General features: G+C 42.9%; 1 protein-coding gene across 2 annotated transcripts; it reads left to right on the top strand.

Annotated features, from left to right (window-relative positions):
- Nucleotides 1-76,964: 76,964 nt before the first annotated feature.
- On the top strand, nucleotides 76,965-135,988 carry TAFAZZIN (tafazzin, phospholipid-lysophospholipid transacylase). Of its 2 annotated transcripts, none has more exons than XM_063433184.1 (10): nucleotides 76,965-77,109; nucleotides 80,802-80,930; nucleotides 97,605-97,650; nucleotides 97,749-97,834; nucleotides 98,038-98,118; nucleotides 127,884-127,925; nucleotides 128,010-128,072; nucleotides 132,941-132,993; nucleotides 133,630-133,707; nucleotides 134,771-135,988. In XM_063433184.1, the coding sequence occupies exons 1-10, from the start codon at nucleotides 77,001-77,003 to the stop codon at nucleotides 134,864-134,866; spliced, it is 783 nt and encodes a 260-aa protein (XP_063289254.1). In that variant the 5' UTR covers nucleotides 76,965-77,000; the 3' UTR covers nucleotides 134,867-135,988. The 2 variants fall into 2 exon arrangements, with proteins under 2 accessions (XP_063289254.1, XP_063289253.1); XM_063433183.1 differs by having other exon boundaries at nucleotides 76,965-77,124.
- The last annotated feature ends 8,191 nt before the right edge of the window (nucleotides 135,989-144,179 follow it).

Genomic DNA, 144,179 nt, shown 5'->3' with positions numbered 1-144,179 from the left:
CAGCAGTAACACTCCCAGTAATTTGTCTGAGTGTATAACAGAGCCCCACAGTAATAATACTCCCAGTAATATGTCTGAGTGTATAACAGAGCTCCACAGTAATAACACTCCCAGGTAATGTGTCTGAGTGTATCACAGAGCTCCACAGCAATAATACTCCCAGTAATGTGCCTGAGTGTATAACAGAGCTCCACAGCAATAATACTCCCAGTAATGTATCTGAGTGTATAACAGAGCCCCACAGTAATAATACTCCCAGTAATGTGTCTGAGTGTATAACAGAGCTCCACAGTAATAACACTCCCAGATAATGTGTCTGAGTGTATCATAGAGCTCCACGGCAATAATACTCCCAGTAATGTGTCTGAGTGTATCACAGAGCTCCACAGCAATAATACTCCCAGTAATGTGTCTGAGTGTATAACAGAGCTCCACAGCAATAATACTCCCAGTAATGTGTCTGAGTGTATCACAGAGCTCCACAGCAATAATACTCCCAGTAATGTGTCTGAGTGTATAACAGAGCTCCACAGCAGTAACACTCCCAGTAATGTGTCTGAGTGTATAACAGAGCTCCACAGCAATAATACTCCCAGTAATGTGTCTGAGGGTATCACAGAGCTCCACAGCAATAATACTCCCAGTAATGTGTCTGAGTGTATAACAGAGCTCCACAACAATAATACTCCCAGTAATGTGTCTGAGTGTATAACAGAGCTCCACAGCAATAATACTCCCAGTAATGTGTCAGAGTGTATGACAGAGCTCCACAGCAATAATACTCCCAGTAATGTGTCTGAGCGTATAACAGAGCTCCACATCAATAATACTCCCAGTAATGTGTCTGAGTGTATAACAGAGCTCCACAGCAATAATACTCCCAGTAATGTATCTGAGTGTATAACAGAGCTCCACAGCAATAATACTCCCAGTAATGTGTCTGAGTGTATAACAGAGCTCCACAGCAATAATACTCCCAGTAATGTGTCTGAGTGTATAAAAGAGCCCCACAGCAATAATACTCCCAGTAATGTGTCTGAGTGTATAACAGAGCTCCACAGCTATAATACTCCCAGTAATGTGTCTGTGTGTATAACAGAGCTCCACAGCTATAATACTACCAGTAATGTGTATGAGTGTATAACAGAGCTCCACAGCAATAATACTCCCAGTAATTTGTCTGAGTGTATCACAGAGCTCCAAAGCAATAATACTCCCAGTAATGTGTCTGAGTGTATAACAGAGCTCCACAGCTATAATACTCCCAGTAATGTGTCTGTGTGTATAACAGAGCTCCACAGCAATAATACTCCCAGTAATGTGTCTGAGTGTATAACGGAGCTCCACAGCAATAATACTCCCAGTAATGTGTCTGAGTGTATAACGGAGCACCACAGCAATAATACTCCCAGTAATGTATCTGAGTGTATAACAGAGCTCCGCAGCGATAATACTACAGTAATGTGTTTGAGTGTATAACAGAGCTCCGCAGCAATAATACTCCCAGTAATGTGTCTGAGTGTATAACAGAGCTCCACAGCAATAATACTCCCAGTAATGTGTCTGAGTGTATAACAGAGCTCCGCAGCGATAATACTCCAGTAATGTGTCTGAGTGTATCACAGAGCTCCACAGCAATAATACTCTCAGTAATGTGCCTGAGTGTATAACAGAGCTCCACAGCAATAATACTCCCAGTTATGTGTCTGAGTGTATAACAGAGCCCCACAGTAATAATACTCCCAGTAATGTGTCTGAGTGTATAACAGAGCTCCACAGTAATAACACTCCCAGGTAATGTGTCTGAGTGTATCACAGAGCTCCACAGCAATAATACTCCCAGTAATGTGTCTGAGTGTATCACAGAGCTCCACAGCAATAATACTCCCAGTAATGTGTCTGAGTGTATAACAGAGCTCCACAGCAATAATACTCCCAGTAATGTGTCTGAGTGTATCACAGAGCTCCACAGCAATAATACTCCCAGTAATGTGTCTGAGTGTATAACAGAGCTCCACAGCAGTAACACTCCCAGTAATGTGTCTGAGTGTATAACAGAGCCCCACAGTAATAATACTCCCAGTAATGTGTCTGAGTGTATAACAGAGCTCCACAGCAATAATACTCCCAGTAATGTGTCTGTGTGTATAACTGAGCTCCACAGCAATAATACTCCCAGTAATGTGTCTGAGTGTATAACAGAGCTCCACAGCTATAATACTCCCAGGTAATGTGTCTGAGTGTATCACAGAGCTCCACGGCAATAATACTCCCAGGTAATGTGTCTGAGTGTATCACAGAGCTCCACAGCAATAATACTCCCACTAATGTGTCTGAGTGTATCACAGAGCTCCACAGCTATAATACTCCCAGTAATGTGTCCGAGTGTATAACAGAGCTCCACAGTAATAACACTCCCAGTAATGTGTCTGAGTGTATAACAGAGCTCCACAGTAATAACCCTCCCAGTAATGTGTCTGAGTGTATCACAGAGCTCCACAGCAATAATACTCCCAGTAATGTGTCTGAGTGTATAACAGAGCCCCTCAGCAATAATACTCCCAGTAATGTGTCTGAGTGTATAACGGAGCTCCACAGCAATAATACTCCCAGTAATGTGTCTGAGTGTATAACAGAGCTCCACAGCAATAATACTCCCAGTAATGTGTCTGAGTGTATAACAGAGCCCCACAGCAATAATACTCCCAGTAATGTGTCTGAGTGTATCACAGAGCTGCACAGCTATAATACTCCCAGTAATGTGTCTGAGTGTATAACAGAGCTCCACAGCAATAATACTCCCAATAATGTGTCTGAGTGTATCACAGAGCTCCACAGCAATAATACTCTCAGTAATGTGTCTGAGTGTATAACAGAGCCCCACAGCAATAATACTCCCAGTAATGTGTCTGAGTGTATAACGGAGCTCCACAGCAATAATACTCCGAGTAATGTGTCTGAGTGTATAACAGAGCTCCACAGCAATAATACTCCCAGTAATGTGTCTGAGTGTATAACAGAGCTCCACAGCAATAATACTCCCAGTAATGTGTCTGAGTGTATAACAGAGCCCACAGCAATACTACTCCCAGTAATGTGTCTGAGTGTATAACAGAGCCCACAGCAATAATACTCCCAGTAATGTGTCTGAGTGTCTAACAGAGCTCCACGGCAATAATAATCCCAGTAATGTGTCTGAGTGTATAACAGAGCTCCACAGTAATAATACTCCCAGTAGTGTGTCTGAGTGTATAACAGAGCTCCACAGCAATAATACTCCCAGTAATGTGTCTGAGTGTATAACAGAGCTCCACAGTAATAATACTCCCAGTAATGTGTCTGAGCGTATAACAGAGCCCCACAGTAATAATACTCCCATTAATGTGTCTGAGTGTATAACAGAGCCCCACAGTAATAATACTCCCAGTAATGTGTCTGAGTGTATAACAGAATTCTACAGTAATAATACTCTCAGTAATGTGTCTGAGCGTATGCCTTTCTATAAACAACCCCTAAAAGCCAACTGTATATGCTTTTTCAATTTACTATTCACCTTATCATACACTGGAATACGAGTTACCCACTGCTGGGTGTCATTAAGATGGACCACCTCCTATGACAATATTCCTAATTTTTCTATTTTTTCTATTTTTATTTTGCACTTTTATATTTATTTTTATTTTTATTCTTATTCTTATTCTTATTTTATTTTTATTTTTATTTTTATTTTATTTTTATTTATTTTTTTGTATTTTAATTTTATTTTTATTTTTATTTTTACTTTTATTTTTATTTTTATTTATTTTTAATTATTATTATTTTTTATGTGTATTTTGAAAATTATTTTATTTTATTTTATTTTTAAATTCTTCAATCTATTTTTAAATCCTTCAATTTATGTTTATTTATATCTTTATTTTTATGTATCTCTACTAAAATGCATTCCAACGTGACTCTATACCTATAAATTTATTACATTCCCCCTTTCTGATGTCTGTCCCCATAATGGTTTATCTACCATAAGTGTTTATCTGCCATCTACTGTCATGTCTTACCACTATAATTTCGGTATGATAATATGTTGGGATAAATTCTGAGTGTTTCTAGTCTATACTAAAGTATGAGAAACCGAAAGTCATAGATATTTCTCTCTAGACTAAGATTTTCCTTACTCTCTAGATTAAGATTCGTTTTATCTAGATTGCAAGTTAACAGCAATTCAGTATCCTGTTATTGCCTTGACACAATTTGCAATCTTACTGAAAAACCTCTCCCCATAATGTTCTGTATCTCTATACCATTTGGAGGAAGTTCACTTTACTATCGAGTTCTATTGTCTTTGTATTGATCTATTCATGTATATATGTAGACTCAATGCTTGAAAATACATGTGTTTTATCCAGGTTCACCCTGATTTTAAACAATGTTGTGTTGTACTATAAACTGCCCCCCAGTTGTACATTTACGTATGGATTGATATTCTGCACTATAGGTGTGTATCTTTTATGGGCATTATTATTTTTATATTTTTTTATGTGCATTGTTATGTATGATATTACTCTTTTTGCTCCTTTTTCATTCATGCATTAATTTGATATAAATGTCTAGATCCAGGAACTGGACATGGTCATGAGACTGATTGAAGGTAAATTTGAGATGGTATGGATTGTGGTTCAGATATTCCTTGAATAAATTCAATGAGGCTGAATCCCCCTTCCATATAAAGATGACGTCATCTATGTACCTTTGCCAGAGGACCAGACTTGCGCCAAACTGGGATGGGGACCAGATGAATTCGTCCTCCCATTTTCCCATAAATAGATTCGCATAGCTGGGCGCAAATCTGGTCCCCATAGCTGTACCTTCGATTTGTAGGTAGAATTTATCGTTTGCCCAGAAGAAGTTGTGGCTAAGAATGAACCCCACACATCTAACCAAGAAGTCGATCTGATCGTTTTGTAATTCAGTGTAGGTTGCCAGGGAATATTGGATGGCCTCGCAGCCTTGTAGATGCTCGATCACAGTGTATAGTGATGTCACATCGTCTGTGACGAGGGTATATCCATCCTGCCATGTAGTCTGCGACAAAATGTTGATAATTTGTGTGGTGTCTCTTAGATATGACTTTAACATGGTTACTGGCTTGTGAAGGAATTGATCGACATACTCGGAAAGGTTAGATGTCAAAGATCCTATGCCCGAAATTATGGGTCTTCCTGGAGGGTTGTCTAGCCTTTTATGGATTTTGGGGAGGTGGTAATACACAGCCAACCTTGGATGTTCACATTTGACATATTCAAATTCTTTTTTGTCTAGGATCCCCCTAGATCTGCTGTCTTCTAACAGGATAAATAATTCTTTCTTATAGTCCTCACAGGGATCCTCTGGTAAAATTGCATAGGTGGTAGAATCACTCAGTAGTCTTTCACTCTCAGTTTTATAGTCACATAAATTCATGACTACTAGGCCCCCGCCTTTGTCTGCTGGTCTAATTATTATTAAATCATCCTCCATAAGAGTCTTCAAAGCTTTTCTCTCCTTTTTTGTCAAATTGTCTCTAATGCTCGGTTTCTCTTTTAGAGCTCTCAGATCTTTAACCATCTGTTTTTCAAACACCTTTATATGATCATTCTTGACTTGTTGGGGATAAAAGGTTGATCTCGGATGTAATTCAGTATGTGAATAAGATGAGTGATGTTCTATAGTTTCAAAGGTACACTCGTTGAAAATTTTTTTGATAGTTAACTTCCTCACAAATTTGTGCAAATCTATAAACATATTGAATTTTGAATTGTTGGAGTTCGGAGCAAATTTGAGTCCTTTTTGTAGTAGTTGTAGTTCTTCTTTGGTTAGTGCTCTGTCTGATAAGTTGAAAACTCCTATAGGTTCCGTCTGTCCGGACTCTGGAGTTTTCCTACGTGTTCTCTTCTTATTCTTTTTCTTAGAATCGGAGAGTGATTCGGGTCTCTTTCTTGCCAGGCTCGTTTGGGGGAGAACAGTCTCTCCCTCCGCTGGCCTAAAAAATCAGTCAGAATGGGGTGATTGAAGGCATGTGGATTGAGAGAGGAGTTGGCTGCTGTGATATCGGATTTGTGGGTCTTTGGTTTGGGATCAAACTTCTTTTCAGCTCTCCTAGGGGATGGCGGCCTTCTAATAGGTGAGTTATCCTGATTTCTCGATACATTTCTCGAATGTTGCACATGGTCCCCATACTCTTTCCTTCGATGGTTCTCTACTTTTCTCTGTGGTGTGCGGTTGTTATAGTACCTCCCCTGTTGGAAATTCGTATGTGGCCTATAGGGTTGGTACCTTTGTTGCGGTTTAGGTGGAGCTCTTGAGGACCCATGCTGTGGTGCAAAAGAGGAGCGTCTATGACGATAATGAATGTCCCTATGTTGGTCGTAGTTTCTGTCCCTGGATTTGTTCCAATTTCTTTGCCTCCCCTTCTCATAATCTTCTTTGTCTCTCAACAGTTTCTTTTTCTTAATTTCTCTGATCTTTACTTCTAAGTCTTTGACTTTTCTTTCAACTGAATCCAGGATTTCAGCAAAGGAACCGTCCTCTACTAGTGGGATAAGAATATCTCTTAGCTGTTTGATCTCTTTTTCTAATTGTTCTAGATCTTTCTTTTTTTCGTTGATCAGAAAAATCATTAGCAGTAGGGAGCCCTTATCCAAAAGTTGATTTGACATTTTGTATGGGTATTAGGGTCATCCTTTTTATAGTTCAATGGTTTTTGTAGTCTAAGTCCCCTTGGAACCAGATTATTTGACACATAGAATTCAAAACTTGCAATATCCCACCAGACATGGACCTCTTTTTCCATTAGTTTTCCTAGTTGGTATATCTTTGATCTAGTGTCTGTAGCTTTTGGTAGTTCATTACTAGAATTACCTTTGATTTTTTCTGGCAGAGCGTATAACAGAGCCCCACAGTAATAATACTCCCATTAATGTGTCTGAGTGTATAACAGAGCCCCACAGCAATAATACTCCCAGTAATGTGTCTGAGTGTATAACAGAGCTCCCCGGCTATAATACTCCCAGTAATGTGGCTGAGTGTATAACAGAGCTCCACAGTAATAATACTCCCAGTAATGTGGCTGAGTGTACAACAGAGCTCAACGAGAATAATACTCCCAGTAATGTGTCTGAGTGTATAACAGAGCTCCACAGCAATAATACTCCCAGTAATGTGTCTGAGTGTATAACAGAGCTCCACAGTAATAATACTCCCAGTAATGTGTCTGAGCGTATAACAGAGCCCCACAGTAATAATACTCCCATTAATGTGTCTGAGTGTATAACAGAGCCCCACAGCAATAATACTCCCAGTAATGTATAAAACCATAAATAGCACGACCTAAAAATACAAAGGGAGACCAATAGTGCAGACAAAAAAGCGCTAAAAAACATAAAAAAGAAGAACTATAAAACACTCACAAACATAGAAGTTTAAAAGGCAGGGTATACTCAGTCTTCTTCAAGTGCTTCTTTTCTTCTTGTGTATGAAGATAGGTACTTAAAACAAAGCACAGAAAAAGAACATAGTGTGTAACTGTATAATTTTCCAAGTATTGCTTTATTGTGTACACTTACAAAATCAAGAAGTTAAAAAGGCCCATCAATATATACATCCACTGTCAGCTACCAGGTACAGATGAAACCGCCAGGATTAAAAGACAAAATTGGATGAAAAAAGGGTCCACAGTAAAATAATTAAAAAGTGAAATAAAGCTTGCCACCCTACGCGTTTCGTCTAAAAGACTTCGTCAGGGGCTTGTGGCAACAATACACAGTATACAAATACATACATTTAAATACCCTGCCAAACAAATTCTAAACCAATCAAAAAAATATCAAACCAATCAAAAAAGCAAAGCTTCCAAGTAAGTCCACCTGAAAGTAATTTCATCCATCCGTGTTTCTTCCTCTTTCTTCATTTTTCGCGCTTCTTGAAAGCGCTTGCGTCCCAAGCCTCACTCTCCATGTTTCCGGAATCAGTCGCCGGTTCAGTTCCGGACACTTGCGTTTCGTCACTTCCGGGCGACACCGCCATGGGTACCAAGTTCGCGCCGAGTTATGCCAATATTTTTTTGGATTTTTGGGAAAACAACTTTATATGGAAGAACAACCCCTTCGGCGCGAACTTGGTACTCTGGAGGAGATATATAGACGATGTTCTTTTCATCTGGAACGGTTCAGAAAGTAATTTAAAAGATTTTATCGATTATATTAATTGTAATCAACTCTTTTTAATTTTTTCTCCGACTTTTAGCTATGATGAAATTAATTTTTTAGATCTTACGATTTTTATTGAAGATGCTAAAATTAAGACTAAAACTTTTTTTAAGCCCACTGATGCTAATAGTTATATTAATACGGAAAGCAACCATCACCCTAATTGGCTTCGTGGGGTTCCACGAAGTCAATTTACAAGGATTAGGCGGAATTGTACAGATGAGGGAGTTTTTCTGAATCAGGCCTCTTTTTTAAAAAATAAATTTATACAAAAGGGATATACAAATAACTTTATTAACAAGGTGATAACGCATTCTTTTAATAAAGATAGAGGGGATTTATTACTTAATAAAGATAGGAGGGTGTCACTGGTTAGAAATAAATTTGCCTTTTCTTTTAATACCCAATATAATGTTCATGCTAAACAAATTAAAAAAATATTAAATAAACACTGGCCTTTATTATTAGAAGATGATTTTTTAAAAACAGAACTTCCACCGGTTCCACAAATTATTTTTAAAAAAGGGAGGAGTTTTAAAAACACATTGGCACCTAGTACTTTTAGGAACAAAGATAAGCAAGGAGATGAAATACGTGGAGGTTTCTACACATGTGGTACTTGTAAGAGTTGTCATTTTAAGAATAGTAAAAGCTATTATTTTAGTAGTTCAAGAACAAAGAAAAAATTTAAAATCAGGCAACATATCACTTGTAATTCCACACATGTGGTATACCTTCTGACATGTGGGTGTGGAACCCAATATGTCGGACGGACCATTAGGCCAGTGAAAAGAAGATTTCTAGAACATTGTAACAATATTAAGAATAAGTTATTAACCCATTCAGTACCGGTTCACTGTACCAGGTGTCCAAATTTTAATTCCGGTGCTTTTACATGTATTGGGATAGAAAAGGTGTGTCTGGATGAGAGGGGTGGAGATCTAGTATTAAAATTAAGACAGAGAGAAGGATATTGGATCCACACCCTAAGAACAATGCAACCTGATGGTATGAACGTAGATTTCGATATGGCATGTTTTCTGTGATTGTTTATTTAAATTTTAGCATGAGGGCTTTAATGGTATCCTTTTGAAGAATTTTAGATTTTTATGTTTATTTTTATTCATATTTATTTTTATTTTTATTTTATTTTATTTTTTAGATATTACTTCTTTATTTTTTTATTTTTTATTTTATTATTTTATTATCTATTTTTCATATACATTGTTATTTTTAATGACATTTATTTAGTATTTTTCATTTTCATTTTTACATCTGATGTGCTTTTATAAGTTTTTTATCAACTAACTAAATACATGTTTGTTTGTCCGGATGGGAGTGCCTGTGCATCCCAGTCTAGGATTCCTATTGATTTTTTCCGTTCGGAATGGAACGCATGTGCGTTCCAAGGAGAGTAGCTGCCCCTTCCGGATCAAGTGGAACGCATATGCGTTCCACATACAAGACTTATGATAACTTCCGGTGTCGCCCGGAAGTGACGAAACGCAAGTGTCCGGAACTGAACCGGCGACTGATTCCGGAAACATGGAGAGTGAGGCTTGGGACGCAAGCGCTTTCAAGAAGCGCGAAAAATGAAGAAAGAGGAAGAAACACGGATGGATGAAATTACTTTCAGGTGGACTTACTTGGAAGCTTTGCTTTTTTGATTGGTTTGATATTTTTTTGATTGGTTTAGAATTTGTTTGGCAGGGTATTTAAATGTATGTATTTGTATACTGTGTATTGTTGCCACAAGCCCCTGACGAAGTCTTTTAGACGAAACGCGTAGGGTGGCAAGCTTTATTTCACTTTTTAATTATTTTACTGTGGACCCTTTTTTCATCCAATTTTGTCTTTTAATCCTGGCGGTTTCATCTGTACCTGGTAGCTGACAGTGGATGTATATATTGATGGGCCTTTTTAACTTCTTGATTTTGTAAGTGTACACAATAAAGCAATACTTGGAAAATTATACAGTTACACACTATGTTCTTTTTCTGTGCTTTGTTTTAAGTACCTATCTTCATACACAAGAAGAAAAGAAGCACTTGAAGAAGACTGAGTATACCCTGCCTTTTAAACTTCTATGTTTGTGAGTGTTTTATAGTTCTTCTTTTTTATGTTTTTTAGCGCTTTTTTGTCTGCACTATTGGTCTCCCTTTGTATTTTTAGGTCGTGCTATTTATGGTTTTATGTATAAGATATTGAAGACGTTGAGGAGTCTTCGCACTTCCTATTTCTGGGTATTTATATAAATTTTATATTTTACCTTAGTAATAGCCACAGAGGGTTTTTTTTTGATTTTGCATTTGAGAGTGCAAATCATTTTTTTCTGCTTGTATACTCCCAGTAATGTGTCTGAGTGTATAACAGAGCTCCACGGCAATAATACTCCCAGTAATGTGTATGAGTGTATAACAGAGCTCCCCGGCTATAATACTCCCAGTAATGTGGCTGAGTGAATAACAGAGCTCCCCGGCTATAATACTCCCAGTAATGTGGCTGAGTGTATAACAGAGCTCCACAGTAATAATACTCCCAGTAATGTGGCTGAGTGTACAACAGAGCTCAACGAGAATAATACTCCCAGTAATGTGTCTGAGTGTATAACTCAGCTCCTCCTATAGTTAACTCTACCCACATATACTCTTTACCCAATCAGCTGAACAAAGCCTAACTTCCCTTACCTGTTAGACCACATGGCTCACCCAGAACAATGGAGGAGGGGAAGTGTTTTCAGTTTCTGCATTCCTGCACTTGCTCAGTACACTGTTGATTGTATCTTAGCTACGTGTAACTGACTAACTGATACACCAACATTTACACATATGCCACGTGGAAATCTCGGCCTACTAAATTTAATTTCTACCGAGCTTCCACCACATTCCCCCCAGCTAGATCAATAAACAAGTTCTTAGCATTATGGGGGATCTTATTCTCTACACTCATCTCCTCGTAGAAGGAATGAAAGACCTGATGAGTCTGGGTTGCTACAGTATCGGTCTCTATTCATATAAATAATATTGTCCCAGGATCCAAACCTGTTCCATATATCTAGAACCCAAATAAGTTCCCAAACCTATCTATGAATCGTTCTGGGTCATTGATAAGTATATGGACTGGGTTACACTCCCTAGACTTACAATATGGCTTGGTAGGCAACTTAGTGACGATCATATCCTTATCTACTGTCTGTCCCCAGGTTGCCCACCCTACACAGGACCAATACGGACAATAATTATATCTTTATTTGGGCACTTTGGATCCATATATTTGTACTTACTACTGGGGCAAATATATTTATCATTAGACCCATACGTTCTTTCCCATTTAAGATCACCACATACATTCCACGGTTTCCTACCACCTGATATCGCCTTACATGCATCAAATAGCAGAACACCTGAAGAATGTACGGTTTCTAGTATGGTCTTATTTATTAGGGTCCCCTGTGAGTATCCATTCCGAATAGTCAACCAAATTGTACGGGGTTGATACTCTGGACTAAAACACCTAGGTTCTCCTGCACTTAGATGGCATACACTATGATCTATACTCAAGTATCTACACTTAGATACATGTCCTTTACACTCATATTGTGAATGCCAAATAAGGGTCTGGGAAATTTGATTGCCTGTTTTCGTTGTCTTAATGCAAACCTCACAGCCTGGTGTGTCGGTACCTCTACCTTCCTGAATAATTAAAAAAACACAAATATACACATTATCAAACACATCACTCCTGACATCTTTGTCCTGACTCTTCGGCCGTGCGATGGCACCTCAGCTTCCAGGATGTGAGGGCTGCAGGGAATGGAGTCCTTCCTGATCCTCACTTTTCTTCACAGAGGTTTTTCCTCTGGCTTAACGTTGGTAGGTGGTCAGGCTTTATTGTGGCCGTCAAAACACCTACTTGTAGATCTTTGTTGATGTTCCCTTTTAACAATATTCTCTTCGCAAAAAACACTTTTAATCCAACTGGGTCACACGCTTCAACCGGATCTTGCAAGCATTCTCTGGATCTATGGTAGCTTGTCAGGAATCTGCCGCTGGTTTTTACCCTAGAGTGATGAATCCACTGAGTCACTTCTACAACCTTTACAACTGTTGGGGTAGATAAAAGAACAACATAGGGACCTCTCCACTTGGAACCTAATGGAACAGTGTTCAATTCTTTTATCCACACTTGATCCCCTGGATGGTAAGAATGAACAGGTGGATAAATATTCACAGGTAATCTATCTTGTACCCATTTCTGTACCTCCTCCATAGTTTTACCCAGCTCTACAACCTGCTGCCGGGTAATTCCTTCTCCCAACTGACTCAAATCCCCCCTTAAGTTACCAAGTATGGAAGGTAGATGCCCATACATAATTTTTCAGCAGTACCCCAGAAACAAAAGAAAGCATCTTTGAGGTCTAGGAAGGTATAGCAGGTTGCCCCACCTGGTATTAAAGCAAGCAGATTATAGGGGATGGGTACCACTGGGTGTATATTGACTACTGCATTATTAACTGCTTTTAGATCTTGTACAGGATGATACTCATCTGATCCCGGCTTCTGAACAGGTAATAATGGAGTGTTCCAAGGGGAGGTACAGAATTTTAGGATGTCATACTTTACACACTTATCCACATAGGTTTGTATATTTTTATTAGCCCTCTATAATATATGGTACTAACTAAGGCTAACAGGATACACTCCAAGCTTTAATTCAATGTGTATTGGTGGAATATTGCGAGCAAGTCCTGGAGGATTATTCTCTGTCCATATTCTTGAAATGTCTTGAAATGTCTTAGGGTCTGTATTGGTTATTATAGAGTAGAAGTGCCATTCTTCTTCCCTTTGCACCGATACTGATATTATGCCTGGTGATCTATTAAACTTCAGAGACGTTGATCTGTTGGGTTTAAAAGTTATCTGGGCTTGAAGCTTTGATAATAGATCTCGTCCTAGAAGCTGAACTGGACACTCCAGCATATATAGGAACTGGTGCTTAACAAAATGGCCTCCTAGAATACAAGTATGACTCCTGATAATTGGTCTAGCAGCGCTTTTCCCAGTAGCTCCTATCATAGTTATAGTCTTCCTGAAGGAGGAGCAACTAGGTTAGTTACCACAGAGTACTCAGCACCAGTGTCAATCATGAAAGAGCTCCTCTTTCCCTCTATTGATACATTGACCATAGGCTGCACTCGGCTAAAGGGGGATGGAGCCCAGTCGGTATCAATAGTCTTCCATGACAGTGTCAGCCAGACCGACAAAATCTCTATCTTCTCTATCCCTTAATCTCTGGGTAGGGGAATAGTATCTACTTCCCTGAACACCTCCTCTGTTACTACTGTCATTCCCTCCAAGACTTTCTCTATAGCCACCTCTGTAACCATCTCGTAACCTTCTCTCTTGTCTTATCTATAACTTGCTTTATATTCCCTCTGTGGGCAGTCACTTTTCCAATATCCTTCCTCTCTACAATACGCACAGTGATTCCTACTTCCTCCCTTACTCAGCCTATTCTCAACTCCTCTATTCACCTCCCTTCCCTGTCTCTCTACACTTATGATAGCTACAGATAGCATATCTGCCTTCATCCTCATTTTACGTTCTTCCTCCTCCTTTGTTTCAATCTCCCTGTTCATATACACCTGACTTGCAATTTCCATTAACTGTGATATGGACATTCTTACAAATCCCTTTAACTTTAGCAATTTTCTTTTGATATCACCTTGAGTCTGGCTGACAAATGCTGAGTTGTCCATTCGAGAGTTCTCAGGGGCCTCTGGATTAAAAGGAGTATATAATCTATATGACTCCAGCAATCTCTCATAGAAAGCACTAGGTGACTCGTCGGCTTTCGTAAAGGAATTATGGGTCTTCCAATTAAACAGATCAGTCATGGTGAAAGGGACATAAACAAATACAGGGTCTGCCAACTGTAATTGACCATTAATATCAATGTGTGGGGGACCAGGGGTAAGCTGCAGTGGCATTTGTAAATGTCAAAGTTGGAGGGCACCAGTCATTTGTCAGGTTAGGGTGGGACTTAGATAGGGTTGTTTAGTCATAGGTTCCGGTCAGGGAGTGGTGAGGTAGGTGGAAATGGATAAATTAATTTTACTGGTCAGTAACTCGGTTAACAAAATGTTTCGGACAGGGCTAAGAGGAGCCTGACCAGTAACCAAAAATGGTAAAAGTGTATTCCAGCATCCTATACCATTGACCATTTCATCCAGTTGTATTTCAAAACTAATTTACTGTTACTAAAGGCACACAAGGCTCAGTAATTATAGTGTTATGTCAGTGGTTATGGTGTTTTCAGTGGTTATGGTATTGTCAGTGGTTATGGTGTTTTCAGTGGACTCAGTTACTGTTATTAAGAATTCTCCTCACAATTTTGACTGCTAATAATAAAACTGAACAATAATTAAAAAACACTAAAATACCCTTCCACCAAAAAGGGCCTCAGGGTACAAAGAACCAGTTGGGGGGGGGGGGGTAGGTAGACATACAGGTGGACATACCAGCTGCACCAGTTCTTGCTAAAGAATTTAGTTGAGGGATGGTCAGATGGGTCAGATTCCATTGGGGATGGACAAACCAGTTTTGGTAACCATCTAGTAACACAAACTGTTTTAAACAGTCAAAATATGGAAACTGGTCATAGAATTCAAACATAATAGATACAGCCACATGTACACGCTGCACTAGATTTAAATCAAGACAGATTACCACAGAGGCCATTCTCTACTACATAAGGTAGCCAATTTAACCCCAAAATCACACACATTATTTCCCTTTTTAAAGTTATTTAGCATACATTCTAAGGGATCAACAATCTTTGAATTCCGGCGCATCCATACTTAGCAACGGAGCGTCTAATTCAAAGAAACACAACAAACACACCTCCAACAGTCACACTCGTTTCCTTGGCAACAGCACCATGTGGCACAGTTACTAGGTCAAACTCATACAACAAAACATACAGGGAATTCCCGTACACACACACAGCTGTTACACCAGTCACTAAATAACTAATACTGTGCCCTTTGGCGAAACTATACAGTCACCGACGCTATAATTCCCTATATCTGAATTACCCGTCTATAACACACCCAGTAACATCGTCTTTACAAACAGTAGTTATAGTACGGTTAGCATTGGTTAGAGTACAATTTAAAGTCACAGTTCAATTAGTAGTGGTTATGGTGTTAAACATACAACATAGACAACAGTTATTAGTAGTTATTTACAATATCAGTAGTTATTATACATGGTTATGGTACCGTGCGCTATAATACAGTTACACACTATTCACACTCTCGCTAGACGGCAGAGCTCACGCTATCTGACAAGATATACACTCTACTACAACAATCTTTAACACATTTACAATTCCCAACTAATCTATTGGCCAGTACCTTGATGGACTACCTAAAACTATTTACATCCGTTTTGGTTAGCCACACTGCCCAAGCACCACATATAGCGAACTAGAGGGCGGAATTTACAACAGAACCCTCTTAGTCTATATACTCTATAAAAAATCTAGTGGGTTCCAAATTTACACGCCTTCCCACTTAGCCAAGATAGGTTGAGATCTAGCGGACCGAATTTACACAGACGCCGCTTAGTCTCCCGGTCCCTCCGACCTATCGAACGAAATATACACCCTAGAACGCTAGTCTAGACAAGACACCGGTGTCCGGCTTGGGCTATTTACACAGAACCCAGCCTGACTCCAAACCAAAATTAAACGGGCTGACTACAGGGCGTTTAATTACGAGCGGTGCGCCTTCGCTCCTTCCCTCTACTGAGGGGGCAGATTCCATACACAGATAACCCCTTATGGGCCTACCGCACAATCGGTATCCAATACCCCTAGTGGGTCCACCGTCTAAAACAGTAGTCGTCTTACCTCCTCGTTCCTGAACCTGGGTTCACACTCATCGACGGGGGCACCCCAGCACTTACTACATAGAGGCAGGGCCGGCGCTACCATAAGGTGGCACAAGCGGCCTCCTTAGGGCGCATGGACCCGAAGGGCGCAAAAATGTACGAGTGACCGGCGGGGGCACGGAGAACTCCGCTCCCGCCAATTTCTGCAGCAATCTGCCCAGGAAACGTGCAGCCACTGAGGAAAGGGGGCGGAACAACGAGGAGCGACCGCGGCGAATATCTTCCTAAGCTACAGGCTGCTGGGATATGTGACATCATATCCCGGCGGCCAACTGCTGTGGAGAGAGGAGGGAAGCTACAACAGTGCAGCGGGGCCTATAAGCAACTATAAGAAACAGTTAGTGTGTGTGTGTGTAAGAGTTAGTGTGTGTGTTAGAGCCAGTGTGTGTATATTAGAGCCAGTGTGTGCATGTAAGAGTTAGTGTGTGTGTCTGTGTGTATAAGAGTTAGTATGTGTCTGGGTGTGTAAGAGTTAGTGTGTGTCTGTGTGTGTAAGAGTTAGTGTGTGTGTCTATAAGCTGTGTGTGTGTGTGAGAGACCGTGTGTTACAGCCAGTGAGTGTGTATTAGCAGTGTGTGTAAGAGACTGTTTGTGTGTGTCTGTTAGAGCCAGTGAGTGTGTATACGCAGTGTGTGTGTGTGTGTGTGTAAGCAGTATGTGTGTAATGGTCAGTGTGTGTGTGTGTGTGTGTGTGTGTCTGTTAGAGCCAGTGAGTGTGTATAAGCAGTGCAAGTGTGTATGAGACTGTGTGTGTGTATACGCAGTGTGTGTGTGTGTGTAATGGTCAGTGTGTGTGTGTGTGTGTCTGTTAGAGCCAGTGAGTGTGTATAAGCAGTGCAAGTGTGTAAGAGACTGTGTGTGTGTGTGTGTATAAGCAGTGTGTGTGTGTGTGTGTGTGTGTGTGTGTGTGTGTGTAAGCAGTATGTGTGTAACAGTAAGTGTGTGTATGTGTATGTGTATAAACGAGTGAGTGTGTGATGCAAGGGGGTTACGAAAAGTGGGAAGAAGACACAAAACATATAAAAAAGAATGCCAGACAGGGAATACAATATACAAAAAGGGAAAACAAGAGAAAAAGGTAGTAAAATGCACAAAAGGGGCAAAAAAATGGGTAAGAAGGGCAAAAGTGGGAATATTAGACAGACAGGTGAAGATAAATTTTGGGGGCAGCAAAATGTGTCTTCGCCTGTGTAGACAGAAGTCCTTGCACCGGCCCTGCGTAGAGGCCGATGATCTCCTGGACAACAGACCAGTGGCGCCGAGACGAAAGGAGGTCCATGCAGAAGTTCAGGGGTGCAGCCGTAGGGAGCGTGGGCAAAGATAAACCATCTCACGCCTCTGCTTCTTAGCCACCGTTAACGATGAGCTTCCCGGCCAATTGCACCAAATGATACCGGAGAAACTGACGGGAGCCAAGCACAGAGAAGTGGACACAGGTTTCTTCAGGAAGGAAGAGATTCTTTATTCGATTCACCGACCGGGGCTCAGAGGGACTAATGTCACCAAAATACAACAAGATCTGAGCCCAAAACTGACTGTGTAAATGCATGATATAGACATATAGCTCATCCTATAGTTAACTGTACCCACATATACTCTTTACCCAATCAGCTGAACAAAGCCTAACTTCCCTTACCTGTTAGACCACATGGCTCACCCAGAACAATGGAGGAGGGGAAGTGTTTTCAGTTTCTGCATTCCTGCACTTGCTCAGTACACTGTTGATTGTATCTTAGCTACGTGTAACTGTTGTAGAATTATTAACCCCTTATAACTTATATCCATTATTAGGCCCCTTATAAACTATATAATCCTTACTGGGCCCCTTTTAATACTATATTCTCATATTCAGCTCTCATGCCTCGTAGTTTAAACTTTACAAGATTCCTTTGTTCGTAGAAACAGCATGTCAGCAGAAAATGCTAGAATCGTCTGATTCAAAGAACACACTGTAGCAGATAGTATTGATAGAGTGTATAATTGCCAAAGAGGCCTTGAGAATACTGAGGATACTAACCTTGAAAGACTAAAGGTACCAGCTACTCTTTATGGATAGCTGCCAAAATGCCCCCTCCCATCGAGAGAACTCCTCGTGCTAGCAAGATGGCGCTGAAATCTGGAGGAGAACTTTATGACGTCAGTTATGATGTAAGACGTAACACCCAACAGGGAGGGCATTTAACTAACCACTTCTTCTCTTAGCCAATTGACAATGTTTCCTCACTTTTTATCTTGATTTTACAATGATGTAATTCTACCTTTAAAAAGGACTTGCAAGCCTGCTTTGTTCAGATGCTAATAAATTTCCTGAAGTTCTTTCATTTAACCTGAACCTTGTGTCAGTGTGAATTTACTTCTGCGTATACGCAATTTAAACATCTCTAATTTGGACAGGAACAGATAGTCATTCAAACTTCTTTGTTTGCTTAAAAGATTCCCTTATCAGCTGGCGTCCAACTGTGCGGCCTGGGTTATGCCCTGCTAGAGCAGCCGTCCGAGAAAGACGTGGAGCGGATGAATCCTGGGGGACGGAAGGAGATTGATCACCTCTGATTACACGGTTGAGTCTGCAGCACCCCGGTATGTTCCAGCCCCTGGGATTGAACTGCCCCAGTCTGTGATCGGCTCCCTAGAGGTCATCAAAGTCAGGTAATATCTTGCCCAGAGACCCCACACCTTACTTGTTGATATTTACTTTTACCTGCACATACTGACTATCTGTTACCTGGGAGTGCTCTTACTGATTTGTCCTTATTTTTAGTGCCCGGGTAGGTTTATTTGTTTATTTGCCTGTTTACCCCTTTTAGGTACCACGTGGCTGTGGTAGTAAGGAAAAAGGGGGGTGGATCTGTGGAAGTTTTCCTGGGGATCTTCTGTTTGCCTGTTTACTCCTTTTAGGAACCACGTGGCTGTGGTTGTAAGGAAAAAGGGGGGGGGAACCTGTGGAGGGGTGTAGACTCACTGCCTCCTGGGGGTTTCCCATAAGTGTCACTTTGACTGCTAGCCTCATTGGACATCACTTTACTCTGCTTGTTGTGTGCAGAGAGGTGGAACACTGCAGCCTCGAGCGCTGACGCTGAGTGTTCCAGTTTAACTTTTGTGGCAGGTGGATTCAGGCTGGTATTGCTGTCTCCATTACCACGTGGTAGTGATACTTGCGGGAGGGTCTGCAGGTGTACTACGGGATTGAGGAAAGGGATTTTTGTTAACCCTGTTTGAACTGTTGAACTTATTTGAACTGTGATGCATGCACTGTATTTTACTTGAAATGTCTTAAATTGTCTGTCACACAGATTCCTGTGTTTACTTTTATCTTACTCTCTGTACTATTTACACTTTCCCCTCCTGTCTCTCTCTCTCTGTCTCTCTCTATATCTGGGATGCCTCATATAGAGGATCTGGGACAGAAATTAGGAAAGCCCAGTAAGGGGTGGCTTGCGTGTGATTTGGTAGAGGATAGAGAAGGGGAAGAGATGGTTAAGAAGGTTGATAAGATTGCTAAAGTGTGTGGAATTGCTGTACCTTCATGTGGTAGATTACAGCCAGAGAGCTGGCGCAGACTACTGACAGAGAAGAGTAGCAAGAGTTATTCAGCAGGAAGGTTGGGTTGAGGAAGAGATTGATTTTTGTGTCTCTTTGCTTGCAATAATTGTAACGTAACTGTCCTTCCAGCGCTGACATGGTTAAAAAACTTCATGCTGGCTCTCTCCTCTCCTCCTCCCTCCTTGCCTTCTGTGAGACGCGAGAGGGGGAGAGGGAGGGGTGACATTCCTGGTTTTTCAGTTCTGCGTTCAGTAAAATTATTCAGAAACTAATGATAAGACTTAGCAATGGATTTTTTGCTAGAAAATATTCTAATAGTGTATTTTGTTATTTTAATAGAAGTACCATTTATATGACGCCAACAGATTCCGTAGCGCTTTATATATATATATTTTGTGTTTTGTGATTGAAGTTGATAGGATTGTGGGGGAGACTAGCTCACAAGAATACATTCCACCTTTCTGAGGCTGTATTTCCTTTCGCGGTGCAAAGTATTTTCTCCAAGACTGGTGTATAAGATAGGGAGTCGGGGATGTAGCTCAGTGTTGATTACGAAGGTTAGGAAAGTGAATCTGATGCAGGAATAGAGAATTATTTGGACGAGTTAAAAATGTAAAGGCAAGTGTGATTTGTTGCAATACTATGCAATGTGGATAGAGGGAATATGCAAAGTTGTTAAGTTAGATTGTGAAGAGGAAAAGTGATTAATGGCTGTAGGTAAATTGTTTGAATTCCGTGAATCTATTTTTTCATCAAGCTATCTTAAAGTACATGTTTCTAGAGAGTCTGTCCATAGTTTAGTATTTCATTTTGCCGGACAGAATGTTGCTTCTCTGATTTTAAAGTTGAAACACCCTAAAAGAAAGTACGTCAGCCTAGCACAAAAGGAGGTTGGCACAGCCAGTCCCGTGACCTCCACCTAATTACCATAATCTACAGTCACGTACGCTCCCAAACTGACGTCACTTCTGCCCTATTCATCCATCTCCCCTGTGCCTCCCGTAGTCACGCAGCCAGCCCCTTTTACACCTGCCCACACTATGCCCACATCCAACATGGCCGCCATTTCCTCACTGAACCCAAACCAGTAAGCTTACAGATTTAGCAGCAGGCCTTAACGACATTATTCAGGAGAAAGGTGGAACTGTAGAAAGATTTCATGCTAGACTTTTTCAAGTGTTCACTGACCTAGGGTTTGAGCTCAGTAATAAAATACACGCTCAGATGCTTTCCGGTGCCTTTGTCCAAGGCATCAAGGACTCTATACATAAGGGTATTATTGCTGCCCGCCCAGAGTATAGAGTGGTTCCCCTTGATAAGCTGCTCCTAGTTGCCAGAGGCTTAGAAGCCGCACAGGTTCCAAGGAGACCCCATCCCACTCCCCTTATGGTTTCACGTCCACCCATCCCCAAAGGTACTAAGCCTGCAGATGGGATCTGCTTCAACTGTGGAGAAAAAGGACATTTTAGGAGTGACTGTCCTGCACCCCTTAAGCCCCAAAGATCAAACAGGCCTAAATCTGTCATAAAGGCCCCAGCACCTCCTTCACCTGATTCAGCCCAGGAAGACTAGGATATTGGCAAGCCTGTATCATTAACCCCTGTTATGGCAGTATCTGCAGGGGAACAAGGGGGGCCATTAGCCACTGTTACTTTACCCATTGAAGGCCACCCCACCACATTCCTTGCTGATACAGGTGCAGCCCGAAGTGTTCTGCGAGAACAAGACCTGCCTGATTCTTCCTTTTTGTCCAATATTGATGTCTCCTGTGTGGGCGTGGATGGTCTTCCAAGACAAAGCCCATTAACTACTCCTTTGCGGGTTGGCAGCTGCCCTAGTCTGCTTGCCCGGTTTGTGGTGTCATCCACATGTCCCATTAACCTGTTAGGTGCTGATGTACTTTCCCCGCCTACAGGCGTCAATCACTTTCACACCTGATGGCCAAGTGGAATTATCTTCAGCCCTCTCTGATTCAGATACCTCAGCCTTGTGTTTCTTACCTCTGATGCTTCACCTAGAGACACCACAGGGTTATGCAGAAGGCATGAGAGAAAATTTCCCTGCATCTCTAATGAACACTGTCCCTAAGACTTTGTGGTCCTCAGGCCCAGAAGACATAGGCCATCTGAAGGTCCCACCAGTAATGGTCAAACTTATCCCAGGGGCAAAGCTACCAAGAAAGTCTCAATACCCATTGAAACCTGCCCAAGCAAGTCCAAGCACTGCTGGAGAAAGGGGCTCTTGTTAAATGTGAATCTCCATGTAATACTCCTTTATTTCCTGTGAAAAAGAAGACACCCAAGGGTGAACCAGAGAAATACCGAATGGTCCAGGACCTCAGAGCAGTAAATGAGGCAACAGTCCTGGACACCCCAATTGTGCCAAATCCGCACACACTCCTCTCTGGCGTTCCACCTTCTGCCAAATACTTCACAGTGATTGACCTAGCCAATGCATTCTTCAGTGTTCCGCTGGAACAAAGCTGTCAATACCTGTTTGCCTTCACACATGAAAAACAGCAGTATACATGGACTGTTATGCCCCAAGGGGCACAGAATTCCCCAAGCCAGTTTGCAAAAGCAATGAGTATCATCCTTGACCCCTGGCAGTCTGACCATCCAGAGGTTGTCCTACTCCAATATGTAGCTGACTTGCTCCTTTGTGGAGATGATGTTCCCACAATAGAAAAATGCTCTCTGGATCTCCTCTGTTATCTTGCAGATCAAGGATGCAAGGCGTCTCTCATCAAACTTCAATTCTGCCAGCCTACTGTGATCTTCCTAGGCCACTGCCTGTCACATGGCACCAGACACCTCACACGTGACCGTGTCAGGGCAGTGTTGGCCATTCCACCTCCAAAGAGCACAAAATCCCTACATGCTTTTCTAGGCCTCATCTCATACTGCAGAGCCTGGATCCCTGAGGCCTCTCTGCTCATGCAACCCTTGTATGACGCTCTCAAATCAGATCCCTTCTGCCTGTCACCAGAGGCACTTGACAACTTCTACACTCTTCAGCGAGCAATTGCCTCTGCCCCTGCTCTTGGCCTACCAAATTATGACAAGCCTTTCAAATTGTTTGTGTCTGAAAGACAAGGCTACAGGCGTCCTCACTCAACCACATGGTCCTGGCGGACGTCAGAGGCCTATTGGGTTCTTCTCCTGTCAACTGGATATCGTAGCCAGAGGCACCCCTTCCTGCCTTCGTGCTGTCTTCGCAGCTCAAGAACTTATTGACTGTACTGGGGACCTAGTTCTTGGTCACCCTCTTACTGTTTTGGCACCTCATGACATTTCTGCGATAATCAACCAAGTCCAAATCAAACATGTCACAGCTGCCAGACACCTTTGACTCCAGTGTCGTCTTCTACTGCCTGACAACGTCACCCTCCAAAGATGCCAGGTTTTAAACCCGTCCACTCTTCTGCCACTCCCTGAGGGGGGTACCTATTATGGATTCATCATGGATGAAGGATATATCCTACTCCTTACACACACCCTGGCGAAACTGCTACCCAACTTGCCTCCCTGTGACGGGCCTGAATATGCTTTTTGCACCATGTGGTACAAGCCAACCATCAACCCTGAACCTCGCTATGAGGATGAACTTTTCCAGTTGGTTGAGATAACACTCACCTTACAGGACTTCTACTATGATACTGAAGGTAACAGCATGGCTTTAGTCCAACTGCCACATGAACTTGAACATCTGTACCATCATTGGGACACAGCCATTCCACATGTCCCTGTAACCAAGTCAAAGACTAAGTCATGGGGTGATCTTGGGCCCATGGCAAAATTATGGGCCACCATGAATGATTCACAACTTCAAGAAATAGGCGTTGCCAAGTATCCATCAACTGAACGTGAACATATAAGAGCATGGCCACGTTACTTTCTGGAAGAAGAATTTGAAGACCTGGTCATACAGCATGACTATGACCCAGAAACCCCCCATGACTGCTTTGAACAGATGAAAGTGGAAACCACACATCTACCAACTGTGCATGAGGATCCACTAACAGACCCTGACATCACCCTGTTTGTGGACGGCTCCAGATATGCTGATGAAGAAGGAAAATATCATACAGGATATGCCGTCACCACAACAGATGAAATTATTGAATCATCATCACTACCATCAACAAAGTCTGCACAAGAAGCTGAATTACAAGCTCTAACTTCAGCATGCAAAATTTCAGAAGGAAAGCGCGCCAATATCTATACAGACTCAAGATATGCACTGGGCGTGGCTCATGACTTCGGAGTGATTTGGAAAACAAGAGGATTTCTTACTACTGCCGGTACACCAGTCAAGCACAGTTTTGCGATCAAGGAGCTGATGGATGCCCTCCTACTTCCAGAAGAAGTGGCTGTTTTGAAGATAAAAGCACATGGGAAGTTGGACTCAGATGAAGCAAAGGGCAACCATCTAGCTGATCAAGCTGCAAAGCAAGCTGCAAGAGGACCACAGGAAGTGGAAAGAAGAGTGTCCGGAAATGAAGAAATTCCAAGAAAAGAAGAAATTCCAAGAAAAGAAGAAACTCCAAGAAAAGAAGAAATTCCAAGAAAAGAAGAAATTCCAAGAAAAGAAGAAACTCCAATATTCACTCTGCAAACCCTTCCAACCGACCTAAAGATCTTACGAGAACAACAGGCTGCAGTAGCCCCTGAGGAACTACAGAAATGGAAGAAGAAAGGAGCAGTCCTAATAGATGGAGTATATTACAACAACCTCAGATTCTGTCTCCCTAAGAGTTTGTACCCAGCAGTTGTTCAATGGGCACATGGCCCTGCACACTTATCAAAAGATCTGATGAATGCTCTTGTACAAAAGTACTACGAAGCTCCTGGAATTACCACGCTAACCAATAACTACTGTAAAGCTTGTGTCATCTGTGCCAAATGTAATCCTGGGAAAACAGCTAAAGTCCCCTCGAAGCACCTGGCTAAGCCCATGTATCCATTCCAAAGAATCCAGATAGATCATATCCAGATGCCAAAGAGCAGCAATTACGAATATGCACTAGTGATAGTGGACATGTTCTCAGGCTGGCCAGAAGCCTACCCAGTGATTAACATTACCGCCAAAACAACAGCACGACGTCTACTTACAGAAATTGTGTGTAGATTCGGATTGCCAGAAGTCATTGAAAGTGACCAAGGTCCGGCCTTCACAGCATCAGTTACCAAAGAAATTTGGACTGCTCTAGGAGTAACTTTTGCTTTTCACACCCCTTACCACCCACAGAGTAGTGGTAAGGTGGAGCGTATGAATGGTACCTTGAAAACTAGAATGCTAAAAATGTCACAAGAGACAAAAATGCCCTGGCCAGAAAGCTTGTCAATAGCCCTGTTCAGTGTCAGACATACACCCAGGGGAAAGCCCTCATTGTCCCCGTATGAGATTCTATTTGGTACTGCACCCAGGCTAGGTTGCTATTTTCCCCAACAACTACAGCTTCAGACTGATGTTTTGGTAGATTATGTGACTGAACTTGCAGGTGCCTTAAACAAAATCCATGCCCACGTTTTCTCTTCAATTCCAGATCCTGATTCTGACACAGGCAACCACAGTCTGCTACCCGGTGATTGGGTCCTAGTCAAGAAATTTGTGCGAAAACACACTCTGGAACCAAGATTTGAGGGACCATTCCAAGTTCTCCTGATCACCGCTACCTCTGTCAAGCTGGCTGGTAGGCCACATTGGATTCACGCCTCTCACTGCAAAAAGACACCTGCTCCAGAAGAAGCTGATTCCGCACAACCATGTACTTCTGGTACCTAATCCCCTTGATTGGCCTTCTTAAAGCCCAGCAGGTGGCCATAACTAAAGATGCTAGTGGGTACACCTTCTGGTATAATTCATCATGTACCCGTGTGGCCACCTTTACCTTTGATTACTGTGATATTGTAGATTGCCCATTCCCTAAATCACAGATTCAAGCCATTTATAAAGACATACCGCAAGCAAAAGACCCCTACATTTGTGTAGTTGATAACCAATGGGGGCATAATTGTGATCATTGGGGGGCGGCGGGATGGAATACCGGGCCTGCCTGGGGTTACAAACCAAAAAGTGCTTTATCAAAAGTAGATGATCATGGTAGATCCCTCCTCCAAAGAATGACTTTAAGAAAGCCTGGAGGAAGTACACCTATGAAATTAGTATTAAATATTGAACATCCTGGCCCAGAGGATGCTGGCCAATATGTAATGGGAATGTACTGGAGAAGGGGTTCCTACAATAAACTAGGACATTTCTACCTCAATGATATGTGTCACTCTCCAGAGTGGCAAGGGGCTGTACATATGGTCCCAAATCCGCTGAAACCACACATCCAGTCTGTTACGGACCGTTTCAGCATAAAAGGGGAAAAATCCGTTTAGGCGATAATCCCCTTTTCCCAAAAAGGCACAGCTACTGTAAAAGCACCAAAACTCACGAACTGGATATAGGTGAATAAGGTAGCACTCCAGCTGGAACCTCACAAATAGCTGCTAGCAGATGAATAGGAAAAGCAGACATCAGCTTACACTCCTTAGCAATCAATCTCCAACAGCATACAGTGAATCCCTCCAAGAACGAGACAAGGCTCCGTGTTGAGGGTCAAGCAGTGGTCTGAGGTGCTGGGGCACCCAGCCTGGTTTTTATTACATGAGTACACATACAGGCCACACCCAGGGGTGTATCCTGGTTTTGTGCTGCCCTAGGCAGGACAAAACTCAGGCGCCCCCCTCACTCCCACCCCCCCCCCCCCGCCACCCCCACCCAACCCTTCCCCCGCCTTCTAAATACACACACACTGACAGATACGCATCCATTAGCTAACTGTTAGCTAATGGATGCGTATCTGTCAGTGTGTGTGTGTGAGTGTATGAGTGTGTCTGTGTGTGAGTGTGTCTGTTAGTGAGTGTGAGTGTGTCTGTTAGTGAGTGTGTGTCTGTTAGTGTGTGTATGTCAGTGTGTGTGAGTGTCTGTTAGTGAGTGTGTGAGTGTGTCTGTTAGCTGCTAACAGACACACTCACACACTCACTAACAGACACACTCACACACACTGACATACACACACTAACAGACACACACAGTCAGACACACACACACTCTAACAGACACACTCTCACACACACACACACTCTAACAGACAAACAGACACACTCACACTCACTAACAGACACACACTAACAGACACACTCACACACACTAACAGACACACTCACACACACTAACAGACACACACAGTCAGACACACTCACACACACTCTCACACTCACTAACAGACACACTAACAGACACACTCACACACACTAACAGACACACTCACACACACTAACAGACACACACAGTCAGACACACTCACACACACACACACACACTAACAGACACACTCACTAACAGACACACACTAACAGACACACTCACTCACATTAACTCATTTTTTTTTATTTACCCCCCCAGCCTCCTTACCTTTGGGAATGCTGGGGGGGTTCTCCCTCTCCCTGGGGTCTAGTGGGGCTGCCGGTCGGGCTGCTGGGCTGGTTGCTGGGCGGGCGGGCGGCTGGCGAGGGAGCACTTCCTCTGAGCTGTCTGCTCAGCTCCCTCGCGCGCCGCAGAGTGAGGCTGGGAGGCGGAGCCGGAATATGACGTCATATTCCGGCTCCCAGCCTCACTCTGCGGCGCGCGAGGGAGCTGAGCAGACAGCTCAGAGGAAGTGCTCCCTCGCCAGCCGCCCGCCCAGCAGCCCAGGATGTCTGTTAGCCGCAAGGCTAACAAGGCATTTGCCCTGGGCGTTTGGGGGCGGCTTTTTTTGCCGCCCCCTGTAAAATGCCGCCCAAGGCAAATGCCTTGTTTGCCTCGCGGCAAATACGCCCCTGGCCACACCCAGGGGGAGGCATAAAATAACCAATGACATAGATGTTACATCCCACACATCCCCTCCCCTTAGTGTGACACATAATCCCATTATGCATACAGTTCAAAATATACTTTTACACAACTTTCATAACTTTAAAACCATACATCACATTCACATACAAATACATATCCTCAATCAATCCATTCAGGGGAACAACATATTAAAAAATGGCATGAATCAGACCAGGGGTTCAAAAGTTAGTAAAAGTATCTTTTATTCCCCGTGGCTCAAACAGTAAAAGTAAAACATCCCCACAATGCATCATGGCTTCCTCCCTTCTGCTCTGGAGATAATTGGAGAAGGAATCTAATTATCCAGGACTAGAGGCAGACTCCATTAACCACATGGTTGCAAAACAACATAAAACTCTTTAAAATACATAAAGTCACATTTTATACATTAAACACAGACATTTAACATATCCCCAGATAGCTCAGGTCTGCGTGCACATTATTAGGTGAATGGCACGCAGACCACACAAATACAGTTTAATTGCCATGGAGCCAAAGTCTTTCCCATAGTCTTTCATTATATGAATAGGCTCGACGGCATAGCTATCTGGAGGTATCACTGCTCACACAGGGCAAGCACCGAATGGCCCCACTGTATTTAAAGGGCCAGAATGAGTGACATGCACTCTGTTAGGGCCGAATACTGTTTGTAAAGGGCCCAATTTCCCAGGGCCATAGTCCAAAGGCAGCAGGCAGGCAACCAGGCTCCTCCAATACAATGTGGCGAGATTGGTATCGTCACATCTCTCCCCCTTTCCAAAAAGACTAACAGGGTACCTGACCTCCTGCCGGTCGGTGCCCTTGTTAGTCCAGCAACCCACCCACAAAGCAAAAAAAACAGTACAGCCCACCCACAATAAATAGTTACTACACCTGGGTAGAGGAGAAGTCTGTCCATGTCCAGGTGCCTCACCACGGCTGTGTAGGGGACTGGTAGGCTGCCTTGGTGGGTTGCTGAGTGGGCAGAGACCAGCGGTACTCTGTCCTGGTGCCAGCACTACCACCGGAGTAGTCTGGTTGGAGCCTGGTTGCTGGAGACGGACTGTCTCCCCCTTAGTTGCATAGCTCTGCTGCTGAGGGGGGAGACCGGTTGTCTCCCACTTGGATACACAGCTCTGTCGTGGGGGGGTAGGACCGACCATGCCTACCCCCTGTGTGGTAAGTGCAGAGACCACGGTCCCATCTGCACTGGTGCGGGGTTTACAGTCTCCCCCTGGTACATTAAGCTGCCGCTGGGGAGAGGGGGTAACAAGCTCCTCTCCCGATAGAACACTCTACCCATTAATGATCCGCCGCTGGGGAGAGGTGGTAACAAGCTCGTCTCCCATACATATTTCTAGTCTTTGCGGAGGGAGACCGACTGTCTCTCCTCCCAATACAGAGTCCTGCCGCTGCTCTCCTCTCCCTGCACTTTACACTGCCGCTGGGGAATGGAGACTGGCAATAATACTCCCAGTAATGTGTCTGAGTGTATAACAGAGCTCCACAGCAATAATACTCCCAGTAATGTGTCTGAGTGTATAACAGAGCTCCACAGCAATAACACTCCCAGTAATGTGTCTGGGTGTATAACAGAGCCCCACAGCAATAATACTCCCAGTAATGTGTCTGAGTGTATAACAGAGCTCCACAGCAATAATACTCCCAGTAATGTGTCTGAGTGTATAACAGAGCCCCACAGTAATAATACTCCCAGTAATATGTCTGTGTGTATAATAGAGCTCCACAGCAATAATACTCCTAGTAATGTGTCTGAGTGTATAACAGAGCCCCACAGTAATAATACTCCCAGTAATGTGTCTGAGTGTATAACAGAGCTCCACAGTAATAATACTCCCAGTAATGTGTCTGAGTGTATAACAGAGCTCCACAGCAATAATACTCCCAGTAATGTGTCTGAGTGTATAACAGAGCCCCACAGTAATAATACTCCCAGTAATATGTCTGTGTGTATAACAGAGCTCCACAGCAATAATACTCCTAGTAATGTGTCTGAGTGTATAACAGAGCCCCACAGTAATAATACTCCCAGTAATGTGTCTGAGTGTATAACAGAGCCCCACAGTAATAATACTCCCAGTAATGTGTCTGTGTGTATAACAGAGCTCCACAGCAATAATGCTCCCAGTAATGTGTCTGAGTGTATAACAGAGCCCCACAGCAATAATTCTCCCAGTAATGTGTCTGTGTGTATAACAGAGCTCCACAGCAATAATACTCCTAGTAATGTGTCTGGGTGTATAACAGAGCTCCACAGCAATAATACTCCCAGTAATGTGTCTGAGTGTATAACAGAGCTCCACAGCAATAATACTCCCAGTAATGTGTCTGAGTGTATAACAGAGCCCCACAGCAATAATACTCCCAGTAATGTGTCTGAGTGTATAACAGAGCCCCACAGCAATAATACTCCCAGTAATGTGTCTGTGTGTATAACAGAGCTCCACAGCAATAATACTCCCAGTAATGTGTCTGGGTGTATAGCAGAGCTCCACAGTAATAATACTCCCAGTTATGTGTCAGTGTATAACAGTGCTCCACAGTAATAATACTCCCAGTAATGTGTCTTTGAACTACAATAAATATGTTTAGAAATCAGTCTGTGTAAATAAGATACATTGTTCTTCAAAAGATTTTACTATTTACATGACGTAAAGTCATGATTTTATTAATGACACAGAGGCGAGTATTATGCTATCTCTTTCTTAATTTATTCCCCAGCAGCAAAGAGAAAAAATAACTTGAAAGAGAAAATATGAATAATGTAACAGATATAACCAACTCTGCCTAGTAACAGGGAAGCCAATCAATTTATAGGAACAGTCAATAAAATGCCTTGATGTAGCCTCCAACTTCCTCTTCTTTGCCTTCAGAACCGAAGACCAAATAACCGGAAACTATCCACATCAGGGAAAACTGTTGTCAACCACGGAAAACACAGCATCAGAACGAAATCAGGCTGTGGGAACAGAAAAACAAATGGTAAAATCCAAACTCTGGATCTATATGCAATTCCTTCAGAATATCTTGTCATTTGTAAGTGTGAACAAAAACACCAAGATCCACATATACCTACAGATATACAGTTGCAAGAAAAAGTATGTGAACCCTTTGGAATGATATGGATTTGTGCACAAATTGGTCATAAAATGTGCTCTGATCATCTAAGTCACAACAATAGACAATCACAGTCTGCTTAAACTAATAACACACAAAGAATGAAATGTTGCCATGTTTTTATTGAACACACCACACATTCACAGTGCAGGTGGAAAAAGTATGTGAACCCTTGGATTTAATAACTGGTTGAACCTCCTTTGGCAGCAATAACTTCAACCAAACGTTTCCTGTAGTTGCAGATCAGACGTGCACAACGGTCAGGAGTAATTCTTGACCATTCCTCTTTACAGAACTGTTTCAGTTCAGCAATATTCTTGGGCTGTCTGGTGTGAATCGCTTTCTTGAGGTCATGCCACAACATCTCAATCGGGTTGAGGTCAGGACTCTGACTGGGCCACTTCAGAAGGCGTATTTTCTTCTGTTTAAGCCATTCTGTTGTTGATTTACTTCTATGCTTTGGGTCATTGTCCTGTTGCAACACCCATCTTCTGTTGAGCTTCAGCTGCTAGACAGATGGCCTTAAGTTATCCTGCAAAATGTCTTGATAAACTTGGGAATTCATTTTTCCTTCGATGATAGCAATCCGTCCAGGCCCTGACGCAGCAAAGCAGCCCCAAACCACGATGCCCCCACCACCATACTTCAGAGTTGGGATGAGGTTTTGATGTTGGTGTGCTGTGCCTCTTTTTCGCCACACATAGTGTTGTGTGTTTCTTCCAAACAACTCAACTTTGGTTTCATCTGTCCACAGAATATTTTGCCAGTACTGCTGTGGAACATCAAGGTGCTCTTGTGCAAACTGTAAACGTGCAGCAATGTTTTGTTTAGACAGCAGTGGCTTCCTCTGTGGTATCCTCCCATGAAATCCATTCTTGTTTAGTGTTTTACGTATTGTAGATTCGCTAACAGGGATGTTAGCATTTGCCAGTGACTTTTGTAAGTCTTTAGCTGACACTCTGTGCTCTTGCAGTCATCTTTACAGGACGGCCACTCATAGGGAGAGTAGCAGCAGTGCTGAACTTTCTCCATTTGTAGACAATTTGTTTTACCGTGGACTGATGAACAGCAAGGCTTTTGGAGATACTTTTATAACCCTTTCCAGCTTAATGCAAGTCAACAATTCTTAATCGTAGGTCTTCTGAGAGCTCTTTTGTGCGAGGCATCATTCACATCAGGCAATGCTTCTTGTGAAAAGCAAACCCAGAACTGGTGTGTGTTTTTTATAGGGCAGGGCAGCTGTAACCAACATCTCCAATCTCATCTCATTGATTGGACTCCAGTTGGCTGACATCTCACTCCAATTAGCTCTTGGAGATGTCAGTAGTCCAGGGGTTTACATACTTTTTCCACCTGCACTGTGAATGTTCACATGGTGTGTTCAATAAAAACATGGCAACATTTCATTCTTTGTGTGTTATTATTTTAAGCAGACTGTGATTGTCTATTGTTGTGACTTAGATGATGATCAGATCACATTTTATGACCAATTTGTGCAGAAATCCATATCATTCCAAAGGGTTCACATACTTTTTCTTGCAACTGTATGAAACAGCATGATATCCCAACATAATAAATTCAATCAAAGGTCACTTACCATGTGGTGGGAGGCGCTCCTACCCGATCCAGTCGGTAAAAACTCGAAACCCACCGGATGGGCGGGCGGGAATAATATTCGCCTCTGTGTCATTAATAAAATCATGACTTTACGTCATGTAAATAGTAAAATCTTGGAATTTTATTAATGACACGGAGGCTCCTATTATGCTATTTCAAAGCTGAGCCATAAGAGAAGAAACATGGTCAATCGGGCGGAAATAAAAATCACAGAAGGTTGATTCGTGTCACCAATCCGCCACCTTCAAAATATCGTCCAAGCGACATCCAATCCTAGATGCTTTGGACGCCATGGCCCCCCTAAAAAGTAAAAAAACAGAGTATTTCATTCAGAGAGGCAGCAACTGGATCCAACGACCTTCCCACGCACCAGCCAGCCCACATGCGCCATGCGGAAATGTAGGCGGTTCTAGCACCAAGTGCCCAGGCAATGTCCAAGAGTCGTGCAGTTTCTTGCAGAACTGACCAGGGATTCCTGAAATCAACCAATCCATGAGTTGGAGTAGGCCCTGGTCCACCAAGTTGTGAGAGTTCCCATCCAGATCTAGAAGTATGTCCGGTCTCACTGCAATTAGACGTGGAAAATCCAATGTCATCTCCAGAAGCCGAGGGAACCAAGGTGGAACCACTGCCACCAGCGCACAGTTCTGCCCGCACAGGTACGACAACATCCGAGAAATCAGGTTGAATGGTGGAAATGTATAGTGACGAGCAGGCGTCCACTTCTGGAGGAAGGCATCCACCGCCAGAGCCAATGGGTCCAGTCTCTAAACTGTAGTATCTTCTTGTATATAGTTGTTTGTGGTCGTGAGGGTTAAGGGGATCCTTCACATAAGTGTCGAGCATTTTTCACCTCATTGTTTAAGTGTGTACACTTTGGTATATTTGAAGTATCAGGGCAGTTGGGAATTCAGTCTGTACGCGAACAGGTCCAGGTAAAATGGACCCCGTAACTGATGCAACAATTGGAAGGTCGACTGGAGCAGACACCAGTCCCCCGGATCCTTCAAGTAACAGGAATTCCAATCTGCCCATTTGTTGTCCAATCCTGGGATGTGTTTGGCTGTCACCAACACCTCGTTGCGGAGGCAAAACTGCCAAAAGTCCTTTGGCAGGTTCGCCAGTTGTTTCGATTTCTAGCCACCCAGAAGATTTATGTACCGGACCGTGGACACATTGTCCATGCGGAGCAGTATGCAACAATTTCTAAAGTTCGGAGACAAACTGCGAATGGCGAAGGATCCCGCCAGTAATCCAAGGCAGTTGATGTGAAGCCCGGATTCGTCCCTGGACCATCTGCCACCCATGGAGACATTTCCACAACGAGCCCCCCAACCATGTAAGCTGGCATCCGATTCGATCACTATATCCGGAGCGGTGCCGAATATCGCCCGATCGTTCCACGCTTCCATGTGGTCCAGCCACCATACCAATTCCTCCAGTGATTCTCTGTCTAGGCTCAGTTCACTTTCGTAAGAATGGCCCAACCGGAGATGAGACGCTTTCAGTCGTTGCAACGCCCGGTAATGTAGGGGTCCTGGATATATCGCCTGGATCGATGAAGCCAGCAGACCAATTGTGAAGGAATTCCCAGCACCATTCGGTTATTTCAACTCCCTACTATCTACTTCCCTGTTATTTCGTTTAACTTTTTCGTCCGTTCAGTAAATCATTTGTTTTACCGAATGGAGACCACCCTGAGAACTAATTAGAACGTGGAACACTGTGTAGGAATACGAAAACCACAGACTAATTGAATGCTCCTAGGTGGCCGACATTTCGTGCATACGAACACACGTGGTGAGAACAATGGACGGCGGCCATCTTGTCTCCAGAACGCGGCCATCGGGACTTGGTCGTCGAGTGCCTGGAACTGTTTTGGGCTTGGCACACGCACGAACCTTCAACATGGAAGTCCCCTACGTCCTATTTCCCAGTACGGTAGACAAACGGCGTTCGGGAGTTTGAAACAGAAAAACAACAGAAGTATTCTACACGCTTTATTTCCTCTATTGCGGTTTTTGTATGAATCCACGCGAACGGCTCTTGCTACAAATTCTCTTGGATTTTTGTGGGGTTTTTTATGTATTTTTAGGGTATTTCAGAAAAATTAGAAAATATTAACTTTTTTCTGGCCAGCAGATAATTGAGTTTAGTATGTGTCAGGGTACCTGAGGTCTCTACCTCTCTCGGAGGCCAATTTAAGGAAGTTGTGGGACCAGACTCGACAAATTCTTCTGCACAATTCTATGCTGGTGAAAAAACACGCTGACAAACGTAGAAGGGCAGCACCGGTGTTTGTTCCAGGCGATAGAGTATGGTTAAGTACTAGAAACATTCGGTTAAAAGTGCCTTCCATGAAGTTCGCTTCTCGGTATATTGGACCTTACAGGGTGTTGGCTCAAATTAACCCAGTTGCGTATCGTCTAGCTTTGCCTACTACCTTACGCATTCCTAACTCGTTCCATGTTTCGTTGCTGAAACCACTAGTTTGTAACAGATTCTCCTCCACGATCGCCCCTCCTCGCTCTGTTCAGGTGGAGGGTCAGGAGGAGTATGAGGTCAATTCCATCGTCGATTCTCGAATCTCCCGGGGGAGAGTACAATATCTGGTCGATTGGAAAGGATATGGTCCTGAGGAGAGAAGTTGGGTACCTCAGGAGGATGTTCATGCTCCCCGTCTCCGCAGGGCATTTCACTCTCGCTTCCCTTCTCGTCCTGGTTCCTTCCGCCCGGTGGGCGTATCTGAGAGGGGGGGTACTGTCAGGGTACCTGAGGTCTCTACCTCCGAGAGAGGTAGAGACTTAGTCGTTCATCCATCCGGACGGCTTGATTTCCCTCTTTCTCGCGGTCCATCCGGTCATGCAAAGCCGGCCGCGAGGGAGTGACTCCCTTTTATAGCATGACGTCCGGAAGTCGACGTCAGGACGTCAACCCGGAACGACCTGTCACTCAATTGGTTCAGGACCAATCAGGACTCGTCGGAGGTGTGTCTACTTATCTGAACAGGGCATTTAACAGTGCTTCTTTCATTAGCTCATTGCCCTGTCGTGGTTCTAGCTTGTTCTAGTCACTCAGTGCTCGTGTTTTCTAGTTATCCCTTTTGGTTTTGACCCGGCTTGTTTGCTCTTCTCTGCTTATCTCTGTTACCCTTGATTCGGCTTGTCTATCGCTTACCTGTCTTCTGTTACCCTCGACCTCGGCTTGTCTTTGACCATTCTCTACTGTACTACTTACGTTAGTCCGGCCATTCTAAGGTCCGGTATACGTATCTGGCTACTGTTTGTACTCTGCGTGTTGGATCCCTGTCCCGATCCTGACAGTATGTTTCCAAAACTCAATTACTTCGCTGGCTCAGAGGAGGAGTTATGTGTTGTATAAATTGAATGCCCTTGCTTGCCATTAAACCAGTCTTGTTCCAACATTAAGCTTTGGCTCATGTGTGGATTATTATGCAACACCAGCGATATTGTAACCTTGGGATTACTGGCGATATTATTTAATGGAATAAGGGAATGCTAGACGGTGATAGATACTTAGACCGTCACAACTGGTTGGCAGAGGCGGGATCATCCTCTTTTCCTGCACTAAGAATCCAAGGAAGGCACTGGTGTACAGTGAATGGAAGGCTGGTACACACAGCTTAAGCGCAGCATGTTAAAGGAACTATTGGGAGTTTGTGGAAGTATTGCCAGCAACAAAGGCAAGCGGGTCATAATCGCGAATTAATGAAGTGAGACCGAGAGAACTTGGCTGAGGCAACACTGGCCGTTTGGGAAAATGAAACAATGATCAACAAGGAGATCAGGGAACGACTGGCACTGTTTGGGCCAAACCCACCTCCCGAAATCATCATGCAGGTGATTACCAACGTAACGGAGAATGCAAACGCAAGGGAACAGCGAGAGCTACAACTAAAACTGTCTGAAAACCAGTGAACGGCAGTGATTTCACCGAACGGAGGTAACAGCACAGTTAAATCGCGGAAGATTCCCTTCAGCGCTTTTAAAAGTTTTAATGAGACTGAAAGTGAGATTGATGGCTATCTGGCAGATTTTGAGCGCCAGTGTGCCCTACACAAAGTGGCTGCAGACGAATGGGTCCCGATATTAGCAGGAAAGCTGCCGGGCAAAGCAGCCGATGCCTTCAGGGCTGTGCCAGATCAGGAGATCCACAGCTTTGAGCGAGTAAAAGAAGCGTTCCTAGCCTGGTACGCGTTAACCCCTGAAGCATACCGCAGAATATTCTGTGACTCTCGCAAAGTGGACAAGGATTCCCCTGCCGCTTACAGCTATCTGCTTCCAACTGGGAGGACGGCCTAGCAGTGTCCGTACAAGGTTATAGGGCAGATGTGCGATACCACCTACACTATAGCTAGCTGTGAGAATGAAGATGTGAGACGGACGTTTCACATCAATATGCTCGAAGCTTATAAGGAAAGGGCCGAAGAAGTGACGGCCACATGTGCCCCGGCAGGGGAGGACACAGAAGCCCTGCCCTTACCAGACCTGTTAGGGGGTGACAGGGAGACGAAGGACATAGAGTCGGTCCACCTGGGGGAACAGCTGGGACCCCACGAACGGGCTCAAGTCAACCTCCTGCTGGAAGCCAAACAAGCCACGTTTTCCCAGGAACCCGGGTATACCCAGTTAGCGATCCACAAGGTGGACACCCCAGGACAGGCTCCTTTGAGAAAGCCCCCGTACCACATTCCCGAAGCTATTAGGGACAGGATGCGGAAGGAAATAGAGGAGATGCTCCGCCTAGGAATGATAGAACACTCAGAGAGTCCTCTGGTGATAATGCCCGCCTGCTGCGGTGGAGTCTCGCCCTACAGCCTTACGACTTCACCATTCACTACTGTCCAGGCAAACAAAATTGGAATGCAGATGGACTGTCACGACAAACTGATTTGCTACCGGAGTAGCCACTGGAAGTCCCGCCAGCCCCTACTGAACCTGAAAAGGTCCAACCGTGTCTGCCGGAGCAGGGAGTAAAAGGGGGGCCATTGTGAAGGAATTCCCAGCACCATTCGGTTATTTCCACTCCCTGCTATCTACTTCCCTTGCTATTTTGTTTCACTTTTTCGTCCGTTCGGTAAATCATTTGTTTTACCGAACAGAGACCATCCTAAGAACTAATTAGAATGTGGAACACTGTGTAGCAATACGAAAACCGCAGACTAATTGAATGCTCCTAGGTGGCCGCCATTTCGTGCATACGAACGCACGTGGTGAGAACAATGGACGGCCGCCATCTTGTCTCCCGAATGCGGCCAGCGGGAGTTGGTCATCGAGTGCCTGGAACTGTTTTGGGCATAGCACTCACACGATCCCCGGTCTACATTGAAGTCCCCTATGTACTATTTCCCAGTACGGTAGACGAACGGCGTTCAGGAGTTTGAAACAGATGAACAACAGGAGCATTCGACACGAAACAGCTTTATTTCATCTATTGCGGTTTTCGTATAAGACCGGCTCTTGCTACAAATTCTCTGGAACTCTTTTTCGGATTCAACCTCGTGGCAGACCGGTCAACCTTCCACGCGAAAACCACCGAGTGGATTGGGCTGTATTTTTAATATGTTTCTCCCATCGAGTTCAGTTATCCAGGGATATGATTTTTGTGGGGGTTTTATGTATTTTGGGGATATTTCTGAAAAATTTGAAAATGTCAACTTTTTCTGGCCAGCAGATAATTGAGTTTAGTATGTTTCCAAAACTCAATTACCTCGCTGGCTCAGAGGAGGAGCTATGTGTTGTATAAATTGAATGCCCTTGCTTGCCAGTCTTGTTCCAGCATTAAGCTTTGGTGTGGATTATTATGCGACACCAGCGATATTGTAACTTTGGGATTACTGGCGATAATATTTCATGGAATAAGGGAATGCTGGACGGTGATAGCTACTTAGACCAATCACTCGCTCCAATTGACGGATGGAGAGGGAGGAGGCCCGAAGCGTACACTTTATTTCCGTCTTGATCGCCTTTAGCTTGGCTTCTAAAAGGAACAGAAATTAGGTGACTGAGTCAACTTCGAATCCCAGAAATTCGATCTTCTGCACAGGATCCACCATGGATTTCTCCCAATTTATTAAGTCTAGTAGGTGTACCGTCCAATCTAAATGGCGCAGAAGTTGATCGGGTGAAGAAGACATGATCAGGATGTCGTCCAGATATATTATCATTCGAACGCCTCGAGCCTTGAGAAATGCTACCACCGGCTTCATTACCTTTGTGAAGCACCAGGGTGCTGAACATAGTCCGAAGGGCAGACAGGTAAACCACCATCGACGTCCCCGCCACGTGAAGTGCAACAAGTCCCAATGTTCCTCCGCCATGTGTACGGTCAGATAGGCGTCCTCGAGGTCTAGTTTGACCATCCAATCTCCTGGACGGAGAAGGTCCCTGAGGCAATGAATATCCTCCATCTTTAAATGTTGATAACAGAGGGAGCCGTTGAGGTGTTTGAGGTTTATGACCAGGCGAACACCCCCTTCTTGGCCACGAGGAACAAATTGCTTAGGAAACCTGGAGTGTCGTACGGGATCTCCTGTATTGCCCGTTTGGAGATTAATTCGTCCTGGTCATCTGGTAGCATCAGTTCCTGAGGTATTCGAGTCTGTAAAGGGGGAGACAACAGGTTTAGATGAAAACCTCGGACTGTACTCAGTACCAAAGCATCTGTCGTAATTAGTGATGTCGCAAACATAACATTTTCGGTTTGCGAACGGCGAACGTGAACTTCCTCAAACGTTCGCGAACCGGCGAACCGGGCGAATCGCCATTGACTTCAATGGGCAGGCGAATTTTAAAACCCACAGGGACTCTTTCTGGCCACAATAGTGATGGAAAAGTTGTTTCAAGGGGACTAACACCTGGACTGTGGCATGCCGGAGGGGGATCCATGGCAAAACTCCCATGGAAAATTACACAGTTGATGCAGAGTCTGGTTTTAATCCATAAAGGGCATAAATCACCTAACATTCCTAAATCACAATGGATATGGATTGACACCTGACATATGACATATTGACACCTTGACATATGGATTGACACCTGTCCTCAGGGACCCTAATACACACTGACACAGAGCAGAATAGGGACTGTTCCCCCTACATAGGGTCACTTGGCAGATATAGATTGACACCTGTCCTCAGGGACCCTGATACTCACTGACACTGAGCAGAATAGGGACTGTTCCCCCTACATAGGGTCACTTGGCAGATATGGATTGACACCTGTCTTCAGGGACCCTGATACACACTGACACAGAGCAGAATAGGGACTGTTCCCCCTACATAGGGTCACTTGGCAGATATGGATTGACACCTGTCCTCAGAGACCCTGATACACACTGACACAGAGCAGAATAGGGACTGTTCCCCATTGCCAGATATGGATTGACACCTGTCCTCAGGGACCCTGATACACACACAGAGCAGAATAGGGACTGTTCCTCCTACATAGGGTCAACATTTTTAGCCCAAGGCAGCTCATCTCATCAAGCCTTTTTTAGTCGAATGTATCGCCCACTGTTAGTCCCTTCGGGATCCATCCTTCATTCATCTTAATAAAGGTGAGGTAATCTAGACTTTTTTGACCTAGGCGACCTCTCCTCTCAGTGACAATACCTCCTGCTGCACTGAAGGTCCTTTCTGACAGGACACTTGAAGCGACGCAGGCCAGAAGTTCTATCGCAAATTGGGATAGCTCAGGCCACAGGTCAAGCCTGCACATCCAGTAGTCAAGGGGTTCATCGCTCCTCAGAGTGTCGATATCTGCAGTTAAGGCGAGGTAGTCTGCTACCTGTCGGTCGAGTCGTTCTCTGAGGGTGGATCCCGAAGGGCTGTGGCGATGCGTAGGACTTAAAAAGCTCCGCATGTCCTCCATCAACAACACATCTTTAAAGCGTCCTGTCCTTGCCAGCGTGGTCGTGGGAGGAGGAGGATTACTTTCACCTCTTCCCCTGTTAGATTTATTTTGCAAATGCTGCATCCTTTCCGACTTGTTGTAATTTGGTAACATTTCAGCCACTTTCTGCTTATACCGGGGGTCTAGTAGCGTGGACACCCAGTACAGGTCATTCTCCTTCAGCCTTTTTATACGAGGGTCCCTCAACAGGCACGACAGCATGAAAGACCCCATTTGCACAAGGTTGGATGCCGAGCTACTCATTTCCCGTTCCTCCTCCTCAGTGATCTCAATGAAGGTATGTTCTTCCCCCCCCAGCCACGTACAACACCACGGGTACCAGATAGGTGACAACGAGCACCCTGGGATGCCTGTTGTGGTTGGTCTTCCTCCTCCTCCTCAAAGCCACATTCCTCCTCTGACTCCTCTTCCTCACAATACTCTTCCAGCGTTGCCGCAGGTCCAGCAAGTGATGCTGATAAGGCTGTTTCTGGTGGTGATGGTGACCACAACTCTTCCTCTTCCTCTTCACGCTCATCTACAGCCTGATCCAGCACTCTTCGCAGGGCATGCTCCAGGAAGAAAACAAATGGTATGATGTCGCTGATGGTGCCTTCGGTGCGACTGACTAGGTTTGTCACCTCCTCAAAAGGACGCATGAGCCTACAGGCCTACAGGCATTTTTTGCCATCCAGTAACGTGGCAAAAAAATTCCCAGCTCCCCAGAGGCTGTCCTAGCACCCCGGTCATACAAATATTCATTAACGGCTTTTTCTTGTTGGAGCAGGCGGTCGAACATTAGGAGTGTTGAATTCCAACGTGTCGGGCTGTCGCAAATCAAGCGCCTCACTGGCATGTTGTTTCGCCGCTGGATATCTGCAAAGGGTGCCATGGTCATGTAGGAACGCCTGAAATGGCCACACACCTTCCTGACCTGCTTCAGGACGTCCTGTAAGCCTGTGTACTTATGCACAAAGCGTTGTACGATCAGATTACACACATGTGCCATGCACGGCACATGTGTCAACTTGCCCAACTTCAATGCCGCCAACAAATTTGTTCCGTTGTCACAAACCACTTTGCCGATATCCAGTTGCTGCGGAGTCAGCCACTTTTCCACCTGTGCATTCAGGGTGGACAGGAGTGCTTGTCCGGTGTGACTCTCTGCTTTCAAGCAAGTCAAACCCAATACGGCGTAACACTGCCATATCCGGGATGTGGAATAGTACCTGGGGAGCTGGGGGGGTGCCGTTGATGTGGAGCAAGACACAGCAGCAGGAGAGGACTCAGCCGAGGAGGTTATGGAAGAGGATGGAGTAGGAGGAGTAGAGGAGGTGGCAGCAGGCCTGCCTGCAAGTCGTGGCGGTGTCACCAACTCCTCTGCAGAGCCACGCATTCCATGCTTGGCAGCCGTCAGCAGGTTTACCCAATGCGCAGTGTAGGTGATATACCTGCCCTGACCATGCTTTGCAGACCAGGTATCAGTGGTCAGATGGACCCTTGCCCCAACACTGTGTGCCAGACATGCCATTACTTCCTTTTGCACAATCGAGTACAGGTTGGGGATTGCCTTTTGTGCAAAGAAATTTCGTCCGGGTACCTTCCACTGCGGTATCCCAATAGCCACAATTTTTTTGAACAGACTCCACCAGCTTGTATGGTAGTTCAGACAAGCCAGCAGTCAGACGCTGGGCAAGGGGGTGACTTTCTGACATTGGCTTCTTACGCTCAAACATGTCCTTGACAGACACCTGACTGTGGGCAGATGAGGGGGAACTGCTCAAGGCGGGAGACGGAGTGGCGGATGGTTGAGAGGGGGCAAGGAGGACAGCAGTGGTTGACGTGGCTGAAGATGCTGGACCAGGATGACGATGGCGGCTTTGAGTTTGTGTGCTGCTTGTACTCATGTGTTGATCCCATAGGCGTTTGTGATGTGCGATCATGTGCCTACGCAAAGCAGTTGTACCTAGGTGGGTGTTGGACTTCCCACGACTTCACGATTTCAGTTTCTTTTGGCACAGGTTGCAAATGGCATCGCTGTTGTCAGAGGCAGACACACAAAAAAAATGCCACACTGCTGAGCTCTGCAATGACGGCATTCTGGTGGTGGACACAGCATGCGTTGATTGGCGTGCTGTCGGGCTGACCCCGGGTGCCGATGCATGCTGTCTGACTGTGCCACTAGCTCCTTGCGACAAACCCCCCCTGCTTCCAACTTGTCTCCTCCTCCTCCTCCTCCCCCCTGCTTCCAACTTGTCTCCTGTCTCCCCATCTGAACTTTCGCCCTGTTCTTCTTCTCGCCGAGAGGGCACCCACGTGACATCCATGGACGCATTGTCATCATCAACCGCTTCACTTGTATCTGACAACTCAGCAAAGGAAGCAGCAGCGGGTACAACATCATCATCATCACACCGTACGTCCATGTGTGTAATGCTGCCTGCCTGAGACATATCCCTGTTATCTACATCCTCTGGCAATAATGGTTGCGCATCACTCATTTCTTCAAACGGATGTGTAAATAACTCCTCTGACATACCAAGTGAAGCGGCTGTGGTGCTAGTGTTGGTGGTGGCGGCAGGCGGGTGAGTGGTATCTTGAGAGGTGCCCGAAGCTAAGCTGGAGGAGGATGGTGCGTCAAGGTTCTGAGTGGAAGCTGTAGAAGATTGGGTGTCCTGTGTTAGCCAGTCAACTATGTCCTCAGAACTTTTCAAGTTCAGGGTACGTGGCCTCTGAAAACTGGGCATTATTCTAGGGCAAAAGGGAATAACAGCACCACGACCACGATGGCCCCTGCGGGGTGGCCTGCCTCTGCCTGTCATTATTTTTTGGATTAGTGGTACTATGCGTGCAAGCTACTGTGAGACCAGATATGAGTGGCACTGTGCAGTGGCAGAGGTTGGTAGAGTACACGCTGTAGGCCTGACACACCCGCTTAAAGACAAGTAACTGCTATTCAATCTATAACAGTGAAAAAAGTTTTTTGTTTTTAAATGCACGCTATTGTGAAACCAGATATAAGTGGCAATGTGCACTGGCAGAGGTTGGCAGAGTACACGCTGTAGGCCTGACACACCCGCTTAAAGACAAGTAACTGCTATTCAATCTATAACAGTGAAAAAAGTTTTTTGTTTTCAAATGCACGCTATTGTGACACCAGATATAAGTGGCAATGTGCACTGGCAGAGGTTGGCAGAGTACACGCTGTAGGCCTGACACACCCGCTTGAAGACAACTAACTGCTATTCAATCTATAACAGTGAAAAAAGTTTTTTCTTTTTAAATGCACGCTATTGTGACACCAGATATGAGTGGCAATTTGCACTGGCAGAGGTTGGCAGAGTACACGCTGTTGGCCTGACACACCCGCTTGAAGACAAGTAACTGCTATTCAATCTATAACAGTGAAAAAAGTTTTTTGGTTTTAAATGCACGCTATTGTGACACCAGATATGAGTGGCAATGTGCACTAGCAGAGGTTGGCAGAGTACACGCTGTAGGCCTGACACACCCGCTTGAAGACAAGTAACTGCTATTCAATCTATAACAGTGAAAAAAGTTTTTTGGTTTTAAATGCACGCTATTGAGACACCAGATATGAGTGGCAATGTGCACTGGCAGAGGTTGGCAGAGTACACGCTGTTGGCCTGACACACAGACGCTTGCAGACAACTAACTGATATTCAATCTATAACAGTGAAAAAAGTTTTTTGTTTTTAAATGCACGCTATTGTGCCACCAGATATGAGTGGCACTGTGCACTGGCAGAGTACACGCTGTTGGCCTGACACACAGACGCTTGCAGACAACTAACTGCTATTCAATCTATAACAGTGAAAAAAGTTTTTTGTTTTTAAATGCATGCTATTGTGACACCAGATATGAGTGGTGGCACTGGGCAAGTGGGCACAGTATCCACTGTGAGCCTAACACACAGACGCTTGCAGACAACTAACTGCTATTCAATCTATTACAGTGAAAAAAAGTTTGTGGGTTTTTAAATGCATGCTATTGTGCCACCAAATATGAGTGGCACTGTGCACACTGGCAGAGTACACGCTGTTGGCCTGACACACAGACGCTTGCAGACAACTAACTGCTAATTAATCTATTACAGTGAAAACATTTTTTTGTTTTTAAATGCAAGCTATTGTGACACCAGATATGAGTGGTGGCACTGGGCAAGTGGGCACAGTATCCACTGTGAGCCTGACACACAGACGGTTGCAGACAACTAACTGCTATTCAATCTATAACAGTGAAAAAAGTTATTTGTTTTTAAATGCACGCTATTGTGACACCAGATATGAGTGGCAATTTGCACTGGCAGAGGTTGGCAGAGTACACGCTGTTGGCCTGACACACCCGCTTGAAGACAACTAACTGCTATTCAATCTATAACAGTGAAAAAAGTTTTTTGGTTTTAAATGCACGCTATTGTGACACCAGATATGAGTGGCAATTTGCACTGGCAGAGGTTGGCAGAGTACACGCTGTTGGCCTGACACACCCGCTTGAAGACAAGTAACTGCTATTCAATCTATAACAGTGAAAAAAGTTTTTTCTTTTTAAATGCACGCTATTGTGCCACCAGATATGAGTGGCACTGTGTACTGGCAGAGTACATGCTGTTGACCTGACACACAGACGCTTGCAGACAACTAACTGCTATTCAATCTATAACAGTGAAAAAAGTTTTTTGTTTTTAAATGCATGCTATTGTGACACCAGATATGAGTGGTGGCACTGGGCAAGTGGTCACAGTATCCACTGTGAGCCTAACACACAGACGCTTGCAGACAACTAACTGCTATTCAATCTATTACAGTGAAAAAAAGTTTGTGGGTTTTTAAATGCATGCTATTGTGCCACCAAATATGAGTGGCACTGTGCACACTGGCAGAGTACACGCTGTTGGCCTGACACACAGACGCTTGCAGACAACTAACTGCTAATTAATCTATTACAGTGAAAACATTTTTTTTGTTTTTAAATGCAAGCTATTGTGACACCAGATATGAGTGGTGGCACTGGGCAAGTGGGCACAGTATCCACTGTGAGCCTGACACACAGACGGTTGCAGACAACTAACTGCTATTCAATCTATAACAGTGAAAAAAGTTATTTGTTTTTAAATGCACGCTATTGTGACACCAGATATGAGTGGCAATGTGCACTGGCAGAGGTTGGCAGAGTACACGCTGAAGGCCTGACACCCACTCGAAGGACACTGACTGCTATTAGCTTACAGTGAAAAACTTTTTTGCTTTTGAAAGGCACGCTATAGTGACACCAGATATGAGTGGCAAAGTGCACTTGCAAAGGTTGGCAGAGTACAAGCCGAACGCCTGACACCCACTTGAAGTACACTGACTGCTATTAGCTTACAGTGAAAAACTTTTTTGCTTTTTAAAGGCACGCTATTGTGACACCAGATATGAGTGGCAAAGTGCACTTGCAGAGGTTGGCAGAGTACACACTGAAGGCCTGACACCCACTTGAAGTACACTGACTGCTATTAGCTTACAGTGAAAAACTTTTTTGCTTTTTAAAGGCACGCTATTGTGACACCAGATATGAGTGGCAAAGTGCACTTGCAGAGGTTGGCAGAGTACACGCTGAAGGCCTGACACCCACTTGAAGTACACTGACTGCTATTAGCTTACAGTGAAAAACTTTTTTGCTTTTTAAAGGCACGCTATTGTGACACCAGATATGAGTGGCAAAGTGCACTTGCAGAGGTTGGCAGAGTACACGCTGAAGGCCTGACACCCACTTGAAGTACACTGACTGCTATTAGCTTACAGTGAAAAACTTTTTTGCTTTTTAAAGGCACGCTATTGTGACAGCAGATATGAGTGGCAATTTGCACTTGCAGAGGTTGGCAGAGTACACGCTGTTTGCCTGACACACCCGCTTGAAGACAAGTATGCTATTCAATCTATAACAGTGAAAAAAGTTTTTTCTTTTTAAATGCACGCTATTGTGACACCAGATATGAGTGGCAATGTGCACTAGCAGAGGTTGGCAGAGTACACGCTGTAGGCCTGACACCAGGGCCGGATTAACATAGGGGCTGATGGAGCTGCAGCTCCAGGCCCAGGCCCATGGAATAGGCCCATTTAAAAAAAACACAAAAAAAAATTTTTTTTTGTTACTTTTTTTTTTTTTTTTTTTTTTTTTTTACACACTACTCTTAGGTTTGCCACCTGACTGGTATTTTAAGGCACAGCCTGTATTTGAGGCTGCCTGGCCGTGATGGTATTGCAGTAAAACCGGCAATACAAATGCAAATATTTTTCTCAGAATAAACGGAGATTACTCTGCAATACCAGCACCGACCAGTAGGGGTCACTATGTATGGCGAGAGGCAGGGATAGGAAGTTACAGCATATGCCTCCCTGCCTCTCTCTACTCACTGATACACAGGGGAGCAGCTACACAGCACAGAAAGTTCAGACAGCAACTCCCAGCCTGCAGAGCCAGACTACAGCTCAGGGAAGTGAGGGATGAGGGGAAAGGCATCAGGGAGACATGGGGACACTGAGACACTAGGGGACACATGGTGACACTGAGACACTAGGGGACAGTGGGAGACGTGGGGACACTGTGAGACATGGGGGCACTAAGACACATGGGGACGCCGTGAGACATAGGTAGACACATTGGGACACGGAGACACTAGGGACACAGTGTCTCCATGTCTCCCAGTGTCCCCATACCTCCCAGCCAGTGTCCCTAGTGTCTCAGTGTCCCCATGGCCCCCAGTGTCCCCATGCCTCCCAGCCAGTGTCCCATTGTCCCCATGGCTCCCAGTGTCCCCAAATGTCTGTGTCCCCATGTCTCCCATTGTCCCCATATGTCTGTGTCCCCATGTCTCCCAGTGTCCACATGTCTCCCAGCCAGTGTCTGTGTCCCCATGTCTACCAGTGTCCCTATGTCTTCCATCCAGTGTCTCTAGTGTCCCCATGTCTCCCAGTGTCTGTGTCCCCATGTCTCCCAGTGTCTGTGTCCCCATGTCTCCCAGTGTTTGTGCCCCCATGTCTCTGTGTCCCTAGTGTCTGTGACCCCATTTCTCCCAGTGTCCCCAAATGTCTGTGTCCCCATGTCTGTATCCACAAGTGCCCTCATGTCTCCCAGTCTCCCCAAGTGTATCAGTGCCCCCATGTCTCTGTGTCCCCTAATATCCTAGTGACACGGGACACACTGAGACATGGGGACACTGGGAGAAATGGGGACACAGACACTGGGAGACTAGGGGACTGGGTGCCATGGGGACACGGACACTGTGATGCATGGGGAAACTGATGCCAGGCTGGCCTTCCAATTCTTTGGACAGACATACCCCCTTTTTGGGCATGTTCGTCCCTTTTTGCAGTTCTGGTCATGTGATTCGCATCAGTGGCCTACTCTTTTACACCGCCCATTGATTTCCTGCTTCACTGGACACTGCTGTTAGGGGTTATGGATTTACTTGAAAGATGAAAGCATAAATTAGATAAAGAGATTACCATAGAGTATGTGTTTTCTTATAGCCGCATCCTTTGAGTTCCCCTCCAACACCAACTCCATCAGATACATGACGCTTGAGAGGTATGACTGTTTTAGTGTTTTTGGTCGATAAGATTCTGTAATTAGGCCCCATCATAATTGTCAGCACCAGGTCCACTGGGCTCTTAATCCGGCCCTGCCTGACACACCCGCTTTAAGACAAGTATGCTATTCAATCTATAACAGTGAAAAAAGTTTTTTGGTTTTAAATGCACACTATTGTGACACCAGATATGAGTGGCAATGTGCACTGGCAGAGGTTGGCAGAGTACACGCTGTTGGCCTGACACACAGACGCTTGCAGACAACTAACTGATATTCAATCTATAACAGTGAAAAAAGTTTTTTGTTTTTAAATGCAAGCTATTGTGCCACCAGATATGAGTGGCACTGTGTACTGGCAGAGTACATGCTGTTGACCTGATACACAGACGCTTGCAGACAACTAACTGCTATTCAATCTTTAACAGTGAAAAAAGTTTTTTGTTATTAAATGCATGCTATTGGGACACCAGATATGAGTGGTGGCACTGGGCAAGTGGTCACAGTATCCACTGTGAGCCTAACACACAGACGCTTGCAGACAACTAACTGCTATTCAATCTATTACAGTGAAAAAAAGTTTGTGGGTTTTTAAATGCATGCTATTGTGCCACCAAATATGAGTGGCACTGTGCACACTGGCAGAGTACACGCTGTTGGCCTGACACACAGACGCTTGCAGACAACTAACTGCTAATTAATCTATTACAGTGAAAAAAAATTTTTTGTTTTTAAATGCAAGCTATTGTGACACCAGATATGAGTGGTGGCACTGGGCAAGTGGGCACAGTATCCACTGTGAGTCTGACACACAGACGGTTGCAGACAACTAACTGCTATTCAATCTATAACAGTGAAAAAAGTTATTTGTTTTTAAATGCACGCTCTTGTGACACCAGATATGAGTGGCAATGTGCACTGGCAGAGGTTGGCAGAGTACACGCTGAAGGCCTGACACCCACTCGAAGGACACTGACTGCTATTAGCTTACAGTGAAAAACGTTTTTGCTTTTTAAAGGCACGCTATAGTGACACCAGATATGAGTGGCAAAGTGCACTTGCAGAGGTTGGCAGAGTACACACTAAAGGCCTGACACCCACTTGAAGTACACTGACTGCTATTAGCTTACAGTGAAAAACGTTTTTGCTTTTTAAAGGCACGCTATTGTGACACCAGATATGAGTGGCAAAGTGCACTTGCAGAGGTTGGCAGAGTACACGCTGAAGGCCTGACACCCACTTGAAGTACACTGACTGCTATTAGCTTACAGTGAAAAACTTTTTTGCTTTTTAAAGGCACGCTATTGTGACACCAGATATGAGTGGCAAAGTGCACTTGCAGAGGTTGGCAGAGTACACGCTGAAGGCCTGACACCCACTTGAAGTACACTGACTGCTATTAGCTTACAGTGAAAAACTTTTTTGCTTTTTAAAGGCACGCTATTGTGACACCAGATATGAGTGGCAAAGTGCACTTGCAGAGGTTGGCAGAGTACACGCTGAAGGCCTGACACCCACTTGAAGTACACTGACTGCTATTAGCTTACAGTGAAAAACTTTTTTGCTTTTTAAAGGCACGCTATTGTGACACCAGATATGAGTGGCAAAGTGCACGCTGAAGGCCTGACACCCGCTTGAAGGACACTAACTGCTATTCGCTTACAGTGAAAAACTTTTTTGCTTTTTAAAGGCACGCTATAGTGACACCAGATATGAGTGGCAAAGTGCACTTGCAGATGTTGGCAGAGTACACGCTGAAGGCCTGACACCCACTTGAAGTACACTGACTGCTATTAGCTTACAGTGAAAAGCTTTTTTTGCTTTTTAAAGGCACGCTATTGTGACACCAGATATGAGTGGCAAAGTGCACTTGCAGAGGTTGGCAGAGTACACGCTTGTAGCGGCACCCCGGTGTAGTAGGGGTTTACGCCGCTGAGAAGGTGTCCTTTCCCCCAAGCACGAAGTTAGCTAAAGCATAACAGGTTCCCCATAATCACGACATCCAAGTAATAGCCATCCCCTCCAAGCACGAGACGAGACTCTGTGTTGAGGGTCAAAGTAGGAATAATGTTTATTCTGTAACTCGGGCTTTAATGCCGTACAACAACTCCTCCCCGTATCCGGAGGAGATAATACATTTACAGTGGGAGTCACTCCCACTGTACCGAGCAGAATATTATACAATTATTACAAGTTTTAATAACACACATAATATGCAACGAAAATACAATGTGCTACGTGTATTAGGGAACGGAGATCTAGGGGAACAACATACGTGAAAATCCCCTAGATCGGTTGAGCCGTTCGCCAGATACACGTTTGCACCAATTACGCAGGAACTATACAATATAAACGAAAACTCTCTTTTGGATCCGGTGTCTCTATTTCGGTACTTTGGATCCATTGACTAGCATGGACGTACGTTGTCGGTAAGGGCGGCATTCGTCGTGTGGAAAGTTCGGTCATTAGTCCATGCGGTCAAAATGGCCGCGACCCATTGTTCTCTCCACGTGGCGCTGTATACCGTACGGATCCACAAGTACCCGAAATCCACAATAATCCATATGCAACGGCAATTCTCCGAGATGGTATCTGTTACTCCCAAAAGGGGTCTGTCACACGGCTCCCTCCTAGTGGTACACTCCGGCAGACCTGGATTGATCCTTTCGGATTAACTTAGGGATGACCGGAATTCACTTGTCCGGAGAATTGTCCAGTTGTCGAGACAACCCATCGGCGTTGCCATTTAGCTTACCGGGTCGATAGCTGATGGTGAAATTGTATGTTTGCAGGGCCAAGCTCCATCTTAGCAATCGGCCATTGTCTCCTGCGACCCGGTTAAGCCATACCAATGGATTGTGGTCGGTTACCAAAGAGAATTCTTGTCCATACAAATACGGTGTTAGTTTTTTCAATGCCCATACCAGGGCCAGGCACTCTTTCTCTACGGCCGCATAGCTCACTTCCCTCGGTAACAACTTTCGGCTGAGGTATGCGACCGGATGCTCTTTTCCATCTTCCCCGATCTGGCTCAGCACAGCCCCCAGTCCATACATGGAAGCGTCTGTATGTACAAGGTGTGGTGACATTCTGTCATCAAACTAACATGGTGACCAGGGGTCATGTGATCAAGTTCATGTAGATCTTTCTTACAGGGGGATAAGCTTTACCCTTTGATATATTAAGTAGGTAATTCAATACCTTTACAAGTCAGGAGAGAGATAGCCACTCCTCTCTATCTTCATTTCTCTCTGTTCCTTCTTGGCTGTTCTACTGAGCAGATGTGCAGACGCCATGTGCTATCTTGGTGAACCATGTTATACTCTGTTGCTTCCTTTTCTTCCTTGGTGGATGTGATGTTGAACTTGCAGCAGTGAGCCATTACTAGATGGTGAAGGCCTAACCGTGGGTGAGATCAAACGTGTGGGGAAGGGGATTACTATATAGATTGATAGATTTAAAAGGGTTGTTGCTCCGTGGGTCTGGGCTGTGTGTTATACATTTATAGTATTGTGTGTTGCCTTCTAAATAAATACCTTTTAATGTAGACGAACCTTGTGTAATATTTATATTAATTTGGTGATTACACCACACAAGGAAACGTTTGTTAGGTACTGGGGCAGCCAAGACAGGAGCATTAACAAGAGCATGTTTGAGGGATTGGAATGCGGCTTCGCAAGCGGGAGACCACAGGACCTGTCTGGGTAAATTCTTTTTGGTCAGGTCAGTCAAGGGCTTGGCTATCGTACTGTAGTCAGGGACGAAGCGCCTATAATATCCGGCGGTCCCTAAGAAGGCCAATACCTGGGTCTTGGTATTCGGTGTGGGCCAGTTCGCTACTGCTTCAACCTTGGCAGGCTCCGGTCTCTGGTTTCCACACCCTACCCGGTGTCCCAGGTATTGGACCTCGGCCATTCCTAAATGGCACTTCTCGGGTTTTAGTGTCAGGCCCGCGGCCCGAATCTTATCTAGTACTACCCCTACGTGGACTAAATGTTCTTCCCAAGACTCACTGTAGATCGCAATGTCATCCAGGTATGCACACGCAAACTCCTGGAAGCCATCGAGGAGCCGATCCACCATTCGCTGGAACGTAGCCGGGGCATTTTTCATCCCGAATGGCATGACCTTAAATTGGTATAAGCCAAACGGGGTGACAAAGGCCGACTTGGGGACGGCATCCTCGGCCAGGGGAATCTGCCAATAACCCTTGCAGAGGTCTATGGTAGAGAGATAGTTACCCCTGGCTATGCGATCTAGTAATTCGTCTACCCGGGGCATGGGGTAAGCGTCAGTGGTAGTCTTTTCATTTAGTCGCCTGTAGTCGACGCAGAACCGAGTGGTTCCGTCTTTCTTGGGAACTAGGACTACGGGAGAGGCCCAGGGACTGTCTGATGGCTCAATGACCCCCAGCTGGGTCATTTCCCGTATTTCCTTCAGCATCCCGTCCCGGACGGCTTCCGGAATACGGTAAGGGGGTTGTCGGAGGGGGGCCTGCCCTGGGGTTTCTACCTTGTGTATGGCCAGGGTGGTGTATCCTGGCTCCTGGGAGAAGGTACTCTGTTTCTCCCATAGGAGCTGTCTAGCTTGCTCTAGCTCCGTAGGGTTCAGTCGTTCTCCCAGCTTCACTAGGCTAACTGGGTCGGGGTGAGTCTCCCTTTCCAGTAGGTCAGGTAGGGGTAAGTTTTCGGGGTCATCAGTAGCTGGGGCACAAACAGCGTTAACATCTTCCTGTCGCTCTTGGTATTCCTTCAACATGTTCACATGAAAGGATCGTTGGATCCTTTCATCTGCACAGCTGGCAATAAGGTAAGTGGTATCACAGAGTTGGGCTAAAACCTTGTAAGGACCCTGCCACGCAGCTTGCAGTTTGTTGTCCTTGACCGGTTTTAGCACCAATACCTTCTGCCCTATGTGGAATAGTCGTTGCCGGGCACCCCTATCGTACCATCATTTCTGTCGCCCCTGGGCCGCCTGGAGATTCTCCCTTACCAACAGGGAGAGCTGCTCCATGCGGTCCCGGAGCTCTAGGACATATGGCACAATAGGTGTCCCTGCTTGTTCGGTTTCCCCTATGATCGGCATCGACATTAATTTAGCCTTTGGGCGATCTCCCCTCTTACCCACCCGTTGGCAAGTGTCACAGGTTCTGCAATAGTGTCGCACGTCCCGGTTAAACCCTGGCCAGAAGAAATTCTGGGTAATCCTATGGCCCGTGCGACGTACTCCTAAATGGCCAGCTAAGGGTATATCGTGAGCGATCCTCATGATTTCTTGCCTGTATTTTTTCGGTAGCACTAGTTGCTTCTGCGGGACGGGGTTTTTACCTGCTGCGGGCTCCTGGGGGATCCTATACAGTCTATCCCCCACCCACTCGTAGCTTTCCCCATCTGTCCCCAGTTCTCCTTTATCTGCCTTATCCCTATACTTTCGTAGCGTAACGTCTTCCCGCGTCTCCCTCCCAAAAGTCTCAGGGGTATCCCAGTCTAAGGGAGTCTGTCCTAAGGTCACAGTGGGAGGGTTAGCTCTTACCTGGGTCTCCGCGACTGGCGGGCCGATTCCAATAGCACGAGCCTGAGCCCGGGTGGTGACAGGGCAGGCTCCAGCAGGACCTTGAGGAGCAAAAGCGGACAACAGCGGGGCTAAGTCATTTCCCAAGAGTACTTCTGCGGGTAGCCCTTTCATCAGGCCCACATTCACTTGGCCAGCTCCCACCCCCCAATCCAAATGCACTCGGGCCGTGGGGAGGCGATGTACTGCCCCCCCGGCCACTCTAACGGCCACCGTTTGTCCAGTATGTTCCTTTTCGGGGACCAGGTCGTGTTGGATCAACGTTAGGGTGGCCCCAGTGTCTCGTAATCCACTGACAACTTGTCCATTTACTCGGACGGTTTGTCGGTGATGCTGCCGGTTATCTACGGCAGCCGCATATAGGGGATTGGCCTCGTGCAAAATCTCCCATTGCTCTTCCCCCAGGGGTTGGGCTTCAATGCAATGGGCCCCGGAGGTAAAGGGCCGGGTGTTCCCTTCAGCGGGCTTCCTCCAAGAAGCTTGTCGAGCTGGATCTAGTGGGCATTTGTCTCTCAGGTGGCCCACCTGTTGGCACCTATGACACCGCCGGCGGTCCGGGGCACCGGACTGGGCGAAGCGGGAGGGGGTGTTGTAGCTAGGTTGATTAGCGGAGGTGGTTGGAGTAGGGCCGACGGGGCGGCTTTCGACTCGGAGAGCTGCCTTTTGGACCGAGGGGTCGGGTTTGCGGGCGTCCGCATACTCGTCAGCCATCCGGGCGGCTTCGGGTAGGGTAAGTGGTCGCCTATCCCGAATCCACTCCCTGAGCTCCTTGTCCACCTTCTCAAAGAAATGCTCCAACAAAAATAATTGTAATACCTCCTCCGCGGTGGTAGCTTGGCACCCATCCATCCAGTGGCCAGCCGTGCGTTGCAGTCGGCAGGCCCATTCGGTGTAGGAGTCACCGGTTTGCTTTCGGGAGTCCCGGAAGCGTCTCCGATATGCTTCGGGGGTTACTGCATATCGGGACAGGAGGGCTTCCTTGACCAATCGGTAATTTCCCACCTCATGGTCCGGGATTGCTCGGAAAGCATCACTGGCTCGTCCGGATAACTTGCCAGACAAAATTTTAACCCACTCCTCGGCGGGTACTTTATGTAGGGCACATTGACGCTCAAAATCCGCCAGGTATTGGTCAATCTCCCCCTCTGTTTCTACGAAATTTTTAAAAGCGGCAAAGTGGACTTTCCTCTTTTCCTCGGGAGTTTGAAGAGTTCCAGCAATTGGACTGGCGCTGGTTGACGTCTGGCGCCGGTTGGCATCGACCGCTGCGATTACTTGGGTCACGATCCTAGGCGAGGGGTTTGGTCCGTAGTGAGCCAACCTTACCCTCACCTCGTGGTCGAATCGTTCATCTTCCGGGGTTCGGACCAAGGCGATCTCTGGTTCTGGGTTTGGTTCGACACCCAGTTCGCCATTCTGTTCCGCTAAGTCCAATGCGACCAATTCTGCCAAAATGTCTCTTTTCTTTTTGTTGCTAGCCGAACGACCACGGCTCTCCAACAAGTCTTTTAGGGTGGATCGTTTCAACCTTCCGTAGTAGGCCTCCATCCTGTTTGCTCTCGGTAGCTGTCCTTCTGGGGTGAAAGAACGATCCCGCCGCTGCCACCAATTGTAGCGGCACCCCGGTGTAGTAGGGGTTTACGCCGCTGAGAAGGTGTCCTTTCCCCCAAGCACGAAGTTAGCTAAAGCATAACAGGTTCCCCATAATCACGACATCCAAGTAATAGCCATCCCCTCCAAGCACGAGACGAGACTCTGTGTTGAGGGTCAAAGTAGGAATAATGTTTATTCTGTAACTCGGGCTTTTATGCCGTACAACAACTCCTCCCCGTATCCGGAGGAGATAATACATTTACAGTGGGAGTCACTCCCACTGTACCGAGCAGAATATTATACAATTATTACAAGTTTTAATAACACACATAATATGCAACGAAAATACAATGTGCTACGTGTATTAGGGAACGGAGATCTAGGGGAACAACATACGTGAAAATCCCCTAGATCGGTTGAGCCGTTCGCCAGATACACGTTTGCACCAATTACGCAGGAACTATACAATATAACGAAAACTCTCTTTTGGATCCGGTGTCTCTATTTCGGTACTTTGGATCCGTTGACTAGCATGGACGTACGTTGTCGGTAAGGGCGGCATTCGTCGTGTGGAAAGTTCGGTCATTAGTCCATGCGGTCAAAATGGCCGCGACCCATTGTTCTCTCCACGTGGCGCTGTATACCGTACGGATCCACAAGTACCCGAAATCCACAATAATCCATATGCAACGGCAATTCTCCGAGATGGTATCTGTTACTCCCAAAAGGGGTCTGTCACAACGCTGAAGGCCTGACACCCAGAGGCTTGCAGACAACTAACTGCTATTCAATCTATTACAGTGAAAAAAATATTTTTGTTTTTAAATGCAAGCTTAAGCTATTGTGACACCAGATATGAGTGGTGGCACTGGTCAAGTGGGCACAGTATCCACTGTGAGCCTGACACAGAAGCTGGCAGGCTGGCAGGCAGGCCAGAAAAGCAGACGGAAGTTTTAGGGCTTTTCGGGGTGCTGTCCTTACAGCAGAGATCAGATGAGTCCTTCAGGACTGCAGTGGACACTGAATACCCTAGCCTAGCTATCAATTTCCCTATCTAATCAGCAGCAGCTACACTTTCCCTCCTCTATCTAAGAATGCAGCTTCAGAATGAATCTAAAATGGATGCTGTACAGGAGGTGGGAGGGTCTGCTGCTAATTTGCTGGAATGTGTCTGCTGACCGTCAAAGATTACTCAATGATGACGAATAGGAGGCGGATCGAACCGCGCATGTGTTCGCCCGCCGTGGCGAGCACGAACACGCTATGTTCGCCAGGAACTATTCGCCAGCGAACAGTTCGGTACATCACTAGTAAAGTGTTATTTTATTATTATATCAGTCACCAATAAAGTATTATTATTACATTATACAGCAGGAAGCTGAGCAGAGATTCTGTGGTAATTGTGTAAAGTGTTATTTTATTATTATATCAGCCACCAATAAAGTATTATTATTACATTATACAGCAGGATGCCGAGCAGAGATTCTGTGGTAATTGTGTAAAGTGTTATTTTATTATTATATCTGTCACCAATAAAGTATTATTATTACATTATACAGCAGGAAGCTGAGCAGAGATTCTGTGGTAATTGTGTAAAGTGTTATTTTATTATTATATCAGCCACCAATAAAGTATTATTATTACATTATACAGCAGGATGCCGAGCAGAGATTCTGTGGTAATTGTATAAAGTGTTATTTTATTATTATATCAGCCACCAATAAAGTATTATTATTACATTATACAGCAGGATGCCGAGCAGAGATTCTGTGGTAATTGTATAAAGTGTTATTTTATTATTATATCAGCCACCAATAAAGTATTATTATTACATTATACAGCAGGAAGCCGAGCAGAGATTCTGTGGTAATTGTGTAAAGTGTTATTTTATTATTATATCAGCCACCAATAAAGTATTATTATTACATTATACAGCAGGAAGCTGAGCAGAGATTCTGTGGTAATTGTGTAAAGTGTTATTTTATTATTATATCAGCCACCAATAAAGTATTATTATTACATTATACAGCAGGAAGCTGAGCAGAGATTCTGTGGTAATTGTGTAAAGTGTTATTTTATTATTATATCAGCCACCAATAAAGTATTATTATTACATTATACAGCAGGAAGCCGAGCAGAGATTCTGTGGTAATTGTGTAAAGTGTTATTTTATTATTATATCAGCCACCAATGAAGTATTATTATTACATTATACAGCAGGAAGCTGAGCAGAGATTCTGTGGTAATTGTGTAAAGTGTTATTTTATTATTATATCAGCCACCAATAAAGTATTATTATTACATTATACAGCAGGATGCCGAGCAGAGATTCTGTGGTAATTGTGTAAAGTGTTATTTTATTATTATATCAGTCACCAATAAAGTATTATTATTACATTATACAGCAGGAAGCCGAGCAGAGATTCTGTGGTAATTGTATAAAGTGTTATTTTATTATTATATCAGCCACCAATAAAGTATTATTATTACATTATACAGCAGGAAGCCGAGCAGAGATTCTGTGGTAATTGTATAAAGTGTTATTTTATTATTAAATCAGCCACCAATAAAGTATTATTATTACATTATACAGCAGGAAGCTGAGCAGAGATTCTGTGGTAATTGTATAAAGTGTTATTTTATTATTATATCAGTCACCAATAAAGTATTATTATTACATTATACAGCAGGAAGCCGAGCAGAGATTCTGTGGTAATTGTATAAAGTGTTATTTTATTATTATATCAGTCACCAATAAAGTATTATTATTACATTATACAGCAGGAAGCTGAGCAGAGATTCTGTGGTAATTGTATAAAGTGTTATTTTATTATTATATCAGTCACCAATAAAGTATTATTATTACATTATACAGCAGGAAGCTGAGCAGAGATTCTGTGGTAATTGTATAAAGTGTTATTTTATTATTATATCAGCCACCAATAAAGTATTATTATTACATTATACAGCAGGAAGCCGAGCAGAGATTCTGTGGTAATTGTGTAGAGTGTTATTTTATTATTATATCAGCCACCAATAAAGTATTATTATTACATTATACAGCAGGAAGCCGAGCAGAGATTCTGTGGTAATTGTATAAAGTGTTATTTTATTATTATATCAGCCACCAATAAAGTATTATTATTACATTATACAGCAGGAAGCTGAGCAGAGATTCTGTGGTAATTGTATAAAGTGTTATTTTATTATTATATCAGTCACCAATAAAGTATTATTATTACATTATACAGCAGGAAGCTGAGCAGAGATTCTGTGGTAATTGTATAAAGTGTTATTTTATTATTATATCAGCCACCAATAAAGTATTATTATTACATTATACAGCAGGAAGCTGAGCAGAGATTCTGTGGTAATTGTGTAAAGTGTTATTTTATTATTATATCTGTCACCAATAAAGTATTATTATTACATTATACAGCAGGAAGCTGAGCAGAGATTCTGTGGTAATTGTGTAAAGTGTTATTTTATTATTATATCAGCCACCAATAAAGTATTATTATTACATTATACAGCAGGAAGCTGAGCAGAGATTCTGTGGTAATTGTATAAAGTGTTATTTTATTATTATATCAGCCACCAATAAAGTATTATTATTACATTATACAGCAGGAAGCCGAGCAGAGATTCTGTGGTAATTGTATAAAGTGTTATTTTATTATTATATCAGTCACCAATAAAGTATTATTATTACATTATACAGCAGGAAGCTGAGCAGAGATTCTGTGGTAATTGTATAAAGTGTTATTTTATTATTATATCAGCCACCAATAAAGTATTATTATTACATTATACAGCAGGAAGCTGAGCAGAGATTCGGTGGTAATTGTGTAAAGTGTTATTTTATTATTATATCTGTCACCAATAAAGTATTATTATTACATTATACAGCAGGAAGCTGAGCAGAGATTCTGTGGTAATTGTATAAAGTGTTATTTTATTATTATATCAGCCACCAATAAAGTATTATTATTACATTATACAGCAGGAAGCCGAGCAGAGATTCTGTGGTAATTGTATAAAGTGTTATTTTATTATTATATCAGCCACCAATAAAGTATTATTATTACATTATACAGCAGGAAGCCGAGCAGAGATTCTGTGGTAATTGTATAAAGTGTTATTTTATTATTATATCAGTCACCAATAAAGTATTATTATTACATTATACAGCAGGAAGCTGAGCAGAGATTCTGTGGTAATTGTGTAAAGTGTTATTTTATTATTATATCAGCCACCAATAAAGTATTATTATTACATTATACAGCAGGAAGCCGAGCAGAGATTCTGTGGTAATTGTGTAAAGTGTTATTTTATTATTATATCAGTCACCAATAAAGTATTATTATTACATTATACAGCAGGAAGCTGAGCAGAGATTCTGTGGTAATTGTATAAAGTGTTATTTTATTATTATATCAGCCACCAATAAAGTATTATTATTACATTATACAGCAGGAAGCTGAGCAGAGATTCTGTGGTAATTGTGTAAAGTGTTATTTTATTATTATATCAGCCACCAATAAAGTATTATTATTACATTATACAGCAGGAAGCTGAGCAGAGATTCTGTGGTAATTGTATAAAGTGTTATTTTATTATTATATCAGTCACCAATAAAGTATTATTATTACATTATACAGCAGGAAGCTGAGCAGAGATTCTGTGGTAATTGTGTAAAGTGTTATTTTATTATTATATCAGTCACCAATAAAGTATTATTATTACATTATACAGCAGGAAGCCGAGCAGAGATTCTGTGGTAATTGTGTAAAGTGTTATTTTATTATTATATCAGCCACCAATAAAGTATTATTATTACATTATACAGCAGGATGCCGAGCAGAGATTCTGTGGTAATTGTGTAAAGTGTTATTTTATTATTATATTAGCCACCAATAAAGTATTATTATTACATTATACAGCAGGAAGCCGAGCAGAGATTCTGTGGTAATTGTATAAAGTGTTATTTTATTATTATATCAGTCACCAATAAAGTATTATTATTACATTATACAGCAGGAAGCCGAGCAGAGATTCTGTGGTAATTGTATAAAGTGTTATTTTATTATTATATCAGTCACCAATAAAGTATTATTATTACATTATACAGCAGGAAGCTGAGCAGAGATTCTGTGGTAATTGTATAAAGTGTTATTTTATTATTATATCAGTCACCAATAAAGTATTATTATTACATTATACAGCAGGAAGCCGAGCAGAGATTCTGTGGTAATTGTATAAAGTGTTATTTTATTATTATATCAGTCACCAATAAAGTATTATTATTACATTATACAGCAGGAAGCCGAGCAGAGATTCTGTGGTAATTGTATAAAGTGTTATTTTATTATTATATCAGCCACCAATAAAGTATTATTATTACATTATACAGCAGGAAGCTGAGCAGAGATTCTGTGGTAATTGTATAAAGTGTTATTTTATTATTATATCAGTCACCAATAAAGTATTATTATTACATTATACAGCAGGAAGCTGAGCAGAGATTCTGTGGTAATTGTATAAAGTGTTATTTTATTATTATATCAGCCACCAATAAAGTATTATTATTACATTATACAGCAGGAAGCCGAGCAGAGATTCTGTGGTAATTGTATAAAGTGTTATTTTATTATTATATCAGCCACCAATAAAGTATTATTATTACATTATACAGCAGGAAGCCGAGCAGAGATTCTGTGGTAATTGTATAAAGTGTTATTTTATTATTATATCAGCCACCAATAAAGTATTATTATTACATTATACAGCAGGAAGCCGAGCAGAGATTCTGTGGTAATTGTATAAAGTGTTATTTTATTATTATATCAGTCACCAATAAAGTATTATTATTACATTATACAGCAGGAAGCTGAGCAGAGATTCTGTGGTAATTGTGTAAAGTGTTATTTTATTATTATATCAGCCACCAATAAAGTATTATTATTACATTATACAGCAGGAAGCCGAGCAGAGATTCTGTCGTAATTGTGTAAAGTGTTATTTTATTATTATATCAGTCACCAATAAAGTATTATTATTACATTATACAGCAGGAAGCCGAGCAGAGATTCTGTGGTAATTGTATAAAGTGTTATTTTATTATTATATCAGTCACCAATAAAGTATTATTATTACATTATACAGCAGGATGCCGAGCAGAGATTCTGTGGTAATTGTATAAAGTGTTATTTTATTATTATATCAGTCACCAATAAAGTATTATTATTACATTATACAGCAGGATGTCGAGCAGAGATTCTGTGGTAATTGTATAAAGTGTTATTTTATTATTATATCAGTCACCAATAAAGTATTATTATTACATTATACAGCAGGAAGCTGAGCAGAGATTCTGTGGTAATTGTATAAAGTGTTATTTTATTATTATATCAGCCACCAATAAAGTATTATTATTACATTATACAGCAGGAAGCTGAGCAGAGATTCTGTGGTAATTGTGTAAAGTGTTATTTTATTATTATATCAGTCACCAATAAAGTATTATTATTACATTATACAGCAGGAAGCCGAGCAGAGATTCTGTGGTAATTGTATAAAGTGTTATTTTATTATTATATCAGCCACTGATACCGGAGAAACTGACGGAAGCAAAGCACAGAGAGATGGACACAGGTTTCTTCAGGAAGGAAGAGATTCTTTATTGGATCACCGATCGGGACTCAGAGGGACTAACGTCACCAAAATACAGCAAGTTCTGAGCCCCGGACAATAGTGCAGGCTCCTTATATAGGCACATAACTCCTCCCATATTAAGCTCCACCCACACATTCTCTTGACCAATCAATACAAATAAGAATTAACTTCCTGCTTGACCGCATGGCCTGTCCAGCACAATGGAGGAGGGGAATACTACATCCTGTATTCTTGCACATGCTCCGTACACTACTGATCGCATCTTGCCTCGTGCAACCAACTGATCGATACGTCAGCATATGCACGTACACATGCCACGTGGTAATCTCGGCCTACTAAATTTATTTTTACCGAGATTCCACCACATTCCCCCCTTTGATGCCTCTTGATATTTCACAATTACTTCAGGCATCACTTAACCTTAGTTTGCATACACCGCAAGTTACCTTGAACCAGACCAGACTTATCTTATGATGTGAATCTTCAACACTCATCTTCCTGCATTGGTTCTCCCTGATCTAGAGCCTTATATTTATAAATTGCCATTATCTGTGCAGCAGCCTTCCTTTCTGCTATATTTTCTATCAGGCTTTGCACAGACCTAACTACTAAGGGTATGAGACACGGCAGGAGTAGACACAACATTAAAATCAGTAGGACTCCACCTACCACTGCCTTAAGCCCTCCAAACCACTCATACCAGCTACCAAACCAACTACTTGGATTATACCCTTTCCATACCTGAGTAGGCACATGCGCTAGTTTAACCATATGGCTAGTAAGCTCAGCTATTGCTTGCCCTTCGTCATCTATTTGAAGACACCAATTGCTCAGGTTAAACTTCCCACATACACCTCCCTCTACTGCCAAAAGGTAATCCAAGGCTAATCTATTTTGGTAGACTGCTGTCCTCATCCTGGTATTATGCTTCGCTAGAAGATTGAGCGCTTGTGATGTCTCGTTAGTAATAATCTCAACCACCGCCTGTAATCGTATAATACGGTTAAGCATATAAATAGGGGTTCTATAACCAAAGGTACCATCTTCTGCCCACGTGGCTGGCCCATAATAATCTATAATACGCTGGGGAGGCCATTCATTATCTTCCCAGGCGCCTATCTCTATGGGTCCCCTTTTCTTCCTATGATTCACATCATACACTTTAACACCTAAAGTCTCACCTGTTTCAATAGGTAACAAGAAGAAGGATGGTTTGAGCATACCCAACACACATGCCCCTTCCCAGTCCTGTGGCAACTCCGAATAGGCTTTCTTACCACAGATCCAGTACAAATTTGCTGGGGCTCTCCAGGTAGATGTGATGGATAGATCAAACCACACATCCTTTAAATTGGCGTATCTAGCAAACGGGTTAGATGGTTCTGAGACATTTGAAGCCGACCACCAAGTTGTATTCTTTGTATCATCATCATAAGCTTTTTGCCCTAGACAAGTTAATTCTCCTACAGAAGTATTATACATCATTCCTTTCCTTGCTATGCAAACATAACCTATGATGGAGGTCTTTAATCTCCACTCAGATTTACCTCTAACACTCATATGATAATCGGCTTGTGTAGATATTAATTGGTCAACTGCCTCAGAACCGGACATTACCTCCTTTGCTTCCCAAGGCCATTGGTCTCCCATGTTAGTACCTCCACACACATAGCAGTTGGTAACATTAAGACTACCGGCAATACTTTCGGCTAAATCAATGAACAGGTTTTTAGCATTATGGGGGATCTTATTATCTATACTCATCTCTTCATAAAAGGAATGGTATACTTGATGAGTCTGGGAGGATACCGTATCAGTCTCTATCCCTATAAACAATACTGTCCCAGGATCTAAACCCGTCCCATATATTTGAAACCCAAATAAATTACCATACTTGTCTAAGAACTTGTCGGGGTTATTTATAAGTATATGGACTGGATTGCATTCCATAGACTTACAATATGGGCTGGTAGGCAACTTAGTCACTATCATGTCCTTGTCTACTGTCTGTCCCCAAGTTGCCCACCCCACACAAGACCAATATGGGCAAAAGTTATAATCTCTATTTGGGCATCTAGAACTCACATATTTATTTTTACTACTGGGACAAATATATTTATCATTAGACCCATACGTCCTCTCCCATCTCAGATCCCCACATACATTCCACGGCTTTCTACCACTTGATATCGCCTTACACGCATCAAATAGCAGAACACCCGAAGAATGTACGGATTCTAACACCGTCTTATTAATTAGGGTCCCCTGAGGATCTCCATTCCTGAGAGTCAACCAAATTGTACGAGGTTGATACTCTGGACTGAAGCACTTAGGTTCTCCTACTCCTAAATGGCACACACTATATTCTTTATTTAGGTATCTACATCTTGATACATCTCCTTTACACTCGTATTGTGAATGCCAAATTAGGGTTTGGGAAATATGGTTACCTGTTCTTGTAGTCTTAATGCATACCTCACAGCTAGGAGTGTCGGTACCTCTACCTCCCTGAATATAAAAATACACATAAATAAACATTATCAAGAACACATCTTTCGTCGTCATCCTCAGTCTTCGTCCGTGCGAAGGCACCTCAGCTTCCAGGATGTAAGGGCTGCAGGGAATGGAGTTCTGCTCGTCTTCACAGGAGTCCCTTCGAGACTTTCCTGGCTTATACACTATACGTCGGTGGGCGGACAGGCTTTATTATGGCCCTCTCACTCACGTACCAAATCTCTGAAACAATAAAATTTTGTAATCCACAAAGTTCCTCGTCACTCCGACTGAGTCGTGCGTTTTAACCGGATCTTGCAGGGATTCTCTGGATCTGCTGTAACTTGCCAAGAATCGACTGCTGCTGGTTTAACCCTGGAGTGATGTATCCACGGAGTCACTTCGGCTACTTTTATCGCGTATGAACTTATCCAGATAAGATTGGATGTTCTTCTTAGCCTTCTGCGGGATGTGATATTGTCTTAGGCTCACTGGATAAACCCCAAGTTTTAGTTCGATTTTAATAGGTGGAATATTGCGGGCCAGTCCTGGTGGGTTGTTCTCTGCCCAAACTCCTGGTATGTTGAATAAGGACTCATCACTTCTAGGGTTTTGGCTAGTCAACGCTATATAAAGTCGCCACTCTTCTTCCTTTGGTACGGATAATGTCATAATACCTGAAGGTCCATTAAACTTTAAGGATGTTGTTCCATTTGGTAGGAACGTAATCTGTGCTTGTAATTTAGATAGCATATCACGTCCCAGCAATTGGACTGGACATTCAGGCATATAAAGGAATTGATGTTTTACCACGTGGCCTCCCAATGTACAGAGTCGACTTTTAAGAACCGGTTTTTCAGCACTTCTTCCAGTTGCTCCTATTACAGTAATAGTCCTTCCAGATGTAGGAGCAACTAGATTAGTCACCACTGAATGTTCAGCACCAGTGTCGATCATGAACGCACTCCTTTTTCCCCCTATTGATACATCGACCATAGGCTCCGCTCGACCAAGGGGGATGGAGCCCGGTCGGTATCAATAGTCCTCCATGACCGTGTCAGCCAATCCTACAAAGTCCCTGCCTTCTCTATCGCGGGACCTTTGCGCTGCTGGAAAATACCTATCTTCCCTAACACTTCCTCTGTTCCCATTGCTCCCTCTATTACCATTACTCCCTCCGGGGCCTCCTCTACCTCTCGCTCTGCCTCTAAAGTTTCCGTAACCTGCCCTGGGTTGGTCTCTCTCGTACTGCTCTCTTTGTGGACACTCGTTCCTCCAATGCCCTTCTTCCTTGCAATACGCGCACTGATTCCTACTCAAAGGCTCCCTATTCCATCTACTATCGCCTCTATCTGGGCCCCGTCTATCTACGCCTGCGATTGCTACCGCTAACATATCAGCCTTTTTACGCATCTTGCGCTCTTCCTCTTTCTTACTTTCTGTTTCCCTGTTCATGTATACTTTATTCGCTACCTCCATTAGTTGGGTGATAGACATACCTGCAAACCCTTCTAACTTCTGTAGCTTGCGCTTAATATCTCCGTAAGCTTGGCTGACAAAGGCGGAGTTCACCATTCGGGAATTATCTGCGTCTTCCGGATTAAAGGGGGTATACAAGCGGTATGCCTCCAATAATCGGTCATAAAAGACACTGGGCGCTTCATCACTTTTCTGAATCACCTCAACTGTCTTCGACATATTAATGGCTTTCTTTCCTCCGGCTTTCATGCCAGCAATTATAGCGTCTCTATAGGCTCTGAGTTGAACCATATCAGCACCATTTACATTCCAGTCGGGATCGGTGTTAGGATAATGTGTTGCGGCCCATGCTGCTGGATTGTCTTGATTCAAAGCACGGGCTCTATCCTCTAGCGCTTTAATGGCCGCTTGATTAATCCTTGTCCTTTCCTCATTGTTAAACAAAGTCATTAATAACTGCTGGCAATCAGCCCATGTCGGGTTATGTGTCTGAACTATCGAGGTGAACAGATCAGTCATAGCTTGTGGTTTCTCAGTATACGAGGAATTGTGGGTCTTCCAATTCAAGAGATCGGTTGTCGTGAACGGGACATATACGAAGACTGGGTCAGCATGTGCCATTTGACCTGCGGCATCAATATAGGCTGACCCGGGATTCAGACGAAGAGGCATCTGATAATGTTTTAATTGTTGGGTACCGGTCAGTTGTCTGGTTAGTATGGGGCTACGTAGAGGGGCGTCAGTTAGAGGTTCCGGTCGGGGGGTAATAAAGCATGAGGATGTGGGAGCTTGGTTTTGGGAAAAATTAGTAAATAAAACACTTCGAGCCGAGCTAGAAGAAGCTTGACCGGAAGTCTGAAGTGGCGCCAAATCAGGATATTCAGATCTAATGGGGGTTGGCTCTGGTTCCGGAAGGGGAGATTTAGTACGAGAGGGGGTGGATTCTGTACTGGAGGAGGAAGCGGAAGTGGATGGGGGCAATGGGGGAAGGGGTGCAGGACTTCCTGCATTCGCGTCACTTCCTCTTAAAGGAAAGTAAGGGGGCGGCAAAGGGATCTCGGACTCAGGGGGCGTGTCCAAAATGGGCCTAACACCAGTCCTAGTGGACAAACAAGTCCTAGCCACCATGAGGCGACATTGCTCCTCGTGGCATGTCTGAATCCATTTTGGCGAGTCATTTACGGCCTGTCTCCAACAATCAATATAAGGAAACTGCCCGTAAAGTTCAGGCCTACCCGATACAGCCACGTGTAAGCGCTGTACCAGAGTTGGATCCAAACTGCCACGTGGCGGCCATGCCGCAACCAAAGTAGGCCACTCCCTAGTACACAAAGTGACCAAACGTACAGGAGACATTTTAACCCCAAAATCACATGTTTTGAATCCCTTTTTAAAATTCTTCACCATACAACCTAAGGGATCCGGAATCGTTGACTGCGACGCGCCCATACTTATCAATGGAACGTCGTTGACAACGAATACTATGCACGCGTACTATTCAACAGTCACACCCGTTTCCTCTGGCAACAGCACCACGTGGTACAGTTACCAAGTGAAACGTACACAATAGCACAATAAACACTCAGGGAATTCCCGTACACACACAGCTGTTACACCAGTCACTAGATAATCAATATTATGCCCTTTGGCGAAACTATACAGTCACCCACGCTATAATTCTCTATATATGAATTACCCGTCTATAACACACCCCAGTAACATCGTCTTTTACAAATAGCGGTTACAGTACGGTTAGCATAGGTCAAAGCACAATTTAAGGTCACAATACAATTATTAGTGGTTATGGTGTTAAACATGCAATAGACGACAATGATTAGTACTTATATACAGTGTCAGTAAATATACAGGGTTATGGTACCGTGCACTATAATACAGCAACACACTATTAACACTCTCTAGACGGCTGAGCTCGCGCTATCTAACAAGATATACACTTTACTAAACAATCTTTAACACATTTACAATTCCCAACTAAACTATTGGCCAGTACCTTGAATGGACTACCTAAAACTATGTACACCCGTTTTGGTTAGCCACACTGCCCAAGCACCACATATAGCGAGCTAGAGGACCGAATTTACACAGGCGCCTCTTAGTCGATTACTATCAAAAATCTAGTGGGTTCCAAATTTACACGCCTTCCCACTTAGCGAAGATAGGTTGAGAGCTAGCGAACCGAATTTACACAGGCGCCGCTTAGTCTCCCGGTCCCTCCGACCTAGCGAACGGAATATACACCCTAGAACGCTAGTCTAGACAAGACACCGGTGTCCGGCTAGGGCTATTTACACAGGACCCCGCCTGACTAACCAAATCAAACGGTCTGACTAAAGAGCGTTCAATTGAGCGGTGCGCCTTCGCTCCTTCCCTCCGACAGAGGGGGCAGATTCCATACACAAATAACCCCTTAGGGGCCTACCGCACAATCGGTATACCCCTAGTGGGTCTGCCGTCTAAAACAGCAGTTGTCTTACCTCCTCGTTCCTGAACCTGAGTTCACACTCATCGACGGGGACACCCCAGCACTTCTTACGTAGAGGCTGATGATCTCCTGGACAACAGACCAGTGGCGCCGAGACGAAGGGAGGTCCACGCAGAAGTTCAGGGGTGCAGCCGTAGAGAACGTGGGCAAAGATAGACCGTCTCACGCCTCTGCCTCTCAGCTACCGTTGAACGATGAGCTTCCCGGCCAATGCACCAAATGATACCGGAGAAACTGACGGAAGCAAAGCACAGAGAGATGGACACAGGTTTCTTCAGGAAGGAAGAGATTCTTTATTGGATCACCGATCGGGACTCAGAGGGACTAACGTCACCAAAATACAGCAAGTTCTGAGCCCCGGACAATAGTGCAGGCTCCTTATATAGGCACATAACTCCTCCCATATTAAGCTCCACCCGCACATTCTCTTGACCAATCAATACAAATAAGAATTAACTTCCTGCTTGACCGCATGGCCTGTCCAGCACAATGGAGGAGGGGAATACTACATCCTGTATTCTTGCACATGCTCCGTACACTACTGATCGTATCTTGCCTCGTGCAACCAACTGATCGATACGTCAGCATATGCACGTACACATGCCATGTGGTAATCTCGGCCTACTAAATTTATTTTTACCGAGATTCCACCACACCACCAATAAAGTATTATTATTACATTATACAGCAGGAAGCCGAGCAGAGATTCTGTGGTAATTGTGTAAAGTGTTATTTTATTATTATATCAGTCACCAATAAAGTATTATTATTACATTATACAGCAGGAAGCCGAGCAGAGATTCTGTGGTAATTGTATAAAGTGTTATTTTATTATTATATCAGTCACCAATAAAGTATTATTATTACATTATACAGCAGGAAGCTGAGCAGAGATTTTGTGGTAATTGTATAAAGTGTTATTTTATTATTATATCAGTCACCAATAAAGTATTATTATTACATTATACAGCAGGAAGCCGAGCAGAGATTCTGTGGTAATTGTATAAAGTGTTATTTTATTATTATATCAGTCACCAATAAAGTATTATTATTACATTATACAGCAGGAAGCCGAGCAGAGATTCTGTGGTAATTGTATAAAGTGTTATTTTATTATTATTATATCAGTCACCAATAAAGTATTATTATTACATTATACAGCAGGATGCCGAGCAGAGATTCTGTGGTAATTGTATAAAGTGTTATTTTATTATTATATCAGTCACCAATAAAGTATTATTATTACATTATACAGCAGGAAGCCGAGCAGAGATTCTGTGGTAATTGTATAAAGTGTTATTTTATTATTATTATATCAGTCACCAATAAAGTATTATTATTACATTATACAGCAGGATGCCGAGCAGAGATTCTGTGGTAATTGTATAAAGTGTTATTTTATTATTATATCAGTCACCAATAAAGTATTATTATTACATTATACAGCAGGAAGCTGAGCAGAGATTCTGTGGTAATTGTATAAAGTGTTATTTTATTATTATATCAGTCACCAATAAAGTATTATTATTACATTATACAGCAGGAAGCCGAGCAGAGATTCTGTGGTAATTGTATAAAGTGTTATTTTATTATTATATCAGCCACCAATAAAGTATTATTATTACATTATACAGCAGGAAGCCGAGCAGAGATTCTGTGGTAATTGTATAAAGTGTTATTTTATTATTATTATATCAGTCACCAATAAAGTATTATTATTACATTATACAGCAGGAAGCCGAGCAGAGATTCTGTGGTAATTGTGTAAAGTGTTATTTTATTATTATATCAGTCACCAATAAAGTATTATTATTACATTATACAGCAGGAAGCCGAGCAGAGATTCTGTGGTAATTGTATAAAGTGTTATTTTATTATTATTATATCAGTCACCAATAAAGTATTATTATTACATTATACAGCAGGAAGCCGAGCAGAGATTCTGTGGTAATTGTGTAAAGTGTTATTTTATTATTATATCAGTCACCAATAAAGTATTATTATTACATTATACAGCAGGAAGCTGAGCAGAGATTCTGTGGTAATTGTATAAAGTGTTATTTTATTATTATATCAGTCACCAATAAAGTATTATTATTACATTATACAGCAGGAAGCTGAGCAGAGATTCTGTGGTAATTGTATAAAGTGTTATTTTATTATTATATCAGTCACCAATAAAGTATTATTATTACATTATACAGCAGGAAGCCGAGCAGAGATTCTGTGGTAATTGTATAAAGTGTTATTTTATTATTATATCAGTCACCAATAAAGTATTATTATTACATTATACAGCAGGAAGCCGAGCAGAGATTCTGTGGTAATTGTATAAAGTGTTATTTTATTATTATATCAGTCACCAATAAAGTATTATTATTACATTATACAGCAGGAAGCCGAGCAGAGATTCTGTGGTAATTGTATAAAGTGTTATTTTATTATTATATCAGTCACCAATAAAGTATTATTATTACATTATACAGCAGGAAGCCGAGCAGAGATTCTGTGGTAATTGTATAAAGTGTTATTTTATTATTATATCAGCCACCAATAAAGTATTATTATTACATTATACAGCAGGAAGCTGAGCAGAGATTCTGTGGTAATTGTATAAAGTGTTATTTTATTATTATATCAGCCACCAATAAAGTATTATTATTACATTATACAGCAGGAAGCTGAGCAGAGATTCTGTGGTAATTGTGTAAAGTGTTATTTTATTATTATATCAGTCACCAATAAAGTATTATTATTACATTATACAGCAGGAAGCTGAGCAGAGATTCTGTGGTAATTGTATAAAGTGTTATTTTATTATTATTATATCAGCCACCAATAAAGTATTATTATTACATTATACAGCAGGAAGCCGAGCAGAGATTCTGTGGTAATTGTATAAAGTGTTATTTTATTATTATATCAGTCACCAATAAAGTATTATTATTACATTATACAGCAGGAAGCTGAGCAGAGATTCTGTGGTAATTGTATAAAGTGTTATTTTATTATTATATCAGCCACCAATAAAGTATTATTATTACATTATACAGCAGGAAGCTGAGCAGAGATTCTGTGGTAATTGTATAAAGTGTTATTTTATTATTATATCAGTCACCAATAAAGTATTATTATTACATTATACAGCAGGATGCCGAGCAGAGATTCTGTGGTAATTGTATAAAGTGTTATTTTATTATTATATCAGTCACCAATAAAGTATTATTATTACATTATACAGCAGGAAGCTGAGCAGAGATTCTGTGGTAATTGTATAAAGTGTTATTTTATTATTATATCAGCCACCAATAAAGTATTATTATTACATTATACAGCAGGAAGCTGAGCAGAGATTCTGTGGTAATTGTATAAAGTGTTATTTTATTATTATATCAGTCACCAATAAAGTATTATTATTACATTATACAGCAGGAAGCGGAGCAGAGATTCTGTGGTAATTGTATAAAGTGTTATTTTATTATTATATCAGTCACCAATAAAGTATTATTATTACATTATACAGCAGGAAGCCGAGCAGAGATTCTGTGGTAATTGTATAAAGTGTTATTTTATTATTATATCAGTCACCAATAAAGTATTATTATTACATTATACAGCAGGAAGCCGAGCAGAGATTCTGTGGTAATTGTATAAAGTGTTATTTTATTATTATATCAGCCACCAATAAAGTATTATTATTACATTATACAGCAGGAAGCTGAGCAGAGATTCTGTGGTAATTGTATAAAGTGTTATTTTATTATTATATCAGCCACCAATAAAGTATTATTATTACATTATACAGCAGGAAGCTGAGCAGAGATTCTGTGGTAATTGTGTAAAGTGTTATTTTATTATTATATCAGTCACCAATAAAGTATTATTATTACATTATACAGCAGGAAGCTGAGCAGAGATTCTGTGGTAATTGTATAAAGTGTTATTTTATTATTATTATATCAGCCACCAATAAAGTATTATTATTACATTATACAGCAGGAAGCCGAGCAGAGATTCTGTGGTAATTGTATAAAGTGTTATTTTATTATTATATCAGTCACCAATAAAGTATTATTATTACATTATACAGCAGGAAGCTGAGCAGAGATTCTGTGGTAATTGTATAAAGTGTTATTTTATTATTATATCAGCCACCAATAAAGTATTATTATTACATTATACAGCAGGAAGCTGAGCAGAGATTCTGTGGTAATTGTATAAAGTGTTATTTTATTATTATATCAGTCACCAATAAAGTATTATTATTACATTATACAGCAGGATGCCGAGCAGAGATTCTGTGGTAATTGTATAAAGTGTTATTTTATTATTATATCAGCCACCAATAAAGTATTATTATTACATTATACAGCAGGAAGCTGAGCAGAGATTCTGTGGTAATTGTATAAAGTGTTATTTTATTATTATATCAGTCACCAATAAAGTATTATTATTACATTATACAGCAGGATGCCGAGCAGAGATTCTGTGGTAATTGTATAAAGTGTTATTTTATTATTATATCAGCCACCAATAAAGTATTATTATTACATTATACAGCAGGAAGCTGAGCAGAGATTCTGTGGTAATTGTATAAAGTGTTATTTTATTATTATATCAGTCACCAATAAAGTATTATTATTACATTATACAGCAGGAAGCTGAGCAGAGATTCTGTGGTAATTGTATAAAGTGTTATTTTATTATTATATCAGCCACCAATAAAGTATTATTATTACATTATACAGCAGGAAGCTGAGCAGAGATTCTGTGGTAATTGTATAAAGTGTTATTTTATTATTATATCAGCCACCAATAAAGTATTATTATTACATTATACAGCAGGAAGCCGAGCAGAGATTCTGTGGTAATTGTATAAAGTGTTATTTTATTATTATATCAGTCACCAATAAAGTATTATTATTACATTATACAGCAGGAAGCCGAGCAGAGATTCTGTGGTAATTGTGTAAAGTGTTATTTTATTATTATATCAGTCACCAATAAAGTATTATTATTACATTATACAGCAGGAAGCCGAGCAGAGATTCTGTGGTAATTGTATAAAGTGTTATTTTATTATTATATCAGTCACCAATAAAGTATTATTATTACATTATACAGCAGGAAGCCGAGCAGAGATTCTGTGGTAATTGTGTAAAGTGTTATTTTATTATTATATCAGTCACCAATAAAGTATTATTATTACATTATACAGCAGGAAGCTGAGCAGAGATTCTGTGGTAATTGTATAAAGTGTTATTTTATTATTATATCAGCCACCAATAAAGTATTATTATTACATTATACAGCAGGAAGCTGAGCAGAGATTCTGTGGTAATTGTATAAAGTGTTATTTTATTATTATATCAGTCACCAATAAAGTATTATTATTACATTATACAGCAGGATGCCGAGCAGAGATTCTGTGGTATTTGTATAAAGTGTTATTTTATTATTATATCAGTCACCAATAAAGTATTATTATTACATTATACAGCAGGAAGCCGAGCAGAGATTCTGTGGTAATTGTGTAAAGTGTTATTTTATTATTATATCAGTCACCAATAAAGTATTATTATTACATTATACAGCAGGATGCCGAGCAGAGATTCTGTGGTAATTGTATAAAGTGTTATTTTATTATTATATCAGCCACCAATAAAGTATTATTATTACATTATACAGCAGGAAGCTGAGCAGAGATTCTGTGGTAATTGTATAAAGTGTTATTTTATTATTATATCAGCCACCAATAAAGTATTATTATTACATTATACAGCAGGAAGCTGAGCAGAGATTCTGTGGTAATTGTATAAAGTGTTATTTTATTATTATATCAGCCACCAATAAAGTATTATTATTACATTATACAGCAGGAAGCTGAGCAGAGATTCTGTGGTAATTGTATAAAGTGTTATTTTATTATTATATCAGTCACCAATAAAGTATTATTATTACATTATACAGCAGGAAGCCGAGCAGAGATTCTGTGGTAATTGTGTAAAGTGTTATTTTATTATTATATCAGCCACCAATAAAGTATTATTATTACATTATACAGCAGGAAGCCGAGCAGAGATTCTGTGGTAATTGTGTAAAGTGTTATTTTATTATTATATCAGTCACCAATAAAGTATTATTATTACATTATACAGCAGGAAGCCGAGCAGAGATTCTGTGGTAATTGTATAAAGTGTTATTTTATTATTAAATCAGCCACCAATAAAGTATTATTATTACATTATACAGCAGGAAGCCGAGCAGAGATTCTGTGGTAATTGTGTAAAGTGTTATTTTATTATTATATCAGCCACCAATAAAGTATTATTATTACATTATACAGCAGGAAGCTGAGCAGAGATTCTGTGGTAATTGTATAAAGTGTTATTTTATTATTATATCAGTCACCAATAAAGTATTATTATTACATTATACAGCAGGAAGCCGAGCAGAGATTCTGTGGTAATTGTATAAAGTGTTATTTTATTATTATATCAGTCACCAATAAAGTATTATTATTACATTATACAGCAGGAAGCCGAGCAGAGATTCTGTGGTAATTGTATAAAGTGTTATTTTATTATTATATCAGTCACCAATAAAGTATTATTATTACATTATACAGCAGGAAGCTGAGCAGAGATTCTGTGGTAATTGTATAAAGTGTTATTTTATTATTATATCAGCCACCAATAAAGTATTATTATTACATTATACAGCAGGAAGCTGAGCAGAGATTCTGTGGTAATTGTATAAAGTGTTATTTTATTATTATATCAGCCACCAATAAAGTATTATTATTACATTATACAGCAGGAAGCTGAGCAGAGATTCTGTGGTAATTGTATAAAGTGTTATTTTATTATTATATCAGCCACCAATAAAGTATTATTATTACATTATACAGCAGGAAGCTGAGCAGAGATTCTGTGGTAATTGTATAAAGTGTTATTTTATTATTATATCAGTCACCAATAAAGTATTATTATTACATTATACAGCAGGAAGCCGAGCAGAGATTCTGTGGTAATTGTATAAAGTGTTATTTTATTATTATATCAGTCACCAATAAAGTATTATTATTACATTATACAGCAGGAAGCTGAGCAGAGATTCTGTGGTAATTGTATAAAGTGTTATTTTATTATTATATCAGTCACCAATAAAGTATTATTATTACATTATACAGCAGGAAGCTGAGCAGAGATTCTGTGGTAATTGTGTAAAGTGTTATTTTATTATTATATCAGTCACCAATAAAGTATTATTATTACATTATACAGCAGGAAGCTGAGCAGAGATTCTGTGGTAATTGTATAAAGTGTTATTTTATTATTATATCAGTCACCAATAAAGTATTATTATTACATTATACAGCAGGAAGCTGAGCAGAGATTCTGTGGTAATTGTATAAAGTGTTATTTTATTATTATATCAGCCACCAATAAAGTATTATTATTACATTATACAGCAGGAAGCTGAGCAGAGATTCTGTGGTAATTGTATAAAGTGTTATTTTATTATTATATCAGTCACCAATAAAGTATTATTATTACATTATACAGCAGGAAGCTGAGCAGAGATTCTGTGGTAATTGTATAAAGTGTTATTTTATTTATGGTGTTTTTTTTATTAAACTCCTGGGATTGTATAGCAGCTTATTTAATATTCACTTTATTTGATGGTTTTAAGAGATTGATATTGAAGCGCCTTTTATACTTTACTTTTAATGTTTCTTTATTACAGTTTGTAATAATTAGTGTTTCTGAATTAACCCCAATGTTGTTATAATTAGATTCCACTAACAGCAAATGATGGAGCCGCCATCTTGGATTCCCCGGAAATCGGCCGTAGCAGAAGGAGTTCTGGTCTGTGATTGGTCACTGGATGTTCCACCTTGGAACGCAGGCTCCGGAAACAAACATGGCGCCGCCCTTGGTGTGACGTAGATTATGTGCGACTGCGGTGTTTAAACAGACAAGAGAGTGAAGGGCAAGAGCAATGTGAGTATGTAAAAACTGAGTGACACAGGGTGTGGGAGGGAGAGGGAGTGAAGGCTGTGTGTGTGTGTGAGAGTGAGTGCAGGCTGTGTGTGTGTGGGAGGGTGAGTGCAGGCTGTGTGTGTGTGGGAGAGTGAGTGCAGGCTGTGTGTGTGTGGGAGAGTGAGTGAAGGCTGTGTGTGTGTGGGAGAGTGAGTGAAGGCTGTGTGTGTGTGTGTGTGTGGGAGAGTGAGTGAAGGCTGTGTGTGTGTGGGAGAGTGAGTGAAGGCTGTGTGTGTGTGTGTGTGTGGGAGAGTGAGTGCAGGCTGTGTGCGTGATTGATAGTGAGTGCAGGCTGTGTGCGTGATTGATAGTGAGTGCAGGCTGTGTGTGGAAACTGACACTTCCAGAGAAGCATTGAAAAAGTGAACAAGTAAAGGTTGCAGTGGAAACCGGAAAGGGTGAATAAAGCGAGTGAGTGACGGTAGTGGTGTTTGTCAAGGGCAGTGTGAGTGAAGTTGGGGGTAGTGGGGAGTGAGCTTTTTAGAGAAGCCTAGGGGAGAGTGAGTGAATCTTCCAGGGGATGCCTGAGGAGGAGAGTGAGTAAAGCTTGGAAGGGTCATGTGCGGGTGAGTGAGAGAAGCTTTCTGGGGGAATCGTGGGTGAGCGAGAGAGTGAAGCTTGCAGGGGATGTGTAGGAACGTGAGCCGGGTATTGTGATAGGATTAACTGACAGTGATAAATATTACTTGTTCTCATTGTAGGCCACTAATGTAAGGTGCTGATCATCTAACTGCAAAATGCCGCTGTTGGTGAAATGGCCATTCCCTGCACATCCATGCTTGATAAGGAACATCACAAGTACTGTGGTTATGGGTCTCGTTGGAACCTATAGCTGGTTTTGGACTAGTGAGTTGTTGGCAGGTGAAAAGTATTGTTTATGCATCCCAGGAAAAGCGAGACATCCAGGTGTATTTTCCAAGATAAATTAATAAGTGGATTACATGGGACTAGTGATTGTGATATGACTAACAGTGTGTGTGTGTGTGTATAGGTGTTATTCTTTGGCTGGAGGCACACGCAACATATATGTGTAAATCTGTCAGGCTTTCCCTTTGCACCTTTCCAGCATTCCTACTGGTTGGTTAAATGCGTGAACCCCCTAGAGTGGGTGTGGAAAGCATAACAAAGAAGAAGCCAGTAAAGATGTGAAAACGCATATTTACATGCTTTTTACAGCCGGCAGAGTGGAGCAACTGTCTCATTGAGAGCTTAAAGCGGCACGGTCATGCCGAACTTACCTTTCCCCAATCGATTCCCCTTCTCTCCCTCTCTCAGGATCTGTTCTTCATTTCTTCCTGTCTGCTCTAGTTTTCTTTAAAAATTAAGACAAAGTAGGGACTATTTATCTTATGGAGGCTTCCATTGTCATGACCAGTGGTGGAGCAAAGTGTGCTTCGTTTCCGGTGGTCAGAGCAATTTTCCCATAATCCTTGGCTTTCCTCCATGTTCCCACGATGCCTCCTGTCAGTATTGCTGAACGTCCTGTCATTTAGACAGAACGCCGGCAAAACTGCCGAATTGCATCCTAACACAATGAGAACAGTTTGTTCATTCGTATTAGGACGCAATTCGGGAGTTTGTTCGGATCGCAATTTCATTCGATTGAATGAAACTCCAAACCTATTCGTGCTGTGGCTGCATCTTGCAACCGCTTATTAGATAGCTCCCTAATTCCCACGGTATTAGGGAGCTATCTACCAAACTAAGCCACTAAATGTGGCTATCTTTCAGCCACGTTTACTAATACTAAGTAAAGATTACTTAGTATTAGTAAATCCAGCCCCTACTCGCTATACCGAAAGTAGGGGCATGTCTACTAAGTAGTGAGCAGCCTGTGGAGGGGAAAAAAACCCCTATTGCCCCCACCCCTGAGCGGCGGGTGGGGACCCTAAATAAGAATGTGGAGGGGGGGGGGGGGGGGATCTACTGTCCGCCCCCACCCCTGCGCGGTGGGTTTGGGCCAGAAATCACAATGGGGGGGTAACCTACTGTCCTTCCCCCCCCCCCCCACCCCTGGGCGGCCAAATAAAATCTATCCCCAACCTACCCCCCTCACCCTAAAAACAGTGAAGGGGGAATAAAATAACTAACCTGTAAAGAAAAATAACACTTGCCATTTGATGTCTTCTTTCTTCAGCCCCAAAAAAGGCCAAAAAAAACAGAATACCTGTCAAACTTAAAATAAAATAAAAACCCGAACGCAAAAAAAAAAACCTGACGCTAAATTTTTTTATCCATATTCACCCATGGAGGGCTCCACGCAGACTGAGCTCTGCAGGGCGGGGAAGGCTTATAAAGCCTTGCCCCGCCCTGCAATTAGGCTAAGAACACTCTGATTGGTTGGTTTAAGCCAATCAGAGTGCTCTGTCATTTTACACAGCGTGGGAAAATTCCAAAGAACTTTCCCACGCTGTGTAAAATGACACAGAGCACGCTGATTGGGTGGCTTGAACTCCATCCAATCAGAGTGCTTTGTGTCATTTTACACAGCGTGTTAAGGTTCTTTGGAATTTTCCCACTCTGTGTAAAATGACACAGAGCACTCTGGCTTAAACCAACCAATCAGAGTGTTCTTAGCATAACTGGAGGGCGGGCAAAGCAGTAGGTCCCTCCCCCCCCCCCCTCCCATATTGTGATTTCTGGCCCCCACCCACCGCTCAGGGGTGGGAAGGACAGTAGGGCCCCCACCTGCTGCTCAGGGATGGAGGCTGGGGGGAGGATAGTAGGTCCCCCCCTCCACATTCTTATTTAGGGCCCCCACCTGCCGCTCAGGTGTGGGGGCAATATTTTATTTTTTTTTTACAGTGAGCCACAGGCTGCTCACTGCTTAGTAGACATGCCCCTACTCACGCGAGTAGGGGCTGAATTTACTAATACTATGTAATCTTTACTAAGTATTAGTAAATGTTGCTGAAAGAATTATTTAGGTCTTTCAGCCTTTTGGTACCGTGGGAATTAGGGAGCTATCTACTAAGCGGCTTCAAGATGCAGCCACAGCACGAATAGGATCGGAGTTTCATTCATTCAAACTGTTCTCATTGTGTTAGGATGCAATTCGGTAGTTTTGCCGGCGTTCTGTCTAAATGAGAGGCATCGTGGGAACAGGGAGGAAAGCTAAGGATTATGGGAAAATTGCTCCGACCACCGGAAACGAAGCACACTTTGATCCTCCGCTGGTCATCACTAGTCATGGCATTGGAAGCCTCCATAAGACAAATAGTCCCTACTTTGTCTTAATTTTTAAAGAAAACTAGAGCAGACAGGAAGAAATGAAGAACAGATCCTTTAAGAAGAAGGCCTTTCCCCACACCTGTTAATTACGACTTTAGCATAGGCCACTAAAGCACAGAATTGACATCACTCTGTTCAGATGGTGGCTATGATGCCACCTTATTGGCATCTTGGAGGAGGACTACAATGCTTAAAGAAATGGCCCAAGCAGTGCAAATGAAACCAGAGCATGGCCGCAGTATCGGTGCAGGCATGGCAGTGCTGTTTGTGAGATGAGTCAAAGTATTTTATTAAAACAGTGTTTTTGATTGTAGTTAGCCTTCCTAACATGCTCTCACACATCTTACATGAAAACATTTATTTAATTTTCAATCAGATCTTACAGCTCAGTGTATTTAATTTAGAAGTTCTTATCTTTTGCTCTGTTAATTGAACTTTAATCACACACAGGAGGCTAATACAGGATCTAGCAGGCAAACAAAGCAGGAAATAAATTCTAGATAAAACACATTGTTCAATAAAGGAGCTAATATTTTTACCGTAGATTTTTTTCAGGAAGAGTGTAGGGAGGCTATGTGCCAAACAATTTGTGGCAAGGCTGCAAAAACAAAGTAATTTAATATGTAATTGAACAGTGGAACGTCAGGGGCTTGATCTGTAGATCAACTTATTTAAAGGGACTCTGTAGTCACTATAACAACTTTAATTTAATGAAGCAGTATTGATGTACAGATCATGCCCCTGCAATCTTACTGCTCAAATCTCTGCCATTTAGGGGTTAAATCACTTTGTTTATGTAGCCCTAGTCACACCTCCTTGCATGTGACTTACACAGCCTTCCTAAACACTTCCTGTAAAGAGTCATCTAATGTTTACACTTCCTTTATTGCAAATTCTGTTTACTTTAGAATGTCTTATCTGCTGCTCTGTTAATAGCTTTCTAGACCCTGCAGAATACTCATGTATGTAATCCAATTTAAACTTACAGAGCAGGAGATAAAGGCTTTTAAAGTAAGCTACTTTTAATTGAAAATGAAACATTTTTTGTCCATGCAGCTTGTGTGAGTCACAGCCAGGGGAAGTGTGGCTAGAACTTCATAAACAAACAAAAAGCAATCTAACTCGTAAATGGCATAGCATTTAGCAGTCAAAATTCAGAGGCTTAATCTATACACCAAGATTTTGTGAATATAGTGTCCCTTTAAGCTAAAATTGTTTTGGTGCTTAGTGTGTCCCTTGAAACTCCAACTAATGAGAGAAATTCTTTTTCAGAGACCTACATTCCTGTCTCCCTTTTTTCCCCTCAGAGTACATGAATCATTTGAATGTGCACAATAAAGAAGTCCTTTATGAACTGATTGAAAGACGTAATCCACACACTCCACTGATCACCATCTCAAACCACCAGTCCTGCATGGATGATCCACACCTTTGGGGTAGGAATGCATAAGATTAGTACTACAGCCTAATTTACACAATGCCAGTGACATGCCTCAGAAAGCAATTTGACCAGTTTTGCTTAATTCCTGTGTTTCCTCTTTACATGTGCTTCATATTACCAGGTTTTGACCACAGTAGTGGTTAATTATCTGCCATTCTGGTTCACTTAGAGGATATCTTGGATAGAATATAATTTTGAGTGTAGGGAACAGTTTTACAAGTGTTCACAACCTTTTTATAAAAGGAACGCTCTAAGCCCCATAACAACTTAATGTCAATGACGTCATTATGGAGTCTGACCCTGGGTGCCATCTTTCTGAAACATTTTAATCCTGAAGTTGTCTCCATGGAGCCCTTCTGCCTCCTCCTTAAAACAGCTTTAACCCCATATTGTAAGACAGCACTCAGGACCACTAGACCCCATAACAGCTTCATTGTTGTGGAGCTCAGAGTGTTCCTTCAAAGACATTATATTAAGGGAACACCCACCGCACGCGGCAGTGGTTATGAAGCAGGAGTGCCCTGGCTGATGTAGTGTGATGATTTGTGAACTTTTCTCATCTGTAACACTGGCACCCCCAATGTAAGTTGTTGGACCATTTTAGCATTTCTTATCTGGGGTCTGCTGAGTGCCACTCCAAGCCTCTCCTCTTCAGCTCTGGAGAGATGGAAGCTCCTGCTAGGAGCTAATCCTGGCACTGCAGGGCAAACTCATTGGCTGAGCGTCAGCTAATTGCTCTCAGCCATTCTAAACTGTCTAAACCATGCACCTGCGTGCTTCTCTCAGGCAGAGAGCTTCATGGCTCAGATCTCAGGTAAGAAGTAAAACTATTCTAAATCTTTGACTACTTACCTTGGGGGTGGAGGGGGGAAGTGCCAGGGTGTAGCAGAGTGCTAGTCCTGACCAGGGCTTTCCTCTGCTGGATCTGTGATAACTGGAACTCGCTGAAAGTGAATAGCTCTCCTCCTCCCCAGTAACTGGACGACACACCGTTCTGGGAGTACAACTTTATTATGCCACACTCTGCTTTTTATGCACAAACCCTCAGGGGTCTCCATTCAACACAACACAAACCCCTCCCAGGTGTCTGGGAGATAATTGAGACCGGTAACTCCATTATCTCTCCGTTACAGGGAACCGTAAATAAATTACATAAAACACCCAAAAAATACAATCCGAATACACAGGAACCCCACAAGTCTTATATCCCCGAATAGCCCAGATCTGAGCGCCCAAGTAGTCCGTTCCGTAGAAAAGAATCGCCATTTGGGTAAAGTTCTGACCGGCTGGCCACAAGGTGGTTGGCCAAAATAGTTCCAGAGGAAAAGAGGCAACGGCTGGTCACATGGGAACGCTGACGAATGCTCCCCCTGGCTTTAAGGAAGCGAACACTCCCCCCAGTTTGTAGTTCCTTTCTCCCAAACTGCGTTCTCCTAACTTATCTGGGAGCTAAACAGGCATCGGTACAGTTTTCCCCGGTGTTCATGGGATCGCGTAGCCCAAGAGTTCAACGACCATGTACCGCTGCCTACGTTCGGGAGACAAAGTGGCCGCCATTCACTAGAGCACGTGTGTTCGGTTATACGAATGGCGGCCACCCAGGGAAAGCACTTGAGATAATTGCTCTTTTAAAGTTAACAAGTCAGGGGTGATCAGTGTTCAGGGGGTATAAAAGGGGGGGACCACACATCATCCATTCGGGAAACTAACAAGGGAGGTAAGGACAATCGAACAAAGAGGGACTAAGCCTGCTACACAGGGCACTCCTTGCACCATAACCACTTCAGTGTGTTTTATCTGCTATGGTACTTGGAGTGGTCCTTTAACTCTTTCTCTGCTTAGAATAGTAGAAAGGAAAATCTGCATAAGCAATGGTGACATCACTCTAGACCAGGGGTAGGCAACCTTTTAGTAGTACTATGCCAAAACAAGATCTTGAAGTCCCCTGGTGTGCTTGACTTATTTTTTTTATTTGAGGTGTGTTACCTATGAATGTGGGATGTGTATGGAGGCTGCTTGTGGAATTGTGTGTGGGTGATATGTCACATAGTGTGCTTGGTGGTTTGTGAATTGCATGTGAGAGGCTGCTTTTTGGGTTGTGTGTGTGTATTATTGTCAGTGGTTTTGTGGGGTCTGTGAGTGTGTATTTGTGCGTGGGATGGTTGCATTATTTGTATAAGGGGAGGCTTATTCTGCAGCTGTGGATATCTAGCAGGGTGAGGGGCTTAATTGGAGTCCAGTGGGGACCGAGCTGGCCAGGTACAGGTCAAGGGCATGAACTGCGATAGCTGCTGTGGGCTGCTGGGCTGCTCTACTCAGTGTGGATTCCCGTTCACAAGTGCTGGGTATCTAAGTGCTGCAATGCGTAAATTGAGGATTGTCCCTCACCACCTTTTTGCACCAGCAGATATCTGAAGTTTCACTGGGAATCCTAATAGGCCAGAGCCTGTTTGGCTCTAGCGGCCTTGAGTGCCGTGCAAAGGCACCTGGCGTGCCTTGCTTGGCACACTTGCTGTAGGTTGCTGACCCCTGCTGTAGACTGTAAGCCCGTTTGAGCAGGGTCCTCTTCTATCTACTGTTTCTGTAACATTTTGTTATTGTTTCATTTGTTAAATTCCCCTTTTAATGTAAAGCGATGCAGAATATGCTGGTGCTATGTAAATACCAATAATAATAATTACTCCGTCCAATCAGCTGTCGGCATCGCTTATAAAAGGCCTCTTTCTTTACTTCTCCAATAACAGATAATTATTGCTCCTTTCTTACACACAGCATATTTTGCACTACAAACATTTATATTTCTGCTTATTTTATTGTTATTATACCTGTATGTTTATTTATTTATTTTTAAATTCTTTATTTTTATTTGTGCATAGTTGGTACAAGAATTCTTGCCTAGCCACAACAGCTGTAGCAAGTATTTTCTTTCAGGCATAGGTATACAGTTGGTGGCTTCAATAACACAGCACTTTTTTTATTTTTTTTCATTATTGTTTATTTTGTCGTGCAAGGAAGGTACATAGCAACAAGCAATGCCACAACAGCGATTGCAAGCGAAATGGTCAACATATTACAAACAATTGTTTGGCATAGTATAACATTGCACATTTTATATGTTAATGTAGATTTGTCGAGAATGGAGCCAACATGTCAGCTAAGAGATAAGGGAGGCAGGTTATTCATATAGCATAAACAAGCTGGCATTATTGAAGTATTATAGGGTCGCATGCTTGGCTGAAGCACTCGCTTTTTATAGTTAAAGTATTGTAGCTAGTTAAACATAATATCGTGAAACCGTTTAAACTGAGTATCCTTGTTGCAGAGGGAACATGGGTTAGACATGTCAATGTGGTTAAGTACCACAAGTAAAACTGGTGATATGGTATCCCTGACGGTCAAGACATCGAGGAGCACCGCCTGGGATAATACATCAATTAAGGCTTCATCTAGAGTGTGAATGGACCACTCTATGTGGCCCTGAGGGATGTTTAGTATTCCGGGGCGTGCTTGTGGACCGATACTAGCAGTGGTTACATGGCGTACCTCGATGTGTACCGGGAGGAATGATGGGCTATGTTGATGGGTTACGGTGTTGTGCTGCACAGGTCGTGTGTAGGTGTATTAAAAATTGATAATTAACAGTATAGAAAATAAAAAATAAATAAAAAGGAAAATAACAAATTAAAAAAAGGGGAAACAATTGTATCCATCAAAGGAGCATGGTTAACCTTAGGGTAAATGGTCCTTGTGCCTGCTCTTGTGGTTCAATAGAATTGGATGCCTTACAGGGTCTGTGGTGTCATGTGGGCATCCTGATATACTTTGTGTGGTCATACAGCGATAGGTTTAAGGTGACATATATTATAATTGCACTTCAAGGTGTGCAATCGAGGTTGCACAGCCCGTAAGCTCTGTCTGACTGGAAGGGGGTCGACCCTGTGACCTGTTGGCTAATGTTAACGGCTATAAGTGATATGGCTTACTTGACAGGTCCCTACCAAGGTGAGGGCTGTCTTAGAGTCATATGGGTTGCCGTAGCACTCCTTTACCCCCGAGCGCTGGGGGGGGGAGTGCGGGTGTATTGTGTAGTTGAGCTATAAGGGTAAAGTTGCGGGGGGATGCTAAACCGGTGTATAAGCTTATGGAAACATCCATTAACAGTCACTGAGGCATAAAAACCAAACATAAAGCAGAAAAGGGTCCGCATGTTGTGGAGGATATTACAGTGCGCAGGACTGTTTGTTTCCCCTGACTCAGCCGGTGTCGGCCGCGGCCCTTGGTACAAACGATACCACTCTGTCCATGTCCCATGTGCCATTCCGTCTGCCTCCGGTTTCTACCCGTGTAGTGAGGCCCAGCTTTAGGAGAAAAGTCTCCGATTCCTCTGCCGAGGTGAGTTGATGAACGTGTCTGTCCTTGGTGGCCATTCCCTTTGAGCGTAGGGTCTGTGTGACCTTCTCCAGGCCAGCGTGGATCTACACAAGTCCTGCATGAATTGCAGTTGCATTTGTTCAAACATGTAAGGCGTTATGCTCTGCACTGCCTTCTGGACTGCCATCTTGTCCCGGTTCAGCACAAAGCGGACCAGCACGTCGCGGGTGGTCCCTGCAGGGGCCCTGTTGCATTTTTGGAGGCGGAAGCAGCCATCTAGTTGTATCCCTTTAGCGTTGAGGCAGCAAGGACGCCAGCAGACGACGCAGAAACGGAGGTAATTCCCCGTCGTCCACAGCCTCAGCTATGCCATTTATTTTCAGATTGTTGCGCCTTCTTGTATCCTCCATGCAGCCCAGTTTAATCTGGATCGCTGCATGGGCCGTCTGCAGTTGGTGTATCTGTGTAGTATTGCTGGCTTGTTGGTGAGCCACAGATGTGATGCGGTCCTCAGTGGCCCTTGCTCGGGCAGAGATCCCCGCGACCTCTTCTCTGATGATGTCGAGGTCGGCTGTGAAGTAGGCCCGAAGATTCTTCATGAGGGCCTGGATGTCGCCTTTCATGGCTGCGGTCCCCCCTGTATATGTGATTTTTTTTTTTTTTTCCAGGGCGTCCATACAGTCTTCCTCGGAGGAGGAGTAAGGGGAATCGGGTGGCGCCGCCATTTTGGCTTTAGGCCGCTGTAGTAGCAGGTCGCTGATATTGCGGGAGCCTTCCCCATCGAGGGTTTTCATCTTTTTGGCTTTCTTCCCCATATCTAGTAGAAGGTATTGGGTGCTTTGGCTTCCGAGATCGGGCGTTCAGACACCTTAAAGTTGATGTCTGTGTGGTCTGTCGCCGGAGCTCAGCCGCCATGCGTCCGCTCCCGTCCGAGTCAAAACCACGCCCCCCAACACAGCACTTTTTATATGTTATACATTATAACGTCAGGATGATTGTTGTAAGTTATAAGCAATGAAATGACAAGCGTGCAGCCCCTGCGTAAGTATGACTTTGTGAGCATGCTCTAGGTTTTTATGGGGCAGGGCACAACTGTCGCCTCTTGGTCTTTAGGTTGAACTAGGGCTATTAAACTAGGAGTGTGTCAGAGAGACCTGCGTCCCCTTTCACTGACACTTAGGCCTGTAATATCGGTCGTTTGTCATAAAGTAGAAAGAGGGGTTGGGGGGAGAACGGGTAGTAGTACTGCAGTGTGTACATACAGTTTTCGAGAGGTCGTTGGCAACCAGCTCAATGACAATAAGAAAAAAAGAAAAGAAAAAAACTTAAACGTGAAACATAAAACATAACCATGGAACGTTTCTTATAAAGGCTTGTGGTTAGAGCCCGAGTCTAAGGTTTCCGGCATTGGTGGTGTCAGGGGGTTCATGGCACCATCGGCTGCTATGTTGCGGCCCGGATCTTATCCAGTACCATCCCTACGTGAACCAAGTGTTCCTTGGTCTGTGTCATCTGTAGTGGGGGCACATACTGCAGCTATATCCTCCTGCCTTTCCTGGTACTCTCAACATATTTATGTGAAATTATCTTTGGATCCTTTCATCAGCGCAGCTGGCAACTTCATAAGTTATGTCACAGAGTTGCTCTATCACTTGGTAGGGGCCTTGCCAAGCTACCTGCAGTTTATCCTGTCTGAGTGGCTTTAATACCAAAACCTGTCCTACCTGGAACGTACGCTGTCGGGCACCCCGATCGTACCAGGCTTTCTGGTGCCCCTAAGCCCCCTGGAGGTTTTCCTTTACTACCCTGGCCAACTGATCCATGCGGTCTCAGAGCTCCAGCTATCCCTCATGTTCTGTTTCCCCTCCCAGTGTTCCCTAATGAGATGAAGGGGACCTTGTACCCTTCTCCCATATAGTAACTCAATGGGGGAAAACCCTGTGGATTCCTGCGGCACCTCTCGGTATGCAGGTGAGGCAGGAACCTCTCCCAGTTTCTGCAAGCGTCAGTAAAGGTTCTCAACATCTGTTTGAGAGTACCATTAAAACGCTCACAGAGACTGTTAGTCTGGGGGTGGTATGGTGAGCTTAATAGAGTTGTTGGGTCAGTTCAGCGATGAACTAGGTCCCCTGGTCGGAGAGGATTTCCTTGGGAAACCCTACCCTGGCGAATATCTTTACCAGCGCATCTGCCACAGTTTCTGCATGAATATTTGTGAGGGCCCCTGCCTCGGGGTAGCGGGTGGTGTAGTCCACCACGGTAAGAATATATTTCTTTCCGGATGTACTGGGTCTATTTAGGGATCCCACAAGGTCAACTGCTATGCGGCTAAAGGGCTCCTAGTTAATGGGCATGGACAGCAGTTTGGCCTTGAGATGATCTTCCCCCTTCCCTCCCTTTTTCATACCAGTTGACAAGTGTCACAGGTTTTACAGTATCGTCGCATGTCCCCATGGATTCCTGGCCAAAAAAGTTTTGGGTTACCCTGTGGGACGTGCGGCATACTCCTAGTTGTCCTGCAAAGGGGACATCGTGCCCAATCCGTAGAAGCTCCATCTGGTATTTCCTGGGAACTACCAGCTGACTCTTCTGGGATGGGGCAGTACCTCTCCTGGATGTCTCAGTTAACCCCTTAAGGACCAAACTTCTGGAATAAAAGGGAATCATGACATGTTATATTGTTGGAGCGCCACCATGACTGTTGAGGAGGCTCGCAATCATTGCGGAGGTATCCGATCTGCTGGCACCTGTAGCATCTGGGCACGGTTCTCGTAGTGCTGGCTGAGGTCTGGGGGGTCCTGTAAGGGGTAGGGTGAGAGGGTATGGTGGTCCGAATCTCCAACCGAGGGGTTGGACTTACTGTGGGTGGCTGTCTTATGGGTGTCAGTGTATTTGTCAGCGAGGCGAGCCGCCTCAGGTAGGGTAAGGGGTCGCCTTTCAAGGACCCACTCTCTGAGGTTGGGTGACAGTATGCTGAAAAAGTGCTCCAATAGAAATAACTGCAGGACATCCTCTCCCGAGGCAGCCTGGCAACCGGTCACCCAGTGGGGCGCTGTTCTATGTAGGGGGCAGGCCCATCTGGTGTAAGAGTTTCTCCCCTGCTTTTTAGACTCTCTCTGAATCTCCGGCAGTATGCCTCAGGGGTGACAGCGTACCTGGCGAGCAATGCCTCCTTGACAAGGAGCTAAATCTACTCGTCAGGGATAGCCCGGAACGCCTCTGCAGCTCTCACTGATAATTTCCCAGCCAAAATGGTAACCCATTAGTCAGTGGGTACCCTGTGTAAAGCGTATTGTCTTTCGAAGTCAGCAAGGTACCCATCTATTTCCCCCTTCTGTCTCCTGGAAACTTTTAAAGCAGCAAAGGGTACATTCTTCTTTCCATTATAAATGCAATTATCTCTGCAGTTATGTCTTCCCGTCGTTGAAGCTCCGCCAACCATAGCTGATACTGACGCTTCTCTCTGGCTTCAGTATCTGCGGCGGCTATCACTTGGGTAATGTCTGCAGGGTAGTTTGACCAATACAATGCCAGCCATAACCGAACAGAGAGTAGCAATTCATCCTCCTCGTTTGAGACAACTGGTTTGGGTAAAACGTCTGTTCGGTCCATTTCCAACAGTTCGGCTATTAGTTCCCTTTTTTCGGTTATTTGCCGTTCGGCCGAAGCTATCCAACAGATCTTTTAAAGTAGATCATTTCAGTTGTCTGTACCAATTCTCCATCCGCTCCTTCCATCTTTTAGATCCGGTTGTAACCTCTCCTCTGGGGGGAAAAGAACCATCCCACTTCTGCCACCAGATGTGGCGGACACCCCGACGAGAGGAGGGATTTCGCCGCCAGAGATGTTCTCTTCCCCCAATCTGAGTAGAGCTGCAATGATCCTAGAAGACATGATCCTAAAACTGTCAGGGTACCTGAAGTCTCTACCTCTGGGAGAGGTAGAGACTTAGACGTCTATCCATCCGGACGGTCTGTTTCCCCTGTTCCTCGCGGTCCACCCGGTCACATAAACGCCGGCCGCGAGGGAGTCACTTCCTTTTGTAGCATGACGTCCGGAAGTCGACGTCATGACGCCAACCCGGAACGACCTGTCACTCAATTGTGTGGAGACTAATCAGGACTCGTCGGAGGCGTGTCTACCCTTCTGAGCCAGGGTATTTAACAGTGCTTTTCTCATTTGCTCATTGCCCTGTCGTGGTTCTAGCCTGCCTAGTCACACAGTGCTCTGGTATTTTCAGTTATCCCTTTGGTTCCGACCCGGCTTGTTTGACTTACTCTGTTTACCTCTGTTATCCTTGACCCGGCTTGTTCCTCGCTTACCTGTCCTCTCGTTCCCTCGACCTCGGCTTGTCTCTGACCATTCTCTATATTCTCCGTACGTTAGTCCGGCCATTCTAAGGTCCGGTATACGTATCCTGTACCTGTTTGTACTCTGCGTGTTGGATCCCTGTCCCGATCCTGACAAAAACGTAGTGAAATGGCTATTATCGCTGTTCCCTACAAACACGAGACGAGGCTCTGTGTGAGGGTAAAACTGGAACTGGTTTAATGGGAGCCACAGCTGGCCTTTTATTCAAGTCCCCATGCAAAGGGTTTCTGGTAACACATTTCAGGGGCATTCCCCACTGGACCTGAGAGGGGACAGCAACATAAGCACACACATAATTACATTACCTCTCAAGTCCAGGACAAGCATAATAAAAATACTTAAAAATATAGTTTTAACAATAAGATATCCAGACGGGGCGGAGCCAAGCTACCATGCTGAGAGGTCGCACATGAGACAAGCTCCGTGCAAAAACGCTCTTAATAAGCCAGAATTAGGGCAAAAACCCAACAATTTGACGGTTGGGTGACCTAGGGAAGTGAGCACCAAACCGTGGAGCCCAGACTCAAGTATCGCGACCGAAATCGGAGGCATCTAACCGGGGATAGATCCGAGGCCTACTCAGACAAAACGAGGGAAGCGGCCGATCTCCACACCGCCTGCAACCACTCACCTAGGGGTCTCCCCGGTACAATTCCTCCCTCCCCCTGCCGGTGAGGAATATCCCGGCACATAAAACTTAAAGCTTGAGACACAGCAGCAAAACCGAAACAGGGACTGCCCCACACAGCCAGAACAGCACAGCAACCATCAGGCTACTGGGACGCAGCTAAGATGGCCGCCCAGCGAAGGCCCCAAAAGCAGAGCGCATATGCCCAACCACCCACGCACCCCCTGGGGGAGTTCGACCGGCTCTGCGAGAGCCTCTGGACTTTGCTGTACAAACGTGGAATGGCTTCAAGACTAGCAGCAAGACTAGTGCTACATGGATTCGTCCAGCGACCCGTTGGCGCCATTATAGGCACCCACCACAGGCATCCAGAAAGGCTGCCAAACTATGCAAACACCGCCGTTCACACTTTAATGGGTGCGGGACAACTAAACCAGCCTTACATGCCAGCTACTCACCTTATCCGAGAACCGGCGCTCAGCAGAGCTCGACCCCATCCCTCCAGGATGCAGCCGCAAACCGGGGTACCATACAGATTAACAATCCACTGAATACCGGAGACAGACCCCGAAACAAGGCCCTGCACACGAGTGCAAGGAGGAAGAGCGAGGCGACTAAGCAGCAAGGAGCTCCGATGCAAAGCTGGTGGAGATCAGCGACAATGCTCACTAATGAACACTCTTCCTGGCTACTGGGACTTTATCCGACGGGCATGGGCTGAACCACTGACTCTCCGCAACCTACCAGCCACAATGACTAGACTTCCACAGGCATACCAAATCATTTCCAACCAGCGGTATTTTTTTAACTCTTTACATGTTTTTGATATGTTATCTACATTTTCTGGGCCCTGCATGCATGTATAACCTGCCCATAGGTTGCCCCACGCTAACACGTATGAGAATATTTACCTACTGTGGCCCACATGAGAGGAGGGCTGACTTCAGGCTAATCCCGACACCGGCTAATTGGACACGGCAGACTCACCAGACCCAGGATCAGAAACAAGTTATTAACATGTTATAAGTTATGCCATACTAACCCTGTCTTACCTGCTTAATGCCTAATAACAATTTTCGTACCACACATGACAGCTGATGCCAGCGAACTACTACACACACAACTCTCATCCCTTAACAATATTCTGCTAAGATACTTAAGCTCTTTTACACTACATTACCACATTTAACTCAACGATGTTAAAAGTTAATTACTCCACTACATTTAATATTGACACAAATACTGTTTAATCAAGCTTGACTTCCACACATAACGTGCTCTCTACATCTAAGCGTGCTCACTGGCACTACTCATGCTTTATCACCACTTACTCTCACTTTAAATATAAAATGTGCATATGTCTATGTACACCCCACTGCAACAAAAGTCTTTGATTTAAGCAAGTGGACTGCCTTTGGGGTACCACGAGCATGTCTGTTAAACCTGAATGCACGAAAAATAAAGAATTATAAAAAACAAAACAAAAGAAAAACAATAAGATATCCCTACAAATATCCCCGGATAGCCTGGGTCTGAGCACCCAACATATGTTGAAATCACTCTGATATTGGCGTATGGAAGTCCTAGCGGTGTTTGCGCCATTGAGTGTCCGATTTTAGTCCCATACACTTGACGACCAAGCACCGCTGGCTGTGTCTGTTCCAAGATGGCCGCCGCATTGTGTTCGCACATACGAACGACGATCATCCAGCTGACCCTTTAGAATGTTGAGGTGCTTGCGGTTTTCAGAGGTGTTGGTAAGGTTAATCGGGTCAACAAGTGGCACACTCCGCACATGGGTGGTCGGTCGTTCGGTAGATTAGCCGGTATTCGAAACGGGGCAAACTGGAAATATGTAGGGGATGTTGCAATTGGTGGCAAGCGACGGGATCATTCCCACAGCCCAGAAGGACAGCTACAAGATAACACCAGTTCCTGGATTACAAATTGAGGGCAACGCTAGTACCCGTACAGCACCCCTATCTACAAAGGAACCAACTTCGGCAGAGCAAGCATGGCGCCTGGCTACACTCAGGCGCAGTTTGACAGAGAGGTTAATGCGGTGCTGTCTGTCTATGGACCCAACCCCTCGGAGAGATCCGTGCAGCACGTCAAGAAAATAATGGGATAGTACCTGCAATTCCTAGCAGAGTTGGCCAGGGGGGAGAGACCCCAGCGGCCAAGTGAGTTACAGGGAGACGAAGGTGCCGTCCTTCCTCCACAGCGGCAGTGTGAGTCCTTAGGAGAGGAGACCATTGGTCCTTCTACCCAGCAGTCAAGTGAGTCCCAGGGAGCCGAAGGTGTTGTCCTTCCTCCCCAGCGGCAGTGTGTGTCCCAGGGAGCTGAAGGTGTTGTCCTTCCTCCCCAGCGGCAGTGTGTGTCCTTAGGAGAGGAGACAGTTGGTCCCGCTCCCCAGCAGTCCAGTGAGTCACAGGGAGACAAAGACGCCGTCCTTCCTCCCCAGCGGCGGTATGTATCCCAGGGAGCGGAAGGTGCCGTCCTTCCTCCCCAGCGGCAGTGTGTGTGTTACAGGGAACTGAAGGTACCGTCCTTCCTCCCCAGCGGCAGAGTGTCCTGCAGGGAGCAGAGACAGTCGGTCTTGCACCCCAGCAACAGGACAATATATTGAAAGGGGAGACAGTCGGTCCCCCCCCTCCACCAGCAGAGAGAGTGTCAGGGAGAGGAGCTTGTCACCCCCTCTCCCCAGCGGCTGAAAGGGTTCCAGGGAGAGGAGTCGGTGACCACCTCTCCCCAGTGGCAGCTTATTTCACAAAGGGTAGACCCTATTCTCCCAGATAGGGCAGATGAGACAGTCGGTCTCGCTCCCCAGCAACAGGACAATATATTGAAAGGGGAGACAGTCGGTCACCATAACCCCCAGCGCGCTCATAGCGGACCGGCCCCCGGGCCAAACACTGCGACCAGCACCACACAACGGCCGCCATGTTCTGTGACTTCGCACTGGGTGAAGGCGGGAGATACGGAGGGAGGGGGAGGCGGCTTCCGACTGTGCGCGCGTCAGTCAGGGATCTTGGCTATTCTGTTTGCTCCCCTCCTCCCACCAGATGTCTTCAGCACATCGCCCCCCTCCCTCTTTAGTGCACGGAGCGGGCTGACGTCATCACAGCCGAACTTCTTCTTCTACCGGGACGGTAATCATCAAAAAAGAATAAAGCGGTTTGTTTTTGGTTTTATGCATAAATAAGCCCTACCCTGAAAATAAGCCCTAGTGTGTTTTTTGTGACTAAAATTAATATAAGACCCGGTCTTATTTTCGGAGAAACACGGTAGTAAATATAAAAATAATACCGCACTCAAAAATCTTGTCAAGATCCTAATTCTTTATTGGTAATAGCAGAAAATGTAGATTCTCCTATTGTCACAATTGGTCTAGAATCAAAACAATTGTTGCTGCAATAAATTGAACATAATACATGGTAATTGCTCGACTTATTGACTGGTTGTTGTAAAATTTGAGGAACAGGTATAAGGATAAGGTGTAAGTGCTATACACCTACCCCATAGTATCCCTCCAATCAGAATCAAAAAGAGCGATACAAAAAAGTGCAATTAAGTGTAGCAAAAGTTCTAAAAAGTGCAATAACTACACCTAAGTATTATAAAGAAAAAATAAAGAGAAAAACAAAAGAAGCCTGGCAGAATCGCCAATGTCACATAATGTATCCAGTTCTATTCTATGAATCCAATGATATAGCATACACAAACTAAATATGCTCCCTATTGGCACATATCAAATTGCCCAAAGTGGATAGCTAAAATGATATTGCTGAAAGGGAGTATTAAAGGAACACTGTAGGAACCCAGACAACTTCAGCTAATTGAAGCAGTGTGGGTGCTGTGACCCTTTTGCACTTAGTGCTGCAATGTAAACATTGCCGTTCCAGAGAAACTGTTTACATTGCAGCTCTAAGTCTGCCCTCCGTGGCTGTCTAAGAGACAGCCACTAGACGGCTTCCAGAATCCAAACAGACTTTTGGACTTCCAGCGTCAGATTTTGCATAATGCTTTCCTATGGGGAGGTCTAATGCGCGCAAGGCCATTGCCTCGCATGCGCTTTAGGTCTCCCCCGCCGGCTGACGTCGGCAAGGGGTGGAACGTGGGCGGAGCCTGACCCAGCACCGAGTGACATCAGTGCTGGATTCACGTAAGTGGCTGAAGGGTTTTTAACTCCCTCAGCCCTGCGACAGGGGGAGTCGCGAGGGAGGGTGGCACTTCAGGAGTCGATAGTCCAGGAAAATGTGTTTGGCTGGGCATTATTGCCTTGGGAATAACAAATACCTGATGCTATTGTGTTCCTTTAATTGCTGCTATTTTCAACCCTAACTGACCCAACTCATTGCCTATTGTGTTTTGTACAATCCGTGGTTTTCAACAACGGATTAGAGTTGTTGATTCTAATCTATTCTCCATCTTCCATTGGATTTTATGTTTCATTTATATGCCAAACTGTTAGACCTTCTAATAGTGGGAATCCTTCTAAGAGTTAGTATTGACTTGTGATCCCACTGAGGAGATGAATGAGCCATATTCTGACATTCCTATGGATAAGATGCAATCATTTTTGGATGACTTGTGCAGAAGTCTATTCAGGATGCAATATTCTCTACTATGGGGGGCTGTGGTGAGTCTCTTTCACAAGCAAACGTGATTTCTGCACTTGGCCCTGTGGAAGAACACAGGGAATTTCGAACACCTGAAGCAGGTTGTTTTTGGTCTGTTACAGAGTTACATAGTTACATAGGCTGAAAAGAGACTTGCGTCCATCAAGTTCAGCCTTCCTCACAAATGCTTTTGCTGTTGATCCAAAAGAAGGCAAAAAACCCAGTGTGAAGCGCTTCCAATTTTGCAACAAACTAGGAAAAAAATTCCTTCTTGACCCCAAAATAGCTGTCCGATGTCTCCTTGGATCAAGCAGCTATTAGCCCACTAATTAGAAATTGTATCCCTGTATGTTATGTTTTTGCAAGTATTTATCCAATTGCAATTTAAACATCTGTATAGACTCTGACAAAACCACCTCTTCCGGCAATGAATTCCATATCCTTATTGCTCTTACTGTAAAAAAACCTTTTCTTTGCCTTAGATGAAATCTCCTTTCTTCAAGCCTAAATGTGTGATCTTGTGTCCTATGTATAGCCCTGTTTATGAATAGATTTCCAGATAATGGTTTGTACTGGCCCCGAATATATTTGTATAATGTTATCATATCCCCTCTAAGGCGCCGTTTTTCCAAACTAAAGAGATTTAAATTTTTTAACCTTTCTTCATAACTAAAATGCTCCATTCCTTTTATCAATTTTGTAGCTCGTCTCTGCACTTTTTCTAGTGCCATGATATCTTTCTTTAGAACAGGTGCCCAAAATTGCACAGCATATTCAAGGTGTGGTCTTACCAGCGATTTATAAAGAGGCAAAATTATATTTTCATCTCGAATTTATGCCCCTATTTATACAAATGACAAAATTTACATTTATGACAAAACCTTACTGGCCTTAGCAACGGCAGATTGACATTGTATATTGCTACCTAATTTGTTGTCTATAAGAATTCCCAAATCCTTCTCGTGTGTGGTTATCCCTAGTTCACTACCATTTAGGGTGTAAATTGCTTGTGCATTCTTAACCCCGAAGTGCATAACTTTGCATTTTTCTACGTTAAATTTCATCTGCCATTTTAGTGCCCAGTCCCCCAATCTATCCAAATCCCTCTGCAGCAAGGCAATATCCTGCTCACATTTTATTACTTTACAAAGTTTTGTGTCATCTGCAAACACTGATACATGGCTTTCAATGCCCATTTTAAGATCATTAATAAATATGTACCTCCAAGTTGAGTAAGTGTCAAGTACAAAATCTTTAGGGAAATCAAAGCCTACGTTTCTTGATGTCTTCAGAACTGTTCAGATGGATAGGTATGATCCTATGTTGGATCATGGCACTAATTATCTTGAGGAAATTATCAGCCAATAGTAATACAGTCATAATTGAATGTCCTAGGCTGTTGATACAGATGTATGTCACCTTAGATGGATTCCGCAAACGTGGCTCAAATGCCAAGAATTCTTTGGAAGTTCATGTGAGGTCATGTCAAGACAAGATTTTGGACATCTTAGGTAATTTAAAGGAACGTTGCCATCCCAAAGCAACTTTAGCTCACTGTCTGTATGCCATCTTCATTTTAGGGGTTAAACCATTTTACAAAGGTTGCTCCCCTGGCATCTGACACACAGCTGCCCTCTCACTTTCTTCCTCATCGCCGCCACAGTAGGAGGTAGGTGTGCCAGGTGGTCGATTTCACTCTTAAGGATGAGAGTGAAATGTAGTTTATGTAACAAAACCGAGCATGGAAAGTAAAAAAAAAAAAAACAACCTAGTAATAAATGATTTCGGCCATCAAGGTGAGATTAACAGTATGGTACAACATTCTAAGGGAAGTGCTCGTAGGTGCATTGCTGTTAGTTCTGACGTTAACATGTAAATGAGATGCAAAGATCATCGTCTGAGAAAAAACTAACTTGGGAAAGAAAACCTTTAGAGGGAAGAAATGAATTTCTGAATAAATTTTTTTATTTTTAAATGAATTCACTAGATTTTGTTATTATAAAACATTGACTTTTTGTACATTTACAAGGATAATCATGGAAAGTCTGACTTCAAATGTAATCTTTTAAAGGAACACTCTAACCTTAAATATATATATATATAGGGAGAGAGATAGTGGGCTGTAATAGGCTGAGTGTGCCAATCACTCTCTCAATTCCTGGAATGAATTGGGATATCTATGCACCACAACCACTTCAATGCGGTTTTCCTTTATTAAGGCAGCTTATGGTGTATAGATCATGCCCCTGGAGTCTCATTGCTCAATTATCTGTGGATTAGGAGTTCAATCACTCCTGATTCACACAGCCTTCATACCAGAAAGGTTTCATTTTTTACAGCAGAGTGTGTGTTTACAGTATTATTTATGCTATTTCACCTTTTTTTTGTCTATACATTGCACTTGCAAAAATGTCAAGGAAGCACATATAGATTAAACAATACATAACAATGTATGTGAGTGGATTGCACTTCGACAGCTACATTTGTAAATGTGATGGTGTAGAGGAGAAATACCATACAATCTGGCCATGGTGATATATAGATTGTGTTTCTGTATCCACGAATATCACATGCTTCTAGATTTATTGTGTGCCTTGTTCCCCATTGTGTCTTCTAAAATAGGAAAAAGAAGCATAATGAACACATTTCATGTAATGCTTATTTCTCTTTGTTTTAGGTATCCTCAAATTAAAACACATTTGGAATCTGCGCAGGATGAGGTGGTTGGTATCTAAAGAGATAAATATTAAATGTTAAGAGGACCCATTATAAAGCCCCACTTAATTCTCAAAATGCAAACATTTGTGTTCTACTGTCTCAGGACCCCGACAGCTGCTGATATTTGCTTCACGAAGGAATTCCACTCCGTGTTCTTCAGTCTTGGAAAGTGTGTGCCAGTATGTCGTGGTGAGTGCAGCACACGTATGTTCTCATGGGCAGCCTTTACCGTTGGGAGCTAGACGTTTAACAAAGCATGTATATTGTGTTCTTCATTATTATTATTTATATAGCACCATCAGATTCCGTAGCGCTGTTCAATGGGTATCAAATCATATACTTCTGGTTAGACCGGCTTCATATTTACCGAGTTCTTAATTTTTTTTTTACAGGGGATGGGGTGTATCAGAGAGGGATGGACTTCATTGTGGAGAAATTGGATCATGGAGATTGGGTGCACGTGTTCCCTGAAGGTAGTCACTTCTGAGCTCATGTCATCCTGTTGGGGATTATATATCTATCATTGTTGGTCGCGCAAGGAATACTGATATAAAAGAAACACAAATTAAAAAGCCTTTAGATCAGTAAATGGAACCCAGTGATTTCAGTCCATGTTTGTAGCTGTTGTTGAGATGATGTCGCTCCTCTGTGAACTGTAGTTGTTTGAATAGGAGATTATGGTTTGGTGTCTGAGTGAATCTTGCATTTAGCTGTGCTTGTGGCATTATTTGAAGTCAGGGGGCAGACACTCAATTACTCCTCTTGATTTCAGTTCATGTAGGTAAGTCAGTCGAAATTGCCTGATCTGTCTAAGCACCAGTCTCTGGAGTCCTGTGAAATATCTTACATTCTGAATCACAATATATTCCACATGTGAGTTTTAAGAATAAGAATGTTTTGCAACAGAAGCGGGTGATCATTTTGATATTCAAACTAACTCCCCTGCTGTACAAAAAAACAGCCATCAGTTTTGTAAAACAGCATGGTGGGATGGAGAGAACAAAGGGGAGGCAAATGACCTGCCGCTTCCCTTTTTCTCAAACAAACTTGACGCAATATTTGCGTTTCTTTGTCAGCAAGGTAATCTCTTTTCAAGGGGGCTGACGGACCAGCAGATGAAAAGCAGCCATGAGGTAGTGGCATCCGAGCAGAGGGGAACAAGGAGACAAAAGATATAAGTCCATAACAAGAACTCTTGCTGCAGGACAATAGAAGATCGAAGGTTGTAAGTCTCCACTTGAAATTCTGTAAAGCAGAGGGACAGAATAGATAAATCCAGAGAAAATAAGCTGCAATTCTGTAAACCATCCTGTGCTATAAAAAGAACGGAAAACGCCAAAAGCAAGTATAATCAGAAAATCCATAAGAGTAAAGAAAATGGTGATGGGATTCTACAAAGAATATAGAGATATATTAGTGATGTAATTCCAAAATATATAATACCCTGAAACTTCATCGGTATATAAACGGATTATATAAATGATCTGTATATAAACGGTTCAAAATGCTTAATTATAAATGTGGAAAACCTAAAGAAAAAGGCAGTTGCAAACTTTACTATAAAAATTGTGATTGGAACTACATTAGTTTATATGAACTAGAAAGGAGAACATGAATAAAAAAGGGGGGGCTGGTGAACGACATAGTGAAAATGGCTACTGCAAAGATTCCAAAGAGAGAAAAAATGAAAAAAGGATATCAGACAAGTTAAACAAATGTCTGCCTTTGTCTCTCCTCCAAATAAACAAGGAATTGATCATTCACTTTCACAAGAATCTCTTATGGAGGAGAGAAGAAACTCTTCGTCTAATTTAATAAAATAAATCTGGAAAATCAAACAGAAACATTCAAAAAGGAAACGAGTAATAGTAAATGTCAATTAAAACAACAAATAGAAGAGATTGGTATGAAACTAACTAACTAAAATGGGAAAAAAATATAAAAAACTAGAATTCCAGTATAAAGCAGCAATTGAGGAGCAAGAAAGAATGAAGATGGATATTAATAACTTAGAACACAGATTAAATCAAATGCAGGACAGACAAAGAATAAAAAATATCAGACTGAAAAATATACCTGAGAAGATAAAAAAAATTATATTGGAATTGTTTGCAGCACTTAACCTACAAAATCAAGAAACCAGCCACAGCGGCCCTGCTAACTAAAATGTTTACCGAACTCAGGTAGGACTTGGCAGCAGACCGGGCATGCTTTAAAGAGGCCATAGAGGGGGCCACCACGAGGCTCACCCATCTGGAGGCCAAGACAAGCACCCAGGATAAGCGCCTACACAACCTGGAACAGAAAATAGAAGACCTCCACAGACAACAGCTGAGCACAATAGAGAAAGTGGAGGCCTTAGAAGATCATAGGAGAAGAAATAACGTGAAGGTTAGGGGGATACCTGATGATATAGGGCTAACTGACCTCACACACTATGTGAGACGCCTAATTACCACACTTCTGAAACCTAAACAAGCCAAACTCGTAAAGATTGACGGAGTGTTCAGACTGCCCAAGCCGAAAAATGTAACCACAACCGCCACGGCTGATGTTATCATAAAATTTCAGACCCACCAGGACAAGACAGCTATCCTGGCAGCGACTCGGGGGAAAAAAACCCTGTCATTTGAAGACTCACAAATACTGCTATTCCCTGACCTCACAAGAACCACACTAAATTGGCGTAAAACGCTCCAACCAAGCTTACAACTACTGAGAACAAATAACATCCTGTACCGCTGGGGCACACCACGGATGCTCACGTTCAGCACCAAAGGAACTGTCTACAGAGTAAAAAGCCTGCAGGATCTGGACACTTACCTGGGCCAGCTGGGCCTGAAGGCCTCGCAAGCGGAACCCACGACCACCTCCACCAGACTAAATCCTACCACCGCCAAGGAATTCGTACCCAGGTCATCCAGACACACCACATGGGCAGACGTTGCTACCTGAGATCACCACACTAACTGAAGGGCTCTCCATCCCATTGGAGGCCACAGAAACCGCCACTAGAATACGTGACTATAACCACTATAAGTTTCTTTAATGTTTTTCCTGTTTACTGGCTGCCACTATAAAGCATCGCCTTGGAGAATGTAACTCCGAACTTTATACCTGTGGGACCCAGACGCACTGAAGGGGACTGCTGTCTCACCTTCATTTGAGTACTCGGTTTGTTTTTATTTCGCATACATTTTCTCTTTCCCCTTCTCTATTTTTCTAATGCCAAATTTTCAGGCAACTCGAAGGGAAAATACAGATGAGAGACGCACCTTTAGAACCGAGTAGCCCACCCAGGCACCAACCGCGTCTCTCCCATATGGACCCCCAGGCCCACCCAGGCACCAACCCCCCCCCCCCCCCCCATATTGATGAATCTAACAGATAAAAGTATTAGTTACTGTAAAACCCAGAGGGGGGCTTTTCTCCTCCCCCCGGAGCACTAATGCCTAGGTAAGAAACCCTGATACATCTCTTTCCGTTGGCATTGCTATACTAATATGATGAGTGAGCAAAAATAAGGAATTTAAAAACTGTCCTCGCTGTTAGAGATCACCAAATGTAAAGATAGATATTTTAGCTACAGTTTTCACTCTCCTTTAAAAGTCTATGTTGCATCGAATTGTGTCAACCTAGTGTCTCTTATTTTGCTAAAGCAGAATTACCACAACCTGGTGATCTATTGGTTACCACTCACCAATCTCACCTAATGCTCACACTTTATTGCCAAGTCTTCTTCAATATGCAGTATGCCTGTCTCATAAAAATAAAAAATAAAATGTGCTGAATTCTATGTACAACTGTTTAACCTGACAAACCTTTTCTCTGTTATATTTGTATATTGTGCAATCTTTGAATTTACACGTGCACAACAAAAATAAAGAATAAAAAAAAAAAATAAATAAATAATGGATAGAGTAGAAAAAATTTAAATGGGAATGTTAGTTATTACAGGGGACTTTAATTATGTCCTGGATACGGTATTAGATTTAAAAAAAAAAAAAAAGATAACTGAAAAATAAGGAACCAGTTAACCCCTTAACCCCTTAAGGACGCATGACGGAAATTTTCCGTCATGCTGGTCCTACCCTTAAGGACGCATGACGGAACATTTCCGTCATGCAGTATTTTTCCAGCAGGGTCTATTAACTTGCTGGTAACTATGAGCCCCAGGTATCATTTGATTCCTGGGGCTCCCCTCTCTCACCTGGGGCCAGAATTAGTGTCCCCAGACTGACTGATGCTCTGTTTGCAGAGCTCAAAGTGAGCGCTGCAAACAAGCATTTAAATCCCCACTATTACAATTTTGTGTGATCAGGGTTAAATCCCTGCTAACACAAGGGAGTTCCAGGTATCAATGGAAACCTGGGGCTCCCCTCTATCAGCTGGGGACATTTTTAGTGACCCCAGCCTTTTTGATGAGTTACATGCAGTGCTGGAAGTCAGCGCGGCATGTATCTGCTTAAATAGGCATTTAAATGCCTATATCTAGATTGTGGTGTAAGCAGGGTTAAATCCCTGCTCACACCAGGAAACCCAGGTATCATTAGAAACCTGGGGGTCCCCTCTGTCAGTTGGGGCCATTTTTAGTGGCCCCAGGTTTTTTGATGAGCTGCATGCAGAGCTCAAAATGAGATCGGCATGCAGCTGTTTAAATGGGGATTTAAATCCCCATAGAGCACAATGCAGTGTGAGCAGGGTTAAATCCCTGCTCACACTAGGAAACCCAGGTATCATTAGAAACCTGGGTGTCCCCTCTGTCAGCTGGGGCCATTTTTAGTGGCCCCAGGTATTTTGATGAGCTGCATGCAGAGCTCAAAGTGAGGTCGGCAAGCAGCTCTTTTAATGGGGATTTAAATCCCCATAGACAGCAATGTAGTGTGAGCAGGGTTAAATCCCTGCTCACACTAGGAAACCCAGGTATCATTAGAAACCTGGGGGTCCCCTCTGTCAGTTGGGGCCATTTTTAGTGGCCCCAGACTTTTTGATGAGCTGCATGCAGTGCTGAAAGTTAGCACTGCATGTAGCCATTTAAATCCACAAAGAACACTGCAGCTGAGCGATCAAGCTCAGCTACAGTCATTCTCTCAAGTGATCTGGTGCTTGGGAGACCCCCAGGGTCTGAACAAACCCTGGAGGATCACCCTCTATGCCCAAATGCCATTCTGATCAGTGCTGGGCATTTTTAGTTGCCCAGCACAGATTGCATTGCATTGGGAATAATGTCTTCAATGTAAGAGATGGGAGACTGCAATACTGAAAATAGCCAGTAGATGGCAGCAACATACCACTGTGTTTTAGTTTAAAATCCCTTTACTAATATCAGCACTGATATTAGTAGAGAGAAACCTTTGGGATTAAGATTAAATTAAGGATTACAATTAAGGATTATTATTCGGTTTAGCATAAATACTAGATTTATTATCAGGTTTATTACTGGGTTTATTATTAAGTTTATGTTTGAGATTAGGTTTATAATTAATTGTAGTATTGGGATTATGTTTCAGATTAGGATTCAGATTATGGTTCAGATTAGGATTAGGGCCAGTACGGGCATCCCTTGCTGAATATAGCAATGGAATTCCTCGGCTGACACCAGCAGGGGGAATCATGTTAACACTATTGCTAAAGGTAGGATTGAGATTAGGGTTACACGTGGGATTACGTTATGGTTTAGGATTGTGGTAATGGTTTATTATTAGATTGAGGGTTAGATTTGGGATTAGGATTTGGTTTAGAATTAGGGCTTGGTTTGGGATTAGAGATTTAGATTAATATTAAGATCGCTACTTTCCAAAGATATGCAAATGGGGTATATTTGTACTGAGAAGATGTTGCTGAGTACAGCTAAGATAATTTTATGACAGTGGGAAACAGGATATTTAAAAAATAATCATCAGAAATACTATGTGTATGTAAAAATGTTAAAATAAAAATGAATACCACAAACTTTGAAACAAAATGGTAACAAAATGTCACTTCAATAAAGCTTCTAATATTTTATATGAGGGTCCCCATGTTGTCCACTTTTGTAAATGGTATGCATTCATGGCGTTATTTAAATATATGAGCGACTAAAATGCCCCAAAATGAAACAATGACCATTCGTCAATTTGCCATTTAAAAAACCTGTAATGGGCCGGGTATGATTTTAGCCCTGTATTTTTTCACAAAAACCTGGCTAAGGTGTACAAAGGGGGTAATTTTGTACTCAGGAAATATAGCTGAGAATAATTTTGTGATTTAATTTACAGTAACATATATCAAGTTTCCGAAATTAACTACTAAAATACAACGTGTGTATAAAAATGCAAAAATAAAACAATATGATAACATTTGAAAGTAATTGGTGCTAACATAACTGTATAATAAAGCTCAAAATATACCATATGACATAGCCCGTGGTGTCTACTTTCACAAATGGTATGCATTTATGGAGTAATTTTAACTGTCAATCTGCTACAATGACCTAAAATGTGATATAGACACACCAAATCCATTCATCAAAATTCTAATTGTAAAAACTGTAATGGTCAGGACTCGTTTAAGGCACTGTAGCTTCACAGGATAGTGTCAAATACATACATTGGGGGTATTGTTTTATTCAGAAGAGTTTGCTGAGCATAATTATGGGGTTTTGATCACAGTGGCACATACCAGACTTGAAAAATGACCCCAAAAAATTTCATGTGTATGTAAAAAATGCAAAAAAAAAATATTTTACCACAAAGTTTGACATAAACTGGTGAAAAAATGGCATCACGCTAAGGCACAATATATACCATATGAGATACACTGTAGTGTCTACTTTCACCAATGGTAGGTCATTGAGGGATAAATTCAACAGTTAAACTGCTACAATGCCCCAAAATGAGACTTGCTCCATCAAATTCATCTATCAAAATTATCACTGTGAAAACTGAAATGGTCAGGTCTCTTTTATGGCACTATAACTTCACAGGATAGTGGCAAGGACATAGATTGGGGGTATCATTTTACTCTGTTGATATGGCTGAAAACAATATGGGGTTTTCTACAGCAGTAGTATATATCAACGTTATGAAATGCACATTAAAAATCCTTGTTTTATGTGTGTATGTTAGAAATCTGAAAAAAACACAATTTTACTACACGATTTAGCAGAGATTGGCAGCGAAATGGCTACGTAAAAAGTGTCAGAATACCCTTTGGTAAATAGCCTGTGATGTGTGCTTTATATAAATATATACTTTTGTGCAGCAATTTTGCTTTCTGTGATGGCTCTTAAGCTTACAAGACAAACATGCCAAATTCTAAAATTGCTCCACATTAAAAAAAGTTTTTACTCCTTGTATTTTGTGACCTGTAACTTTAAAATACCGTATATACTCGAGTATAAGCCGAGTTTTTCAGCACATTTTTTGTGCTGAAAACCCCCAACTCGGCTTATACTCGAGTCAATAGTCTGTATTATGGCAATTTGCATTGCCATAATACAGACAGGGGCTGTGGGGGCTGCAGAGAGATGTTACTTACCTTTCCTGCAGCTCCTGTCAGCTCTCTCCTCCTCCGCCGGTCCGTTCAGCTCTTCTGTCAGCTCACAGTGTAAATCTCGCGATCTAATGAAACAAAAAAAATATTAAAATAATAAAAAATAAAAATGCCCACACTCTGCATTACACACACACACATACACACACTGCATTCATACACACACACTGCACTCATACACACACACACTGCACTGATACACACACACACTGCACTGATACACACACACTGCACTCATACACACACACACTGCACTCATACACACACACACTGCACTGATACACACACACACTGCACTGATACACACACACACTGCACTCATACACACACACACTGCATTCATACACACACTGCATTCATACACACACACTGCATTCATACACACACACTGCACTCATACACACACACACTGCATTCATACACACACACTGCATTCATACACACAGCATTCTCATACACACACACTGCACTCATACACACAGCATTCATACACACACACTGCACTCATACACACACTGCACTCATACACACTGCACTCATACACACTGCACTCATACACACTGCACTCATACACACTGCACTCATACACACTGCATTCTCATACATACACACTGCATTCTCATACACACACACTGCATTCTCATATACACACACTGCATTCATATACACACTGCACTCATACACACACTGCACTCATACACACACTGCATTCTCATACACACTGCATTCTCATACACACACTGCATTCTCATACACACACTGCATTCTCATACACACACACTGCATTCTCATACACACACACTGCATTCTCATACACACACACTGCATTCTCATACACACACTGCATTCTCATACACACACTGCATTCATTATATACACACACTGTAAATAAATATTCAATTAATATAATTTTTTAAGGATCTAATTTTATTTAGAAATTTACCAGCAGCTGCTGCATTTCCCACCCTAGTCTTGTACTCGAGTCAATAAGTTTTCCCAGTTTTTTGGGGTAAAATTAGGGGCCTCGGCTTATATTCGGGTCGGCTTATACTAGAGTATATACGGTAAGCTGAAATCCTAGACATATTATGTACTCTGAAAATCAGAACTAATTGAATATTTTTTAAATTACTTTCCTTAAGCTGCACTTATTATACACACGTTATTATTGCCTAAACTGTGAAAAAAAACTATTTATTTCATTTTTTTTCATTTTTTTGTATTTTTTTAATAATAAATAAGAATTTATATATGTATGTCACATCAGATTAAAGCCCTTTTTGTCCTTTAAAAAAACGATATATAACATGTGTTGGTGTAATAAATAAGAAAAATGCAAACAGAGGTTGAACACAAACAGCAAAAAATGCAAAAAATGCTTGTGTCCTTAAGGGTAAGTCCAGTTTTTGAAGCTGCGTCCTTAAGGGGTTAAGGACACAGCTTCAGAAGCTTGTCTTACAATGACACAAGCAATTTTTGCATTTTCTTGCTGTTTGCGTTCAACTGCAATTTGCATCTCTGTCGTTTATTGCACCGACATATTATATACTGTTTTTTAGAGGACAGAAAGGGCTTTATTTTGATGTCACATATATATATATATTTGTGTACGGGATTATGGAAGGGGCGCACATTAAAGCGTGTGTAGTTTATAATATATAAGAGTCGGTTGAGGTGTGCCGAAACCGACGCGAGGTTAGGCCTGCAAAAAGAGGGCCCACCCAGATATGATGATATATAAAGAGGGTGTGGTGGGAGGGAATTTCTGAAATCGTCGAAGACAGGTGAGTAAGGGGTTTGCTGGGTTTAAATAGCCTTAAAATCCCTCCCACAACTTCAGGCATACGCCTTCTATTTGTGTACGGGATTATGGAAGGGGCGCACATTAAAGTGTGTGTAGTTTATAATATATAAGAGTCGGTTGAGGTGTGCCGAAACCGACGCGAGGTTAGGCCTGCAAAAAGAGGGCCAAAAAGTATGTAACATTTATTAAACATAACATCATTTAGACATATTATAGAAAGCGAGCCTGATTTCTTCTCTGGACTTGGAATGTACCGGTTGTATGCCGAGGACTTCCAGCGTGCCATCTTCTCTACAAGACGAGTTGGAACTTGACAACTAGAGGCTGCTGTGGTGGCCCTAATACGGAATGAATGTCCCGAGAAGGAATTTGGATTGAGGCCAAGACTAATAAATGAGGAGCGAATGTATAGCATGAACTGTTTGAGAGATGTGCCAAAAATTGTACCAGCAACCATTATAGTCGGAATGCACCTATTATCTTGAACCACATACAATACTTACACGTATCCTAAGCCGTAGAGTACGTTTGCTTAGTATTAGTAGATAAATCTTACCTGCGTAGACACTAACTCCGGGCATGATCGATACCTTTTTGACCAGCAGAGGAATTCTGGACTGCGTGTTCTTTTATCCTAACCGTTACGTTTAAGCAAAGGTCTGACGTCAGGACTTCAGAAGTGGCAAAGGCGGAGGATGCTGCAGGGGTCTTGAGACGACAGGGTTTGTGTTTATTAAAGATAATTTGTTACCTGGAGCTAGTTCTTGTAGCATGCTGTGAGGAGGAAGGAAACGTAACATGTTTAAAATATGCAAAACTCAGATGCCCATGGAAACTCACGTGTAGTAGAGCTGCTAACTAATGGGTACCAATAGGTGAAGATAAGGACTATCCTATAAGAGTCGAGGCCGTGCCGTCAGCCTTGTGTTTGAGAGAGGCCCTACCTATGATTTGGGCCAAGTGGACTTGTACTAACTACGCGTAGCAGGGTGTTAACCTCTTGTGGACAAGCGTTAACCTGACCGTACACGTGTGATTACCTGCATCGAACCACAGCGAAAAAGGACTGTAACAGGCACCTGATGAAACTAACTGTTGTGATGCAAACCGAAGAATAGAATGCAAATCCGTGACTCACCGTAGGGAAATGCTTGCACAAGAGAGGAACCTGAAAAGGAGCTTTGATTGTAGTTTAAATTCAAAGACGATATGTGGTTGTATAGCAAGTACCCTATAGCAGTTACATGGTAGGCTTGGGATCGTAAATGCTAGTATTATAGGGTGCTTAAGGTGTTACAGCCTAAACCGAAAACATCTAGCATGACCGAAAGTAACTCCTGATGGACTTCGTAAACTTAAATAACGTGAAATGTGTACGACGTCAAATGCGTGATTAATGAATTGAATGCGCATGGAGGACCCTGTGAATGTCAAGCGGGTTTGAATGGAATTCGCTTGGACGAAACGGAGGCAGAGTGGTGCCTCGATGTTCGATATGAAACAAGTGGGAATTCTGTTTACCCGGCCTAACTAGATTGCTAATGTTTATCCTGCATTGCTTGTATAAGTGACGTCGATGTGATAATTAAGTGATAGTATGAGTCGATAAATGGTAATTCAGAACTCAACGTACTAAAAGCCCCCAAAAGGTTGCAAAGTAATAAATAGTATATATGTGATACATGAGTCTGGAAGCAGTCACTGTATGTACGTCAGCGTCTGGAGGACCCGACGATGGACCAATACAAGGCCTAACCTGTACAACGTGTAACGTGAAAGGCAACGTGAGACCCAACGTACGTAATTAACTGAATATATGTAAGAAATGCCTGAAATAAGTTGATTGGAGGAACCGCTGGTCTTGGTTTCAACTAGCTTGGCCTGGGCCCGTAGTGTATGTGGTATTTAAGGATCACCAGCGAGTGACAGGTTGGGGTAATATATAATTGGTATCCCTGAACTGCAATGTCTAAGTATCTAGCAAACCCTCAGCCCGTAAGAGATAACGTAATGAAAGCACAGGATTAGCCTAGTATGATAGTCCTGACATACTGTTTGCATAACTGTAAGAGTATGTAACTCACAACCGAAACCAAAGCGGGAAACAAAGTGCTAGGAATACCTGATTTGGTCATAGGATCTAAAACATAGGGATCATGCGAGACGGGTCTGTAGTGTGCCGTCCCCCCCAGCTTACTAGGAGTGCGAGCGTGAGTGTGAGTGAGTGTGTGCTGGCTGACTAGCTAGTGCCGCAATGCGGCGAAACGATTACTCTAGGTTGGTGACAGGTGAGGCCCTGCTAGATGCCAAGCGGCGTGAGAGGCTCTATCTATGCGTTGGCGCGAGGGGATAACGTGGCCACTGAAACGTAGTGGCGGGGTGTCGGCCTCTCGGTGACAGCTAAACATAAGATAGAATGGGAGTGACAGGTGAGGCCCTCTCTATGCCACAATGCGAGGCGACTAACTATGATTTGGCCCGAGGGGCGTAGTACCTCCAAGTACGAGGATGGGTGTTGGCCTCACGGGACCACTAACCTATGGCAAAGAAGCCAGGGGGAATAAAAACTAGTGGACACCTAGGAACCTAACAGCCAGCAGTTGCTAACTAAGATGGAAGGTCAGTTAGTGAGAGAGGACATACCATTGAACGAAACGTGGGTGGTAATGAGTTAGGATCGTACGGCTTGACCGACACCGGGGTCCAGTTGGTCGGGACGTATAAACTAGAATGCGTGTACGATTGTACGTAGAGCCCTCGGGGCTCGAGGTGCCCAAATCGTGGCCTTGACTTGAAATGTAATACGAATAAACATATATGGCTGCACTGACTGAAGATGAATTAGGACTGGTTCGGACAACGCTCAGTTTGTAGTGTAAATACATTGATTCAAAGACCCCCACAATGATGAGCAGGTCAAAGAAAGTCAGAGCGGCGTTCTCTCATATCTACATATGATCAGTACTCCTAATCGGATGCCTGTATGGCTTCCCGTAACGCCACCAGTATGTTAATCAAGCCCTCTGTGGGGATAGTGTTAATGTATGAAAGGATCTAACGCAGCCGAGGGGAGCATTCACTCCGCGTACTGAAACCCTCTATGTTATTACCATGAATGTGCAACCGTGTACAGACGATGGGCAGACAATGGGAGAGGGGGGTGTGGGGAGAAGAGGGGGAACACCTTCCTACTCAGTATACAGACAGTGTAATGTAGATAAGACTGTATACAAAGACTATCCGTATGCAGCGTGTTTGCGGCCCTGAGACTGTGCTTTGTAGGTAGCACAGAATGAGACTAATAATATTCTAAGGCTGGAGAGATTGCAATCCAACAGGTGCGTAGATCCATGCCATTTGCGTGGACATGTCCGCTAAGACTGGAACACAGAAAGCAAAGGGGGCACTGTAACCCCTTCATGCCTAGAGCATGAATACAACTCTCTGCTCTGTATTAAATGACACGCGAATGACATGTTTGCTAGAAAGTCACATTAATTTTCAGAACCCGCTATCCATTCTGTTACACAGGATAGCCCGTAAAATGCTCTTATGTGCTTTGCATTTAATACGTCTGTCTGTCTATTAACATAGGCGTGTTAGAATGGTGTCTTGCCCGCAGAGCCTACATATAATTTTGCAGGAATTATAGTTGGTACAAGGCGTATACACACCATAAAAATTACAAGAACGTGTTAAAAGGATGTAAAGACTTAGTTATCACCCAGATTACAGCGCTCTCCTTTCAGGGTGAGTCCTTAAACCTAATCATCTCACAGCCACCAGATGCGCAGTACAGAACTCCTACAAAGTGTTATGCGAAGTCTGTACCACTCTACTCCTTCTGCATGTAGATTATTCTTGTGAGACCAGTTTAATATTGAATAAAGTTTGCGCGCCCCACGCATAGTCTAACACTGTGAATCTGAACAAGCGTGTACCCTACAATAGTGAAACCTATGTACATGATCTTAACGTTTCTCAGTCTAATCACTGCTCTCTCAGCGAGATATGTCTAACCTCAATACAGCCCTTTGAACAACTATGAATGTGGCTTTTGCATGGCGCCACTCACTCCATTCCAACACTATAGGCTTGTTCCCGTCAATGTAATGCCTTGGTAGGAACCCTTGAGATCTATCGCCCACTCGAGACCAGCACTGGCCTGGACAGTCATTCAAACCCAATGAACGTGATTTATTCCGGCTCTCTGTACTATCTGTGCGGCTGGTAGATGTCCGAAAAGTACATTTGTCTTGACACAAGAACCGATCAACAATATCGCCGAACAGCTGTTAGACATACATGGAAATGCGATTTCGAGTTGTTATGCGTGTGTTAGAGGCATATAAACAAACAAACATACCCAAATAGCGAGTGTGACGAACTGGCAGTACAGAGTATTTTTTACCGACGGATGATCCTGCGTACAGATAGTATGTATGTAGCGAAGATATTCGAATGGACTTACATTTTTGATGAACCGGCGAATGGCTACCGATGTGTATGAAAATACTCACGAAACCGGCGGGCTGTGTACGAGCGTCGCGGCAGATTGACGTCAGAGGTCCTGTGAAGCGGAAATGAAGGCGGGAATTTCTGAAATCGTCGAAGACAGGTGAGTAAGGGGTTTGCTGGGTTTAAATAGCCTTAAAATCCCTCCCACAACTTCAGGCATACGCCTTCTATATATATATATATAAATGCTTATTTATTATTAAAAAAAATACAGAAAAATGCAAATAAAAAGAAACATTTTGTGTTTTTGTACAGTTTTTGCAATAATAATGTGTGCCTAATTAGTGCAGGTTAAAGAAAGTAATTAAAAATAAATTCATTTAGTTGTTCTGATTTACAGAATATATAATGTGTCTGGGATTTTAAGTTGTTTTTGGTAGTTACAGGTCACAAAGCACAAAGAGTAAAATAAACTTTTTCTGTGGAGCGATTTTAGAATTTGGTATGTTTGTCTTGTAAGCTTAATAGCCATAAAAGAAAACAAAATTGCCACACAAAAGTATATATTTATATAAAGTAGACACCACAGGCTATTTACCTAAGGTTGTTTTGACACTTTCTAAGTAGCCATTTCACCGCCAATCTCTGCTAAATATTGGAGTAAAGTTTAGTATTTGGGGGGTTTTGGCACACAAACTTATAACAAAGAACTTCTCATGTGTATTTTGTTAAGTTGGTGTGTGCTATTCCTGTACAAGGTTTTATTATGTGTTCAGTTACATCTGCTGAGTACAACGGTACCCCCATTTTATGTCTTTGGCACTATTTCGTGAAGCTACAGTGCCATATAGGAGACCTGTCCGTTTCAACATTTACAGTAGAATTTTGAGAGGCGGATTTAATGGGCATATGCTTCAATTTGGGGTATTATAGCAGTTTGACTGTTCAAAAAAACCTCACAAAGGCCTACCATTTGTAAAAGTAGACACCTCAGGGTATCTCATATGGTGCATATTGTGCCTTAACATGCCCCCATTTTTTTCACCAATATATGCCAAAGTATGTGGTAAAATATAATTTGGGGCATTTTTTACATATGGATTACATTTTTGCTGGGCATTTTGTTCATTTAATATGTGCCACTAAGTTCAAACCCCCCAAATTATGCTCAGCTAAGCCTTCTGAGTAAAACAATATGCCCAATGTATGACCTAGACACTATTTTGTGAAGTTACACTGCTGTAAAAGAGACATAACAAGTTAAGTTTTTTTTAAGTGTGAATTTTCATGGAGGGTTTTGATGCGTCCGTGTCCCACTTTGGAGCACTTGAACAGGCTACATATTACAACTACACTATAAAGGCATACCATTTCTTAAAGAAGACATCCCAGGGCAATTCAAAAGGCATTTTTTGAACCTTAGCGTGGGATCATTTTTCCGCTAGCTTGTACCAAGTGTAGTGGTAATACGCATTTTTTCTGCCTTTTTGACACACAAAGTGAGTTTGCGCAGTATATTTTGCAAACTTTATGTGTACTACGACTGTATAATACTTCATATGTTGCTCAACTATGTCGGCTGAGTACAGCAATACCCCCGTATGTACCTTTGCCAGGTATATGTGGACATTGAAGGGGCACATTTGAGACACAGCCATTCCAGTTTTTTTCAAACTTTGAATTTTTACGCTGTGTCCATGTCCCATTTTAGAGTATTTTACAAGGCTATATAATCCAATTACCCCATAAAGGCATACCATTTCTTGAAGACATCCCAGGGTAATTCAAAAGGCATATTTTGAACCTTAGCGTGGGATCATTTTTCCGCTAGCTTGTACCAAGTGTAGTGGTAATGAGCATTTTTTTATGTATTTTTTTACTTTGTAAAACTTTTTTTACTTTGTAAAACTTTTTTTACTTTGTAAAACATGTTTTTAAACTTTTTTTTTACTTATTAAATGTTTTACATTTTCTTAACTTTTTTTACACTTTTACATTTTTTTCTAAACTTTTCTTTTACCGTTAACACCTAACTAGCAGTAAGCAGCACTAAAAGTAAATTCCCCATTTTCCCATAACTCCCACCCACCCCAGCTAGCAAAATATATAATTATAAAATATTTAAATGAATTTATTAAATAAATTGAACCCCTGAGGGTTAAAAAAATAAATAAAAGTTAATCCTCAGGGGTTAAAAATAATTAGATCACAGTATAATACTGCGATCTGTATGTTGATCACTGTAGGCAGTGATCAACTGGCAGGGAAGGGGTTAATTTTTATTTAGACTGGGTAAAGGGGGGTGGTATTTTTTTTTTTTTACTTAAACGTTACTAAAACAGTTAAAAAAAACATTTTTTTGACCTTTTTAAAGCTTATTTTAAAAAATGTTTAATGTTAACCCCTAGTTAGCCTAACACCAAATTCCCCAATTCCCCACTAACTTCCACCCATCCCAGCTAGCTAAATATATATTTTTTAAATATTTAAATTAATTAATACAATAAATTTAACCCCTGAGGGTTAAAAAAAAATAATTAACCCTCAGGGGTTAAAAAAAAATATCAGATGACATTAAAATGTATACTCTGCCAATTGATCACTGTAGTCAGTGATCAATTGCCAGGGAAGGGGTTAATTTTATAAAAACAGGGGAAAAGGGGGGTGGGATTTTACTTGAATTTTTTTTTTTTACACTAGGGCGCAGGATCATTGAAGATCCGTCTCCCTGCACTTCACACAGAACCCGGAAGTGCAGGGAGGCGGAAGGTGAGTATGTGGAGCACATGTGCTCGCTCTGACATGCTGTCAGAGCGAGCACCGGTGCTGGGGCAGCCCGATCGGGTGCTCCCGGTCTGCCTCTAATGCAGATCTGGGGTTAACTTTAGTAAATGCCGGAAATTTTCCGTCAACGGTCCTTAACTGAAAATTTCCGTCACCGGTCGGGGAGGGGTTAAAGAAACAATCTAACATTCTAAGAAATATTATGAAAGAAAATAACTTGTTGGATATATGGCGAGTCTATCATGTAAAAGAAAACAAATTTCCACATCGTTCCAGAGTACACCATTCGTTATCTAGACTTGATCTGATTTTGGGAGAGAATAGTTTAGTAGAACAAATCTAGAAAATTATAATAAAGGAGAATCCATTGGCAGATCATGACTATAATAAGTTTGATTTAAAAGATACAAAAAAATATAAACCTTTTAATACTTAGCGTCTGGATGCTAATATCCTTTCCAGAATGGAAGATCAAAAATATATTAGGAACTTAATAGAACTGTATTTCAAAGAAAATAAAACGGAAGGAATGTATTTTGTAATGATCTGGTGTGCTTTTAAAGCTTTAGCTTTATATTTGATAAAAGTAAAATTCAAAGAGAAAAATGAGCCTCGAGGGAAGAGCTATACATAGAATATTATAAGCTATCTAAAAATAATTTTAAAAAAATCTAACTAGTGAAACGATAAAACAATTCAATGATCTTAAAGATAAAATTAACGAAATAAAAATGGAACAAATTAATAAAAATTTAGAGAAAATGAAAATTTATTTTTACCACGATAACAACAAAATGGTTAACTAACTAGCTGAAAAGGAAAGTAGCGAAAACAGAATAACACATATCAAAAAAGAGCAGACAATATATAGAAACCCAGACACTATGGCCAAATTTTTTCAAAGTTCTTATGAAGAGCTATATAACATACCAAAACAACCTGAGGGACATCAAATATCCAAATATTTAAAGGACAAAGAATTTCCTAAAATAACACAGGAACAAAACAAAATCATGAATGTTCCTCTTATTAAAGCAGAATTTAAACAGGTCATTGAAAATTTTTTACAAAAAAGAAAATTGTAAAACTCCTGGCCCAGTCTGACTAACAGATTTTATAAGGATATATTATCGGAACATCTAGTAAATGCTTTCAACGAGAGTGTGGAAAAGGGTTCCATGCCAAATGAAATGTTCTATGCTAATATATTACCGATCCTAAAAGAGAAGGACCCTCAAGAGCTTAGGAATTACCGTACGATGTTCCTAATAAATGTAGATTTTAAGCTGTTCTCAGCAATTTTGGTTAACAGGATAAAAATACTTCTTCCTTGCCTGGTTCATGAAGACTAGATTGGCTTTGTTCCCACTAGACAGGCAAGCACTAATTCAAGACGTCTGATTAATATATTGGATTGGGGAGAGAGAGATCGGGGAATCCAAATTTTGACACTGTCATTGGATGCAGAAAAGGCCTTTGACAGGGTCAGATGGGGATATATGTTCAGGGTGCTGGAGTCTATGGGTTTTGGTGGTTGGATGAGGGCAGAAATTAAAACTATATATCAAGAACCAATGACTAGGGTGGTGGGAATAGATCTATGTTTCAATTGTTTTTTGTTAGGTTATGGCACCCGTCAAGGTTGTCCTCTTTCCCCAATACTATATATACTATCTATAGAGTCTCTAGCAATAAGAATAAGAGCAAATCCTGGTATTCAGGGTATTCCAACAGATCTGCACCCAGCAGAGCTGCAGACTGGAGAGTTACCCAACTGGACCACCAGGGAATTTAATAAAGGTAGGACTCAGCCCCACCTTCCCCCCAATACAACCCCTTCACTCCCTGCCCCTCCTCCACACACTGTAACCCCTTCGCTCCCTGCCTTCCTCCCCACACTGTAACCTCTTCGCTCCCTGCCCCCCTCCCCCCACTATAACACCTTCACTCTGCCTGCCTACCCACACTGTAACCCCTTCACTCCCTGTCCCCCTTCCCACACTGTAAACCCTTCGCTTCCTGCCCCCCTCCCCACACTGTAACCCCTTCTCTCTTTGCCCTCCTCCCACACTGTAACCCCTTCTCTTTCTACCCTGCACACATACTCAATACAAAAACATGCTTACATTCAAACACACATTGTGTATAAAACACCCCTTTATTCAAACACCAACACTACACACAAAAAGCACACCTGCATTTAAAGTTCCACACTGCATACAAACACCTCTGCATTCAGACGCAAACATTACAAACAAGTACAATACTACATTCCAATGGCAACAGTACATACAAATACACCCACACATGCACACATATACTTAATACAAAAACATGCTTACATTCAAACGCTCAAACACTGCTCACAAATATAACCCTGCAACGATGCGCACATGGTAGATCCCCAGCTGGCATAGCATTGGTGAAGTTCTCCGACAAATGGAGATATACCTTTTGGCCACACTTGCAGTGGGGGGGGGGGAGGGGGTGGGCAGAAAACATACTTGCACCAGGGCCCTCTCTACATTAGTTCCACCCCTGGGATAATCAACGTGAGGTGCCTGGATGAAAGAGCAGGACACAGCGCTTCTGATTCGGAGTCTGTGAGTAAGCAGATGTATGCCTCTAAAACTGATTGCCATGATGTGCCAAGTTTCTGCCTCTAAAACTCAATATGATGTCAAAATTATGCCTCCAAAACTGCCATTATATGCCAATTGTATGCATCTAAAGCAGATTGCCATGGTGTGCCAATTGTATGCTTTTAAAACGGATTGCCATGGTGTGCCAATTGTATGCTTTTAAAACGGATTGCCATGGTGTGCCAATTGTATGCTTTTAAAACGGATTGCCATGGTGTGCCAATTGCATGCTTTTAAAACGGATTGCCATGATGTGCCAATTGTAAGTTTCTAAAACTGATTGCCATGGTGTGCCAATGTACCTAAAGTTGCGATCATGTGCCAAGTTTATACATCTAAAACTGATTGCCATGATGTACCAATTTTATTCATCTAATGCTGCCATAATGTTCCAATTGTATGCCTGCAAAGCTGATTGCCATGGTGTGCCAATTGTATGCACCTAAAGCGAATTGCCATGGTGTGCCAGTTGTATGCATCTAAAACGGATTGCTATGGTGTGCCAATTGTATGCCTCTAAATCTGTTTGCCATGGTGTGCCAATTTTATACCTCTAAAAGTAATTGTCATGGTGTGCCAATTGTGTGCATCTAAAGCAGATTGCTATGGTGTGCCAATTGTATGCCTCTAAAGCTGATTGTCATGGTGTTCACTTTTTAAAATATGCATTAAAAGCAAGTGGGTCTCGAAAAATTACAGTTTTGAAAAGTGGGTCTCGGCCCATAAATGTTTGGGAAGCCCTGGCTTACTATTAAAATATATAAAGAAAACAGAATACAAGATATATAACAGGCCCTCTTCACAGGCTTCCACTTTCTTTGATGGTAGTGACTAGAGCCAAAGCAATAAACATAACACGAACGGGCTAAACAACAATAAATTAAGCCAGAATAACTTCACCGAATGGAACTGGAGTCAATTGCGTTATACTAGAAGAAAACAGAAATATCATTAACAGGATAATGACCTATCAACAAAAGGGATATGCATTACCAAATTAAATAGTCCATTTAAATCAGGTATACCCTAATAACTGAGAAAGTAACAACTTACATGACATAATAGCATGAACATACCAAGATAAAAACAAGTTCACAAGATCCAAAAGAAAAAATAGGTAAACAAGAAAAAAAAAAGGTCCCAGAGAGGACCAACAGGAGGGCTGGAGGAAAAATATTTGCCACCTGTCCTGAGATCAGAAGCTGCCTCATAGAAGAATGTAAAGAAGCAGTAACATCAAGATAATGAGACACAATACAAATCTGAGGTTTGTCAGTAAAAAAAATATTTGGGTCAGAATTGGTAACCCCAATGGGTAAAATTGTAAAAGATTCCACATCCAGAGCCATAAAATCCGCAACCCGTCACAAAGAAGTAAAGTTAACTTGGCCGACAATTGACGAAGAGAAAGGGAATGGTTTCCCGGCCGTGTTTTTAAAAACCGTAGAAACGTCCCAAAATGGATACTTTGCGAAAACCTTGGCTGTGTGCGAAGTAACTACCAACCAGAATTAAGACGTGCCATGCGAGTAAAGCTGAGACAAAAAAATCTAAGTCAAATAAACAGAAGCTGTCATGGGATCAGTCCATTGCTAAACACCAGCTGTACAATATTTCTTCCAAGCACAGATAAAACTACATCTGGCGCCATGGGCCCACAAGTCCCAAAGTAGATCCTGAGAGAGTTGTGATAGGCCCATAACATTCCATGGATGTTGGAAATCTGCCAAACCACAAAGGGGAGTCAGAACTAGACAATGAGGGTTCCCCATAGGCTCCCAGAGAAGAAAAGGAAATGATTGGAGTAGAACCGAATCTGCAACAGACAAGCTAAAAAGATCCAGGAATCACGGTTGACTCCTCCACAACAAAATGAGAAGCTTCATGGGGACCTGAAGAAGGCAGATCTAAATTACCCGAGCGATCATGGAGAACGGGGGAATGCATATGCCCCTACCTCTGGCCAAGGTTGGAGAAACACATCCACTGCTGTGCAGTCCCAGTCCGGGAGTCAGCAGAAGTACTGCATCATCTGTTGATTCAGCTTGGAGGCAATGAGATCCAAATTAAACTTACCCCTCTGGAAGGGAAAGTACTGTCCTATCCAGCATCCAATCATTGATGTCATTCCAATGCCGGGACAACCAGTTGGCCAAGACATTGGTTTTCCATTTTGATACTCCTCTTGTAGCCAGCTTTTTCTATGAAAGTAAAACTGGTACAGTTGCTGGGTGAGATCTGAAACACACATGGAGCAAGCCCCATCAAGTTTGATGCGCCTGACTATGGACTAGTTGTCCATGCAGAGACTTCCTGAACCAGGATCACAAATGACCTGGCTAGTATTTCCAGGCAAATGATGTGTAACAAGGACTCCTCTCTCGACCACACCCTCCCTGGGAACCATCCACCATTACATATTCAAGTCTCTACAGGTCAACTGAACCCTATAGAAGTTTACTAAGTATTAGGACTATTTTTAATTCATCTTCTTGCCTTTTACATTTTATGTGAGTACAATATATAATAATATATGTGAGTATATTACCACTATACATTGTTACTGCAGCGTGACCTATTTCAAATCTTTTGTCTTCAATGATTATACGCCTATAGGACATGCTAGACCTAATAAAAATGCACAAAGTGTATGTGGGCAGGCTAAGACTTTCATTCATTTCATAAGGTGGCTCATCGCTAGTGGTTAAGATGCGTTGCTACAGGACCTGCAGCCAATGAAAATTACCCTTTTGTATACATGCGAAATGGGTCGTTGCTCAAAGTATACATCTTGGAACCAAACCACAAGATAAATGCTTAAACATATGTAAAGAGTACGTTCAACAGGTTCAGGAAGTCATGGGACGAGGTCTCAAAGGCTTAGGAGCCAGTTAGATTAGTTCTTCACCCTACTCCCCACCTGGGTACCGTTCAGAGGTGTCTAATAAGTCCTTCAGTAGGGGCTCTGCCGCCTCCTCTGTGTAGGGTGTCTCGCAACCTCATCCCTTGTCGCTGGTTGTGATGCATGTGTCGGGGTAACGTTCAGAGGTGGCGGCACATTGGGGGTGCTCCCTCCAGCCCCAGGCCTGTAAGTAGGCCGACATCTTCGGTCCACGGACTCTGTTGCCCTTTTGGGCCGAGTCCCTCCCTGGTCTGGAGTAGCGGGGGACTCAGGTGGTTTGTCGCCGCCAGCGGCAGGGGGTCCCCCAGCGCCGTGGGCAATGTCTTGGGGTCAAGCCCCTGGTGGCCCTCAGCGGGAGATGTGGGTTTGAGATCAGTAGTTAGGTCCAAGGGAGGTCCCCACACCCTCTGGCCCTCTCCCCTCTACATGTTCTTCTTGCGTGAGTGTAGTGCAGCGTTTGGGCTCCTCCGGGCACCAAGACCGGGAGCTTGTTTTTGTGCGGCTTGGCGTCTGTCGCCCTTGCGCGGACGGGGGGGCAGGAAGTCTGTCTGGGGCACTTGTGTGTGTGTGGGTCGTCCGTGAGGCTGAGTGTTGCTTGGGGTATATGGCATCTGGTGGTGTGTTGTGGCTCACCTACATGCTGCCTTTTCATCCCAACATGCTTCAGGGATGCCCTTTTCTGCTCCCTGTGCTTATGGCTCCACTCGCCCTGGTGTGGTGGTGGTTGCGGCTTTGTCTGAGGTGTTAGCATCAGGTCCCAGAACTTGGTCCAGAATTGGGCAAAGGCTGCGTCCAAGCGCTGCTGAGTGTCGCTGAAGTTCTACGTCCCTTGTGTGTAGTTTCGCTCGTCTGCTAGGCTTGCCGCCGCCATTTTGGGCATGCCATGTGCTAGGTTGCCCTTCTGTTGTGGATCCGTGAGCTGTAGTTTTAGTCTGTCTGTCTCTCCGGTTGCCCATGGTGGACCAAGATGACCCCCATCGGTCCAGAGGGGGGTAAGAGTTGGGAGCCCCTGGGAGTCCATACTCAGGTCAGCAGCGTGGTGCAAGGACATCTCTCCACTGCCCGATCTCTAGTAGGCCTCGGGTGATAGCACAGGGTCCCAGTGGGTGACACGTTGGTTTTGGTATCTAAGGGTTCTCCCGGGTGTCCCCTGCTTAATGGCTCCTCTCCTGCATGTTCTTGTGCCGTTTTTGGGGGGTTTATTCCCCGATTTGTGCCGTTTTGAGCAGGAGCTGAGGTGCAGCACAACCGTTCCGTTTGGATGTAAAATATTTTATTATTGTTTGCGTTGCCCAGCAGGCAAATGTAGCTTCGAGACCATTCTTTGACTTTGTGGGGGTCAAAAACTATTGTTCAGGTGTGTCTTGGGGGCCAGTCCCTTCCCGTGGCACTTATGAGTGATATTCATCGCATGATCAATATTCTAACTCAAAAGCCGACAGGTGCTCAGGTTCAGGGGACTAAAGTTTACAGCCAGGTACATGTTGGAAGGCTGCAGCCAGCACCTTTTCTACTGTAGCAGCCGCCGCTGTGTCAATAAGTGCTTGCAAATCAGCAAACTGTGACTACGAGGGTTTCAAAACATGAGTACTAATTCCCCCCTTTAAGATCCTACGCTTAGGTGATCACCAGACCTCTGCCATGGACTTCAAAGTACTGTTCTATCCAGACTATGCCACGCTCCAAGTACTTGGGGACACTCTTGACAGCCATGCAAAGGAGTCAGTTTTAGAAAATGTCTGATCTTTATTCCTCAGAACAGGGGTTTTAAGGCACGCAACAGTGGGGAGTCTAGGGGAAGTATCATTAATTACCAATCATATATTGACAACTATTAACTAATACCATAAATAGTTCATGTATACGATAATGAAATAATCATGCAACAAATCATTGATCCTAAGTTTATCTAGGGGGCATTACTAGACAGTAACAGACTAGAAGGGTCTAGGGGTAGTGACTTCTTAGAAGAGGGGGAACCAAGAATAGTCCTGTGCAAAACTACGTAAATGACGTGGACGTCCTTGCAATGTACAAGGCCCTTCAGTCCTACGATTTCAACTCAACAGAAATTAACACCCCCCCCCCCATATAAGTGAGAAACCAAAGTGGGGTGTGGTTACTACTCGTAAGTGAGAGAAACCACTGTGGGTGTGGTTACCGCTGGTAACTGAGAGAAACCAATGTGGGTGTGTTTAGCGCTGGTAACTGAGAGAAACCACTGTGGGTGTGGTTACCGCTGGTAACTGAGAGAAACCACTGTGGGTGTGGTTACCGCTGGTAACTGAGAGAAACCACTGTGGGTGTGGTTACCGCTGGTAACTGAGAGAAACCAATGTGGGTGTGGTCAGCGCTGGTAACTGAGAGAAACCAATGTGGGTGTGGTTAGCGCTGGTAACTGAGAAACCAATGTGGGTGTGGTTAGCGCTGGTAATTGAGAAACCAATGTGGGTGTGTTTAGCGCTGGTAACTGAGAGAAACCAATGTGGGTGTGTTTAGCGCTGGTAACTGAGAGAAACCAATGTGGGTGTGTTTAGCGCTGGTAACTGAGAGAAACCAATGTGGGTGTGTTTAGCGCTGGTAACTGAGAAACCAATGTGGGTGTGGTCAGTGCTGGTAACTGAGAGAAACCAATGTGGGTGTGGTTACCGCTGGTAACTGAGAGAAACCAATGTGGGTGTGGTCAGCGCTGGTAACTGAGAGAAACCACTGTGGGTGTGGTTACCGCTGGTAACTGAGAGAAACCACTGTGGGTGTGGTTACCGCTGGTAACTGAGAGAAACCACTGTGGGTGTGGTTACCGCTGGTAACTGAGAGAAACCAATGTGGGTGTGGTCAGCGCTGGTAACTGAGAGAAACCAATGTGGGTGTGGTTAGCGCTGGTAACTGAGAAACCAATGTGGGTGTGGTTAGCGCTGGTAATTGAGAAACCAATGTGGGTGTGTTTAGCGCTGGTAACTGAGAGAAACCAATGTGGGTGTGTTTAGCGCTGGTAACTGAGAGAAACCAATGTGGGTGTGTTTAGCGCTGGTAACTGAGAGAAACCAATGTGGGTGTGTTTAGCGCTGGTAACTGAGAAACCAATGTGGGTGTGGTCAGTGCTGGTAACTGAGAGAAACCAATGTGGGTGTGGTTACCGCTGGTAACTGAGAGAAACCAATGTGGGTGTGGTCAGCGCTGGTAACTGAGAGAAACCAATGTGGGTGTGGTCAGCGCTGGTAACTGAGAGAAACCAATGTGGGTGTGTTTAGCGCTGGTAACTGAGAAACCAATGTGGGTGTGGTCAGTGCTGGTAACTGAGAGAAACCAATGTGGGTGTGTTTAGCGCTGGTAACTGAGAGAAACCAATGTGGGTGTGTTTAGCGCTGGTGACTGAGAGAAACCAATGTGGGTGTGGTCAGCGCTGGTAACTGGGAGAAACCAATGTGGGTGTGTTTAGCGCTGGTAACTGAGAAACCAATGTGGGTGTGGTCAGCGCTGGTAACTGAGAGAAACCAATGTGGGTGTGGTCAGCGCTGGTAACTGAGAAACCAATGTGGGTGTGGTCAGCGCTGGTAACTGAGAGAAACCAATGTGGGTGTGGTCAGCGCTGGTAACTGAGAGAAACCAATGTGGGTGTCTTTAGCGCTGGTAACTGAGAGAAACCAATGTGGGTGTGGTTAGCGCTGGTAACTGAGAGAAAGCAATGTGGGTGTGGTTAGCGCTGGTAACTGAGAGAAACCAATGTGGGTGTGGTTAGCGCTGGTAACTGAGAGAAACCAATGTAGGTGTGGTTAGCACTGGTAACTGAGAGAAACCAATGTGGGTGTGGTTACCGCTGGTAACTGAGAAACCAATGTGGGTGTGGTCAGCGCTGGTAACTGAGAGAAACCAATGTGGGTGTCTTTAGCGCTGGTAACTGAGAGAAACCAATGTGGGTGTGGTTAGCGCTGGTAACTGAGAGAAACCAATGTGGGTGTGGTTAGCGCTGGTAACTGAGAGAAAGCAATGTGGGTGTGGTTAGCGCTGGTAACTGAGAGAAACCAATGTAGGTGTGGTTAGCACTGGTAACTGAGAGAAACCAATGTGGGTGTGGTTACCGCTGGTAACTGAGAAACCAATGTGGGTGTGGTTAGCGCTGGTAACTGAGAAACCAATGTGGGTGTGGTTAGCGCTGGTAACTGAGAAACCAATGTGGGTGTGTTTAGAGCTGGTAACTGAGAGAAACCAATGTGGGTGTGGTTAGCGCTGGTATCTGAGAGAAACCAATGTGGGTGTGGTTAGCGCTGGTAACTGAGAGAAACCAAATGTGGGTGTGTTTAGCGCTGGTAATAGAGAAACCAATGTGGGTGTGGTTAGCACTGGTAACTGAGAAACCAATGTGGGTGTGTTTAGAGCTGGTAACTGAGAGAAACCAATGTGGGTGTGGTTAGCGCTGGTATCTGAGAGAAACCAATGTGGGTGTGGTTAGCGCTGGTAACTGAGAGAAACCAATGTGGGTGTGTTTAGCGCTGGTAATAGAGAAACCAATGTGGGTGTGTTTAGCACTGGTACTTTTGCTAATGTATACCTCCTGAATTCTTCACAATGTCCAGCTTTAAAACGTAAACTGTGTTTGTGATGACTTTGCAGAGGGTGTGTTGGTGTTCGGAGGGAATTGCCACTTTTCCCTAGACTCCAAGTTGGAGGCTACATCACCCCAATGTTCACAGCCTCTCTTACATAAGTCACAGTTGATGTATAGTTGTAGGGATGCACCGAAATTAAAATTCTGGGATTTAGGATGCCCTTGGCTGAAAACTGAAACCGAAAATGACTTTTTTTTTCCCCAAATTATTTTTAAAATGTTTTGTTTCCTATAATTGTATTTATATTAGACTTTTTAAAATGCATTTAATTCATCTAATATGAAAAACTTCCCTTCTCTTTTAGTGGTGTCCCGTCCCCCCCCCCCCCCCCCCCCCGCTTAATGTTCCTCTCCCCTCCCTCTTTTTTAGTGTTCTTTCCCCCCCTCCTCCCCAGTTCTTTTCTCCCCTGTCCCAGTATTCTTTTCTCCCCTCCCCTGTCCCAGTGTTCTTTTCTCCCCTCCCCTGTCCCAGTGTTCTTTTCTCCCCTCCCCTGTCCCAGTGTTCTTTTCTCCCCTCCCCTGTCCCAGTGTTCTTTTCTCCCCTCCCCTGTCCCAGTGTTCTTTTCTCCCCTCCCCTGTCCCAGTGTTCTTTTCTCCCCTCCCCTGTCCCAGTGTTCTTTTCTCCCCTCCCCTGTCCCAGTGTTCTTTTCTCCCCTCCCCTGTCCCAGTGTTCTTTTCTCCCCTCCCCTGTCCCAGTGTTCTTTTCTCCCCTCCCCTGTCCCAGTGTTCTTTTCTCCCCTCCCCTGTCCCAGTGTTCTTCCTCCCCCCCTGTCCCATAGTGTTCTTCCTCCCCCCTTGTCCCATAGTGTTCTTCCTCCCCCCTTGTCCCATAGTGTTCTCCCCCCTTGTCCCATAGTGTTCTCCCCCCTTGTCCCATAGTGTTCTTTCCCCGTCCCACAGTATTCTCCCCCCAATGTCCCATAGTGTTCTTCATCCCCTCCCCTGTCCCATAGTGTTCTTCATCCCCTCCCCTGTCCCTTAGTGTTCTTCACCCCCTCCCCTGTCCCATATTGTTCTTTTCTCCCCTATCCATATTGTTCTTTTCTCCCCCCTCCCCTGTCCCATAGTGTTTATGCCCCCTCCCCTGTCCCATAGTGTTTATGCCCCCTCCCCTGTCCCATAGTGTTTATGCCCCCTCCCCTGTCCCATAGTGTTTATGCCCCCTCCCCTGTCCCATAGTGTTTATGCCCCCTCCCCTGTCCCATAGTGTTTATGCCCCCTGCCCTGTCCCATAGTGTTTATGCCCCCTGCCCTGTCCCATAGTGTTCATGCCCCCTCCCCTGTCCCATAGTGTTCATGCCCCCTCCCCTGTCCCATAGTGTTCTCCCCCCACTCCCCTGTCCCATAGTGTTCTCCCCCCACTCCCCTGTCCCATAGTGTTCTCCCCCCCATCTCCCCTGTCCCATAGTGTTCTCCCCCCCTACTCCCCTGTCCCATAGTGTTCTCCCCCCCTACTCCCCTGTCCCATAGTGTTCTCCCCCCTACTCCCCTGTCCCATAGTGTTCTCCCCCCCTACTCCCCTGTCCCATAGTGTTCTCCCCCCCATCTCCCCTGTCCCATAGTGTTCTCCCCCCCTACTCCCCTGTCCCATAGTGTTCTCCCCCCCTACTCCCCTGTCCCATAGTGTTCTCCCCCCTACTCCCCTGTCCCATAGTGTTCTCCCCCCCTACTCCCCTGTCCCATAGTGTTCTCCCCTGTCCCATAGTGTTCTCCCCTGTCCCATAGTGTTCTCCCCTGTCCCATAGTGTTCTCCCCTGTCCCATAGTGTTCTCCCCTGTCCCATAGTGTTCTCCCCTGTCCCATAGTGTTCTCCCCTGTCCCATAGTGTTCTCCCCTGTCCCATAGTGTTTTCCCCCCCTCCCCTGTTCACCCAGGAACCAAAGACTTAATCTTTTATTCAGCTCCCAATAAGTCCTACTCCAGGATAGATATGCTATTCCACCCAGGTGTAGGCCCTATTACTTGGATGGACCATGCCCCCATCAGAATAACCCTCCGGATGCCAACCCTCTCACCATGAATAGGGAAGTGGAGACTTAATGAATGTTCGTTACAGAGCAAGGAACATAAAATTAAGTTAAGCCAACTAATCAGTCAATATTTACATTTTCCACTGGATGTCTCGGCATGTGGTGTGCAATATGATGTATGGGGAGCTAGTTTTAGAGCTTCCCACAGGCTGCCTCTGCATATGATGTACCATATGATGTATGGGGAGCTGGTTTTAAAGCTTCCCACAGGCTGTCTCGACATGTGATGTGCCATATGATGTATGGGGAGCTGGTTTTAGAGCTCCCTATTGGCTGCGTCCGCATGTGTTCCATATGATGTATGGGGAGCTGGTTTTAGAGCTTCCTACAGGCTGGATCTGCATGTGCTGTGCCATATGATGTATGGGATGGGGAGGTGCTAGGGGTGGTTTTAGAGCTTTCCAGGCGATGTCAATTGGGTTTTGTGGTTTTCCATGTAGCGGACTGTGGGTAACCCGACTGGTTACCTCCGCTATGAATGAATGAAGAGACCCATTTTTCCCCAGTCACTGGACGACCTTTGTCCCAGGTTCCCGCCATTCAATGTCTCCTCCCAGCCTCCTCCCGCTCCCAGGGGCCTGTGCGTGTGACAGGAACTCCAGATTCTTTGTCCCCAGTTCCCGCCACCCATCCTCAGGGTTTCCCACTTCCGGTGACTAGGGGTCTTTATCCCATTGACCTCTGTACCTGGGAGTTCCAGCGTGGAAAAAAGCTTCCCGCCTCTGACTCACAGCTACAGAAAGCCCGCCAAACAGACATTGTCCCCAAGGAATGTCCCTACCAGTCTCAGGGACCTTCACAACGGTGTCCCGCGCGAACCTACTCTGTTCGTGAAGTCCCTGTGTGAAATCAGGCAAGGGAAGCATCTCCTTTGGGGATACAAATGCTCCCTCTGGTCGGTGTTCGTCCATACGAACGGCTTCCATACGAACGGCGGCCACCCCCCAGGGGAAGCACTCATTAATTACTTCCCTTGCGGTTCACACTTTTTGCTAAATGTTATTGTGCTTTCGCACTTATGTTGCAAGTTGCCGATGTTCTAATTGATTGGTGTGAACATTCCAAAGGGCACTAGGGAGGTCCTAGTTCGGGAACCGAACGAAACGAGAAGCAATCTGCGAAAGCTCTAACGAACGGGCCATCACCCAGGGGTTGGCACGCGCCGAGGCTTCTCTTGCAGTTTGCGGTTTTCGCAAACATTCTAAATGGGATCTTGGAGTGGTCCCCGTTCGGGAGACGAACGGAACCCATTCGTATGAGCTCTCCCAAACGGGGAGCAGATAGCTTTGCAAGTACAATTAATGAAAAACAGGGTCAGGATAGGGAAACACACGAAAGGGATGTCAGGACAGCACACACACTACAAGGTAATCTGGTCTGTTCACAGTTTAGCAGGTTTTCCGCTACATTACACTTGATGGACTTTTTATTTTTTGGCATTGTTTTGATCGATTTCTTTTTTTGTTTTTTTTTTTTTAGGAAAAGTTAATATGAGCCAGGACTTTGTGAGATTAAAGTGGGGTGAGTGCTCCATATATAACATTATGTTCTATTTGATCTAACCATCTTTACGGCAAATAGTAATAAACTCACTTCTCTCTTCAGGCATTGGACGTTTGATATCTGAGTGCAGACAGAATCCAATTATTCTTCCTGTCTGGCACATGGGTGAGTGTCTGATCATACTGTACTCTAACCTGCTCAACATCATATTTCAGTCTCCAGGATCTACAGCGAAGTTGTAAAAGAAGGACCATTGAGGGAACGTTATAAGAGAAACAACCAAACTATAACTAGAGATAGGGTAAGAAGAAGATCGGAATCACCAAAGGCATCCACTAGTCACCAGACACTACAAAGACCCAATTCTCCCCCCTAAACGCTTATATCATCTTTTTTTTTTTTTTAAAAACAACGATCAACAGATCGTGGGGGCCACAGAAAATACATCCTCAGGAGTCTCCAGGCAAACGACAGAGGTCAATAGAAGAAGAAAGAGAAGAAGGAGAAGAACGAATGTACAGAGAGAAGCAGAACAAGAGATAAATATGGATGGAATTTTAAATTTGACAGACGAGTCACTTACAGTGGAACAGAAAGAGATTCTTAAGAAAGGTCTAAGGTTTGCACCTACGTCAGACTTTAACAAATTAAATTTTTTTGTGCATAGAAATAATTTTGTTAGGCGTCTATGCCTAAAAAAATGTTTTATGGTAGAGGACCAAGCGACACAGGAGTATAGTGAAGAATATGAACACACATTGGTGAAAGAAAAGTCAACCTTCGTTCCTAAACACATGATTTCAGATCAAATGAAAGCATTTGAGATCATGGTCATGAAGGAAGTGGATAAAATACAAAATTGAATGAATACAAACATAACTTATCTAAAAGGGAATAAAAATCCTTGGAAAATATGAGGGAAAAATAGGGATTTAATAATAAAGCCAGCCGGCAAAGAGGGAGGAATCGTTATTTTCAATAGAGAAAAAAATATAAAGGAGTCAGAGAGACTTCTCTCAGATCCTCAAACATACAAAGAATTACCATCTAACCCTTTAGAAAACATAAAGGAGAAGTTTAGGCTATATATAGAGAAAGGGAAAGCACTGCAAATTCTACATGAGAAAGAAGGTAAATACCTGTTAATGCCTAATCCACGAATACTAATCTATTATCACCTGCCTAAGGTACACAAGGATACAATCAACCCCCCCAGGAAGGCCTATTATATCAGGGATTGTATCAGTATTGGCAAGGGTTTCTGAATATATAGATATCCTGTTACAGCCACTAGTAGTAAAGAATCCATTTTATCTAAAATATACTATCCATATGCTACAGATTTGGAACAAACCCAATGGAAAGGAGGATATACATTGATTACACGTGACATCCGTTCATTGTATAGTATCATTCCACATGAAAAAGGTATAAAATCAGTCAAGTATTTTTTGGAGAAATCACATTTTAAAGAAGAACAGATACATTTTATATTGGAGGGAATTTTATTAATTTTAACCACTTTTTAGTAAGTATGTGGTACAGTGATGGGCACTAAGTTTGCCCCCAGCTATACCAAACTATTTATGGCATATTGGGAAGAACAATTTATCTCCCAGAGGCATGGCTGGGTTGCAAACTTGGTGTCCTAGCGACGATATATAGATGATATATTTTTTTATTTGGAAGGGTAACAGCATGGACCTAGATAATTTATTAAAGTTCCTTAGTAACAATGATTAGGGAATCAAATTAACATGCTCTAAAAGTTCCACAGAAATCAATTTTCTTGACCTAAACATTTACATCAAAGACTCTTCAATCAAAACCAAGAACTACTTCAAACCTGTTCATACGAACAGCTACAGAGATAGAACCAGTTTCCACCACAAACCCTGCTTAACGAATGTCCCAAGGGGACAGTTCCTGAGGATAAGAAGGAACTGTACAGGGGGAAATGACTATGTAGAACAAGCTGAACATCTGTAGAAACAATTCTTGGAAAGAGGCTTTGAAGGAAGAGATCTCAAGAAAAACCTAGAAGATATGAAACATTTACTGAGGAAACAACTTCTTACGTATAAACAAAATAATAATTCACAAGGCAAAAATGAAATATCCTTCATTTGCAGCTATAATGGGAACACCAGAAAAGTACAATAGGCCATAAAAAAAAAAATTGGCATATTTTAAAAGATGACCCGATTCTAAATGAAATTATAACCCATGAACACAAAATAATGTATAGAGGAACCAAAAACTCAAACATTTTAGTGAAGAGCTGTTTAGAGACCGAGAAACCAAATCATTTTTTAAATTACCTTTTAGGCTTTTATGGAAGTGGGAATTATCTCTCATATAGGGAAACTAAAAGTAATAAAAGGCACCTCACAGACAAGTCACATTATAGGCAAACCATATACCATTAAAGACCACCTAACAAGTCATTCAAAAGGTGTCATATATGTTTTAAAATGCCCATGCAATCTTTTATACATTGGGAGAACTATTCGCCCACTTAATGGATCGCTGAACATATACCAAATATTAAAAAAGGTCTAGAAACCCATAGTGTCCCAGCATTTCAAGACAACACACAATCAGGATCCGAAAGATCTATTTTTTTTGTGCCTTAGAAGCAGTGAAAAAAGGCAAGGAAGAAATCAAATGTAATTTTAATACCCTCATCCCGCATGGATGAATTTAGATTTTGAGTAATGCCACTTCTTAAAGTAAATACGTTCGGAGGCAACATCCACTTCCCTTACAAAAGGTTTTATTATTATAGTTTTTTAGTTTACTATAGCATTTGAATATTCCTTTTAACCATAACCCCCCCACCTTTTAAATACATCTATATGAATAAGCATTCACTTTTAATACACTTTTTAGTGATATTTAACATCCATTCCCTATTTTAGGGAGAGGGCCCCTTTAAACATTTATTCACTTTAACTAACATCCATTTGTTCCAGCCCATTTTTTAGTTTGATCTCAATCACTAATCCCCAATTTCACATTTAAATTATAAGTTACCACATAACACTGTAACACTGGCTCCATCTCTGTGAGTATGAGACCAGAGATTTTCTTTACCTATTGTAACAGAACCGCTGGCACCCCGACCGGGTACCCTCCGCTGACGGATGCTCCTAGTGCTTTCCGAGGTCTCCAAGCACTCCACCAGACACCATAACCACTGTAGACTCCCACGAACCGCCGCAGCTTGGTTGGGGTCTCGCCACGCTACCCACTCTGGACCCAAGACCAGGGTCTAGCTTCCAGTAGATGGACCTCTCCGAATTTCAGAGAGCAGGCACAGGAACAACTCTTAGCAGAGCTCAGCGATAATACCCTGGGGAGTATAGTGATTATAGCAATCCCCAGAGTGTAGTTCTCCAATCCCCCAAACATGAGCCGAAACTTCATGAAGGTACAAGATGATCTGAGGTGCTAGCACACCCAGTCTGCTTTTATTTCCATCTTACACATAAAAGACCGCCCACAGGGGCGGGGTAAAACAGCCAATAGCATAACGGTTACAACCCACAAGTTCCCTCCCCTCAGATAACCAGTTAACATAATTATTACAGCCAGGGAAAATACAGTTTTTATACATGTGCTATAACTTTAAAACCGTACATCCAATCTTCCCAAAAACCATATATTTAGAATCAGCACACTTTAAACATACACCCTTTCAAAATTCAGCCAAATCCCTCCAGCGGATCAAAAGTTAGCTGGAAGTCCTTTATGACCGACCGCAAGCACGTTTTCCTGCCCAAAACAGTTCCATAGATTTGGGCTGTGCGGCCGGTCAATTTCATGCGAAAAAACGACTAAGTCCCATTTCGAACGGGACTTAGTCTCTGGAGCTGCAAGTTCCGTATGGAAGAAGGTAAGGGTCAGCGGTGTTCGGTAAAATGTGTAGCCGATTTTAGTTCCACAGAATCTTTAGCATACACCGCTGACCGCATTCGACTGAACAAAGATGGCCGCCGCCACGTGCAATTAACTTGCAGTAACCTCACAGCCTGGGAGGTAAATTGCCTGCACACTTTAACTTCTGGGTGGTCCGCCTGTGTGGTACTTGGTTCAGTAAGCCCTATTTACTGAACCAAGTGGGAGAAAGCCAGGAACAAGTTATTTTACAGGTCTGGGGACATAGTCTTAAAGGGACATTGTTCACCAAAGTTACAAGATGTCCCCAGACGGTTCTTTAAGGGCCATACACACACAATAAAAGTTCATACTTTTCAGGGGCCATAGTCTTAAAGGGTATTGTTACCCAAAGTCTCAATATGTCCCCAGACAGTTCTTAAAGGGCCAGCAGCAGTACAATAAAATACCATTCACTGTGCTTAAAGGGCCAGCAGTCGCACAATAAAATACAATATGCCCAAATATAGTTCTCTAAACGTACCAATTTTCCAGGGGCCATAGTCAGCAGGTAGGAGGCAGGCAAACAGGCTTCTCCAATGCCCAGTGGCGAGGTTGGTTTCGTCACACCTATACTTTTGAATTTAGCAATATTGCACTAGGATTTGGTTATTCCCTTTGTCTTTTCAGCTTGTACTGCTTATATTTCTGCATCATCACAAACTATCCATCCAAAAAAACACACACTCCACCTATTGTATGTATGGTTTTTCTATTTTGTGTGGGTAGAGAGGATACCACATAGGTGTTCAGAGTGTGTTGGGACTGTTTATTGGTTACACACCAGGACTTTGTGTATATTTTGTCATATTCAAGTCTCAGACTATATATTGCTGTTAAAGAGGCGCTATCATCATACATTGTGTGTGTTCATGTGGCCAGTACTCTATGTGAGCAGTCAGTCAGTAGAACTAACCTGTTGAGACAAGTAAAAGACTTCCATCGTATCTTGGACACTGTAGTCACACAGCATAATCTGCTTTCCTGGTTGGCTACTTTCCTTTGTGTGTTACTTGTGATCTCCTGATGCAATGTATGTTTTAATATCACTGGTTCTATGACCATGGCTATCCTGACATTTATTTTTAATTTAGGAATGAATGATGTGCTTCCCAATGAGCCACCTTATATCCCACGTTGTGGAAAGGTGAGTGTTTGTTTGTATTGTATTATCTTCCAGATACCTGTGTAGTCGAACATAAATGTGGGGCTTGTCAAGCAGATATTGACATTTAGACGTACCTCTGAAAATTTTATATTTATAAGTTAATTCTCCCAAACTCAAGCCTTTTGCTAACTATTGCTACATATGGAGTTTGCTAGAGTTTTAAGACTCACTGCCAAAAACCTGGTGTCGTGGGGCATGTTTGGAGTTAAGGACTTCTTGCTGGGGAGGGGCATGCATGATAATGGGCTCCTCACTTGCTAGGGAGGGACATACATGATGGCAGGCTCTTCACTTGCTGGGGCTGGGCATGCATGATGGTGGGCTCCTCGCTTGCTGGGGAGGGACATGCATGAAGGTGGGGCTCCTCACTTGCTTGGTTGGGACATGCATGATGGTGGGCTCCTTGCTTGCTGGGGAGGGACATGCATGAAGGTGGGGCTCCTCACTTGCTTGGATGGGACATGCATGATGGCGGGCTCCTCACTTGCTGGGGATGGGTGTGCATGAAGGTGGGGCTCCTCACTTGCTGGAAATGGACTGGATGAAGGTTGGGGCTCTACATTTGGGGGAGGTATGTTTGAGAAGGATTAATATTTTCTTATTACTTTTTTCTAGAAAATTACAGTTTTGGTTGGTAAACCGGTCAGTGTAATGGCAATAGTGGAGAAGATGAGATCAGAAAACACACCATCTGTAAGTGCGATATTTATTTATAAATATATATATATATATATATATATCTTCACGGAATAAATTGCTTGAAACAAGTCCTCTGGAGTGCTCTACTCTTTTCTTGGATATACATTTACGCTGTGCAGCACCGAGGCTTTTTTCCCTGTTGTTCTATTTAAAGGTAGAGTGCCAGACTCTGAACATTTTGTTTATATATATATATATATATATATATATATACTACTCCTGAGGCCGTAGAGTTTAATTATTGAATCTGGTTTGGTTTTCAGTAAGTTTGTTATTCATCATTTTAAGGTTTGTTGTCCATTGAACGATACCCCTCTACCCACCCATCAATTTCTTATTAAATCTAATGAACAAAGCAAGGACATCAGATACCCAGCTGGTTCTAGCATACTCTCAAACACCTAGTGCCCAGACAGGAATCTGGCAGTCTTGTATTTGCACACCTTATGTGAGGATAGGTCTGGTTAAAGTAATGCTAGTGTTTACATTCCCTGAAAAATAAGTGCCTTTTCCATGTGTTATTTGCATTGCCCTCTCCTGGGCATCTTGCACCTCCACTTCAATTTATTCCCTCCATCCTTGGATCAGGGGACCTTTTTACCTCCCTTGACTGCCTATGGAGTGAGAGATTTTGCCTGATGCAAGATATTTGGGGAGAATCACTCTACTTGTCCTAGAACTTGCATTTATGAAGGGTGAGTGACTCACTTGCCGGCAGTTTAAATTATGTCAATTCTTGATTTAGGTCATTAAGAAGCTATTTGAACAAATCTAAAATGTAGATTTTGGGTTAATTTCATATTATTTATGAGTTAGTGTGCGCAGTTAGATTTTTTGTTTTGTTTTGTATCCTTGAACTCTCTTTATCTTGTCTAGTGAAAAGCAGCCTGTTACTTAAAAATATCTCCTCATTATATTAGGTCAATTAGGGCTTCTGTATTCAGCCCACACCATTAGTTCATTTTGATTAATTTTTTTGTAATCATTTTTTTTAAATTAGGGGGAGGTTTGAGAGAAAAGGGAAATGTATGTTAATTTTTATCCCGGTTTCCCTCAGGTTGAGATGAGGAAAGCTGTGACAGACTACATTCAGGATGAGTTACGCAAGTTGAAGTTCCAGGCAGAGGCTCTCCATCAGTGTTTGCAGAGGTGACAGTGGGGTATCTCTGATTAAACTGCGGCTGCTCCTCTTCCCCTTGATCTCCAGTACAGGGGACACAGACTGCTTGGGGATGAAGGATGTTCTGACTTACCTGTTACAGAACTAAGTACCTCTGTAGCCTATACTATGAACTACTGCAAAGTGGAATGTTTGGTTTCTCTCCCATCTGGTTATTAAAGTCATCCAGCTTCTGTGAACTCTTTTAAGTTCTCCATGTCAGCTCTAAACATGCTGTCATGGAAGGTATCCGTCATCTTATGTAGCAGCAAATGTGATATTAGTCGCTGTTTTAATGTATAATTAGCTGGAAGCCCCTTGTTCCTTTCCTCCCTCCTCACAACACATCGTACTAGTTGATATTCCAGGTCCAACAGATTTGAATAGTAATATTCTGTTTTGGGAATCTATCCGTGAAGACGGTTTCTCCCAGCAATCCTGATGAACCTCCAATGACGTAAGATTAAGGGTCTGTGCTGTTATGCCCTTGTTGTGATTCTTCAAACTGACTCCAGTGGCAATGAAGTAAAGACATAGCGACATGGGATAAGTGCCGTAACCTATATACCTTCTAATAATCAGATCAAATAAGTTTTTTCTGGGTTCCTGAGTGAATATTTCCCACCCTGGGATTTACAGCAAAACTTGGCAATACATTGTCCCCCTAACTGTCAGAAACTCCGAATTTACATAGTAAGAGGCTGCTACATTCTTACAGAATGCATTGTCATAGCAACAACAAAAACAGCATTTACATATATATATAGCTAGAAAACGGTCAATTTATTATCAATAAACAACAATCAGAACTTTGACTACACATTGCCTTTAATATCATGTACTTATTTTATTTTTTACATCATGCTGTAGGTTTTTATTTTATTATTATTATTAAATATTGCCAAAGGAGTCCAGTGGTGAAACAGTTTATCAGGTTTTTTCTATTTACTGTGATTATCTAAAACAGGTTTGGCATTGTCTTGCCAGAGCATGTGATTTTCGTTTTTTAAATACTTTCTAACCATGATCTTACTATGACAGTCTGTTTGATAATGTATTACATTACAATGTATTAATATTTTGTAAAATATTTTTAATAAAGATTCTGGAAACTTGTTTTGTTTGTTTGGAGTGTTTCAAATATTATGGCCTATAGATGTAAAGGCGACCGTCCGACTTGTGTCTGTAAAGCGTTAAATTATTAGATTGCGTCAAGGTATGTACATGTACACCAAGCATGTCAAACTCAAAGGCTTAACACAGGCCAAATAAACAAGGTTTACATTTATACATCGTAGGGCTTCAAAGTAAACAAAAGAGTGAATTTATTTTAAGGAGATGTGGATTTGCATATAACCAATGTTTCAGTCCAACTACCTTGACATATTAAGAATGTTTGGTAATGGGACTGACCTGGTGAATGAATGCTGTTGCAAAGCTGTAAAACACATTTTGTTGGTTTTGAAGTCCTATGAGTGTTTTCTTCACTTGATGATCTCAGCCAATCCAATGCTTTCCCATAGCAAAACTTGGAAGACTTTGTGCATGTGTGGCAAAAAGCTGCGCGGCCAGTCATCATGTCCATGGGTCCATTGACCCCAAATCCAATACACTGCCCCCTCCCTCAAATTAATACACTGCCCCTCTACTCAATTAAACCCACTACACAGGAAGGTTCCCCAGGCTCCTCTTCCCCTACCTTAGGATGAGCAGCTCGTCCTCCAGATCCAGCTCTGCTCTTCTCCGCTCAAGCAGGCCAGACGCACCTCTGGTACTGCGAGCAGGAGGGAAGGGGGAATGGCTGTCCTGCTCTGCAGACAGACACTGTGCGCTCTTGCGTCTGTGGGAGGGAAGACAAGACTCAGACAGGAAATATCTTATCAGCACAAAGCGGCCCCAGGGCAGGCGAGCCGCAAATTGTAGCGGAGTAGTAGTATTATCCACGGTATCTCCGCTGGCAGAATGAAGCAGGTACAAAGTAGGCAATCTACCGAAGTACCGCTCTGATCCCTGCAGGAACAACTGAACGCGGCTCGCAATAGACATTTACACGAACAGGGTTTTAGCAGAGAAAACTCACAAACGGTTTTATTTTCCCGAAGGAGAGGGTTTCCTGACCGTTATGGAAGTCCAGCGGTGTTTGGAAATCAAGTAGCCGATTTCGGTTCCAGGCACTCGACGACCAAACACCGCTGAACTCTAACAAAGCAAAGATGGCCGCCGCCACGTGTTAGGTACACAAACGGTGGCCACGCACAGAATGCTCATTAACAGATGGATACAATGTTTTGGTTTTACTAACAAGCGGCACACGACCTTCTGGGGTGGTCTCCCATTCGGTCTTTTGGTTCGTTTCACGAACAGGGTTGGAATTCACTGTTCGTGAAACTTGCAACAGCGTGTTAGCGGTATTTCGTGTGCTATAACACACGAATGCATAGGAACATTAGGTGAAAATCTTTGCATACAGATAAATTTAACAGGGGTAACATTTCTCACGAATAGAGACACAATGGAAACAAACATCAGGCATATATGTACATAATACTCTGTAAGTGGCTAGGTTTGCCACAATGCTCCCCCAGAACCAAGCCGGCATACACAGTCTGATCCCAACGGATCGGCTTGGGGATGTCCAGAGGATTACCCACAGATCACTTTTCAAGTTCAGTTTGTCTGGATAACCAGTCGGCGTTGCCATTTAGCTTTCCCGGGCGGTATTGGATGGTAAAGTCAAAAGGCTGCAGCGCCAAACTCCAACGCAGCAGCCTGGCATTGTCTCCTGATTCCCAGTTCAGCCATACCAACGGGTTGTGTGGGGATATTTATGGGATAATAATAGTAAACAGAGAGAATTACCCACTATTTTAATTCTCAGATCCCAAAGAACGTATCGTGTAAGTGAAATGTATACCATATAAATAAAATCACAAATTGTTTATAAAAATAGATAAAATTTATTTTTATATTCAAATAATAATAATAAGTAACATGCGTGACAATAATCAATGGAAATTCAGTATAACATGAGTATGCAATACAAATGGTAATATAAAAACATCTCCTAATGGCTAAGACAGTCTAGAATCTACGCATTAGCCGTCAAGACAGGATTTACGACTTTTCTTCACAGAGAAAGAATGTGAAAGTTTCACAGAGAGAACAGAATGCAGCGTAAAAAGCTTTAGCTGACAGAATAACCCTTTCAATGCTGGCTAGACCTCTTCTAGGCATTTAAGATCTATTCTTATGTAATTTTAAATAAAATAACATTTTACCAGTTCATTAGCCATTTCCTAGATCCATCCAATGAGAAATCTACATAATTCTACAAGCTGATATTTTTATTAATTTGCCTAAACAGATATTTAATCTTATTTTATAGCAAATCAATACAGCTGAATAAATATCACGATGTGCTAACATGTGATAATAATTACATTAATATATATATAATTAATATTAATCCCATCTGCAGATTGGGATGCTATAACCATATATATTCTTTAATAACTAAGATTTCTGAATATCGAAATCTGATCGTGATTTATCCAGTCATATATCATGCTATTAGAAAATATTAATTCATTTAAATTAATTAAATTAACCCAGTATAATTACCAGTAATTAGATATTTCGTCAGATTGGTTGGTAGTCTCAGGAACTTGTCTGTCATGGGTCTCTTTCTCTGCATGGAGTGTAAGAGTTTCTGAGTGTCAGAGGCCTCTCTGCATTGTCCCCGACTGCTCCTTCTCTGCTTCCTTTGCATGCCCTTGCATCTGCCTTGATCTTTGATTGCTCTGATTGCCGATTGCCTGATTGCCCTGATTCTCTGAATGCCTTTTTGATTGCCTTTGAATGCCCCTCTCTTCCCTTTGTCTTAACTTTTTAAAGGGAAAGTTTCTCTGTTCGTCACTGGCTATAGACCAATGGGAACAGTAGAGGTGGGATTATTTTTTAAATAGCAACTTAGTATTTGGTCTATAGATGGCAGTCTCGTCCCACTAAACATACCTATCCAGGAAAGAGTTCACTTTTCCTTGTGGCTATTTTGACGTCATTTTGGCTTATCTATATGTTACCATAACTCACGTTTTCTCGTCAGATCTAACAATTTCTTTGGGCTTTCTTCAGACTATGTGTCTCCAAATTCTGCTGTAATTTCTAATATGACCGTTTGTGAACTAAAAATAAACTTCTTCAATACAATGGGATCTTGTTAGTATAGAAAGTAACATTTAATTATTTAATCTTCTCTGTCACCTATGTCTGGGTTTAGAATTTATTCTATTCCATTAGCAATTTGGACAGTCTCTTATCACTTGGTTTGTTTATACCAGGGGTAGGCAACCTTCGGCTCTACAGATGTTTTGGACTACATCTCCCATAATGCTTTTACAGCCATATTGCTGGCAAAGCATCAAGGGAGATGTAGTCCACAACATCTGTAGAGCCGAAGGTTGCCTACCCCTGGTTTATACTATACATTCCATTCAGCTCTGGTAAGGCGGTCAGTTTTACAGAAGGGATTGAAATCTTGTGTCTTTTGTTAACTTGAAAATAACAAAATGGAGTCTGCTCTGTTCAGAGTGACTGACAATATACATTTTAATTTCTATCATTGCACAAAATGTCTGCCGATATAAATATCCTGACAGTTGTGATCTGTGAGTAGCGAGAATGGTTGTCCGTACAAATATGGTTGCAGCTTCTTGAGGGCCCACACCACGGCAAGGCATTCCTTTTCGATGGCGGCGTAGCTTACTTCTCGGGGCAAAAGTTTTCTGCTTAAGTAAGCTACAGGATGCTCGCCACGATCTGCTCCGACTTGGCTCAGTACTGCTCCCAATCCAAACATAGAAGCGTCTGTATGGACGAGAAAGCGTTTAGTTGGATCAGGAGCAGCAAGTACAGGTGCGTTAACAAGAGCAGTTTTTAGTTGTTGGAATGACCGTTCACACTCTGGGGCCCATACTGTGGTGTATCACCAAATTAATATATATATTACACAAGGCTCGTCTACATTAAAAGGTATTTATTTAGAAGACAACAACACAATACTATAAATGTATCACAAACACACAGCCCAGACCCACGGAGCAACAACCCTTTTAAATCTATCTATCTATATAGTAATCCCCTTCCCCACACGTTTGATCTCACCCACGGTTAGGCCTTCACATCTAGTAATGGGTCACTGCTGCAAGTCCAACATCACATCCACCAAGGAAGAAAAGGAAGCAACAGAGTATAACATGGTTCACCAAGATAGCACATGGCGTCTGCACATCTGCTCAGTAGCACAGCCAAGAAGGAACAGAGAGGAATGAGGATGGGGGGGAGTGGCTATCTCTCTCCTGACTTGTAAATTACCATATCAAAGTAAAGCTTATCCCCCTGTAAGAAAGATCTACATGAACTTGATAACATGACCCCTGGTCACCATGTTAGTTTGATGACAGAATGTCACCACACATACTACTAACTTAGGGAGGTTTTTGTGGGTTAAATCGGGTTTCGCCAAGGTGCTGTAATCGGGCACAAATTTGCGATAGTACCTTGCGGTACATAAGAACGCTAGGACCTGGGTTTTGGTACGGGGTGTTGGCCATTTGGCTACAGCCTCTATTTTGGCAGGTTCTGGCTTTTGCTGGCCGCTTCCTACCCGGTGTCCTAAATACTGAGCTTCGGCCATCCCTATATGGCACTTACTATTATTATTATTATCACGCATGTTACATATTATTATTATTTTATTTGTCACAATAAATTAGATCTATTTTTATAACAAATTCAATTCAATTTCAATTCTCTAGATCTGAGAAATCGTTATCATGTAAGTGAAATGTATTCCATACAAATAAAATCACAATTTGTTATAAAAATAGATACAATTTATTGTGACAAATAAAATAATAATAATATGTAACATGCGTGATAATAATCAATGAATATTTAGTATAACATAGTATGCAATACAATGGCAATACACATTCCAATGGTTAACACAGCAATTGTCAAGACAAGATTTATGAGGGGCTTCACAGAGAAAGAAAGTCTTCCACACAGCACAGCGAAAGGCCATAAAACTTTGGCTAGCAGTTAGATCAACTGAGTAACTCTTTCAACGCTGGTTAGATCCTCCTAGGCATATAATATCCTATTCTCATGTAATTTTAATTAAAATAACATTTAAACCAGCTTATTAAGCAGAATAATCTACTACATTCTATAAGCCGAATTTTAATTTGCCTAAAAAGATATCTTATCTTATTTTAGAGCAAATCAATACACCTGGATAAAAACATCGGTATGCTAACGTGATAATATCACATTAATATATTATATAATTACTCTTAATTCCACCTGCAGAATGGAATGTTTATAACTATATATTCTTTAATTAACTAAGATTTCTAAATATCGAAATCTGACCGTGATTTATCCAGTCATATATCATGCTATTAGATTTTTAATTAATTCAGATTAATTAAATAAAACCAGCATAATTACCAGTTAAGTAGATGTTCTCATCAGATGAGTAGGTAGTTCCAGGATTGGTTGTATGCGTGTATGATTGATTGCATGGAAGTATGTAAGTGTTGCTTGAGTGTTAGCCTCAGAAAGGCCTATGACATGTCTGTCATAGGCCTTTCTGCATGTCTGAATCTGGAAGCCCAAACTCCAACTGACTCTTCTCTAACTCCTTGCTTCCTCACTTAGCCTGCGATCCTGACTTTTAAAGGGCCAGGCTTTCTGTATGTCATCATTTGATAAAGCCAATAGGAAATTGAAGGTGGGGTCACCCTGCATATAGCAATTTAGGTATTTGGTCCACAGAGGGCTGCATCGCCTCACTAAACTTTCCTATCCAGGAAACAGTTAACTTTTCCTGATGACGATTTTGACATAATTTGTACCCCCTCACCCAACAACCTCAGCCTAACCCCCCTCAACTCAGGAGGGACCTTAATTCTCTTGATCTCCAACAGTTGTCAGCTGACATTGATTCACAACTGCCGTCCATCCCTTCCCTCTCCTGTCCTTCACAGGCCATCTCCATATATAACTCTACTCTTACATCTGCCTTGAACACTGCAGCGCCACTCCAAACAAGCACCTCGAGGAGGACCCGCCCCCAACCATGGCATACTAAATCAACACGCTACCTGCAAAGATGCTCCCGTTGTGCTGAACGCTCCTGGAGGAAGTCCCGCACCCAATCAGACTTTCTCCATTATAGATTCATATTGTGTTCATACAGTGCAGCCCTTGCCCTTGCCAAACAGTCCTATTTTTCCACTCTCATTAGTTCATGTTCCCGCAACCCCAGGCGTCTCTTTGACACCTTTAATTCTCTTCTTCGCCATGCTGTGGCCACCCCCCAAACTAACCTTACTGCTGATAACTTTGCATGTTACTTCACTGACAAGATTGAACAGCTAAGGAAAGAATTCTCCCCTCCTTGCCTTTCTGTTTCTCAATCACACATAGATCATGCCTTTCCTACCCTTCAGACATTCTCCACAGCTACTGACCAAGAGGTGGCTGCTCTTCTTTGCTCCTCTCGCCCCACCACTTGCCCGCTCGATCCTGTCCCATCTCACCTTATCAGATCTCTCTCCACTTGTCTCGTGCCTTCTCTAACACACATCTTCAACTGCTCGCTCTCTTCTGGCATCGTCCCTGCTGACCTTAAACATGCCACTGTAGTACCTATACTAAAAAAAACATCCCTTGACCCGTCCACCCCCTCTAACTACCGTTCCATATCCCTGCTCCCATTTTCCTCAAAGCTTCTGGAAAGACTTGTCTTTACCCGTGTGTCTCATTTCCTCAATTCCAACTCTCTCCTTGACCCCCTTCAATCTGGCTTCCGCCCTCTCCACTCTACAGAGACTGCCCTTATCAAAGTTACTAACGACCTAATTGCAGCTAAATCCAAAGGCCACTACTCCATACTAATTCTTCTTGACCTCTCAGCGGCCTTTAACAGCGTTGATCATGCTCTCCTTCTTCAAACTCTTCAATCGCTTGGTCTCTGTGACTCTGTCCTCTCGTGGTTTTCCTCTTATCTCTCCCAACGCTCATTCCGTGTCTCTTTTTCTAATGATACCTCCTCCCCTCGCCCTGTCTTGGTTGAAGTCCCCCAAGGCTCCGTCCTTGGTCCCCTTCTATTTTCTCTTTATACTGCCTCTCTTGGCAAACTTATTACCTCTTTTGGATTCCACTACCACCTGTACGCTGATGACACCCAGCTATATCTCTCCTCCCCGGACCTCTCCCCTGCCGTCCTGCAACGTGTCACTGCTTGCCTTTCTTCCATCTCTGACTGGATGTCCTCCCGCTTTCTGAAACTCAATCTCTCAAAAACTGAGCTCCTTGTCTTTCCTCCTCATAATACTGATCCTCCTCTTTTGCTCTCCCTTTGTGGTTCCAACATCAGTCCATCCTTGCAAGCGTGCTGTCTTGGCGTCATACTTGACTCTGGTCTCACCTTTGAGCCTCACATCCAGCATGTTGCCAAATCCTGTAGATTCCATCTTAAAAACATAGCCCGCATCCGCCCCTTTCTTGCACCAGATACTACCAAGGAGCTTGTCCATGCTCTAGTAATTTTCCGCATGGATTATTGTAACCCTCTCCTGATGGGTCTTCCCAAAAGCCGTACTGCACTCCTACAGTCCGTAATGAACGCTGCTGCTAGACTGATTTTCCTCTCTAGTCATTTCTCTCACACCTCACCCCTCTGCCAGTCCTTACATTGGCTTCCTGTATGCTATAGGAGTCAATTCAAGGTACTAACTCACACCTATAAAGCACTGAACAACTCTAGCCCCTCTTATATCTCCTCACAGATCCATAGGTATGTCCCTTCTCGGTCTCTCTGCTCTGCCCGTGACCACCTCCTGTCTGTTGTCCGCACCCGTATGGCCAACTCGCGCTTGCAGGACTTCTCGCGGGTGGCTCCCTTCCTATGGAATAGCCTGCCTACCGCCATCAGACTCTCCCCTAGTCTTGCATCTTTTAAGAAGTGCCTTAAAACCCATCACTTTAGGAAAGCTTATGGCCTCCAAGACTAACCCCTACCTCACATACCTGTCTTTTGCCCTCTCCTAAAGGGCAGCCCACCTTATTTGATTGCAAATTCCTGTCCCAATGTGTTTTACACCCCACCTCCTATAGAATGTAAGCTCGATTGAGCAGGGTCCTCTTCAACCTATCGTTCCTGTAAGTTTATTTGTAATTGTCCTATTTATAGTTAAATCCCCTCTCATAATATTGTAAAGCGCTACAGAATCTGTTG

The sequence above is a fragment of the Pelobates fuscus genome, chromosome 9 (assembly GCF_036172605.1).
Source record: "Pelobates fuscus isolate aPelFus1 chromosome 9, aPelFus1.pri, whole genome shotgun sequence".
Taxonomy (NCBI): domain Eukaryota; kingdom Metazoa; phylum Chordata; class Amphibia; order Anura; family Pelobatidae; genus Pelobates; species Pelobates fuscus.
This window is presented reverse-complemented; position numbering and strand designations above follow the sequence as displayed.

What these genes read in the sequence shown, in the direction of transcription:
- TAFAZZIN (XM_063433183.1), top strand. Translation starts at nt 77,001, where the DNA reads ATGCCGCTGTTGGTGAAATGGCCATTCCCTGCACATCCATGCTTGATA. An exon ending in GTGTGTGCCAGTATGTCGTG is followed by an intron (nt 97,835 to 98,037) that starts GTGAGTGCAGCA and finishes TTTTTTTTACAG; the next exon opens with GGGATGGGGTGTATCAGAGA. An exon ending in GATCAGAAAACACACCATCT is followed by an intron (nt 133,708 to 134,770) that starts GTAAGTGCGATA and finishes GGTTTCCCTCAG; the next exon opens with GTTGAGATGAGGAAAGCTGT.